This window comes from Sabethes cyaneus, chromosome 3 (assembly GCF_943734655.1).
Source record: "Sabethes cyaneus chromosome 3, idSabCyanKW18_F2, whole genome shotgun sequence".
NCBI classification, from domain to species: domain Eukaryota; kingdom Metazoa; phylum Arthropoda; class Insecta; order Diptera; family Culicidae; genus Sabethes; species Sabethes cyaneus.
In genome coordinates this window covers 82,769,732-82,875,606 of record NC_071355.1, presented here as the reverse complement: position 1 = coordinate 82,875,606, position 105,875 = coordinate 82,769,732, and the positions used below count along the sequence as shown (strand labels likewise).

General features: G+C 39.5%; 3 protein-coding genes across 3 annotated transcripts; 1 reads left to right on the top strand and 2 right to left on the bottom strand.

Moving 5' to 3' along the window:
- Window positions 1-10,021: 10,021 nt before the first annotated feature.
- LOC128742565 (uncharacterized) lies at window positions 10,022-36,970 on the top strand. Its single transcript, XM_053838965.1, has 4 exons — window positions 10,022-10,432; window positions 17,913-18,131; window positions 35,400-35,802; window positions 35,870-36,970. Exons 2-4 carry the CDS (start codon window positions 17,945-17,947, stop codon window positions 36,234-36,236), a joined length of 957 nt encoding a protein of 318 aa, XP_053694940.1. The 5' UTR covers window positions 10,022-10,432; window positions 17,913-17,944; the 3' UTR covers window positions 36,237-36,970.
- Window positions 36,971-37,365: 395 nt separating this feature from the next.
- Window positions 37,366-39,292, bottom strand: LOC128739796 (glucose dehydrogenase [FAD, quinone]-like). The gene is made up of 2 exons (XM_053835298.1): window positions 38,980-39,292; window positions 37,366-38,918 (listed from the first exon to the last, which is right to left on the bottom strand). The coding sequence occupies exons 1-2, from the start codon at window positions 39,290-39,292 to the stop codon at window positions 37,366-37,368; spliced, it is 1,866 nt and encodes a 621-aa protein (XP_053691273.1).
- Window positions 39,293-52,136: 12,844 nt separating this feature from the next.
- On the bottom strand, window positions 52,137-54,132 carry LOC128739794 (glucose dehydrogenase [FAD, quinone]-like). The gene is made up of 3 exons (XM_053835297.1): window positions 53,826-54,132; window positions 52,417-53,735; window positions 52,137-52,349 (listed from the first exon to the last, which is right to left on the bottom strand). The coding sequence occupies exons 1-3, from the start codon at window positions 54,130-54,132 to the stop codon at window positions 52,137-52,139; spliced, it is 1,839 nt and encodes a 612-aa protein (XP_053691272.1).
- Between the last annotated feature and the right edge of the window lie 51,743 nt (window positions 54,133-105,875).

The following is a 105,875-nucleotide window of genomic DNA, read 5'->3' as shown; positions in this document are numbered from 1 at the left end:
TGCTGTGAAACACTGTGCTCATTCAATTGATAAGCTTGATCCTTTCAGCGCTTAGAGTGTTCATCCCACAGTAACAATCAGTAGCTTAAGATCTGTCATTAAATTTTAAAGTGTATTTATTTTGTTTTTTATAGTTGGCGCAAATCGCCCCCATCTCCTTTCGGATACAGAACATGCGACAGAGACAGATGCCAGAGAAGAATGTTCGACCCACACTCTATGTAGGTAGGTATATCACGCGCTAGCATGACAGACAAAGTCAATGACACACTTTTCCTCACGTTGAAAATGCCGCCGCCTGAACGTACGCTAAAACTCTTGTAATCGTTCGAGTGCACCTGTCAACAAATGCAAATTCCTACATATTGTGCGGCGTGCAACTACCATTACAAACATATTTACGGTTTGTGGTTTGTGCTATGTCAAAGAAAAACGTTGCGGGCCACGTACCTAGATATTTATATGTTCTGCAGAAATGAAAATTACTCAATTGATTCGTCATTTTACTATATTCGGTTAGATATAAATAGTAAAAATTACAATTCATTCTGCATCATAGTAATTCGTAATTCAAGCTACATTAGTAATTGATTGAAATAATATTTTACTGTATCAATGATAAAAATTATAATTCTGTCAACAAAAAAAAAAACACGCGGGAAAATAATAAACATTATTCTAGAAGTGTGGACATATGAAAGCATTCATGCGGAGTTTACTGTTTGTGGAGGTATCCTCGGAATGTAGTGTATGGACTATAAATGGGTCGCCTATAAAGCCTTTTTTCCTTATTTGAAACTCCCCCTTCTCAATTGCCATCCTACCACCATTTTTTTTCGACCCCTTTTTGCTCACCCAGCCACTTGTACGCCTATTCTCGATTCGGAAATTTGCATTATGCAAGACAAACGAAGCCCTTTTTCCTTATTTGAACCCTCCCCATTTGTCAACCCCTCTATGCTGATCCGCTTGTATCAAGGAACATGCATGTAACGTTTGATGAAGAACCGTCTAGGTGTTCCGAAGTTATGGCGGTGCACCTAATACAGGGTTGCCAATGCAGTGTTTTTGCAAACACGTCTGACGTCCCTCAGGGTAGCAATCTGGGGCCACTGTAGTTCTCTTTATATAGAAAGGGACCATGCCCTTAACTCGATCACGTTGTAGATGTGCTTTCATTGCTTGTTCAGGCTTTCTCCAAGTTGTTTACCGATCTCCTCATCAGTTTTCCGAGAAAACTCTGCAGTAACTCCTTTAGCAGAAGTGATACTTGAATGTATGCCCGCAATAAGATCTACTGCGTGCAGAGGTGGGCACCGCTAATCAGCTAACCGCTAACATTTTAGCTAGCGAGTCGCGCGTTCGCCAAGTTTTAAATGTGCTAGCGCTACTATAAGCTTCTGATAAATATAAGTACTACTAAATAAACTAGCAGCCACGAATTCTTGCAAACAATTTTTGGAAATAGTACAACTAGCAATGAATGAATTGTATTTACTCGCGTCGCGAACAGCAACGACCAATTTTATCAATTTGGAAGAAATCGCGCACTTATATTTATTATTATTTTCAAAAATTAGCGGCTAGTAGTTTATTTAGTGGCACTTTAACTTATCGGCAGCTAATGAAAGCGCTAACACATTTAAAACTTAGCGAACGTACTACTCGCTGGCTAAAAGGTTAGCGGTTAGCTGATTAGCGGTGCCCACCTCTGACTGCGTGCAATTCGCGATTTCCCATCTTTAGCCATCGCACTTCCTGAATAGCTGCAACCTCGACCTCCATGTTCTATAGCTCTCTTGCTACGTTTTGATTGACTGTCGGTACTTCTCAGACATTATAGACGTAATATCCTATCGAAGCGCTAACGTTCGCTCGGACCAGTACCTAGTGATGATTCAGATGCGCCCAAGACCTCACGTTGTGACTAACATTCGTTACCGACGCCAGCCTCGGTTAGATCTTGCGCGGCTGAAGCAGCCAAGCGTTGCCGTGAACTACGCGCATTCACTCGAAGCCGTGCTGCCGGAAGAAGACGAGCTTCCCGCGGACTGTTGGAACACCATCAAAACAGCCATTAGGAGTGTAGCGGAGAGCTCCATCGGACATGTGGCATGGAATCAGTGGAACGGTTGGCTTGATGATGAATGTAGGAGGGTTATGGATGAGGAGAACGCTTCGTGGGTACCAAGATGCACAGCGCCACTCGTCAGAACGTGGAAAAACACAAACAGAAGAAGGTGCAGCGAAACCAAATCTTCAAGGAGAAAATGTACTACCTGGAAGGGCAGGAATATACAGTATTGGACCGGCTGCATCATTCTCAGGAAACGCGAAAGTTCTGAACGGAAGGGCTTCCTGCCGCGATGTGTTAGGATGAGAAAAGTAGTATTCTAATGCACGATCGAGAGATGACCGATAGGTGGAAGCAGCACTTCGATAAACACCTGAATGGTTCCCAGGCGAAAAACCATGGCGAAGGGGAAAACGCTTTAGACGGTGCAACAAACGGTGCAACAAAGATCATCATGCAGCTAAAGAACAATAAATCAGCTGGGAAAGATCGGAACGGAGCTTTTCAAAATGTGACCAGAAACGCTGGTCACTTGTCTGCACCGGCTAATTAGCAGGTTTTGGGAGACAGAACACCTACCGGAGGAGTGGAAAGATGGGGTTGTCTGTCCAATCTACAAGAAGAGCGACAAGTTGGACTGCGAGAACGATCGTGCGATCACCGTTCTCAATTCCGCCTACAAAGTGCTGTCTCAAATCATTTTCCGCCGACTATCACCAATTGGGAACAAATTCGTGGGAACTTATCAAGCCGGCTTCATCGAAGATCGGTCTACAACGGATCAAATATTTATACCGTGGCAGATCCTCCAAAAGGGCCGCGAATACAGAGTTCACACGCACCATTTGTTCGTTGACTTTAAAGCCGCATATGATACTATCGGCCGGAAAAAGCTGTGGAAAATCTTGGACGAGAACAGCTTCCCCAGGAAGCTCGTCAAACTGATTCAATCTACGATGGATGGTACATAGTGCTGTGTTCGGATTTCGGGAATTACACAGATGGCTTCGTCAAGGTGGTGTTTTATCATGCCTGCTGTTCAACATAGCGCTACAAGGTGTTATGAACCGAACGGATAATGATGACAGCCGTGAGATTCGATGGGGTATTATCAGTGGAAGTCGTGCTTCCTATGGGCTTCACAAGTAATTGCGGTCGTGCAGACTAAGCCCCCGTACAAAGTATACGTATCTTGTACAGGACGCTTATTAGACCGCTTGTTCTCTACGGGCATGAAACATGGACAATGCTCGAGGGGGACCAGTGAGTGCTCGGAGATTTCGAAAGAGTGCTAAGAACGATCTTCGCGGCGTACAGGAGACCGGAGTATGGAGGCGGACCCAAGTAGCCAGTAAGCACTAAACACTAGTCCTTGGACAACATTGTATAAGCATACAGAACTATGATTAAAAGCATATTTTTCTTTATATACTTCTGTAGAACTCACATAATGCTAAAAAGGCGAAATGGCGGGTTGTTAAAATGCTACGCCACAAGCATCCAATAAGCATTATCAGTGTTTGTTTGAGGCTTAAACGAAACGTTAATTTGTCTACATTATCGACGTATCGAAAAAGTATCGATGGCATATCGTTTGCTTGTTATGGTAAATAAAAATAGATTCGGTCAGGATTTAAAAAACTAAAAAAGCAAGCGATTTTTTTTGCTGCATCTCGAGGGGAGCAGTATAAACAACAGAACCATTTTTGGAAATGCTGAATAAACTTTACCACTCAAACAGGGCTCGAACCGGGAGTTAGTCATGCAACCTCATTCGTTTCCTTGCACCTTTGCTATCTAAACCATAGCGGATGTGATTGAGTGAGTTGAAATTAGTCGTATTTAAATCTTAGTGATATAAGAAGTCAAGTACAAGCCGTTCATCAACACTTACGGCTCGTTTTAATGCAGTTGACTAAATGCATTATATTGTTACGTTATATGCGCATATATTGCTTTCTTTAATGCTGATTTACGTTAATGCTTCTATGCATCAACAATGTTAATATACGGTTTATAAGCATTAAGATTGCTAATACACTCAACCCCCGCTAATATGAAAAACAGCTCGTTCAGATTGGGCGAGTTCATTTTTAATCTGAATATTTGGTAACTCTATTCATTTTCACACACGCGCAAGACGCGCACCCTATGAACTTGTTGTTTTGATTTGACGAAAACAAACGTTTTGAAAACATCTCAAACATGCGCGAATTCTAAAGGTTCGGTTTGTATAATACGAAATTGGCTCGGCAGTTTCGACTAAAATGGTCTATTTTGAGTGCTGGAGAGAGATAAGTTGCATATGAGCTATATTGCCAAAGCTCCTGAGCAAGAGGAAACGCATTAAGATTTTTTGCTTTTTTTTTAATTTACCGGTCCACTTCATCGTCAATTGTGTGTGTCGCTTGATCGGTTTTTAATGTGAACGCATTCATACCACCGGGGTACAGATTAAAAATGTTCAGATTAAAGAAGGCCATACCAACGGGGGTACACGGTATACAAAAGTTTGGCACTTGGGATGCAGAATTATTTCCAATATACGGTTTTAGATTATTGCTTATGGTTACTTGGGGAGAATGGAACATGAACTCACACAGCTCTATGGCGAACTTTGTATCCAAAAGGTGGCTAAATCTGGACGAATAAGATAGGCAGGGCATGTTGCAAGAGTGCTGGGCAATTGCCTTGCAAAGATGGTGTTTGCTTCAAATCGGGTAGGAACAAGACGACCAGGAGCGCAGCAAGCAAGATGGTTAGACCAGGTGGAGTGAGATCTGGCGGAGAGTACTCGGTGTCCGAGGAATTGGAGAGCGGTAGCCCACAACCAAAACCGAGTTAACTGGAGAAACCTTGTTCAACAGACTTTGACTTTGTGCCACTTAAGTAAGTAAATAAGCATGCTGCCTCACAAGAGTTGCGATATCTAGTATCGCAACAGGTGTTCCGTTTTGGGTATAGCTGGCGAGACAAAGAGTTTCATAAGTCAGCCGGCGTTGTTGTACGCCGCCCCTAACCTGAGATAGGGTAACTGGTGGTAAAATGCCCAGTCGGGGCAAAATGCGCCGCTGTCATATTTCACGAATTACTCACTTTTAAACTATAATTAAGGTGCCAATCGCTTCTATTTTACATTACAAACTTGTGTTGAGCATATAAGCTTTCTAAATTACATAAATCCTTTGAAAAAACAAAAAAATTATTTGCCGTCTTATTTCTTACAATTTTCGCAACTTTTTTCGTAAGACATTACGCCACCAATAAACAATATTACGTATCTGTAAATGGCTCTTGTTTTGAATAATGGTCTCGGTATCCAGCAGCCAATGTAAAATTGCTTAATTGAATTATTATTTAAGTGATTTAAACGATTTTTTTAAACAAGTTCTAGCGGGGCATAATGCGCCGTGAGAAGCATAAATATACTTGCAGTGCAACCAAACGTTAATCGATCTAGTAGCCCATACACTTTTAGGCAAACGTCAAAATGTTGGAAAAAGCAAAATGCAAAGTGTTGTTTTAATTCTGATTCGCTCCGAAAAACCCGGTTAAGATGTCGCGAAGCTACATAAAAAACCCACCGCCAGTCTTGGCCGGAGCCTGCCACTTGCGGCGGTAGTGAAAACCAGTGAAATACAGTGAAAGACACGTTGCCGGCAAGGTACCAAGAAAAACCCTTGTGTGATATCTAAGCATCGACGGCTCCAGCGAAGATGGACCTGGCGATTGCAAAACCGCTATCCGGAATAACAGATTTAAGAAGTAGGTAGGTCCTCACGCTATTCTGAGTCGTGCCGGGTATACATTAAAATAAAACAGACAGCGCATTTTGCCAATTTGTTGTGGTGCATTTTGACCCTTTGTTGTGGTTCGTTTTGTACACACCTATGCGCATTTTGCCCCTAATGAATCTGAAAACAAATTTTCAAATGCCTTATATAATTTCACGATTTAAACGTGTTTTATTGATTTTTATGCTTCAGGACGAGCATGTTAGGTAGAAAACTGTTCTACTTTAGGGTTTATAGTCTAGTTTCTGGAAATGCATTCCGCATTGATGAATAATATGATATTCTTCTTAACGTGGGCATTATACCCCCAGTCCCCCTACAGCCGAGTATTTAATAAGGAAACAACGATCCACTGTGCAGTGGGATCATCGTCATGAGCCGCTCCTAACCTGGAGACAGGCGCTCACGGCTGCATAGGTACGTGAGGCACTGACAGTTCGCGTTATCCAGCCATTTGCCAGCCCACTTTCAAATTCACAATTTTGAAGTTTTCATAAAATCTTAAAGTTTGACACTCATATTGGTATGGTTTCGGTAATGCCATAAAATGACCACAGAGTTAGACATTAACTAGTAGAATTTCACGAACTGAGTTCACGGAAATGGTTATATCTTAATTGTTTCCTAACTTATCTCCGTTATTTTTTCACAGGTTGACTTTCTAGACTAGTTCTAGTTCTAGTTCTAGTATTGATTCTAGCTTTTGGGAAAACATAAATAACTGAATACCGTCAAACGGGGTAACTTGAAACAGCGGGGTAACATGCAACAACGCTATATCGATCCAATTTATTGTACTTTTTGATTTGTGATTTCAATTTTTAATCTATATCAGTCACTGAATCTTGTTGTTAACAGTTCAAAGAAGCCTTAGATACTGTTATGTTGATTTTCTGCTGTTTTGGTGATTTTTAAAAAATCCTACAAGATGGTGTCAAAATCATCGTCAATTTTTCGTCTGTAAAACGCTTGTGTCGGCCATAAGCACTTCAAATAAAAGAAGTCTACCATACATTTTTTATAGTAAAATGAATAATAAGGAAACAAAATAATTGATTTATGATGACTAGTTTTGTTTATCCTGCTTGTTACCACATTATTCGTAAAACAAGTACTTCAACGGGGTAACTTGCAACAGCTGGTAGATATAAAAAGCTGTGTTCCGTTAACTTCACGAGGCAAGCTATCATTTAATTTTGCATCAAGCAATACTAAAGCTCACCTGAAGAGTGTACGATACTTTCGGGAAGTCGGAAATGTGCCAGTTTTTCTCCGGATATACTGTAAATGGGCATAGAAGAGGCCAAAAAGAAAATATCCTTATTGAGAGAAATCGACCAGAAATATGATAGTGTCTAATTACGATCACCTGAAACGTAATGAACATTCATATATTACGTAATCAAGATATCGATGATTTTTAACTCCCGCGCTACATTTCGTGACGCGATTTTACATAATGGATATGGGATCATTCAATAATGACGTCCATTGCTTATGGGGGGAGGGGGGTATCAATTTTGTTACAGGTTGTGACAAAGGGGGGGGAGGGGGTCTAGGCAAATGTGACATCCGTCGAAAAAAAATTGCATTTTCATCAAAAGGCAGCAAAAATATGCTTCTCAGTCATTCATCACTCATTGATTTATTTCGATTTTCGAACTTATTGTTCCAGCTGACGGTACTTGAAAATCAGGCACAATCTGTCAATGTTAACTAGATAGACCACGCGTTACATTAAAGGATCAATTTACACATCAATTTCAGTTCATTTGCAATCAAAGTTTCTAGCTTTTTACTGAATATTGGATAGAGAAGTACAATGAACACTAAAAGCTATCGTCCCGATGCAGCGAAACCTGCTTCGCTGATGTAGATTGAAGCTTGTTTTGAAGCGGAACCATGCTACTTCAATTAAAACCAAAGCTTCATTTCTTCATTGATCTGTAACAATTTGCAATCGAATGTTGTTTGAGCCCTTGTTCGCAGTTAATTTTTATTAATTGTTATTTTCTATATTTTTTTTAAATCATACATTAACTCTTAAAAAAAGGTTAAGCTAGTTTTATAAATCACTTTTTACTTTCAACACGCTTTTCATTCTTATTTTGAGTTTGTGTGACATCCAAAGGGGGGGGGGGAGGTTGAGTTTTGTGACACATTCGGACAGAGGGGAGAGGGGGGGTCTAAAAGAGCAGAAATTTGGTGGACGTCATATTTGAATGGTCCCTATACGACGTATAATGCGTTGTTGTACAACTCCCGCTCCACTAATTGTGTTACGTAATATGTGAATGGTCCTTAAAAAGGCAGCTCTATCGGATCCAGGCAAGGAATATCAACTGCATGAATAATATAAAAAGTTTAATTCGTAATTTCCGTTACAGGGCTCAAAAATTATTTTTACCAACGTGACATAGGACATTTATGCGTATATTCATAGTAAAAAGCATTAAAAATCGCAAGACGGATTATCATTTGCATATTGAAGTCAAAAGAAACTCATATAAATTAAGGGGCTACTAGTTACAAATTAGTTAAAAAATTCTAAAATAGCCAATATTGATCGGGTATTTTTTCTTAATATGTGAAATTGTTCTTTCCTAGACCTAATAACTTTGTATTAATTAAAAGTCTTCAAATTTACTACAGATAAGTTTTTACTTGCACTCATAATTGTGAACTGTTGCAAGTTACCCCGTTTGACGGTATTCATATTTACACTGGAAAAATGATAAAAAAAAAACAGTTTTTGATCACCACAAATCACTGAATATGACTGAGAAAGACTAAAAAAACCCAGGGAAATTTTTCCCCGTCGAATGCAACCAGCTGCATCTACATATGTTTTTTTCTTGGAAAAGTTATGGAAGTTTGAATTTTGTCAGGGTTTTGCCTGTCGCGACCATTTTAATACAGTCGTCGACAGCATAATTGTCCTATGTGAGAAAAAGAAAAGGAAGTTGAATTTAAAGTTGAAAAACGGGTTTTGCTAAAAGTGTTTATTTAGGTTGTTAAAAACTTATGTCAATTTTCTATAAAATATGTTAACATATTACAAGAAATAATGCATGCAATGGGACAAATATGCGTTCATTTTTACAGTGGGATCGTTCTCAAATTTTTAGCAGTTTTCTACACAGTATCAACACCATGTTTTGATTAATATTTTAAAAATATTTATCAAACTATAACATTAGACACCAAAACACATCAAAAAAGACTAAATGCCACATGGAACAGTTATGCGTCCACCGGCATAGTGTCGTATATTGGGTTAAACGCGTCATCAAGAACACACTTTAGTGATCATTTAGATAAACTTGCTCAATGAAATAAAAAATAAATAAAATTAAGCTACACTAAAATTTGAGTTTATACCATCCTTAGGCGACATTTTTGCATATACCCTGGCGGTTCTCATTGTTCGGAACTCGTTGTGTTGCACATTTCTGCCAAGTTTCCGGTTTGTGTAGCAACTTGTTTTTCACGGTTGTGATGGTGATTGTTCTCTCGAGAACGGTTTTGCCACCAATGCCAGATGCTAGATATATATTGGTGAGATATATTATCTACCACAAGAGTAGAGAGAGAAATCGTTTTTTCGTTCTATTTTGCAAAGAACATCGGAGTGTCGTGCTGGCAGTTTAGCGGAAAATTGAATAGTTTTCAATTTTTTATTCAATATTTGTCATACAATTATATTTATGTTTTTTCCAAAATTTGTATCATATATGTTTATTGTAGTATTTTCGATTGTAAATGGAGTGATTAGATTTATTTTTTGGCTTTAATTTTTCGTTTGAGTCAGTCGTTCCTATCGATCGAATGTTCTTAAACGGTTGCTTTGGGTCAAATTCTACTTTTTTCCAAGCCGAGACTAAGAAACCCTTTTTAGGTGCACTGGAAATTGCAAAACGTGAGCATCGAAATCGTTGAAGAGAACTTAGACGATTTCGCTCTCTGGTTGCTCTTGCAATTCACAAGCGGCACGCGTGGTCCACCAAAAGCACAAACCTTGTTCCGGAGGTCGGTGGGTGGTAGGGCGATGGGTGAAAAATGTTGCGGTAGCGTCATCGTTGCTTGTGTCTGCCTATTCTACTGCTCGCTGGTCCGCAGTTGATGATCAGTCGCGTATGGGAACAGTTGAAAAGTTTCGTGTTCGCTGAATCCAGTTATAAAGTAATGGACAATACAAAGGCAATATATAAACATAGAAAACACCGGTAAGGTTCATAAGTTGGAAGAGTTCTCCGTCGAAATACTTGTGGGATGGCCCGTTGAGTAATGCGATAGTGATAGTGGTGCAAAAGTGTAAAAGCAAATCAGTTTAGTGAAAAAAACCTTGCTAGAGGAGTGCAAAATTTTCAAGCAATTTTTACAAGAAAAAAAAGTTCACTCAGTTAAAAGTGCAGCCTGTGTCTGTGTTGGTGATATTAAAAATTACGATAAAAAGAACAAAGAGTACATTTTGCCCAAGCGCAGAATTCAAAGAAGAAGTTTTGTTCCATTTTGTTGGATTATAAGGTGAAAGCGTACCCTCAAGGTGAAAATAATTCCTAAGGTAAAATCTTGTTCTATGTAAATATTTTTATTATTTTGCAACAACTTTGCCACCATTAAAAAACAAAAAAATGCAAATAGTTTATAATTCCAACTATGAATACAGAGTTCTCATTGAAAGCTCAATCAGATTAAAAAATGCATTTGTATGCTACACATTCATCTAATGAAGTGTCAAACTAAATTTGATTAAATTTACTCGAGCATGTTAGAATCGAATCTATATTGGTAATCAGCAATAAGGTCTGCCGCTTGGTATGACTCATCTAAAATGTGTTTGTGGAAAAATGCCAGCTCTCTATCCACCAACAAAAGTAAAAGTAATTATCACGAACATATTCTGCCATTTCTAACTGTTCGAATTGGAATCGAAGAGTTTGATAGTATGGCAAAGGGTAAATGAATTGTTTCGGAAAAAACTTCAATGTTGTATGTTAATAGGATTTCAATTTCAAACTTTCATATTAAATTCATAAAAATCCAATCTTTATAAAGTTCGAATCTGTTCCGGGAACGATTTTTATTTTCAGCAATATCGTTTAGCAAAGACAAGATTTTCGAAAAAGGTTGAATACGAAGAAAGGTCGATATATTTGATTAATATATTTGATATTTTCCAAAATGTTCTGAAGTTCTGAATAATTTTTATACAAAACATCTCACATAATACAAATTTTCAAATAGGATAGATACTCCATTAATGGCGCAGCTACACGCTATGTAATTTCTTTTTGTTTATTCACTGGAATATTTGCTTTGATCAACATTTATGGGACACTAATATATCAAACACAAGGTATTTGTCACTAGGCAAGACAATTACATACGTTGTAGGAGTAACTTTATGAAGAAAAAGATCAATTTCCTGGTTCAATTAGACTGTACCAACAGTTGTGCTAATGTTCTTTAATTGATCTCGGTGATAGGAACAATTATGCTGTTCCACGTATTTAGCTGCGAAGTACCGCAACAATAGAAGCGAGCCTCTTCCAGTTGTGCCTAAAGTGGTATTAGATTTTAGAAAATCGTTATTTTAAATAAAATGATGTGACGACGAAATTATACATTATTAATGAATATTAGCGCAACTATAGGTGCTATCATAACTATTGGAGCATCTACCCTAATGAATCAATATTTTTCAAACAATTGATTGAATGTAACTTTAGCATGATATTTTAACAGGATAATAAGTGCTACATATGTCATCATTATGTACAAAATTTTGTGGTTTTATTCAACAGCATCGCATGGGTGCTTTGAACGTGAAAAAGAGATTCATAGTACATTCATTTGGCGTCATTATTGTCACTATTCCATTAAGATACAAAAGGCAAAAGAAATTAAGTCTAAAAAACCAAATCATCCTGAACTGTAAGGCTTGTGTCATTCCCGTGTTGAACGGAATCAATCTAGTGAAATCACAGTAAGGCTTTATTCAATCAACCGTCAATTAGAAAAGCTTCACCCAAGACATTACACGCCTCGTGTCGATGGTGAACGTGAGTGCACCGGCAAGGGGACTGGCGAATCTAAGTCAATCAACTTAGCTATAACCTCGGCAGCAGCAGTTTCATCATCAGCCTCAACACCCATTAGTGAGCCACGTGGAACAGAAACAACACCACCTCGTTTCCTCGCACATCGAAGGTCACGTGACTTGTCGTTATGTATTGGTTGGGTGGCGTTACTTAATTACTCTATAATGAGGTGCTGCTGGATCACCACACTGCTTCCCCAACTCAACTTGCTAGTTGAACGATATAATCTGTACGGTTTGATTTTTTGTTCATCTATTTGTTCATTCGATCAAATGTTGAGCTTCACTTTCAATCGATGGTAAAGGTTGGGTTGAATCTTGTGTGAAGTGCATTACTGAACTGTTTTTTATCCTCTAAAATCAAGAGTGGAAACGCATAATTGAAGTGGATATAATCATAACTGTTTATTGGTTATGCTCAAAGACCAACGAAGTGCTAATAATAATAATTCGGAATATTAATTGTCAATGTATTGGAAATACGTTAATGGGGTTAATATTTATGGACAGATAATTGTTTTAAATAGCCTTACTTCTTATCATAACTAGTTGCTCGAACTTTTTCTCGAACACGATACATCGTGCTTTATATCAGCTGTTTTCCTATCATGTTTGGTAAACTAAATCCATTCTTGTCGTAGACTTCGCTTTCCATCAGGCGTAGATTACCTCTGCCATCGCAAAGTTCTCGCAAAGTTTCAAAGTTGAATACGGTTTCTCCATATAACTTGGTTGTGGGCTACTGCTCTCCAATTCTTTGGACACCGAGTGCTCTCCGCCAGATCTCGCTCCACCTGGTCTAACCATCTTGCTCGCTGCACTTCTGTTCGTCTTGTCCCTACCGGATTTGAGGCGAACACCATCTCGCAGGGTCCAGTTTTAGCCAGCTTTTGGATACTGGGTTCACCATAGAGCTGTGCGAGTTCATCGTTCATCCTCCGCCTCCATACTCCGTTCTCCTGTACGCCCCCGAAGATCGTTCTTAGCACTCGTCGTTCGAAAACTCAAGGTACTCGAAGGTCTGCTCGAGCATTGTCCATGTTTCATGCCTGTAGAGAACAACCGGTCTAATAAGCGTTGTACATGATGCACTTTGTACGGGGACTTAGTCTGCTCGACCGTAGTTGCTTGCGAAGCCCATAGGAAGCACAACTTCCGCTGATAATACGCCTCTGAATCTCACAGCCAATATCATTGTCCGCCATTACCACTGAGCCAAGGTAGACAAATTCGTCGACTACTTCGAACTCATCACCGTCGATCATTATATACTCCAGCGGCGTCGGTCGGCCTCGGCTCCGCTGTCCAGCATGTACTTTGTTTTAGACGTATTTACCATTAACCCAATCTTTTCTGCTTCGCGCTTTAGACTGGTTCAGCCACCGCCACAGATGTTCTGCCGATAATATCCATGTCATCGGCAAAGCAGACGAACTGACTGGATATATTAAAGATCGTGCCCCATGTTTTGATATCCGCTCGGTTGGTAACACCTTGTAGCGCTATGTTGAACAGCAGGCATGAGAGACCATCACCTTGATGAGGCCCCCTGTATGTGATTCGAATGAACTTGACAATCCACCCGAAATCCGAACACAGCACTGTGTACCATTCATCGTAGATTTAATCAATTTGATGAGCTTCCTGGGGAAGCTGTTCTCGTCCGTGATTTTCCATTGCTCTTTCCGGTCGATGGTATCATATGCGGCTTTGAAGTCAACAAAAAAATGCTGCGTGCGAATTCTGTGTTCACGGCCCTTTTGCAGGCTCTGCCGTAGTATAAATATTTGATTCGTTGTTGACCGACCTTTGACGAAGCCGGCTTGATAAGCTCCCACGAATCTGTTCGCAATTGGTGATAGTCGGCGGAAAATGATTTGGGACAGCACTTTATAGGCGACATTGAGAACGGTGGTCGCTCGATAGTTCTCTTAGTCGAACTTGTCGCCCTTTTTATAGGTCGGACAGATAACTCCATCTTTCCACTCCTCCGGTAGCTGCTCCGCATCTCAAATTCGAACAATTAGCTGGTGCATACAAACGGTCAGCTTTTCTGGTCCCATGTTAATAAGCTCCGCACCGATGCCATCTTTCCGAGCTGACTTATTGTTCTTTAGCTGCATGATGGCCTTCTTAACTTCGCCTATCGTTGGGGCTTGCATCTCTTCCCCGTTTGTCGCACCGTCGAAATCGCTTTCCCCGCCGCCATGGTTCTCCACCTGAGCGCCATTCAGATGTTCGTCGAAGTGCTGCTTCCACCTATCGGTCACCTCACGATCGTCCGTCAGAATACTGCCATTCTTATCCCGACACATTTCGGCTCGCGGCACAAAGCTTTTGCGGGGTCCGTTCAGTTTCTGGTAGAACTTTCGCGTTTCCTCATCCATCACCCTCCTACATTCATCGTCAAACCAATCGTTCCGCTGATTCCGGCCCACATGCCCGATGAAGCTCTCCACTACACTGCTGATGGCTGTTTTGATGGTGTTCCAACAGTCCTCGAAGGGGGCTCCGTCCATCTCGTCCTCTTCCGGCGGCGCAGCTTCGAGTGAATGCGCGTAGTTTGCGGCGACGTCTGGCTGCTTCAACCGCGCGAGATCTAACCGAGGCTGGTGTCGGTACCGAATGTTGTTCAAACAGAGAGTTTTGTACGCATCTTAACCATCACTAGGTAGTAACGTCGAACTTGCGGCTCTTCAATACGTCGGGTGCTCGCTTGGAAGTTCCACGTCCCGAGTTTCTAATCCATAGTCTTTTTTCTTCGTGTCGGTTTATACCGATTGTTCCATTTAGAATTTCATTGTTCTTCATTCTGTGCTTTAGTATTTTTCGTGGTGGCGGCTTGCAAAGCCTGCTACACCAAACCCTTGTTTCGCCGGAGGGCCAACGAAGCTCGAAAGAGCCCTCTTTCCCTGTCGGCATACGACGTTGGCTTCCTCCGGGGTTGGTTACCCGATCTCCACCAAGGTTGCTCGTATCCCGGCTGGTACTACGGGGAGGTAGGGATAGAAGTTGTTGAATAAGAGGCTATGAACCTTTGTAGGGTCTATTTTATACCTACAGGTGCACAAGGCACCGTTGGTACGCATTATTCGGCCATTTACCAGCCTCTCCTCCTCCCAAGTCTTGGAAATAACCCAGCGTATAGCCATTGCCAGCGTTTCTTGGCCATGTTTATAAAGCTCTGCTGGTAGACGGTCCTTACTGGTGGTTTTGTTGGTGTTCAGTAACCCGATTTTTCGTTTGACTTTCTGGAGATCAGGTGCTGAGATATTATTTTCCTTGGGCACTTCTAGGTTAGTTTTTGTTCCGCCTCGTTCTTCAATTCTGCCATTGAAGTGTTCGTCAAAGAACTGCTTCCATCTCTCGAACAAGCTCGAGGTCTAGTTTGTGATCAAATTCCCTCCCTCGTCTCTCACTTGTCAGGTTTTGGGGTGTAGCCCTTATGAGATTGGTTCTCCTTCTTGTAAAATTTGCGTCTATTATTAGTCTGTCCTCCTTCTTGTGCTTTTTACTCCTCAGGCTCGTGGCTAACTGGTTTCTTGTTAGTCGGTATTTGGCCATGTTCTCCTCGCTAGTGGGAATAGTCAGATAATTTTTCCAAGCCATATTTTCTCTCCATCACTTGTTGTCATACCCCATCAAATCAATCATTTCGTATATTCCTTAGTTACCCACCTAGTACCACGGTAGCGGCCTCTCCGATGGCCCATCGTATTCTGCCCCAACCATCATCGAGGATTGAGACACCTAACTACTCGAAAGATGGCAGGCGTAGTTCTCGGCATACTGCGGCAGACTTGTCTGGTATACGACTGACAGTTTTGATTTGCAGTCATATACTGTTACTAAGTGATGATCAGAGTCAACTTCCGTAGTCAATCTGGTTCATTGTACGTTGGTCAGGCGATCTCTAGGTAACTTTCTGGATATCTTCGTGGGGAAAAGGCTCGGAAAGCTTCGAAGTTTATACATCATTGGCTGTTAACGTTCATGCACAGGCTATGGGGTCCTATCACCGGTGTATACATTTCTTTCCTACCGACCTGGGCGTTATTCCGATGGGCGGGTCATGATGTCCCGTGGCGAACAACTGTCGTATGTTGCATCCAGCCGCGCGTAAAACGCTTCCATCGTCGGGTCTACCTTTCTGCGGCCATTGCACGTTGATGAAATTTGATTGTAGAAACGGCCCTTTATCATCCATAGACAAACTCTCGCGTTGATTGCCTAACAATCTATCGCGTGATCCTGCATTATACCCAATACTACAAGACCCGTTCCCAGTTTATTACTACTGCCACCGATCTGATAAAATTGAGCTTTCCCGCTGCGGATCTTCCAAATCTTCACTCCTTTGCGACAGATTTCCTGCAAAGCTTCGATGCCGAGCTTGCGGGGCTCAAGCTATTCGAGCAATACCCCGTCGCCATATGCAAAATTCAGCGATCTGCGGTTCCAAGTAGCGAGTTTCCAGTCCATGTTTCGTTGCTTAGCTCGATGCCGAATATTCCGATCCGTAAACAAAGTTTTGGGCTTAAATGTCATTCTAAGACTCGACCCTTCTTTATCGACAGACATCGCGCCGGCTGTTAGAGTACAGCAAGTGTAATGTTTACGATGGCAGATTTTTATTACAATTTGTTAAGTGGTTATTGAGATGGCAGCGGAGCCTGAGCAGATTCGCCAAAAAATCATGTGCGTCGTCGTTGAAAATTCGACTGCAACTCACAGATGGATCGGGAAAAACCTAGAAATCTATCATTTTACGTGTCCCAAGTAGGGAAGTTATTCATGGAGACCCCATGGCTCCAGCGGAGGTCAGGCAGTGACAGAAAATCGAAGACAGCTGACCTGGTGAAGGCCAGGAAAGTGTTGAGTCTGTTCAAGCGTTGCCCGAAACTTTCGATTCGCGATGCGGCGAAGAAGGAGGATATTTCCATCTAGTTTGTCTAAGCCGTGCAGGAATGATGGCATGATGGACGACGAGTTTTCAATTCAGGCGGATACAAAGTAGTTGCCGTAGCAGGAGTTTTACGTTGCCATGACACAGGTGGCAGCTCCTGAGGGAGTAAGGAAGAAGAAGGTGGACAAATTGGCTAAAAAGTTCTCGGTTTGATACGCCATCATAATGGCTAAACTTCGTAAAACACCTAAAGTATTGGAGAACAAGCTGGCTTTGAATAAGCAGAGGGTAAAACTATAAAAAAAATTCGGAACTATATGGGTGATGTCCACGGCCAGGTGCGGCCATTCGGTTGTGGAGAGGAGATCCAATAAAGCATTAAAGTAGAAAACTAGTATTATAGTAGATAATTTCCGGTTAGATCTGGTTCAACCTTCCATATAAGTTTCTAATACAAACGTAATGAAAATTGTTAGAATAGTTAAAAATTTGCATTTTTATGAATGCTCAATAAAATTTAATGATTTCGGAACGAATGATTCTTCACAGTTAGCGTGAGTGTTTGCTTGTTTTGAAGCATGTTTGCCTGACTTTTTCTACCCATTAAAATGTGACTGTAAATATTCAAACGTATTCAAATCAGATTGTAATATCTTTTATCGTCTGCCGTTTCCTATCCTATACCTATTCCATTACATTTTTTGCGACACGTTTTTTTCCTGAGGCAAGAGCTTTGATTACACAAATTTTCGCACTGGGGTTTCGTAATTGTCTTTTTAAAATATTGTTTGGCTTTCAAAAGTCATGTTGGGGATACTATCAACTTTTGTATTTTGGAACCTACATTAGGTAGCGTACGATACTAGTTCAGACTTTCGTATGAAAATGTACACGTTAAATTGGAATAAATTCGTCTGTAGTCTGTGCTTCCAACTAAATTATTCTCAGAAATTCAAATCTATCAAATTGTCTCGGTAGAAGGAAGAACATCAGGTACTAACGAAGTGTGATGTTATTCATTCATTTTATTTCCAGATTCAACTTGTACTTGGAGGTATCGCACCGCTATGGGGCCTGTTCTTGATTTGACTGATGAGGCATCATTTAGTGAGTCCTCTCAAGACACAACGGCAAGCACAGACTCGAGGTTTGAGTTGACACATGAATTAAAGGATCGTTCCAGCGGCCAAACGAACGTGTCTGCGGAATCCTCTGACAGTGTCATTTCAACCAGTTTTTCGGTCATTAACTATGGTAAGTGGTAAAGAATGTTTATGCTTGTTAGAAATCTGATCAGCCAAAATGAATTTTGTCGTTGGTCGTCGCCACAATATCATATTATTACGTTGCGGTTTGCATATAATTGTTCTTTCCCTGGTGTGTAGTATGAATGTATTCTTAGTTGTCTCATGGGCTTGAATGTGCAAAATCGTTTGCCTGCTGGTTAACACAGCACATAAAATAACGGCAGTATCTCGATAGTCTACTCACATTGCCGGCCATGTGAGTCCCCGTGTTTCTGTATGCACATAGATGAATCATCAGAAGAAAAAAAACAAGAGTGCGCTTTTCGTGGTTTAGTTCTGCAACATTGCGGCTTACAGTTTTTAGAACATTGTATTCATTTACGTGCTTAGTATCATTGGGTGCAAGAAATTAAACATCGGACAATTTGTGATTTAAATCATACTGCGAGGTTTTTACAGCATTCTAAAGTTTTCTAGCCTGCAGTATTATTGGCGTAATTTTACGAAGTGTATGAAGAATCTGGATTATAGACTAGGGTGGCAAGTTAACTTTCAATTCTTAAACACAATTAAATACTTCGAACGAAATTCTCTGTAACGGAAATATAAAACAAATTATGTTCAATAATCCAAAGGCAATTTGCTTCACCTTGCGTATCAATGTTGATATGTTGTACGAAATTTTACAGAATTAGTGGACCCGGCGCATCTTAAGGTGAAACGGTACTGAATCCAAACATGGCCGGAAAGATGGCGAGGATAATGCCTCACATAGGCGCCATTTTTCCGTCCATGTTTGGATTCAGTACCGTTTCACCTTAATTAGAGCTGTCGTTTTAACCCCTGGAGACTTTTTCGAAACGTAATTAAAAGCCAGATATCAATATTTGTCATAACTTTGAAATGAATGAAATGAAATGAAAAACAAAAATGGTTTTTGACACCATTATGGAATTCAAGATGGCAGCTAATGTTTTAGCTTTATTTTCGATTTCTACTCAACGATTATTCACTCGAATACTATGCCGGTAAAAGTCTTTGTCCATTGAGGCTATCCACGAATCCAGTTATTTTTTGGTGTCTTCATATGAGTGAAATTACTGATCAGACAGAGCATGTGCCATCAAACGGAACAACTAATACCTGAGGTACATAATGGAAGCGAATCGACTTCCCGTTTGAATGTTTCCAAGTATGTTTTGACGGTAACATGAGACCGAGCGTCGTCGTGCTGTGCAATCCCTTCTTTCCGCCTCTGCGCGTACTGCCGTGACTGTTTTTCAAGCAGTGCGCAGCACAATCGCCTCACTAGAATTCGGCAATTCGGCGTTTTCGAAGGATTTTGACTTTCTTTCACGCGTACGATCGCCAATTTTGGTTTGACAATTGCCCAATATTTCTCAATTGGGCGGAATACTTCTCCGCTATAGTGGCAGCGTGCCAAATCAGGCCAAAAGTTTGCAAGGCCATTATAAGCTTTAATGTACAGAAGAATACGTTTTTAGGCACTCCAGATTATATATTTTGGAATCCATAGTCATGCAACTTGTTTTTTATGTGCAGCTGCAAATACCTTGCCAGGTCATAAGCTTTTTTTGTGAATTTATAGGCAAAAACAAATTTAAGCTTGCTTGGGACATCATCTCGCCCGGTGACTTTATGGACTTGCCAGAATTTATAGACTTGTCCGGGAAGCTGCCCATATTCCATCTTCACGTACCATGAGGATGCATCCTTCGTTTTTCGGAACGCATCGACAATTGCGAATTATGGCAGAGAACTGTTTTTCGTCGCACTGTCGTCCGGGATCTGGAAGAGTACCTTGTAGGCGGCGTTTACTAGTGTTATACCGCGATAGTTGCAAGTTGCAACAGCCTTTTTATAAAAGGGACACATCACTCCTTTCATCCATTTCTCTGGTAGCTTCTCCATCTTCGGAAATGACCCACTGTAGAGCCGCTGCCAGAATTTCTCCCCCATGTTTATAAAGCTCTACAGGTAGGCAGGGTGGTCCTTACCAGAGGTTTTGTTGGACTTCAGCAATCCGATTTCTCGTTTGACTTTTCGGAGATCAGGTGCTGGGACATTACTATCTTCCATGGGCACTCCTAGAGCCATAAGTTAACTTCCGTTTCGCTTCCTTGTGCAACTTCGCCATTGAAGTGTTCATCGAAGAACTGCTTCCACCTGTCACTCACGTCGCGCTCGTTTGTGATTAGATTCACTCTCTTGTTCATACATATATCAGGTTTCGGACTGTAACCCTTACGAATTTGTTTCACCTTTTCGTAAAACTTGCGCATGTGATTAGCTCGGAATAGTTGTTTTAATGCTTCACGATCCCTGTCCTCTTTTTGGCAACCTTTACTCCTCAGGGTCGTGGTCAACTGGTTTCTCGCACGTTGATATTTGGCCCATGTCTCCTTAGTGGTAATGCTCAGATAATTTTTGCAAGCAATTTTTTCAATGCTCTCCACCGTTTATTACCATTCCCTATCAAACCACTCATTTTGTATACTCTGGGGCTCCTCATCTCGTGTCTCTCCGATCCGATGGCCGAGCGTATTCTGCTCCAAAGCGTCATCGAGGTTTGACGCACCTAACTGCTCGGAAAAAGGCCAAGTGATCGCGCGTAGCCCTCGGTATATTCAACGTTATCTAGCTGCCAAATGTTCTGGCAAGGAGGACGACTTTGAGGTGTCTGGTATACGGTTAACAGTTTTGAGCACACGTGTATTGCTACTAAGTGATGATCTGAGTCAATTTCCGTACTCCGTAGGTTCGAAAACAGGCACTGAGGAAGCCTGAAAGTCGTAGGCGGAATAGAGAAGAACTGGCCATCTATGAAAACGTGGTAAAATTGGTTTATCGTACGTTGGTCAGGTGGTTTCCAGGTTGCTTGATGGATATTTTTGTGTGAGAAAAGGTGCTTCGCATCACCAGGCTTCGGGAAGCTTCGAAGTTTATACATCGTTAGCTATCATCATTCGTGTCGACGTGCAGGCTCTGGAGTCCTATTACCAGTCTATACATTTCTTCCCTATCGACCTGGGCGTTCATATCCCCGATGACCATCTCAATGTCCCGTGGCAAACAGCTGTCGTTTGTTGCCTCCAGCCGCGTGTACAATGCTTCCTTCTCATCATCGGGTTTACCTTCGTGCGGGTAGCCTGCATCATCGTAGAAACGGCCCTTTATCCTCAATAGACACATCGTCGCGTTGATCGCTTTCCAATCTGTCACGTGATCTTGCATTATATCCAACACTACTACAAATCTCATTTCCGATTCGTTTAGTAGTGCCCCACTCTGATAAAATTGGGTTTTTCCGCCGCGTATCTTCCAAATCTTTTCTCCTTTGCGACAGATTTCCTGTAGAGCTATGATGCCGAGCCCGTGGGTCTCAAGTTGTTCGAGCAGCACCCAGACTCCACTCGTAAAATTTGGCGACCTGCAATTTCAAGTACCAAGTTTCCACGTCGTCCTTGTTTCGTCGCCTAGGCCGATGCTGAATATTTCAATCAGTATTCGCTCGAATTTCCGTAGTAATTGATTTAGGTGGGTTGCCTTACTATGGTCATGCTACCGAGCCTCGTGATGGTGCTGCCATCTTAGGTGCCCTGTCGGTATACGGCCTAAGCTTCCATCGCGGTTATTTTCCCGAACTCCGCTAAGGTTGCTCGTATTTCGGGTGGTACCATGAGAAGGTAAGGATAGGAGTTGCTGAACAAGAGGCTAAGGACATCTATGAGGTCTATGTTGCGCATTATCCAGCCGTTCTACAACCCTAATCCACTAAACCCTAATCCACAAACTTCAAATCCGATGCCCTGAAACCATTTGGAGAACTCCCGACTACTAAGGTAGCTTAGCGCAAAACTCAATGGGAAGTGGTGGATATTTTCAAACGGAATCCAAAGTTGACATCAAAATACGCGGGAAAATGGCAGGTATTTCGCAATTTATCTTTTTAGAAAGACGCGAAGTAATATCTAGAGGCGAAGTAACGCTCCAAGAAACCAAATTTGCTGACAAAATATTAGTGAATCCTTATGGAATGATTATTATGGTTGCGAATTATCACTATTCAGATTCAATCAAACAATCAAGCTTACTTCATTAAAAATTGGAACAAACTTTTGCTCATATTGTGGCGCTCTTGGTGGACGGATTTGGAAGTATTTGGTGCCCACGCGTCGGAAATGTTGTTGGCTTTACTTATGCATTATTGACATTCTGCAAAACGTTTGTATTTTGTAAACAAACAACATGGCAGCCAAAAGAAGGGAACAAATTGTACACAGTTATTTGGAAAATCCATTGTGGTCTGCATCTAGGCGAGCTAAACAGCTGAAATTGTCCAGAAATACCGTATGGCGCGTTATCAAACGATATAAGGAAACATTAACGACGATTCGGAAGCCTCAAGTTAATCATCGGAGTGGAACTGTCGACCGGAAACTGCCAAACCGAACCATAAAACAGAATAGTGTGGCCAAAATCCGTGCTCGAAAGCTATACGACCAGGTGCTAACCAAGTTCGACGAGTGTCTTCGGATGGACGATGACAAGGCTGACTTCGGGCAAATGCCAGGTCAAAAATTTTACTTGGCAACGGCTCGGGGGATGTTCCAAGCAAATTTAAATTTGTTTTTGTCGACAAATTTGCACGAAAACTTATGATTTGGCAGGGCATTTGAAGCTGTGGCATAAAAACGAAAGTTTTCATTACAAATAAGATAATGATGTCGGAACTGTACCAAAAGGAGTGTCTCCAAAAACGAACCACCACCACCCGTGATGTTTTGGCCAGATTTGGCAAGCTATCATTACAGCAAAGTCGTTCAAGAATGGTATGCAGAGAAAAGGGGTCCAGTTTGTTCTGAAAGACCTTAATCGACCCAATTGCCCCCAGTTCCGCCCTATTGAGAAATACTGGGCAATCATGAAGAGGAGACTCAGAGCAAAGGGAAAAGTTGTCAAAGACATCAATCAGATGAAGACCTGGTGGAATAAGAATATGAATATATGAATATATGGTACTACCACCTGCCTTAGCAGAACATCCGTTCATAGCAATGAGCCTATCATGTCAAAAAGAATTGAAGATATTCAACGATTGGTCATGCTTCTTAACTCTTGTAAGAAGGGCCAAAAGGGAATTGGTCGATAAGCAACATTACTTACACGTACCAGGGATTTAGAGAATCTCCTTCCAAGGGCTAAGTCGTCTGAGTCAATCGTTGAATGAACCGTCTTAATGCAGAATGACTCCAGCAGGTGGGGAGAAGAGCCCGCTCATTATCCACGATGTGTTGTTAATCGGGCCAAGATTAACCCTAGAAAGTTGACTGTTTCACTCTCCCTAGGCCCACCGCTTCAAACAAGTGCTCTGATGGTCCCTCCCCATTCTAGTTTATTTATGAAATGTGGTATATATGGATAAAAATAGAACAATCTCACCAGCAGTCCTTCGAATGGAAGAGAGTTGCGTCCTTTTAGTTTCCATAAGTGCTTCTAATAATTAATTTAATTATTTCTTCTGGAATCCAATATCCATGTGCAGTATTAACACTCGTATTGGCCAAAGTTTTATGTAGCAGGAGGTGCTTCATAAACTAAAACGAAAAAAATAATTAAAATAACTTATTTTATGCTTACCTATTAACAAAGTCGTGTGGTTCTGCCGTCTGCCCAAAACCTCGATTTTGAGATCAGGCAGCCGGGAACCACCCAGTATCGCACCTCCTAGCTTGGCTACTCGATAGAGCATTACCGGCTATGGCCACGTGAAGGCACTAGGTAGGGGCTTGGGATAGCTAGAGCTATATTGGACGCTCCTCATTTGCCTTCCCCATTTCATACCCGAAGACCTGGTGGAATAAGATAGCCAAAACGATGGACGAAGAAAGCGTGCGCCGCCTAATGAGCCATATTACAGGAAAAGCTCGAGAATTCCTTCGAAACCGTGATGAATAATTTTATCCGTATTTTTTCTTAATACGTAGTATGAAGAAAATGCTGCATTTGTCTCAGAAAAGATCTTGAATTCAATAATAAATAACTGAAATACACGCAATTGTTTTTGTTCCAATACTTTTTGAAGCTTATACTGAAGCTTCACACAACGACAATATGGCGATACTATGATTCCCAGCGAGTCAATCCAGCCAATACCCAGGATAATCAAAAAATCTATTATTGTATACCCGATGCAGGCCGCATATACTGATATAATACAAGCCACGTATTTCGTACAGCAGATATTCAATTTTTTAATAGACAGGTATAAAAAATAAAACCTGTTTAATCCACCTAGTGGTGAAAGGAACCTTTGTTATACGGTCTTACTTGCTATTTGAGATAGAAATCGATACGTTTGGTTTAAATAAAATTTTTGGAAATTGAATAAGTTTACAAAATTTGAACCAGATAGAAGCACTTATAAATTTTAATAGTTCCTTTTCTCATGTAATTGCTGAGTAAGTTGTTACTAATGAGAGTGCAAATAAAAGTAAGTTGTAAAAAGAAATATTATTATTTAACATATACATTGCGTAGTAAAGGTCTAGTTTATAGGTTTTTGAACTATGCATAATTTCCTGTAATGCCATTCTATTTGATACACAACAATAAAGTTTTCTTGAATCAATTTCATCAATTTTTATTAACCTTCGGTACTCACGCTGTTGTATTTTGTACAACACGTGTAGGTGTTTTAATGCCATATTATTATAAAGTTACAAATAGTTGTTTAACTAACGTATATTCTTCAATAAACTTGTTATAAGCAAAATTTCATAACTATTCAATGCATTAATACTTTAAATTGTTAGGAAAATAGATCAGCATAAACCGACATCACAGAAACGAAGCAAGCAGCGTGTGAGGTGTACCACAATTGGCCCCAACTGGAATTTTCTCTCGTTTCTTCATATGAAAAAATGGTGTCTGTATGTCAGCAAAACTACCAGCAAATATAAAATGTTTAGAATGTATCCGTCTGTTGGTAGTTGAGAAATTCGGGGTCAAAATTAGGGTATTTTTTATAATCAAAGTTCTACAGTTCCTAAACAAGCAAATATAGAGGTATACTATATTCAGCAAAGTTGTGTGTTTTGACTATTTGTACAACTTTGTAATACATGAAAAAGTCATACAACAATTACAAAAAGAGCTAAAATAGAAAAACTGATTTTACAAATTCATATACAATAAATAAGATTTTTCTATCTTAGCTGTAGAGATGGAAGGTTACTGTCTCTAGCAAAATTTCTTGTAATAATATGCTCTATAACTTTGCAGAGCACATCAATGTGTTATATTGACACTGAAGAAAAATATTTTTTTTTATTTCACTTTTAGGGGGATTAGTCAAAATTTAGATTCCACCAGACGATAGAGCTTTTAATTTCAAGAAACTCTTCCAAAGGTTTGATAAACTTAAAGTCAATTTTTCCTAACCAAAACTCTAGTGCGCACGTTTTCTTTGGTTTTTGGCTAACAGGTTTTTTAAAGCTAACTTTTAAACTGCTTGTCCATTTTCAATAAAACTTGGTAAAATGTTTAGTAATAGCAAGAGCTTTCGTTTGGTACTAAGATCGTTAAAATTGGTTGCGTGGTTCCGGAGAAAATCGTGTCACGTAATTTTCACATTTTTGCTTATAACTTTTAAACGAAAAGTCAGACCATGAAACAATTTAATAGTGATATACTAGGCAATAATACCTTTTAAACAAAAGTAAAAGCGGTCGAATCGGTTCAGCCATTTCCGAGTAACAGGCGATTGAAAATTCGGAACGAACACACATACACACATACACACATACATACACACACACACACACACAGACACATAGACATTGATCAGTTCGTCGAACCCTGTCGATTGGTATATGTGACTCGGCTCTCCGGGTCTTGGATCTATTTCGTGTTTTTCGACCAATTTCTAAACCTTTGTTATATAGTATAACAAAGGTGAAAATGTGCCACCCTATTGCCTACACAGCTAGTTCGCGCAATGACGTTTGATTTGAGGCTAGATAAGCAATTATTTAGTCTAGGTCAGTGAAGAGTGCACGCGGTAGAGCATGTGCTTGCACACGCGGCTGGGCTTGCCTTTATTATTGCTATTACATTTCAACGACAAGGATACCCTGAGCTTAGTAGACACAGATGTTCATATTCTAAGTGCACACCGTGTCGTTTTGAGAGCACTTTTTTAAATCACGTCTATTTTAATCCAGTTTTGACACTTAGACTCAAATTTTCGCAACGTTTCGAATTTCACAAGAAACGGATCCAAGCGCCCATCATGAGCTTCAAATATACTGATTTATTTGTTCTAAAAAAAATCACCAATTATTATATTTCCCCAGAATGAGAATTAGCACTCGTACTGAAGCGGATCACAACCGTTGGCAATAGGAAACAAGCTGACGGCGATGTTGTTTCCGACCAGCCTCAATCGAACGGGCGGCGGCAGACAAACGTGACAAACTCTATGCTTTCGGTTGATAAGCCGCGACAAGCACAGCTTAGTTACGTTAGTCAGTGGTATCAAACGAGTTAGTCAGTTGGCTACAGCAGCGACGTTACGTGGTATATCAACAGAGTTACTAGGTGTGAACCGGCGGCAGAGCCTGTTGAACGAATGCAAAGTACACACGAGCTGTGCGTTAAAATACGAGGGAAGGAACGTGATCGCTGGTGCATTTGAATTTCATGTTCTCAACGAAAGAGAGTTAACTGATGTGGTTTCGACCTATTCACATGGTATTAAAATCGTTCTATTATCTATTATATACTTTGCAGTCGTTTTGCCCTAATGCATAGCAAATAAGCTGCCGACTGTTGATAGATGTATTTTGCATTTCTGCAGTTGAAAGCAGAAAATAGGGAGGTTTTTCGAAAACTTATCTTAAACTTTTTAATTTCAAATTAACTATTCTGCTTAGCTTTACGATTTTATTTGAATAACTTAGCTGTATATAGATTTATATTAATTCACCTTCACTGCACCTGCAATGTATCTAGTGGCTGGATGATGTCAAAGTGTTGTCAAGTTCTTGACACAGTTGAGCCACATGCCTGAATAGATAAAATATGCAAAACCGGAACCTGCGATGCGACGACTGGCTGACCAGCCAAGTCAGCGTCCTACCAAATTAGCACTCTCACTTTTACTTTTTTTTTCGTATGTTCTATTTAACGCTCGAGCGCTGCACGCGTCTCGTGGATGTCAGATTGTGAGCAATGTCACGCATTTCATTTCCGTTTGATGTCGCATTTTCAGCCGTATCGCTAAGCGGATTGAAACGTGATATAACTTCTCCGCCAGATGCTCTTTGGAACAGAATCGCAAAAATTTTCACACTTATCTCCGTACGGTCTGAATGCCGCCCCGAACGGTTCTGCTTTCTGCTAGGTGAGACCCCCGTGTCTCTTACCATTCCATTCGCGCAGCCGCGCTTTGTTCGTTTTAATTTACATTTCCAATTTCCGTGAATCACGCTGACTACCAGGAAAAAGGTTGTTGAGTACACTGGTCGCTATTGACTCGCAACGTCGTCGTCGTCGGTCTGCTGAACAGCCGTCGAGAGTGAGAGCGGTGCAGTTGGTGGAAAACACTCGCCAGTGCACGTGACTTGGGCTCCGGTCAACAGCGAACACATGGAAATAGCTCCCCACTTGTTACATAGACTTTGCGGTCGGTCGGCTACTCGTGAAAATCAAGCTCAGTCTGATTGAGCACATGAAGGGGTTCATATGCGCGCCTGGCGGCAGGATAGATTCATTTTTTCTGAAGTCGTTCGGTGATTTTGTAGTGATTTTCATAGCACAAACCCCGCACTGGATACAGAGGTGAGAAGTGTTTCGATGTGCTAAATGATATCAGTTAGAAATTTGTTTCCTAGTTTGTAAAAAAAGCTTAGGAACAGAGAGTGATAAATATAGGCGTTTTTCACAGAATCCAAACAAAGAGAGTTCCGTGGGTGCAAACAACTTTCCTTATGTTTTGGGTATCGACCGAAAAAGAAAAGTTGCATTAGTTTTACACTATCAAACAGTTCCGAAATTATGTTTTAGTTTATTTATAACTGAGACTGCGATTTACCGTATTAATGAATAAGGTGAGTTGAAATGGAAGCGCGACACAAGACTCGGTCAATATTTTCATCGGGCAAATGGAAAATTGTGTTACGTGTAGAAAAACTGCTGACATTTACTCTAATGGAAGCGTACGGGGAATGTTGAATGTTATTTGTTTTGAACTGCCCAACTTTTGTTCTGTGCCAATTGTCTTTATGGTACATCGAGCTTCAGATAAATTAAATTGGCTCTTTTATTTATATTTATTTTCAAAAAAATGGAACCCATAATACTGTTTTACCATGTTCTGTTACGGATAAACTATCAAAACTCACGAGAGATTTTTGAATTTTACATTTATACTAGCTGACCCGACAAAAAAATAAAGCGGATAGCATTTAATTATTCGCCATCATTATAAACCATTTCGCCGAATACCATTTTGCGGAACACCAATTCTCGGTTGACCATAATGCTGAATAGAGAGTTTCGCAGAATACCATTTCGCGAAAAACCTTACGCGGGATGTACCACTGCGCAGGGTGACCCAACTGAAGGAAAGTAATAGAGGTCAGTAGATCTAGGAAAATAAATAAACCTAGATAGAGGTGATCTCTAGGGGGGCTGCCCCCCCCCCCCCCACATGCCAAATTTGATTCCATTTGCTTGATTAGTTCTCTAGTTATGAGGGTATTTGTATTTCATTTGTATAGGAGCCCCCCTCCCACTATTGAAGGGGGGAGGGGTCATAAATCCCCTCTTAAAGAGAGGAGGGGTCTCAATTCACCATAGAAAAAAAAATTGCCTGCAAAAACACCTACATGCTAAATTTAGTTCCATTTGCTTGATTAGTTCTGGAGTTATGAGGAAATTTGTATTTCATTTGTATGAGAACCCCCCTCCTAAAAAGGTGAGGGGTCCTAATTCATCATAGAAAAAATTCTTGCTTCCAAAAACACCCACATGCCAAATATGGTTCCATTTGATTGATTATTTCTCGAGTTATGAGGTAATTTGTATTTCATTTGTATAGGAGTTCCCCCTCCTAAAGTGGGGAGGGGTCCTAATTCACCATAGACAAAAACCTCTACATGCAAATTTTCACGCCGATTGGTTCAGTAGTTTTCGATTCTATAAGGAACATCCCGACAGACAGACAGACAGAACTCCATTTTTATAGGTATAGATTGTATAATACAGTAATCACGCAAAAACAGAAGATCGCTTAGCTGAGTTTAACATGAGTACAATGATCTGTGTGTAGGAATTTTTGTATATGTATTTCACGTTGAGAACTGAATGCACGTTCCTCAGAGATGACTTAATTGATTTGAGCCAGGGCTGTCCTGCACCCAGTGCACCGATTTTGCTTATTTAACTGTCGAATTTTGCTTGGTTGAAGTGTTACAGTCAAAATCGGTGCATTGAGTGCAGGACAGCGCTGATTTGAACTATATTTGTTTCATTTAAACTGAATTAAATCTCGGTTAATTTGGATGACTTCAATGACAAATGAATGGAATGGCAATATGCAAAAAATATGTATGGAATGCTTGTAGAGCTATGTTATTATCAACAATATTGCTGAATTAAGCATTGCGTTATCTCTTGTATTTACGGTGCCCTTTTTTGATGTGTGGATCACCGCGACCAGTATCATTGATCTACTGTGATATCTCCCGAGTGTTTGCTGTATTCTGACATTGCATTTCGTTTTGCTAATAATAATAATAAAAAGGTTGCTCTACTATACACACTCGTTCCTCAAGCCAGTACTATCTCCAGTTATAGCTGTCCCTGGCGGGGTTTGACTTCCCCACTTTTTTGTACTGTTAAGAGGCTCCAAAGGTAGAATTTAACACGAAGGCAGTGTAATTAGAAGGCATGAGAATCAACCCATGCTTAAATTACTTGATTTCGAATGGCCTTAATTCTACTGAGATTTAGACTCACGTCTACTAGTCGCTCGTCATCCTCTGGCGTTTAGCAGCTTCGCCCATGCAAGCGGCGATTCGAATTTATGACGCTGGGGGCTTCAGTCAGTACTGTACACCCGAATCTATCTCGTTCTAGGTGGTTAGGAGTGTTGCACTAACCCCGTAACTGTCCTGTACTCTAACGCCGGCTGCGAAGTCTGTCGATAAAGAAGGGTCAAGTCTTAGAGATACATTTAAGTTCAAGGTTTTGCTTTGCTTTCTAGAAGACGTATGGAGTTTGCCTACATACGACATAAAGATAGTCATCAGGGATACAAATGCACTGGTGTAGCTTGAGAATTTTGCACTACGAAATATTCGGAAACATGCCAGGAAACACTTTAGCGGAGAGGCTACCTCTCAGGTCGTTTTTTCCGACGTCGGTCGTGCCATATCAAGAAATCCGCTGCATTCTACTCAACTCAGGAGCCGTCTCCACGTTTCTCGGTCTTGGGCTGCCGCTCTCCAGTCGCCCCTAATACCCACTGTTCTAGCATACACATCAACAACGGGTACGGTGTCTGTCTCGAAGTCGTCGGGTTCTTTGCCAAGTATTGTTTTCGCTAGTCTCTCATCCGGCATCTTTGCTACGTGGCCAGCCTATTGCAGCATGCCGTGGTTTAATCGTTTCAGAATATTCGCATATTTGTATACTTGGTATATTTTATGTTACATGCGCTAGAGACACACTCCTTCGTCTAATATGCCGCCAAGTATTTATCATGGGATCTTAAGCTCTAAAACGTTAAGAGCTCGTCAGTCGCTCTTCTTCAACGTCCACGTTTCGAGGCCGTAGAGTATCCCCCGGAGAATCAGCGTCTTAAAGAGCGCGAGTCTTGTATGGGGTTGCAGGCCACGGGATCTCAGCTAGCTACGTAATCCGTAGAAGGCCCTATTTGCAAACTCTATCTTTTTTACCTCACGGCTCACATCGTTGTCACATGTCACTAACGTACCAAGGTAAATAAATTCGTCGACCATTTCAAAAATATCTCCATCTGTCACTACGGCAGTTCCAACTCCTGGAGGGCCACACTCTCTACCAGCCACCAAAAACTTTGATTTGGTAGAATTTATGATAAACGCTATCCTCGCAGCTTCCTTCATGTGATTTCATGATGATGGTACCGCTTCTATGCACGCCTGCCCTTGGAATAGCACCTTCCAATGCAATGTTGAAGTATATTATACTTTTTCAAGTATACAGCTCATTTCGTTTAACTGAATCATACGCCACCTTGAAGTCTATAAAAAATGGTGAGTCGGCAAGTTGAATTCCCAGAATTCATCGAGGGTTTGTCGTGGAGCCTTTCTCTCGAAAATTGCACTATGATTCGCCAACAAAGATTTCCTACAACAGCCTCAGTCTGAGAAACAGGATGCGAGAGAGAATTTTGTATGCAGAATTGAGGAGAGTAATGCCTCGATAATAGGACACCATACGAACCGTTGCTTTTCAAAAGATGTAAAATCAAAATTTCTCACTTATTTATATTTACCTACCTGCAAAATAATTACTAATCATATTTTATTTGTGGTACAGTTACTCTGTTATACTTAATTTTCATGACTTCTGCCTAATGTTGATAAAAAAACATTTCCTATACCTCTCTCTAGCATCTTGCTACCAGTCATCCGAGAGCCCTGAAAAGCTAAAGCCCTATAAAGATACATTTATAGGGCTTTATGAAAAGCCTGGCCGAGAGCCAAAAGCTTTGTTTGCGACATTTCAATTCGAAAAAATTAAATTTCGCAACATGAACGCAATAAATAAAAACAATGTTTTCCAACAATTTATTGGTTAAGGTGTCAAACGTTATATTGCGAATAGCGATAAACACAAAAGAAACTGAGGTGCATGAGAGAGTAAGGTTGTTGTGTTCAGTAAATTTATTGTCGCTGAATTTTGCTGTTACGGAAATGCACAATATGCGTTATGAAGTAACGACATCTATTGTATTCAACAAAGAAACATTGATAGTTTCAAGCATACTCTCACGCGTGGCGCATGATGAAACACTTGCGCCAACTTCTGTTATTTATTATCAGAAACTAGAGGCGGTGTCCTATTACTGCATCAAATAGGCAAATTTGGCACAAATCTTCCACATGATTGTGAGGAACGTGCTGCTCGAGGCAAAGATTCTGATACCTAATTGCTGCATTCGATTCGAAGGCCCTTTTTACAAATAAGACATATGAGATCTTCCAATCAGTCCGTAGGTAGTGCCTCCTTAGTCCATGCCTTTAGTAAAACCTGATGGATTGCACAATACAGCCGTTCGCTCCCGACCGAGCAATTCTCCGCCTCCGCAAGAACGCGATCCCAGTACTGGTGTTTCTTATAACGATGAAGTCTCTTTTCGGTAGCTTTAGCATCTCGGTACCTCTCTCAGCTCTGGCATGTCACAGTTACAGCCAATATGTGAGGTCTGGCTCGATTCTTCTCGTCAGTCACTCGTTGCACACTGCGTCAAACTACTCAATGGAAATGGCTGGACAGGTAACACCAAACACTTCTCGCGCTTTCGTACTAATCTCATCGTGGTTGTGCCTCTACTGCTCGTTCAGGTTATCTCCAAGTTGTTCACCGATCCGCTCATCAGTTTCCGTTCATTCCTTGTCACCAATTCATTGAGTGTCTTGACACCCGCACGTCAGCTGAGATCTAGTCGTGCCCAAGGTTAGTCAAGAGAGGTTTTCTGATGTCCAAATTTGTTTATCACCCCCGCTGGATTACCCATGACGATCACCGAAAGTTTCAAAGCGAAAACTGTTGAATATGTAGAAACAACATCGATGGTTGCTAACCACTCGATCCGCGCACTTCTGTTCTACAAACTGTTTAAACTAGATCACCTATTTTAACTCACCTTGGTCGTGCCAACTAGCACATTTGGTCCCTTTTCTTGGTGTCAGTGGTGTCCTTGCGACGAAGCCGCTCCACCATAACCAAATTCTCGCATGATAAAAAACTCATAGTCTGCAGCCCGTCAAGGACTACTACTCTAATTGGTGTTTTGTATATAGTCAGTTTCATGCGGTGGTGTATGCTCCTTGATCGACATGCCTTGTGGAAAGCCAGCTTGAATGCGTCATTGAATCATCTTACTCGTGTTGTTGTCAGTGTGATTGGAGATCACTAATAAATGAACTCATTAATCACATCAAGTTCATCACCGTCAATAGTCACCATCAGTGCGAGGTAAATGTCGTCTTCAGTTGTCGACGCATTGTTTCGAGCTCAATCCTTTTGGTCTGGAGTAGTATCAAGAGTGCTCCCGAAACCCGAACGTACATCACCTGTTTCAGGGTAGTTTTGACCAGCTAGGTCAGTTTATCCAGAAATGAAAAGCAAACCCTTGGGCTATAAACGTTTAAAGACTTTATCGACAGACTTCGACACCGGTTATTAGAGTGCAGGACAATTACATGGCTAGAGCAACGATCCTACTGACTCTACCTATACTACCCAGTCGAAATTAGAACATACGATGTCTGACTCGTTTGACCAGCATCGTACCTCGTAGATAACTGCCCAAGTAACAATTTGGGTGGTATTACACTCTTACGATGGCATTTAAGACCAAAATTGGTCATGAAAACCGTCATAAGAGTACAATAAAATTCACAGTGTTGCTTGGGTGGGCGGCATACAGGAATGCATACTGGTGTATTATTTGCCATAGCTACCGATCGTCCTTTTTGTAGATGGGACACCTTTCATCCTTACGAGATTGTTTCGCTTTCTCGTAGAATTTGCGGGTGTCTTATTTACTTATTATTTCGGCGACAACGCGAACCTGGACCGAATTTAGGAGTTGTCTCCACGCTTCTCGGTCGTGGTCTGCCAGTCTCCAGTCGCCCCTAACACTCGCTGCGAACAACGCTCATACATCGGGTACGCCTCGAAGTCGACGGCCTCTGCCGGGTCGCTGGTCTCTCATCCGGCATCCTTGCTACGTGGGCAGCCCACTATAGCCTACCATGTTTTCCCGTGTGTTCATGATATCTTTCCGAAACAGTTTCCGAAATAGTTTCTCTGTCTTCCTTCAAGCGTTCTCTTCTGGATCGTTGTAAATTAATTCCACGCTCGTTGTTGCATGGCCAAAATCTCTCTCATGGTAATGCATAGTTTGGCTGTTGCAATTCAAGGCATAGATAGCTTCGCTGTTCGTTTGTCAGGTGATCTCCAGGTGGCCTTGTGGATACCTTAACGGGGAAACAAAATGCTTCGAAATTCTAGGCATCAGGAAGCTGCGAATTTGAAACACCAGGGGCCGTTATTGTTCGTAGCGGTGTGTGACCCATCGCTTCTATATCGACATGGCCGTTTATATTCCCGATAGCACTCGTGATGTCCTGTGGCGGACAGTCGTCGTACGATTCCTCGAGTTGCGTCTAGAATGCTTCTCATCGTCGGTTTTACCTTGTAATTGAAGAAATGGCCATTTGTCTTCAACAGTCATATCCTCTTTTTAAGTTAAACGCCTTCCAGTCTATCACGCGGTTCTGCTTTCAGTGCAACATAACGCGACGAATCCGGGTGCCAAACTTTCATTACATGTCTTCATTTCGTTGCCAGACTCCAAGCCAAACGCTTCAAGTCTTATTTTCTTGGTTATTTGTAATCGTTGTATTTAGGTTGTCATTCTAGGGCTACGCTACCGAATTCCGTGGTACGACTGCCAACCTGGTTTTAGCGATTGAGATAATATGTTCCTTAATTCAGCCGACCGTTCCGGGTCAGACGCTATTGTGAACTGCTCCTAACATGTAGACGCTCACTGGGTTGGGCATACGATGTTTAGTCTTGCAGTGGATTAGTGCACTCACCATCAGAGTCTTCCCTCACGTGGAAAAAGATTCTCGAGGCCGGAAAAGCTTTCTACCTTCACCCCATCATAACACAGCTTAGATCTATATTATTAAAAGCAATGTTTTGGTAATACATTCCGATGGAATTTGACCTTCTGTTGTTTTGTCGGACGGACTTCGCAGCCAACCGTTAGGGTAAAGAACAATTGATACTGAGATATTGAGATACGAACATACGACGATTGGTTTGTTAGTGTCGTACCTCGAGACTGTTATTATTGGGAGTAGTTTGCCTCTTATCCTAGCACAATCTTACATTTAGAATATAGTTTCATAGATGCACCTAACAATTACTTGTTTTCTTCTCTCTGTCTTTTCAACTCTCCTAGTGGGTAAAGCTCAAAGGAAATCATTGCAACGATCCATCGGACGAGGCCGCAAACCGTACAACCGTCAGCAGGCATCTCCTCGCACTAGTCGTGTAGAATCGACAGATGATACAACCAATTCTTCGGTAGGGTCGTCAGTTGACTTCAGTTCAGAGAGCGCCTCTATTATATCGGTTCCTATTGTGGAGAACATTGCGGATATGGTTGACCTTGATGATAACAATAGCATGGATGAGCAACATTCACAACAGCAACATCAGAACATAGGACAAAATCAGCATCGGCAGGCTAATGCTGGTCCTCGCAACCAGCGATCTCTGAGTGTATCGTCCAGTGGATGTTCGAGCTCGATGGATGATCGAAATAGTGATTTTTCTCCGTTGGGAAGCGCAAGCAGTTGCCGGTAAGTTATAAGAAAGCATATGACCTATGTTTAAATTATTAATCAACTGATCCACATTGCTTTGCAGATGCTCGTCCCTCAGTATATCGGATTTCGATGATGATGGTTTTCGCGAAGACAACAGTGTTTCGTCAATGTACTCTGCATTATCTTCAGCCAGGTCCTACCAGAGGCATCACCAGTTACATCACCGCCATCAGAACGTGCCACATCATCCAAACAATACCAAGGGATTGTTCGATATTGCCCTGAAGACTGTTAAATTAATTCGGCGTAATCAGGAACTACAGAGCCGGCTCGCTCAGTTACAGCAGGAAACCAAAGCATTCATAGAATCCGTAATGGCCAATCCAGAGAATGAACCACTGCGAAATCGGTTCCACGCGACGACTCCGAGCCGGACAAGCACACCCGCGCTAGTAGTTCAGAAATAAATCTGCACGGCACTGGATGCCACCTAGTCAGCGCACTTTCAATCAACATTTGTCAGAAGTTTACATTTCAAAACGGTTTATGTGTAAAATTGTCTGGACTCCAGACGCTAGAGGAGCTGATTGTTCGTGTTTCTTCTCACAAATGTTCTGAAGAGTCGACCAAAGCGCATCAAAAACTGCTTAAAGGAGCAAAGTTTCGTAATATAAATACGTCTAGTATTGATTGACTAATGATGTAGCTTTTGGATTTCTTTTTTTCTGTGTAGTATGTATAGAGTACAATAATTTATTTGATCTTTTTACTGTCAGCGATGACGTAGTACTATTCTGAGAACAATCACCACAATCATATTTATATAAGACTAAGTGCGAGCTTCTCCTGCCGATGATGTACGTTGCGTGGAACGCCTTGATCAAACTGTCGGCTATTATAATTTGCAAGTTAAATATCTGATTTCATAGCCATTTAGCCAATAAACTTGACAAGCAATCATCCCTAACATTTTTGTTAATTGCATTTATTTCATGTAAAATGTTAGCCTAAAATTGATACAGATAAGTGAATAATGAACATACTGCAAAAGTAAAAAAAGATTGGTTCTGTTCTAAAACTTTAAATCCTAAGGATACCTAGTGATAGTTGCTTCTACAATTAAAACAAGACTAAACAATAAACATATAAGCAAGTAAGATTACTGTTATTTATTATACTTTCTTCTAGCCATTAAACATTTGACGATATAGACTATGAAATTTGTTTTATTTTTGCGGTTATATTTTCATTGGGTTTGCTATAACAACGAAGAGGTCGTTCAATTTCGTTATGATTATTCCGTTATGTAGGTGTGTTGGGCTTGAAAAAAATCATCAAGCACGTAATGAAAGTAAAAACTAAATAGCAAAAGAGTATAGTTTTGTGACTTTTCCATATACAAAGCAAATTTTGCAAAAAATCTGTACGTGATGGAGAGAAATGGAAATCAGTTTTGGATTCAGCACTTTGAAAAACATAGAATTCATTTAAAATATCTCATGGATGTGAAAAAAAAATTATGCAGACCTGTAAATTGATGTTTATTCAGACACTTCTACTTCCATGCTATTGGACGGGATAAGACACGAGGCAACATCAACATTCATAGCCAAACTTATATCGACGCATTTTACACAGCCTTCCCCTCTTTCGGTCAATCCTCTCCGAGGGCCAACTCTGTTTAATAATATCGGAAACCTTCTCACCAATCATATACAGAACTCCCATTGGATGTCCTGCCATCGGTTGAGGGATTATGGAAGCATCGACCACTCGAAGTCCCTGAATGCCATACACTTGCAGTGTAGGATCGACAACTGCGGATCGATCGCTTGCCGGTCCCATTTTGCACGTTCCGGACTGATGGTGGGTTGTTGTGGCGAACTGACGAATGCAACACTCCCAGTAACCGTCACTACCGTAGAGATGATTTTCACAACCAGCGACCGGTGCTCGGCTCAACTTCGAGCCATATTCGGCAAAATATTGAGATTCTCCCAGAAAAGAAGCTAACTTTAGGCCTTTTACAAACGTTTCCAAGTCTTCTCGAACGTCGAAGTAGTTGGCGTTTATTTGGGGTTGCTCGAAGGGATTTCTACTTTTTAGCAGTAAACGACCTCGGCTTTTAGGATGCAGCAGTATTAGATAGAAAGAAAAATTGTCATTGTCTGGACTCTTGGCGAAGTTTGCATTGTATAGCGCTTCTGTTAGGCCTAGAAATTCCATGGCACGACTGGAATCGTCACGGTTTATGGATGCGGAAGCAAGTAGCAATTCAACATCAGGGTAGTCGTTTGCAATAAAGGAATCGCTTGTTTTCAGAAACGATATTGCTTCAAATCTTCCAGGAATCGAGAATGGACCCGTTCCGTTTGCAATATAATCCGCGAAATGCTGTGCAGTACTTTTCTCCAGATCCATAGTAATTGGTTGATTTGGAAAAAATGTCAGATTAGGATAAAGGTTGTGATCGTGCAAATTGTAGCCGACATCGAGTGATTTGATAACAGGAATTGATAATGATTCCAGATGTTCCTTTGGTCCAATGCCGGACAGCATTAACAGTTTAGGGCTTGATAGAGACCCCGCGGAAAGAATAACTTCTTTTCTCGCAAAGATCCTGTAGCATCTGTTATTTTTTTCAAATTCAACACCATACGCGATTTTAGTTTTCGGGTTGATTAGTATTTTTGTAACGAATGATTTTACCGAAATGTGTAAATTGAGCCTATTCCTCACTGGATGTAGGTAGTAACGTGAAGCACTGTACCGTTGTCCATTCACTGTAGTTGATCGTAGTTTGTAGAATCCGATAGGTTTGCTGTCATTGGGATCAATTTCGTGGTAACCAAAGTCTGGCAAAGTTTGCACGAAGGCAGATAGAACTTTAGTTTCATACGGATTTTGTGACAGCTGAACGTAACTGTTTTCGGCTTTGTGAAAATACGGCAATACATCACTAAAGCTCCATCCGTAGTTTCCAGCTTGAGACCAGTTATTGAAGTCCTGTTCATGTCCACGAGTGTAGATCATTCCATTTATCAAACTACAACCACCGAGGCCAACCCCTCTAGGCCACCGACATACACCGTTCAATAGTCCTGCACATGATTTAGTCATTGGCTCAGGATAATAGTTCCATACGTATGCTGAAACAGATATTATTCTTGAGCAGTTGATTAAATACACCAGTTAGTCCTATGTTTCTACCTGTTTGCTGAAGAGTCAAGGTTTGAGCTAAAGGAACACTGAAAATAATATTCTCTTCTTTTCCAGCTTCTAAAAGTAGCACATTCCATTGTGGATTTTCCGTCAAGCGGTTTGCTATTACACAACCAGCGATTCCTGCACCCACAATTATAAAATCGTACTCAGCGTTGAATGATACGGTATCCGGAATTTGAGCTGTCGCTGATCCATAGAGGTACTCTGCATTGAAGTTGTTGAACGCACTGTCGATCACACTGAGCGGAGCTTCGTTGCCAATAGCAAGTAATATCGGAAGTAACCCGGCCACGGTCATTGTTACGCTTACAATGACCGATTGACTGACTGACTGTGGACTGTAGACTATCACAGGGGCATTCCAAAAGATTCAGGAAGTTTGAGAAAAAAAACATGAAAATGAAATAAAGTCATGCACGCGTGATGATAGTGCGGTTAGATGTTTTAATAGGTCTTCCTTATATATTTGAGCAGTTCATCCTCGAAACTCGATTCTAGTACATATTGAAGGCGGCATTATTGTCACAAAAGAATGCTTTTCAAAGGTGAATGTTTTACATGCATATTTTTGATCATGTAAAGAGGAGACAAATTCAAAATTAGCTATGCTATTGCTGTCAAACTAATGTATGCGTCTTGGAAATCAAAATTGTGAAATTAAAAGCATAGAAGTAGATTGAGTCCAATTAATAATTCCTCCTGAATGTTTAAAAATTTCAAAATTAATGTCATTAAAAAATGATTAAAATCCGAGAATGAAGTCCTAGATGAAAACTGAGTGTAACTTTTTGTAATAGTTTCGTTTAAAAATCTTTAATTTCATCTATGAAAACCAGTATAAAATTAAAAACAACTTCGATAATTTACACATATGATGGGTAACTTTTATTTTGGCAACTTTGTTTTGGCCCTTATATTCTCCATATTCTGAAGGAAAAGCTGCCACTATTTCCTGACCATAGCTATTTCATATACCTATTGAGAAATAGTGGTTCATTAAACAAAAGTAAAAGGCGTGGCGAATGATTAGAAACCCACCGAAAAAGCCGTCTTATGCTCTCTCTATATAGATCCTCAATATCACTATTTTCCCCAGTTTTCGATTCAATTTTAGATAGTTTGTAATTTATTTTTATCTAGAAAGTAATTTGTTATTTTTAGGCACAATTCTAGTCTTTGTAAGTCTGCTATGTAAGTTCTAAATATCTTAGTATTTTCACTCTCAGTGATATGTTATATTACTACGAGAAAGTATTCATCTTGCATAATGTAGGTATTCATTAATACTCTTTACAATTTTGCAGCAGGAATTCTTAGTCGGGAGTCTTCAGCCTGGCTTATCCAAAATATTCGGCTAATTCTCAAGTAAAACAATCTGCGTGAGAAAAACCGCACGAGAAACATCTAAACATTTAAACAGCAAAAATTTATGGTACCTATGCGTGACATGATACACAGATATGAGGGTGGTGTAAAAAATACACTCAAAAATGAAAAATAGAAAATTATTAGTGTGAACTTTTTTTAAATATTTTCGACAAAGTTTCTTTCCAATTTTTAGACATGTATTGTGCATGCAACGTTGTTCCAGTTGTTTTATTTAGTTAATGCCATTGCACACCTAACTTGATGAATGTTTCTTATAGCATTTTTTCTCAGCTTTCCGATGCACATAGGAGTATTTGACCCAAAAAGTTGGCCATAAGTCCGAAATATGAAATGCATGATTTTTATTTATATGTAGTATCTGTAATCTCAGCGTCGTCTACTAGTTACGTTAGTATGATTTTGAACTGAATTCATGCTTTTCTTCGCTCAGCAAGATGCCTATTAAGAACGCCATTCGGCAGTAAATTTTTTCGCTTTTAAAATGCGTTCTTCCGCTCGTTGGTGCAAAAACTTAAAAATCCGAGTGAAATAGTATCTATTCACCATGGGTAAGTATTTATCAGCAAAGAAGAATGTTTTTCAATAGTTTTCATGTATAATTGCATAAAATAAATGAATGTCTTCGATACGAATAATGATTACGAAAATTACCCCAAAAATAGTGGTAAGATCTTGATACTTTAATCAATGTTTTAGTAACCTTCCGAGCATGTCCCGGCAAAATTTCAATCACCATCAGATAGGTCAAACATCACAGAATATAGTGGAATCGAAAAATTTTCCGCATGGTTCCGCTTTGTCGTTTTTTAGACATTTAATTATTTTAAGGTAGGAGTCGTGCGGGTAAGACTGGCACAGGGGATAAGACCAGAACCCATAGAGTTTTTGACATGTTGAGTAAACACTCAACATATTTGTATTCATTATTTCAGATGTTTTAAAACAGATCGAGCTTACTAAATCGTCAAATATCAAAATAATAAACAAAATAAACGCGAGTGTCGCTGATGCGCAGCCCGTTGTAACTTTTCGCGAGTAGGATTTAAGCTTTATTTCTCAGAAGAAGTTTCAAACTAAATTTTAAGTTTTTATATATTCTAGCCAGGCTTGGCATACACTTTTCGCTTTGATTTTGCTTTTTTGAATACTGCTCCTCAGCCAAGCAGAATTTGAAAAAGTGGTGTATGGGGCATTTGTAGAGCTAGTAATGATCTATAATATTGCTGAAGAAAGTGAAGTTTTATCTTTAGTATTTACGGCGCTGTAGCGCAGCAATGTCGTTGGTAGCAAAAAGAGCGCTCTTTTTGCTACCAAGAGGGTAGCAGCCTTATAGTGCAATAAATACAAAATGCACAGTAATGCTCACTTCAGCAATATTCTAGATAATAACAAATTCTACAAACGCCCCATACATCACTTTTTCAAATTTTGCTTGGCTGAGATGCAGTAATCAAAAGAGCAAAATCGAAGCGAAAAGTGTATGCCAAGCCTGATTCTAGCTAGTATGGTTTTTCATCAGTGAGATTTAAGTAGAAATATGATTAATAAATGTATAAAAATCGTCTTCTTGAAAAACGTGCCATGGGAGTAAGATCGGCCTTTCGAACGGGGTAAGAAAGGTATACTTGCAGGTCGCCGGCAACAGTCACAGTCTGCGTTTGTCTCGCCCTGAATCATTTCACACACTCGTTCAAAGTCATTTATAGAGGAAAAGATGTTATTCAATGTTACGGAGAACCCTCATTATAGTTACCGTACATGTACCGTATTAATGACTATCGTCCGATCAACAAATCAGTAAACTGACCACTTTCGCGGAGGTTAACGGAAGTTATTCGGCTCTGGTCATTAAGGTATATGATTTGACTTCTATTGGGTTTGCCATCGAGTTCTAGAGTGATTCGAGGAAGTACATGATGGGCTTAGCTAATTTTAAATTTCTTTTATTCTTGATGTTGTTCATTCTTGAGATGTTTTGAATAGACTTCTGCTTAGTTCGGATCCATTGCTTACTAACTCAAGGCCGATACCAAGAAAAAAAGCAAACCTTTTTCGACCGAAACGTTAAATATGTTGGAGGAAAATCAATTTCAAACTGAAGAACATGAGAAATGCAGCGACTATGAAACAGAAGACTAGAATGTGATGCTTCTATACGTATACGTACACACCTATACATTTAAATACATACACTTTTATATCACATATACACCTCTACTAGCTCACATACATACATACACACATACTCACACACATACATACACACATACATACACACATCCCAACACCTAATAAATGGTTATGTTCTTAATCGGTTTTTTATAAATATAAGAGAAAGACACGAATTGCACTTTACAGGGGATTAGTTGGCAATTTCTTTAACTTTAGATGCAGAATTAGGAAATATTTAATTTCTGATCATGTTTTATCAATATCGACTGGAAAGAAGCAATTTAGAATTTTGGCCAGCTTTTTGGGGCAAATACTCCTATGTGCGATGGTGGTCTTGAAATTAAAATCGGTTGGGGGGATCATGGTGAAAACGGCGTTTTCACTTTGTTTATAAGCCCTATCTCTCCTCTTTACATAACTGTGTCGTTTGTAGTTTGTTTCATTGCAAATTTTGGAAATATCACAATAATTATATGAAAATTGTTAAACTTGCTACAAATAACTGGTTGTTCTATTCAGTTAATGCCATTGCGCATCTAATGTTATGAATGTTTCTCGTAGCATTTTTTCTCAACTTTCCAATGGTGGTCTAAAAATGAAAATCGGTTGGGGGGGGGGGGGGGGGGTTCATGGCGAAAACGGCGATTTTTTGATTAAATCCAATATGGTGGCCAAATCCAGGATGGCCGCCAAAAAAAATTTACTCCATTTCACAGAGGAGTATTTGGACCAAAAAACTGGTCAAAATGAGGAAAGTTGAAACTCGTTCAATCCCCTCCAATTAAACCTCTCTGTCTTCTCAGATACCTATCACACAATGTAACGTTAATTTTGAAACCATTTGTCTTGTTTACATCTTGCATAGAGCTGTCAAACTTCGAGTAAAAATGGGCCATATATTTTCGCTCATGTAGGTAAGGATGTTGCCTTTCACATTTCTAAGGCTATATATATCCTATTGACCAGCTGTAAAAAGGCTTTTGAAACTCAAAGATTTTACAATTATTTGTTGATATAGACTTTAGATTTAAATGAATATAATGATGACAAGCGAGCAGTATTTATTAAAGCAAATTAGTACAAATATGTTGCTACTTTAAAGTGATATTTGTTTATGATCTCACCGTGAAATTTTTGCAACTTTTTGCAATTTCATGAAATAAAAACTTTTTACTAAATGATGAAATATTCAATTTCGCAGCATTTTTCTTATGATAAATTATACTATCATGAAATTTCAAGCATTTGAAAGATAAATTTTATGTCATTGTGCTTGTGAGACACCAGAGGAATGCTCTATAAAGTAATTGAACAAGAAATTTTAGGTATTAAAAGAGAAAATCGCCAGATTTCTTCAATTTCTATCAAATTTGCGCATGCTTTGAGTCTCTTCATTACGCAAATCATTCGATAAGCGTGTTATCATTCAAAAGGCCTGTTTTGTACATCCTGGATCTGGATTAGGTTTTCCTGTGATAATTTCCGGAGGGTCACCCATCGAAGGGATTCAATAATGGACCGAGAGAGAAGCATGCGCAGGAAAACGAAGCCAAGTGTTGAAGATCTCACCTCTCTCTCTCTCTCTCTCTCTCTCTCTCTCTCTCTCTATCTATCTATCTATCTATCTATCTTACCTCTCTCTCATATATATCTCTCCCTTTATACACTCAATTTCTAAAAAGTTTCCATTCTTCAGTAAAAGCAATATCAGAAAAGTTGTGCTACACTACTACGTAGATACAAACAAAATTCCATAAAAAATTGCTTCATAGACCTAAGCCAATAGGGGGGGTTTACAAAAACAAATCTGACATAGCCTAACCGTAAACAGCTTATTCAGGAAATGGAGTATTATTTTCAGTTAACCGTTATGTGTGCGACAGGGTACCCGGGTACCTTTTCAGTTTTAACCCTCTAACGGGCAACACCGTAAAAACGATGCGATCAAGCTAATGACTATTTTATCATGAAAGTACACACAAAAAAACCTTACGTTCTGATTTTCATGCAAAAATAATTATCTGGAGAAGCGCCAGGTAAGAAAAAGTCCAATTTCTCCGTTTCTTTTTTCATGTCCAACACTCTGCTCAGATATTTTTTCAATTCAGATATATTACAAAATTAAAATAATGCATGAGATTTACTGATAGAAAAATTGTTTAGGTCAATCATTTTGTTCTAGATGTCCTTTTCCTTCAAAAGTAAAAAAGGGAATATTCGCGCATTAATTATTTTCGGAATTTTTCGGAAATTTTGTTTTTGAAAAATGATAACTTTTGAATGCATGGTCAGAATGTTATGATATTAGTATCAAAATGTCAAGAAATCTGTTCTGAACACATTTTGCATATTGCCAATTAAAAACAAATTTCGTATGCGGCTCTGGAGCTCCAAAAGCGAAGGCCGTCTCTAGACGGTCTTACCCGTTAGAGGGTTAAAATAGTTATAAATTGAATGAGTAATTTAAAACATACGTCATTGAAATTTTGCGACATCGCAAAACTCGTTGATCTTAAGTAATTGAGGTTTTTTTGGTGCATATCCATAACGGGGTTTGGCAATGAGAGTCACTTGAATTTTTTTTTTTACGTAGGAGGGTACCCGGGTACCCATGATTTGCTATCTTCATAACTTTAGATATGTTGAACCGATTTGGATGAAACCGGTGGCATTTGATTCGTACATTCATCTAGTTTTGATTAGATAAAGCATTTGGCAATCAAATGACAAGTAGTTCCCGGAAATCGGTAATTCCGGAGCAACATCCGGTAAAACGTGGGAAGCCGCATGTTTTGAAAGAATATCAGCTTTCAGTAAACCTATTAGCTTTGAACTTGACACTGTGGACCCTTTTTTCATCTAATTATATAAATTGGTGACTTTAGATCGCATTGGCCACTCCAGAATTTGGTTCCTGTAGGGATACAGATGGCGAGTTGGGTGCCTAATCCAATATTAGAATTGGTTTAGCGGATCTTTTAGATGTTTTGAACTGAAATGGTCAGTTTAGTACTGATTGATAATTTCGGAACTGGTTCCAAATGTATAACGGATGGTTCAACGTTTTGAACGGCTCTGATAATGCTAAGCATTATCTTGAATCCTGCGGTATCATCTGTGACCCCGTAGAAACCATTTTCGAAATAACCAATCAAAATACATCGAAATGTAAAAAATATCACCTACCGAACTAATTCCAAGAACTTTGATACCCATATTGCTAGGTTTTACCTCCAATCCTAGACTGGCCACCCATGACCCCACAGGAACCTACTCCGGAATGGCCAACCTGATTCATCTCATTATATGAAACTGTACATTGTATGAATTTTTAGAGTTTTTATATCCGCATGACTGATTTTCCTGCAATACAATCATTTCTCTTCCTCACAGCGGACACTCTGTCGGAATTCTGGATTTTCGGGCCCCGTATGTCTTTTAGTGGCCAAATGGCCAAATGATTCAAAACTAGATAAATAAACGAATCAAATGACACCTATTTTGTCGAAATCGGTATAAAATTGTTGATGTTATAACAATATCAATTTTGGGTACCCGGGTACCCTTGTCGCCCTGCTAAAGGTGTTTTTTTTTGTCGCACACATAACGGTTAAAAACTATTTTGGTTGAAATCGAGTGTTCTTCATCAGACAAATGCCGCTTAGTTGGTTTCTCGGTACGATACTGATCTAACAAGCCAGTCGTCGCATGTTCGAATCTCGGCTAGGCAGTGCTGCTAGATAGAGTCAGTAGGATTTTTGCACTAGCCCCGTAACAGTCCTGTACTCTAGTAGCCGACTGCGAAGTCAGTCGATGAAGAAGAATCAAGTCTTAGAAAGGACGTTTAATCCCACGGCTTTGCTTTGCTCATCAGACAAAAAATCAAATTAAACTAACAGAGTTAAAGTTATGGCTTCCCAGCCGGCATTGAGGTACATTGTATGTTCGAATCTCAGCTGGAAGAGGCTGTTAAAGTCCATAGAACTGAGTCTCTTCGAGACGCAGGGAGGGTGCTGAAGAACAACTTATCCTCCCAAGCAACAATGTGAGTTTTATTGTACTCTTATGGTGACCTTCAAGACCAATTTTGGTCTTCAATGCCATCATAAGAGTGCAATAAAACCCAAATTGTTACTTGGGCTGTATGATTCTCAACATCGTTGTTAAGGTGATCCGACGATCAGATTTCGAAAAGAGAGGTTTGATTCGCAGTAAATGTCGCAAACTTCTTGGCTAAGCAGATGACTGCCAGGTGGCTAAGCAGGTGACAGCAACTTTGCCACGATGAAGGCCATCTGTGCTAGATTGAAGGCGGAGCCTAGCAGGATTGGGCTTTAAACCAACGCGTCGAAGACCAATTACATGAATGATAATAGCTCAAATGGTCGCTGTTAAGTCAGACCGAGCCAAGTGACCAAAATCCTATTTCGAGAAAAATGCGTTCAAAGTTTGCTGCTCTGTATGGTTTGTGGCTATAAATTGTTCGAAATCATCTCATAACACTGGCTGTTTGTAATATTTTTGTAGTCTTATTAGAGTAAAATGTAGCTTAGAAAATTCTTGATCGTTTGCTGTCATTAACTCATTCTTTTAAATCTTGCCATTTGGTCTGGTCTGATTTAACGCGAACTAAATGAGACGAACGTGTTTTTTTCGCGGACGGTAATCGTTGACGGCGACGAACCAGAAGTGGTAGATGAGCTCGGGTATGTGAGATCGCTGGTAGCCGCGGACAACAACACAAATAAGGAGATCCAGCGGCATATTCAAGCAGGACAACGAGCCTACTTTGGCCTTCGCCAAACGATACGGTAACCTGACAATATACAAACCTCCTATTAGACCGAAAGACCATGCTCACGGAGGACTTACGCGCCTTTGCGGACGACATTTGACGAAGTACAATCTGAAAGCGAAGAGTAGCGGTGGTGCATGAATCACGGGCAACAGACACTGCTTGGGAAGATTACCAACGTACATTTGGCGAAAGTCGGCAAAGTACAGTAAACTAGACACGTCGTAAGGAAAACGGTTCTATACAACAACCCCATCGACACCGGCACAGAGCGACTCAACGTGCGAGATGGCTCGTCCAGGTCCAAAGCGACATTTTTTATTTCTTAAGTAAAAAACTGCGACTTCAGAGATGCCTGGAAAATGGGCGATTCATGGGCGATGGGAAGTTCACGACGCCGACGGGGATCGTACAATCAGCCCCGTACATTTTCCTGTGCTTTAAACAACAGCTGGCTGTGAAATTTCAAGCTTGAAAATGTATAACAAATTTTCTCCTGGGGGGGGGGGGTTTGAACCCCCAAACCCCCCTCCCCCCCCGTCGCTACGCCCATGAGTTATACTAAAGGTATGAATTGAGGAGGAACTACCTACGGACTGGTTGGAAGGTCTCATATGCTTTATTTACAAAAGGGCCATCGATTCGAATGGCCCTAAATTACTGAGGTAATACTGTCCTCAATTCTGCATACAAAATTCTCTCTCGTATCCTGTTTCTCAAACTGAGGCCGTTGCAGGAAACCTTTGTTGGCGAATTTCAGTGTGGTTTTCGAAAGAAGCGCTCCACGACGAAACAAATGTTCACCTGGCGACAAATCCTCGATAAATTCCGGGAATTCGCAAGTTAAATCACCATTTGTTTATAGATTTCAAGGTGGCGATTCAGTTATACGAAAGAAGCTGCGGCGGATTCTATTTGAACACGGTTTTCCAACAAAACTGATTAGTCTGATTTCTGCTATTCTTGATGGTTCAAAATTAAGCGTCAAGATAGCGGGTGAGACATAGGACTCGTTTGTGACGTTAGATAGTTTGAAGCAAGATGACGGACAATCGAATTTCTGTTCAATATTGTATTGGTAAGTTCTATTCGAAGGGTAGGCGTGAAGAGAAGCGGTACCATTATCACGAAATCTCATATGCTCTTAGGGTTCGCGGACGACATTGATATCATCAGTGCTGTGGTAGAAGCATACATGCATCTTAAAGAGGAAGCTGCGAGGATTGGGCTTATCATAAATTATATCAAAACGAGGTATATGGCGGTTGGTAGAGAGCGTGGCAGCCCATCGGGTGTTGGAACAGCGGTTGTGATAGATGGAGATACTTTTGAAGTGGTCGACGAAATTGTTTACTTTGGTCCGTTAGTGATATGTGACAACGATGTGAGCCGTGAAGTAAAAAGGTGGACAGCGGCTGCCAACAAGGTCTTCAACAGGTTACGAAACCAGCTAAGGTCCGGTAGCCTGGAACTCCGTACAAAACTTGTGCTCTATAAGACGCACATTCTCCCGATGGTACTCTACAGCCACGAAGCGTAGACGTTGAAAGAGAGCGACCGACGTGCTCTTGGCCAGAGATGCCAGGTGATTTTTTGAAAAGTCTTCACGAATCAAGGAAAAATGTCTTCATTTGTCTGCTTTCGGCTTTCCGCCCATTTAAATTGCATGGTGAAGACATGTCTTCACATGTCTTCAAGTGAAGACATTTCACTTTTTTGTAACAAAAATGTCTTCAAAATGAAGACATGTCTTCACTTCTGGCATCTCTGCTCTTGGCGTTTCTGAGCGTAAGATCCTGTGATCAATTTTTGGCGGCATATTAGACGAAGGAGTGTGACGCATTTGCTTGTTTGTTTGTTTATATTTAAGACCTTTTAAACATCTTTGGTCATTGAGGGCTGAATCTTGAAACATACCAAGTATACAAAGATGCGGATATTGTGAAGTGACACGGTAGGCTACAATGCGCTGACCACGTAGCAAGAATGCCGGACCAGCGACCAGAGACCAGTGAAAACAATATTTAGCAGAGAATCCTACAGAGGCCGGTGGCTTCGAGGCAAATCCCGTACCCGTTGAATGAGCGCTGTTGACGTGGATGCTAGAGCAACGGGTGTTAGGGGCGACTCGACAGTGACAGTTCAAGACCGAGAAATGTGGAACCGTCTCCTGAATTTGACATGGATTCGATATACGGACTGTCACCGAAAACGTAAAATAGTAAAGTAGAGCACGGGAGGGTATTTTCAGCCCTGTAAGCGATGGCATCTATTTTTTCTGCCTATGACCTAGTTCTGGTGGAAGAACAGGTGGTTTTGACGGGCTTTAAATACAAAATAGTAGAACACTTACAGTCTTGAGAAAATAGTTATAACATATTAAAATTGTATAACGGCAAACTATTTTTATTGGTAAAAGAAAAGGCAAATAGGCTGAATTTAGAAACCTGCTGAAAATACCCTCTCGTGCGCTAAGTGTCTATATCAGTTTTGGTATCACCGTCTGGTATTGTCTGGTTGTCAAGATATCGAAAGACGTTCTTTTCTTGAATCGCCGACGAGTTGTGATCTTAGCAGCGCTGGTTCGTGTTCGTGACTAATCCTTCAAGTTCTATCTGAAATCGATTCTTTTTGTTTTGTTTGATCACTTGGTGTGACGAAGGCGTTCTTAATAGCGCTCCAATGTTCTTCAACTGTTGCGCTTGGCGGTTGTTCTTAGGCTCTGGATACAAGTTTTTTTTGACGTAAGTGCTTTTCAGTGAAGGATTGTCAACCCAAGTATGTTGTAACGACATCCGTTGCGCGCGATGTCCAAGTGTATCGTACCGATGCGATGCCAAGATGGTTTGAAGCTGCGTTTGAAGCGTACCTATATCAAGCAGGCTCTGTTTCCTTTTTCGGTTGATGCAGATGCAGTTTATTTGGTTTTCTGTTCGACAATTACGGGATCTTATGTGCTGTTTGATGGGGTAAAAGTGAGCCTCTTATCATCACAGTATCATCCACATAAGATAATTGTACCGGGCGGTAATGGTTGGAATATTTCGTCTATAAACAAAGAAAACGATAGTGGCCTTAACGTGCAACCTTGAGGTATTTCAGAACTATGTTGGAACCAAAAAGATAAAGATGCGCTAAAGTTAACTGCCATTCTATGGTCTCGGAATCAAGCCAGATCCCAAGTAGCACACGTAGCCATATTAAGTTACAAAAACCTACTTATAACTGATTTTAGTTATAAATAGGTTGCAGCAACGAAATGTCACAAAAATGTGCTGCTTGGGATATTTCAACAATTAGAAACACTCAGGTTACAAGCTTAGCCAATAGAATTTCATGATTGAAGCAATCAAATGTTGTCTTTAAGGAAGCATACACCTTATTTTTTGCCTCATTTCAAATATTTTTTTCTCTACAACGCGAAACACCAATTGATTCTGGGTTTGGCATTCTAAACATTGCACTTTAGACTAATATTAATAAGTTTGATGGAAACCTCCCCTCCCCTACGTCTCCTTGAAGATGATCATACAAAAAACATCAAATGCGGTACCATGGATTGGCGCTCGAGGGCATATCGGAAACGAAAAATTCCAAAACGAAGTGAAAATATATTCAATTATCTCGTGTTTGACCCATCCTCTTGTTAAAATTCAAACGCATAACAAAATGGCGGACATTAAAACATAAAAGTTAGTTTTTTAGTCGAAAAAGTTGAATTTAATCTTTTTTAAAAAATGCAAAAATTGCAATATACAAAAAAAGATGGGTCAAATACTAGATAATTTTATTAGCTTTTAAACAGAAAAAAAGGGATCAAGTGAATTGCTTGAGTCGTTCTTGAGATATTGATGGTACCGACTTTCATAACCAGGTTTCGAGAAAAACGGCGTTGAAGTTTTTATTCGCTGTGTAATCGTTCCAGAAATGCGCGGTACAAATAGCTGTAACTTTGTCAATTTTTGAAATTCATCCAAACGGCTTCAAACACATATGGTCAAAATTTTAATCTTTCGAAATAATCAATAAAAAAATTTTGATTTTTTAAAATTGAAAATATATGCCCCGTTAAATTAGTGTAAATTGCATCAACGTGATAATGCTGGTCCATTGCGCGAAAGCATAGAGTGGTAAACTCTAGCAGACTGGTTAGGTATACTGCTTTTCGTGAAAAAACCGCACAGAGAAGTAAATTGTCGGTAATATTCGCTTGTCACCTATTTTAAACATTGGAATCAACAAAACTTTCAGCTGCGGAGTAACTGGTGATACTGCGTGGAGAGATTGAACAATGAAGCATTTTGCGATTTCAAAGTCTCGTAGCATGGAAATGGCAATGTTTCAATCAATGACTGTCGAAATATCAACTTCAGTAACCGTGAAAGTTCAAATTCTTATCTCTTGGTATAAAACGAAACGCTGATGCAATAATTTCCAAAGAAGAACACTCATCAAGTCAATACTGAAAACCGCAATATTCAGGGAACAGATCACATTTTTAAGGTTTATGATAGAAGCTTCGTGGTTTTTTAACTTTACAAACTTTACAAAAAAGTTTCCGAAGAAATGAAGATTACGCTCTTTACGCTGTTACGGTATTAGTTCTTCATAATTTTGTAAAAATAATAGCTACAAAAGTACACTTCAGCGAGTAGAGGTGAATTTTTTATTTTAACTGGGCGTACCTTACTTTATGAGAAATACATTGACTAGAGAAAGGTACTGACTAATGATAAATCTTAAATTACTGAGCATGATTCCTGTGGTAGGTCAATAATGTATTCTATCAATGGTTTTCGATGTTGTTCGCCCAATACTTTTTCACCATATCAGCGGCCTTTTCACCGATCATATACACGACACCGTTAGTATGCGCCGCTGGTAAGAATGGCATTATCGATGCATCCACCACTCGAAGGTTTTTTATTCCATGTACCTGAAGTTCTGGATTGACGACCGAGTCGCGATCAGTGATAGGACCCATTTTGCAGGTGCCGGACTAAAATGTTAACAAAAAATGAAGCTATATTATATATTCATTATTTAAATTTTCTGTTTTAATTTACCTGATGCTGTATGCTGGCACCTATTTGCCGAACGCAGCACCTCCAATAATCATCACTGCGAAACCGTTCATGTTCACAGCCATAAAACGGTGTTGCCAACAGTTTGGCCCCAAACGGAGCAAAACTTTTCGATTCGCCTATTCGTACCGCTAGTTTAATACCTTCGATCATCGTGGACATATCCTTCGGGTGATCGAAAAAGTTGCCCTCCATGTGTGGCCAATTGAAAGGGTTTTTGCTCTTCAGATACAGGCGTCCACGACTTCGTGGACGCATCAGTACTGGTGCTATGCCAAAAGCATGTACCCCTCTGACTGATCCGTAGGTTTTACTGTAGAATTCCTGGGTTATCCCGAAAGTGTGCCGCAGCGAACCGGATACATCGTTGTTGACTGCTCCAGTTCCAAGTACAAGTTCCATATCAGGATAGTCCTCAGGTAGGTCTGAGTTGTTCGTTTTAACAAATGCAATTCCCTCAGCTCCTCCGGGAACGGTAAATGGTCCCTTGCGGTTGAACATATAATTCAGAAAATTTTCTGGTCGTCGCATATCCTGTTCTCTTATCGTAACAGGTTTGTTGACAGTGAATACTAATCCGGAAAGAGTACTGTGGTCTTGCAAATTGTATCCAACTCTTAAGTCCATTACTGTAGGAATCGAGAAAGAATCTAAATGCTCTTTAGGACCTATTCCGGATAGCATCAATAACTGCGGAGATGCTATTGCTCCCGCTGAAAGTATCACTTCTTTCGTTGCTTTAATTTGGTAGCGTTGTTTATTCTTCATAAACTCAACGCCATAGGCTGCTTTGGACTCTGGATCAATAAGAATTTTTGTTACCCAGGATTTCATTGAAATGTGCAGATTTTGACGATGTGCAACTGGACGAAGATAAGCTCGGGATGCACTGCAGCGCTCGCCATTAACCATAGTCGCTATTGCTTTGTAGAAACCAAGTTGAATTTTTTCATTTGGGTCAATTTCACGATAGCCTAAAGCTTCTCCAGCTTCAATGAAACATCGCAGCATAGGAGTTTCAAACGAACTCTGCTCGATGTTCAAATAACCTTTCGGGTTCGATTTCTGTCCTTTGATCTTTTCAGTTTTCTGGAAATACTTGACTACGTCTTTGTAACCCCAGCCATAGTTTCCTGCTTGTTCCCATTCATCGTAATCTCGCTTGTGTCCTCTACCGTATAAGAGAAAATTGATCAAGCTGGTACCTCCCAGTCCTCGCCCTTTTGGCCAGTAGCAGACACCGTTTTCTAAGCCTAAGCATGCATTCTTCATTGGATCCGCTCGGTAACCCCAGCTGAATCCTGCAATACCGAAAGAAAAGATCTGTTTAAATAGGAATAAGAATAGGAAAAACGATGGCAGCTAAATTTAATCTAAATCTGAGCACTAACTCGTAGCTGTGGTAAGTCCTGCAGTTAACGGTACGTTGACGACCAAGTTTTCCTCGTTGCCAGCCTCCAACAGCAGCACTGTCCAGTTTCCGTTTTCACTAAGACGATTAGCCATCACGGATCCACCGGAACCGGCACCGATAATGATGAAATCATAGCTCGGTCGGAATGATACCGTATCCGGCACTCGGGACGAACGATTGCCGTACAGAAACAGGAAACTTAGGCTATCGAACATATTTTGAAAGGGACTGTCCGGGATTACGCAGCCAAGGCTGAGTATTAGAAAGAGGATGGGCAGAAACATCTGTAATTATTGAAAACAATATGCTTTTTTTTAGTAAAGTAAGTAACTAAAAGTATGTTATAAATGTAAATAAATCACTTAAATCAAACAGTCCATTTTTATATTTGCCGCAGTTATACGAACCAATACGCTAAAAAAGTTTGGTAATTAATTTAGTTGCAAAAGACTACAAAACCATTTTTATCATTACTATCAGGCACTGTACTAAATTACACAGGTCTGCAAAAAATTTTTTTTTCAGATGCATGCGATATTTTGGGTGATTTATATGCTTTTTGAGGTGCTGAATCCAAAACTGATTTCCGTTTGTCTCCATCACGCACAATTTTTTTGCAAATTTTGCTTCTTATATGAAAAAGTCACAAATTAGATGGAAAAATTATTATCACAGATTCGTAATAAAGAACCTAAATAAGGTCTTTCTTCATAATTTTTGTAAATTTTCACTTAATAAATACAGGAAAAATGCTACTGGACTGAAAAGTTTTATCTATACTATTTTTTCTTTCTTCAACACAGGGTTACTCTACTCAGGTACGCTACTTACACACATTCAACTGCAGTGCCTCACATCACAGAAGCAAAATCTGTACAAAACATGTATGAAGCATTTGTAGAGCTGAGTTTAATCAACCATTTTTCTGAACAGAGTAGTGAATTATTTTTTTCATTTATAGTAGAAACGGCTTTTAAACCTTGTTATATAAATAGAACGTTCCTGATGTAAAAATTATATTTTTAATGTAAATTACATCCGGGATATTTCTGCTGCTTTATGTCGTAAATCAGCTTTCAAGATTATTGAACAAGTATTGCATGAAAACGTGATGGACAATTTTTATTATTTTTTCTGAATCAGTGCACAACAATCTATAAGAAGCAGTTGAAAAATCCTATGCAGTTTTTTGATGCAGACCTGTGTTATTAGGGAAGATAGCGTGTCATTCCAAAAAATCAAAAACGAGTGTGACGCAAAGTGGTTATATTTTGGTTACGGCGAGTATCACAAAAAGAGGTTACATTTCCATATTTTTGTACCAGTCGATCGGACTTCAATAAAAAATATTGTTGACATGAAATATTACCAAATTCTGCTACCTACACACTCACGACCATCTTCCTGCGCAGCTCAATCACGTGGCAATGCAATTCGCTGTGGAGGAGCTCGTGAGCGACGCACCATCATCTGCTGGATTACAATGACGAGCGAGAGTGACGACTGTGATTGATAGGAAAATAAGGAAAGGAGTCCAACCGAGAATGCTCAAGCAGGTGTGTTCGCTAGATCGCGCACGCATGGGTGACAAAATCAAATCAGTACGGGCTTCGCAACACCGTTGAAAATGACAAATAAGAGACATGACACGACGTCTCTTATTTGTCGTTTTCAACGGTGTTGCGAAGCCCGTACTGATTTGATTTTGTCACCCATGCGTGCGCGATCTAGCGAACACACCTGCTTGAGCATTCTCGGTTGGACTCCTTTCCTTATTTTCCTATCAATCACGGTCGTCACTCTCGCTCGTCATTGTAATCCAGCAGATGATGGTGCGTCGCTCACGAGCTCCTCCACAGCGAATTGCATTGCCACGTGATTGAGCTGCGCAGGAAGATGGTCGTGAGTGTGTAGGTAGCAGAATGCATGCAATGTACACAGCACGAGTGGTTGTTTACCGTACACTTTCGTCAGGGGGGCAAGCGTTGGAAGCTAAGCTTCTTACACTCGCTTTTGTAAGAGTGGGCGTTATTTGCATCTCGCTCGATTTGCATTGTTTTTCAGTAGGTACGTTTACTAAGAAAATGAGAATGGTGTCCAGGCAGAGAACCATTTCTGGAATTTCCAAAGCAGTTTTTATGATAAAAAAAGATATATTCACGAAAATTTATTGTTGTGCTCTTTGCATCTCTCAGAACACAATGATAAATTTTCGTGAACGATATCTTTTGTTTTGAGCATAAAAACTGCCTGCAGTTTTTGGAGCGTCTTAGTAGAATACGAAACCTGAAATTAATTAACCTAAATTTTGTTTTCAAATAAAAACTGCTTTTGAAATCCCAGAAATTGATGATTCGTGTTTAATCCTTAAATGGTGTGACAAACGTAAAAGATGTCCCAACGATAAGTGAAATTAAGAAGCCCATCAAGGAGCTGATGCAAAATAAATTGACTGGGAACGTTCAAGATGCTTATCAAGATGACTTGTTTTCATCGGTTGATTATAGGTATTTTTAGTATACAACAGCTACCAGAGCCGAAAGAATGGAAGGATGGAGTTATCTGTCCAATATACAAGAAAGGCAGCAAAGTACTCTCCCGGGCTCATTGAAGGACGGTCAGTGACGGATCAAATATTTACGCTGCGGTAGATGCTCCAAAAAGTCTATGAATATCAAAGTTCTCACGCAAATTTTTTTTTATTGATTTCAAATCTGCATATGATACAATAGACTGTAAAGAGCTATCGAAAATCGCAGCCGACAACAACTTTTCCGGAAAGCTGATCATACTGATTAAGGCTACGTTGAATGATACACAGTGTATGTGTGTGCAGGTCCCGGTGAATTGTCGAATTTATGACATTGATAATCCCAAGTGTCACATTTCGGCACTTCTAGTTGCAGCAACTTATTTATATTCGGTATTATTTATAATCGGAAATATAATCTGTTGCGGCAATAACTAAATACCAACTGTATTATTAGTGTTGTCGATAGAACATCTGTGACGGTGTAAAAGTACAGAACAGAAGTGCACTCAAAAAAATCGACACGTCGCATCCACGTGAAAAATCATGTAAACTTCTGTACAACAACTTACGTGAACTTCATGTACTAGTTAACGGGAGAATTGATAATATTTACCGGGATCGCACGTAAACTGGTTAGTATGAGTACGAGTTACCAACAATTCACGTGAATGTTACATGAAAACTGTGATGGACGAGAATTACCTATGTTTTCACGTAAACTTGACGTGCTGACGTGCTGTATAATATAGCTGAGTGTGGAAGTCCGAACGATTCGGCGATCAAAACTGGTACCAGAGACTTTTTAGTTTTTCTTTTTCTTTGGGAAGGTTTTCGCATAGAAGCGAATAACAGCAATATAAGCAGAACGCTCGCTGCCAATCGCATAGCAGATTTCACATGCTTTCGAGTGCATTCGTATGCGTTCGTGTGTTTTCGTGGGAAAAAGTAACTCGCTACCGCTAGGTTCGCTAGTATCTGTAAAAAGTAGCATGTACGTGTTTGAATTTCTACTTCCACTTCTGTTCTGTGCTTAAAAGACTCGGAGCACCATTCGGCTCCCAGTTTGCACCTGGTATCAAGAAGCAGTTGCAAATCCAATGTAGCCAGATCCATCATTCGTTATGTAAAATTCATTGATGTAGTAACATTACGAGCTCTTTAATGAGCAGATTACGTAGTGTTCAAGTTGCTTATACAGCCGTTTGTATATAGAGAGCGAAGGCAAAACAAAATGGAGAAGGACGCTGCGAATCGAAAACTGAATCTGAACACTGCTCATGTGCTCTGTTTTGGAGGAAACATTCCTGATTGTGTGGGTGACGAACGACGAAACCTGCATCAAGACAGGCTCTTGAGTAGAAATTTTATATGGAAACGAAAAGGGAAGTAATGGCAGGCGTTTTCAAGCATATGAAGTTGTCGAAATTCGCTAAGAAATATCTGATTTGGCAGGCTGTTTGGACCTTCAAGCGTATGGCGTAAAAAGGGACATTTGCATTGCAATCGGGTACGGCGTCGCCGACTAGGAAAATTACAGGAAAAAGTGACTGGGAAAATGTTTGCTATCTTTCCTGAAGAAATACGATTGTCCCGTGCTGTTTTGGCCGGATTTGGCTTCCTTCCGTTACGGAACAAAGACCATGCAGTGGTAGGCCGCCAACAACGTGCTGGTGGTGCCCAAAGACAAGAATATTCCCAACACCCCTAGCTTTGTTTAAACAAGAAATTATTGAAAACGAGAAGTAAGATAAGGTACAATCTGCCGTTCTGCGGCGAACAAAGTGGACTAGGTGGTGACCGGACGAGAGCCATAAATACGATAGCCATACGGACGGTTGCCATACGTACGAATGCCATATAGACGAATGCCATAATGTATGTTTCCCATAATGGACGGGAGCCATACAGACGGATGCCATAATGTATGTTTGTCATAATGGACGGAAGCCATAATGTACGTTTGCCATAATTCATATTTTTGGTTTGGAAGCCCACAACTACACTTCGATCCCCCCTTCCTTGCCCCTCTTTCCCCTCCTTTTCCAAAAAAAAAAAAATTCGTTACTTTCCCCTACCGTCCCCCTCCATCAATTGTAAAACCATCGTTTCAAAAAAATATTAATATTAATGCCTGACCGCATTTCAAGGTCAAAGACTAAAACACGAGTTTGGTCAATTGGCTACTTTTGCTGAATTCGTCCATTCATTTCGATGGTCTTTCGTTTGATCACACCTTGAAAAGCGATGTTAAATAGCATACGGGATAGTCCAACGGACAAAGGACAATAGAAAGGACTCAGTCGTGTTAGTTTATCCTGGTAACCGTTCTTGTTACTAACTGCCATAGCTCTTCACGTTTAACTGTATCGTATGCTGCCTTAGAATCCATGATAATATAAAGCATAGGCATGCCGACATCTCGGGAGAATTTATCTGAGAGTGAAAATTTGACCCTTAGTAGCACAGGCTTCCGTAAAGCTCACCTGGTACTACCCTATGAAACTTCTTGCTATTGAGTAATTCTTGTTGAAACGGGGCCACTACTGACACGAGGTCTTCAAATATCATAACTTTTGTACCTGATTGGTTGAAAATGGTATAAAAATGAGAATTACACTGTTAACTCGAAAAAAAAGTGGAATTTTCAGCAAACCTTGAGAACTATATCATCAGATTTTTTCTAAAGCAATGAAACAACCAACAAATGGCATAGTTTTGTGAAGAAGAACTGGTTTTTCACCATATTGGATTTTATCAAAAAATCATTGTACACTTATCAAAACGATTTTTCATAGAGCTATAAACTCTACAGGTGAAAGAATCATAATATCATGAGACCCAACAGTTGAAATGGTACTGGCACGGATTGATTTCAGGATGCTAAGCGAACGACGATTGAGGACTGTATGATGACCGAAGCGGATTATCCTACCACCTTAATCGAGAGGCTCGTCTGATACTTGTTGGACAACAAGCTTGTTGGCAGTTAAGGCCTGTGTAGTAGGAATATACTGTGCATTATGCGCTTAGCCATCCGGACGCGGGACTATACATTTCGGAGTTGTAGCGAAGTAACATGAACATTTCACTACTTAACTACATTGTATTTCTAACTAAACACTACTATGTATAGGAACAATTTATTAAATATCATTAACATTTGAATCTTTGTTAAATCATCATGTTTTAATACCAAAGTTAGAAAGAATACACCAAATTCTAAACGACTCCTTGATCAGAGGTTATTAGTTAATCAATTTACACTGACTAAGTAAGCGCTACGGCAGATATTCATTTAGATTCCTACGGCAATGCTGACACTTTGATAATAATTGTTACACTTTGGTGCGATTATTCGACAATAATGCTTAAAGAGATAGCGCCGAATTTTTTATTATTCTTTTCAAAATGCACAACAAATAAGTTAGCTTAACAATTTTTTAATAACGAAAGCAGTGCTTCTCCTTTTTTTTCATTTTATTATGAACTTCATTGCTAATAATGCTGCAGAACAATCTTGGTTTGTTTTTCTCAGCCAAAAAGCGAAAATTTATAACAAGGTTAGTGAAGGCTACGGCTTTCGACTCCGCCAAATGCTAACAACGATTTTGGCAGTTTTTATTTTTATTGGCACTACGACATTTTTGATATCAAAACGGTCGGTAGGTTGAAAATAAATAATATGCCAATTAACCTTGAACTCCCCCACGAGCGAAATTGACCTACTGTCGAAATTCGGTCTTTCAGTCTGGGTCATAAATATAAATAGGCAAATCGCCTTTCAAACTATTATTCGCATGGTGATATACTTAATGATGGTATTATTCCATATTGACAACACAACGAAGGAACACTCGGTTTTGGGATCTTTCTTCGATTACAACTGTTTTGAGCATTTTTTGTTTTGGGACACCTTCACATTAACATACATACATTAATTTACATTGCTTTGAATATGGAAATTGTAAGTCACCAAATTTCGAATATTCTCAGATGCCGCTCGATGGCTTAAATGCGAATATTTCACGGCCACTAGTTGACCTATGACAGGATATTCAACAAATTACTGTACTCTTCTTGTTGCAAAAAAAAACGGCATGACACTATATTTTCTTGCAATGTTTAAAACGTATCTTTAAGCTAGTTAGAAATGCAACTATAAACAACTGGTTTAGTTCATTCATATTTTTTTTTAATAAATATCGTGAAGAAAATCACAGTTGCAGTTCAAAACTCACAGCCTCATGTATATAAAAATTTATACAAATTTAGTTCATCTCACTTTACATGTACGTACTTTCAAAAATCTTCACAGTTAGCAGAACGCATCCACTTCCTAACATCGATCATATCACGTATTCTGCTAATTAATTCTTCTCTCACAAATGCTTGATCGGCGACTAAGTAAGCACTAGTACTTAGTGGCTTTGCGGTCAGCTTTGATTCGAATGTTGTACCGCACGCGACGAAGTTATATCGACTACTAAAGTTTTAGCTCAATCCGCGACTAGGCCTGCATTTTAAGAATCGTTAATCGCCACTCTGTGGGGCCTCTAGGAGTTTATCTTAGATTGGCTAGTCAACTTAGTAGGTAGTAGTCACATGAATGGTGTGACCGTTAATAGTAATATACTAGGAGGTGGTCTGGGAGGATGGTTGGCATAATTATGTTAGCAGTTGGAGGTGAAACGATGGGAGATTCTTCCGTCAGAAGGTTAAACATTGTCTGCGGCTACCGTGGACGTTTTCGGTGGAAATCTTCCGAATTCAGTGGCGTCAGTTTATGGTCTGTTTATTGATCGTAATAGTGGATGATTTAATGTGGAACTAATAGTCGTTTGTTGAGTTGTTGACTTGAGCTGATTTGTATTAAAATATGGACATCAATGCTTCCACCAAGAGTGGCAGTGGCGAGAAAATTTTAATCCCCTCAAGGCTTATCCGATGCACAATCAACGTAACAAACGGTTTGTCATGGATGGAGGCTGGGCTCGAACATATAAATGAAGAAGAATTTCCGTCACATTGATTTGAAACGCGAAAACATTTGTTTTATTTTCAAGATTTAGCGCTTCAACCAGATTTCGAATAAAGTGGGTGCACGGTGCTCCGCTGAACGATAGAAAAATCAGAAAGGTGATTACCAGTTTGAATTTACGTCTTTTTGATGTGATGAAAAAAAAATCCTTTTGAAAAATTACTGTGTGGAAACTGTGGAGCATTATCTTGTCGTGAACAGTTTGTAGAAAACTTTTCCAGATTATATTTTTCTTCGATTGTTTCATAAAAACCTGCGTTCTTTGTATGACAACTGTGTTCGGACATGTTGCGCACAACACATTTTAAGTTTATCCAGGGCACTTCATATTACGCGAACTCTGATTTCCTAAAAAATGTGAATATTGTAAATATTTAGTAAACAGCAGCTGCGCGGTTATTTTGTATGTGATTTTTAATCGCGGGTTTGTCGCTTTTATTTTTTCCATCTCAATCTACAGCGCAACTCGACGAACGACGGCGCACGGTGCATTAGGCTGCCTCGTACGTACCATCCTATTAAAACACAAGGCTCAAAGGAGGTACGGTCATGTGGCGTCTCTGGTGGACCGTTTTCAAATTCGATTCGATACACTGTCAACGTCTGCTTTTAGCATTGAACTAAGTTTAAGTTTTAGTTGGTTAGGTTTATGGGTTTATCAGCGCAGTGCGGCGCCAGCCGAAGAAAAGTGGTCACCTTGAATTTCGGTATTCGCTGTGCTCGTGACTCATATCACGTAGTCTGGCAGCGTAACAACTGTCACAGTACGGTCCGCTGAGTGAGGTTTAAACCAACTTGAATCGTAGGCATTCAGATTTTAGCTTTTTGCTATGATTTTCTGATTTTGTAATGCTGCAACAGCATAAGTTCGCATTGGTGGTGCTAAGCAATAATAATATACGATGCAGTTTTTTTAAGACTTCTAAGCATGCTGAATGCGTATGCGCAGGTATCATGCGTATTTTGAACCGGTTCCAGCGGCATATTTTAAATGAGCATTGGTCCCAAATGGAGAAACTACTCAGATAGACCTACTTCTGCTGATAGAGGGGAAGTGCGGTAAGTTCCTGAAGATAGAATGCTATATTTATCGAATTAAATTTTTCGAATTATAGAGTTACAAGTTGTTGTCGTCGAAACCGTATAAGCTTTATTGATTGTAAGAAGCCTATCACATGTTAAATTCTTTACCTGGCTAGCAATCTGCGAATGTGGCAACATGAGTACGCTGTTCATTACATCAGGGATCGTCAACGGCCGAATTTGCATAGACGAATGCATTCAAAAACAATTTTTACCCTTCTTGATTTTTCACAAATACTTATAATAGATGACAACTTAGTATTTGTCTCGAGGTATGGACTCGAACTTGATGTAGGGTTCATCATTCATCACAATGCAGAACGGATTTGTGACCGCTTCCGGTACCGCTTCCTTGTGCGAGTTTTACCGCCATGTTCTGTTTGTCAATCCAATTTGGTAGCTTCCACACTTTATACACGTGTAAGCTAGAATGTATCATTGGTTGTTGCACAAAAAGTCGAATTTTTAACCGTTTTTGCTACATCCCAAATCAAAATATTGGGTTCCGCTTGAATGGGTAACTACCATTCTGGCATTCTCCGGGTTTGTAGTGCCGAGTTTTATATTCTTCTGCCATCCTGCTTCTGTCTAATGCTTCTTGAACGTTCTGGTCACTTGGGATAGAATTGAATGTGATAATTATTGATCAATCCGAAGTAACAATTTGGGTTTTATTATACTCTTGTGATGGCATTTAAGACCAAAATTGGCCATGAAAACCGCAATAAAGCTCACAATAAAATTCACATTGGTGCTTGGGATTGATGAGAAACTTGGCAGAGTTACGTTGTGCTACCGTAGCGACAAACAGTATGAACAGTTCGATGCGTCATCGTATAGGCAATTATCGATATCGTCTAGATTTCGACCGCGTTCAACGATCTGACTGCTGAGATTAGTCAGTCGTCTGCAGTTGGTTAACAAGTACGATTTGGGCGATTCTTTGTGGCCGTAATTCTGGTTTTGCACAACGGAGATCATGATAGACCTGTTTCTGCTCTTATAGAATCCAAGGAAGCTATTCAAATCTTCCGACAAAAAAAAGCTATTCTTCATGTGTTTTATTGTTCGCATTAATGACTCGCCCGAAATCCTGAATTTTGGAACTGTGAGTCAAAAGTTTTATTATTGACGGTAATTTCGCGATAAAATAAAACATCAAACATTGTTTCATCGCCAGTGGACGTACATCATTATTCGAACCACATCAGGTAGTTTACAGATCTAAAAGCATGAGACATTGTGAAAAATGATTATTTTTTTAAATATTTTACGAACAAGGGATAATGTTGGATGATATATTCCGATTATAAAAAGCAAAGCCATGGGTACAAACGTCTTTCAGAATTTGACCCTTCTTTATCGACAGACTCCGCAGCCGGTTATTAGAGTACAGGAAAATTACAAGGCTAGTGCAAAGATCCTATTAACTCTCTAGCGCAGTGGTGCTCAGGCATAGGTATGGTGCGGGCCAAACGAGATCGCCCCATGATGTCGCGGGTCGCAAATTCCTCTGGTCATTCTTGCACATAATAAAATGCAAAATATGCGGCAATAAAAACCATTTTCTGGGAATTACCACAAGATTTAAACCGGAAAGAATTCGGAACTACAAAATGCATTACGACTGATTTAAGTGACCCCTGTGTCATCAAGAAAATTACTTATAAGTCCACCGTCTCTCAAATCAGTCCGCGGGTCGCACAAAACATTTTGAATGGCCATCTTGGTCATCTCTAGCGGCATCGCCCAGTCGAGATTCGAACATACGACGATTGGCTTGTTAGGCCAGCATCGTACTCCGAAGTTAACTTAAACTTACTTACTTACTTATGTGTCCATGTCCGCCGGTCCGGCAGAACAAAGGGATGAAATCAGAGATCTCCACTGCTGACGGTTACCCGCCATGGCTTTTACCTGTCGCCAGGACAGGTTCTCGTCTACAGCCCGGATGTCGTTGGCTAAGCTCCGTCGCCATGAGCCTCTGGGTCTGCCTCTTCTACGCTGTCCTTGTGGATTCCAGTCGAGTGCTGCTCTGCAAACCTCGTTCGCTCCTTTCCTCAAGGTGTGTCCGATCCACTTCCACCTACGCTCACGAATTTCTGTGGCTATCGGCCGTTGATGACACCGACGATGGAGTTCCGCATTGGATATCCAATTATCAGGCCACCAGGCACGAGTAATATATCGCAGGCACCGGTTAATGAATACCTGCAGTTTTTGCGTTGTCTCCGCTGAGACGCACCACGTTTCGCAGGCATACAGCAGTACGGATTTAACGTTTGAATTAAAGATTCGGGTTTTCGTACGTAGAGTGATCTGGTTTGAGCGCCAAATGTTTCGCAGACCTGCAAAGGCACCCCTGGCCTTCCTGATCCGTGTGGCTATATCAGTCTTGGTACCACCATCGGGCGTTGTTTGGCTACCAAGATATTGAAAGGCGGCTACCTGCTCAACTTGTTGTCCCGCTACTGTAAAGTTGGTGGAATTGTCAGTGTTCACTACCATAGACTTAGTTTTCGCTACATTGACTGTGAGACCTGCTGCTTGGGAGCTCTCGGAGAGGTCATCTAACTTGCTCTGCATGTCGTTTCGGCGTTGTGCGAGCAAGACAATGTCGTCGGCTTGGTCGAGGTCATTTAGCTGCTCTATCGTTAGAGGATTCCAAGGCAATCCTCGATTTGGTCTACTGTCAATTACTCCAACTAATATCTCATCCATAACGATGAGAAACAGAAGCGGTGATAAAATGCAGCCCTGTCTCACGCCGGCAGTAACCCTTATGGGGTCAGACAAGACGCCGTCGTGCAAAACCTTGCACGAGAACGCCTCGTACTGAGCCTCGATGAGATGGACTAGCTTATCTGGAACTCCTCTACGCCTAAGTGCGTCCCAGATGTTTTCGTGATTGAGTCGGTCGAACGCCTTTTCGAAGTCAACGAACACCAGCAGAAGAGAGTCCTGGAATTCGTTGATCTGCTCCAATATAATGCGGAGCGTTGTGATATGGCCTACACATGATCGGCCAGCACGGAATCCAGCCTGCTGCCGCCGGAGAGTAGCGTCGATCTTCTCCTGGATCCGGTTGAGGATTACCTTACAGAGTACTTTGAGAGTAATACAGAGCAACGTGATGCCACGTGATGCCAGTTACCGCATTCCGTTAGGTCTCCTTTCTTAGAGACTTTGACCAATATGCCCTGCATCCAGTCCACCGGAAAAGTTGCGGTTTCCCAAATATTGCTGAAAAGCTGATGCATCATCTGGGCTGACAAAGATGGGTCAGCTTTGAGCATTTCGGCTGAAATACGATCTATCCCTGGCGCTCTATTGGATTTCATACTCTTGATGGCTGCTACAATTTCATCCAGCGATGGCGCCTCCGAGTTCACGCGATTTATTCGACGAACTGTAGGCGTCGTACGCTGCTGGTTTTGTTGGTCTCTGACATTTGAAACTCGGAAGAGTTGTTCAAAATGTTCAGTCCATCGCTTAAGCTGTTCTGTACGGTCAGTCAATAGCTGACCAGCTCTGTCCTTTAGCGGCATCTTTGTATTCATTCTGGCACCACTAAGGCGGCGAGAAATATCGTACAACAAACGGATATCACCATTGGCGGCGGCGGTTTCTCCTTGTTTGGCTAGGGAGTTAGTCCAGGCTCTCTTGTCCCGCCTACAAGCACGTTTAACAGCCATCTCCAGTTCGGCGTATCGTTGACGGGCAGCTGTCTTAGCCGATCTGGTCCGCGCTCGCTCAATGCCGGCTTTCGCCTCTCTCCGCTCGTCGATCTTCCTCCAAGTTTCATCCGAAATCCACTCCCTCCGCCCACTGCGCGCTTTGCCGAGGATTTCATCACTGGTCGTCATGAAGGCGTTCTTGATGCCGGTCCATTGCTCTTCGACGGTTCCACCAGGTGGCAACTCCGCGGCTCGAGATTCAAGTTGTTCAACAAAGGACCTTTTCACCTCAGGATTCTCCAATCGGCGGACGTCGTAGCGGCACCCAACTTTCTCCTCCCGTCGTAGGACACGTGCGACGCGCAGACGTATCTCAGCGATAACAAGATGATGGTCGGATGCAATGTCAGCACTGCGTTTGTTGCGTACATCAAGAAGGCTCCTTCTCCATTTCCGGCTGATGCAGATGTGGTCGATTTGGTTTTCTGTTCGGCCGTCGCGGGAAACCCACGTGACTTTATGTACTGGTCTATGGGGGAAGAGTGATCCACCAATGACCATGTCGTTATTACCACAGAATTCTGTAAACAGCTCCCCGTTTTCGCTCATCTCTCCTAGGCTATGGCCTCCCATGACGCGTTCAAGGTCCGCGTTGTTTGAGCCAATCTTCGCGTTGAAGTCGCCCATGTGAATTTGAATGTCCCCCTTCGGGATTTTCTCAACCACGCTGTTCAGCTGGCTGTAAAAGCTCTCTTTCTCCTGCAGGCCGGCAGCATCTGTTGGCGCATAGCACTGGATTGCCGTAAGGTTCCTAACCCGTGTTCTGAATCTGGCAACGATTATTCGCTCATTTATTGGTTCCCACTTCCTCAGGGCCGTATGTGCTCCTGGGCTCAGTAGGAATCCAACTCCTCTTTCTCGAGTAGCATTTTCACCTCGTAAGCCAGAGTAGAGCAAGACTTGCCCGGATGATGTCCTGTGTTCGCCAGTACCCGGCCAGCGGACCTCGCTCAGCCCCAGGATTTCAAGCTTCAGGCGGCTAGCTTCCCCTGCAAGTTGAGTTGAGTCCGGAGTCAACTGGGAGGGCTATATTCCGATTATATTTTGGGTGATTTTTTTTAATTTTTTGGGAGTTTTTTCTCTATTTCTTGTTGCACCATGATTTATTACGTTAAAAACGACAAGAAATTTAAGTATCCACACGTTGAGCTGGTCGTGTGATAAAAAAATGATATGTATACGACTGAACCAGAATAAAATATATCGGTACGTTCATTTTGTAATTAAATGTTTGATTCGTTGCAACCAGAGATGAATTAATTGAATACGATTATCATTGTTGAATGAAGTATATGGTTCGGTACGGCCATAAATGAATTAAACGGTTTGGCACGACTATCGATAACTGGAATGATTCGGTACGATCATTGCTGAATGATGTATATGGTACGGTAGGACCATAGATGAATTAAACGGTTTGGTACGATCGTTTATGAGTAATATGATTCGCAGCGATCGATACAATGGTTCATTGTAGAAAAGATGGCTTTATTTAGTATGAATTAAGTACCAGATTATGTACATAAGTAGTCATACAGGTTTAAGTAAATAATTTATTTGGATTTTTGGCAGATAAAATAGCATGGCATGGGACTCTTCTTTGCTGTTCTGGTATCACCACATTCAGTATGCCATGGTGCAAATATGTACGCGCCATTACGGATGTCAATGGAGACTGTTATATTGAAAAGAGAGACACAGAAGAAGAATAATATGCTAAGCGGAAATGAACGTGGATTTAGCAGGAAAATTCAATACTATTCAATGTCAATACTGCCGGTCCAGCAAGACACAATAAAACGTGTGAAAAAAAATTGACTTGACGGACTAGAAGGGAAAGTAGAGTTCCGCATTATCCGAAAAACAAACACAGCAGTGATGTGAAGTCAACGCTCTATGGAAACTTGTGTTTCTATTCAGAAGAAAAGTCAATAATATGGGCGGAATGCGCTTGGACATCCGTTCGTTTACGTCAGGTGCACCTAACCAGGTATTAGTAAACGTACGACGTACTACGAAACCTCTTTTACTGCTGGCATCGCTAATCGCGCGACTCTGCTGTACCCTCTGGGCGATCAGCTACAGGAATTAACCGTCACCACAAATCCTGTTTCAGTGCCCTTAAGAAGAGCTATCTTCAGGATTTCGATCGCGTGTCAGATATCTGTTGAATGTATGACAAGGTCGGTTTTAATCTATACCTATAAAGAAGGATTTCTGTCTGTCTGTCTGTCTGTCTGTCTGTCTGTCTGTCTGTCTGTCTGTCTGTCTGTCTGTCTGTCTGTCTGTCTGTCTGTCTGTCTGTCTGTCTGTCTGTCTGTCTGTCTGTCTGTCTGTCTGTCTGTCTGTCTGTCTGTCTGTCTGTCTGTCTGTCTGTCTGTCTGTCTGTCTGTCTGTCTGTCTGTCTGTCTGTCTGTCTGTCTGTCTGTCTGTCTGTCTGTCTGTCTGTCTGTCTGTCTGTCTGTCTGTCTGTCTGTCTGTCTGTCTGTCTGTCTGTCTGTCTGTCTGTCTGTCTGTCTGTCTGTCTGTCTGTCTGTCTGTCTGTCTGTCTGTCTGTCTGTCTGTCTGTCTGTCTGTCTGTCTGTCTGTCTGTCTGTCTGTCTGTCTGTCTGTCTGTCTGTCTGTCTGTCTGTCTGTCTGTCTGTCTGTCTGTCTGTCTGTCTGTCTGTCTGTCTGTCTGTCTGTCTGTCTGTCTGTCTGTCTGTCTGTCTGTCTGTCTGTCTGTCTGTCTGTCTGTCTGTCTGTCTGTCTGTCTGTCTGTCTGTCTGTCTGTCTGTCTGTCTGTCTGTCTGTCTGTCTGTCTGTCTGTCTGTCTGTCTGTCTGTCTGTCTGTCTGTCTGTCTGTCTGTCTGTCTGTCTGTCTGTCTGTCTGTCTGTCTGTCTGTCTGTCTGTCTGTCTGTCTGTCTGTCTGTCTGTCTGTCTGTCTGTCTGTCTGTCTGTCTGTCTGTCTGTCTGTCTGTCTGTCTGTCTGTCTGTCTGTCTGTCTGTCTGTCTGTCTGTCTGTCTGTCTGTCTGTCTGTCTGTCTGTCTGTCTGTCTGTCTGTCTGTCTGTCTGTCTGTCTGTCTGTCTGTCTGTCTGTCTGTCTGTCTGTCTGTCTGTCTGTCTGTCTGTCTGTCTGTCTGTCTGTCTGTCTGTCTGTCTGTCTGTCTGTCTGTCTGTCTGTCTGTCTGTCTGTCTGTCTGTCTGTCTGTCTGTCTGTCTGTCTGTCTGTCTGTCTGTCTGTCTGTCTGTCTGTCTGTCTGTCTGTCTGTCTGTCTGTCTGTCTGTCTGTCTGTCTGTCTGTCTGTCTGTCTGTCTGTCTGTCTGTCTGTCTGTCTGTCTGTCTGTCTGTCTGTCTGTCTGTCTGTCTGTCTGTCTGTCTGTCTGTCTGTCTGTCTGTCTGTCTGTCTGTCTGTCTGTCTGTCTGTCTGTCTGTCTGTCTGTCTGTCTGTCTGTCTGTCTGTCTGTCTGTCTGTCTGTCTGTCTGTCTGTCTGTCTGTCTGTCTGTCTGTCTGTCTGTCTGTCTGTCTGTCTGTCTGTCTGTCTGTCTGTCTGTCTGTCTGTCTGTCTGTCTGTCTGTCTGTCTGTCTGTCTGTCTGTCTGTCTGTCTGTCTGTCTGTCTGTCTGTCTGTCTGTCTGTCTGTCTGTCTGTCTGTCTGTCTGTCTGTCTGTCTGTCTGTCTGTCTGTCTGTCTGTCTGTCTGTCTGTCTGTCTGTCTGTCTGTCTGTCTGTCTGTCTGTCTGTCTGTCTGTCTGTCTGTCTGTCTGTCTGTCTGTCTGTCTGTCTGTCTGTCTGTCTGTCTGTCTGTCTGTCTGTCTGTCTGTCTGTCTGTCTGTCTGTCTGTCTGTCTGTCTGTCTGTCTGTCTGTCTGTCTGTCTGTCTGTCTGTCTGTCTGTCTGTCTGTCTGTCTGTCTGTCTGTCTGTCTGTCTGTCTGTCTGTCTGTCTGTCTGTCTGTCTGTCTGTCTGTCTGTCTGTCTGTCTGTCTGTCTGTCTGTCTGTCTGTCTGTCTGTCTGTCTGTCTGTCTGTCTGTCTGTCTGTCTGTCTGTCTGTCTGTCTGTCTGTCTGTCTGTCTGTCTGTCTGTCTGTCTGTCTGTCTGTCTGTCTGTCTGTCTGTCTGTCTGTCTGTCTGTCTGTCTGTCTGTCTGTCTGTCTGTCTGTCTGTCTGTCTGTCTGTCTGTCTGTCTGTCTGTCTGTCTGTCTGTCTGTCTGTCTGTCTGTCTGTCTGTCTGTCTGTCTGTCTGTCTGTCTGTCTGTCTGTCTGTCTGTCTGTCTGTCTGTCTGTCTGTCTGTCTGTCTGTCTGTCTGTCTGTCTGTCTGTCTGTCTGTCTGTCTGTCTGTCTGTCTGTCTGTCTGTCTGTCTGTCTGTCTGTCTGTCTGTCTGTCTGTCTGTCTGTCTGTCTGTCTGTCTGTCTGTCTGTCTGTCTGTCTGTCTGTCTGTCTGTCTGTCTGTCTGTCTGTCTGTCTGTCTGTCTGTCTGTCTGTCTGTCTGTCTGTCTGTCTGTCTGTCTGTCTGTCTGTCTGTCTGTCTGTCTGTCTGTCTGTCTGTCTGTCTGTCTGTCTGTCTGTCTGTCTGTCTGTCTGTCTGTCTGTCTGTCTGTCTGTCTGTCTGTCTGTCTGTCTGTCTGTCTGTCTGTCTGTCTGTCTGTCTGTCTGTCTGTCTGTCTGTCTGTCTGTCTGTCTGTCTGTCTGTCTGTCTGTCTGTCTGTCTGTCTGTCTGTCTGTCTGTCTGTCTGTCTGTCTGTCTGTCTGTCTGTCTGTCTGTCTGTCTGTCTGTCTGTCTGTCTGTCTGTCTGTCTGTCTGTCTGTCTGTCTGTCTGTCTGTCTGTCTGTCTGTCTGTCTGTCTGTCTGTCTGTCTGTCTGTCTGTCTGTCTGTCTGTCTGTCTGTCTGTCTGTCCTGTGTTCCTTATAAATTTGCATGTAGAGGTTTTTGGGGCCAGGAAAGGTTTTAGTGATGGTTAGAGACCCATCCCCCCACTAAGAGGGGGGGCTCCCATACAAATGAAACACAAATTTCTGCATAACTCGAGAACTAATCAAGCAAATAGAACCAAATTTGGCATGTGGGTGTTTTCGGTAACAAGAATTTATTCTAGGGTAATTTGAGACCCCTCCCCTCTTCATAAGAGGAATTATAACTCCTCGCCCCTTTAAGAGGGGGGGGTTTCCATACAAATTTCCTCATAACTCGAGAACTAATCAAGCAAATGGAACCAAATTTGGCATGTGAAGGTTTTCGAGGGCAAGAAAATTTTCTATGTTGAATTAGGACCCCTCCTCACTTTAAGAGGGGGGGCTCCTGTACAAATGAAATACAAATTTCCTCCTAACTCGAGAACTAATCAAGCAAATAGAACAACATTTGGCATGTAAGTGTTTTTTTTGGTGACAAGAATTTATTCTATGGTGAATTGAGACCCCTCCCCTCTTTATAAGAGGAATTATAACTCCTCTCCCCTTTAAGAGGGGGGACTTCCATATAAATTTCCTCATAACTCGAGAACTAATCAAGCAAATGCAACCAAATTTGGCATGTGAAGGTTTTCGAGAGCAAGAAAATTTTCTATGGTGAATTAGGACCCCTCCCCACTTTAAGAGGGGGGGGGGGGCTCCTATACAAACGAAATACAAATTTCCTTATAACTCGAGAGCTAATCCAGCAAATGGAACCAAATTTGGCATGTAGGTGTTTTTGGAGGCAAGAATGTTTTCTATGATGAATAAGAACCTCTCCCCACTTTAGGAGGGGGGGCTCCTATACAAATGAAATACAAATTTCCTCCTAACTCGAGAACTAATCAAGCAAATAGAACAACATTTGGCATGTGGGTGTTTTTTTTGGTGACAAGAATTTATTCTATGGTGAATTGAGACCCCTCCCCTCTTTATAAGAGGAATTATAACTCCTCTCCCCTTTAAGAGGGGGGACTTCCATATAAATTTCCTCATAACTCGAGAACTAATCAAGCAAATGCAACCAAATTTGGCATGTGAAGGTTTTCGAGAGCAAGAAAATTTTCTATGGTGAATTAGGACCCCTCCCCACTTTAAGAGGGGGGGGGGGGGGGCTCCTATACAAACGAAATACAAATTTCCTTATAACTCGAGAGCTAATCCAGCAAATGGAACCAAATTTGGCATGTAGGTGTTTTTGGAGGCAAGAATGTTTTCTATGATGAATAAGAACCTCTCCCCACTTTAGGAGGGGGGGCTCCTATACAAATGAAATACAAATTTCCTCCTAACTCGAGAACTAATCAAGCAAATAGAACAACATTTGGCATGTGGGTGTTTTTTTTGGTGACAAGAATTTATTCTATGGTGAATTGAGACCCCTCCCCTCTTTATAAGAGGAATTATAACTCCTCTCCCCTTTAAGAGGGGGGACTTCCATACAAATTTCCTCATAACTCGAGAACTAATCAAGCAAATGCAACCAAATTTGGCATGTGAAGGTTTTCGAGAGCAAGAAAATTTTCTATGGTGAATTAGGACCCCTCCCCACTTTAAGAGGAGGGGCTCCTGTACAAAGGAAATACAAATTTCCTCATAACTCGAGAACTAATCAAGCGAATTGAACCAAATTTGGCATGTGTGTGTTTTTGGAGACAATTTTTTTTTCAATGATGAATTGGGACCCCTCCCCACTTTAGGAGGGGGGGTCCTATGCAAACGAAATACAAATTTCCTCATAACTCGAGAACTAATCCAGCAAATGGAACCAAATTTGGCGTGTAGGTGTTTTTGGAGGCAAGAATTTTTTCTGTGATGAATTAGGACCTCTTTCCACATTAGGAGGGGGGGCTCCAATACAAATGAAATACAAATTTCCCCATAACTCGAGAACTAATCAAGCAAATAGAACCAAATTCGGCATGTGGAGGTTTTTGGAGGCAAAAATATTTTCTACGGTGAATTAGGATCCTTCCACACTTCAAGAGGGGGGGCTTCTACACAAATGAAATACAAATTTCCTCATAATTCGAGAACTAATCAAGCAAATGGAACCATATTTGGCATGTGGGTGTTTTTGGAGGCAACCATTTTTCCCATGATGAATTAGGACTTCTTACCTTTTTAGGAGGGGGGGGGGCTCCCATTCAAACGAAACACAAATTTGCTCATAACTTTAGAACTAATCAAGCAAATGGAACCAAATTTGGCATGTGAGAGTTTTAGATGGCAGAATTTTTTTTCTGTGGTGTATTACGACCCCTTTCCCTTTTAAGAGGGTGGGCTCCCATACAAATGAAATACAAATTTCCTTATAATTTGAGTACTAATCAAGCAAATGGAACCAAATTTAGCATGTAGGAGATTTTTGAGTCTTGAATTTATTTTATGATAGTTAGAGACCTCTCACCCCTGTGGTAGGGGGATATGGACTCTCATACAAATAAAACAGAAATTTTTGCGAAACTCAAAAACTAATCCAACTCGAGAAATTCGAGACCCTTCCATAAAACATTAATCAATAACAAGACCACAAAAACTATCTATAGTAACACTAGATCATTCAGGACGAGCCGGTCGCGAGTGTTGCCGGTGACCCGCCGTCGGAAGCGCCGCCCACTGGGGGGCTTGCAAAACTCGAGAAGTGACAAAGATCATCCGAGATTCATGATTTATGTACAACACAGGTTAATTTGTGGCAATACGAAGTTTGTCGGGTCAGCTAGTCCCCAAATAAATATAATAAATGGCCATTTCGTCAATAAAAGTTGTTCTGTAGCGGGTAACTTAGACATCTTTTCTATGCTTTTTTAAATAGTGGTTTTTTAAATCATATTTTATTTTGTGAGATGAGGAGAGTCGTGGGGCTAAAATACCCTTGATACAGAATATCACTTATCCCAGCAACAGAATATGTCTTGACTAGGGCTGTCGGTATTGGACGCTTTTGGTGAAAACCGGTATTTCGGTATTGGTGTAGAAAATACCGGTAATACCGGTAAAATATCGGTATTGGCAGATTATTCGAAATCAATAGAAATGTCGATGTTTTTCAGTAAATCTTTTTATTTTGAAACTTTAGCTTCAGTATTGTTGCTTAGCAAAGTAGAATTTAAGCAGATATTATACTCTTACTTAGCGATTTAATTCCCTTACTAGAACGAATTTTATTGCCAACACTTCCAACAATTGAAAAAACTTCCGGTTTCATCGATGTCTGGTGAACGGCTCTAAGCGCATTAGGTATTTTCCTTTCATTTCCTCAAATTTATAGTAGGGAAACCCACCTTTAATTATTTACAAAATATCTTGTATTGTAGCTTCCAGCATAAGTAATACCGCGGTCTCGTACAGCCTCTCAACAATTTTTTCTCCGTCCCCAAACCTGAACTCCTGCATAACGTCATCCTCTTCATCATCGTTCACAAATATTTGCTCTTCTCTGTTATCAATCCCACTATTCGAAGATAGTGGGATGCAGATTTCATCTCCTTGTGTAATCATTGTATCACTCAACAGACTTGAAAAATATTCCAAATTCTTTCCTGGCAGATCCTTTGATGGCAAGAATGCTCAAAAAGCGTAAAGATCCCCGTATTCTGATCAGAGCCCGGTATCGTCGAAACAAATAAATGAAGCTAACTTTCCCTTACCTTAGCTTCATACATAAAGCGACTTGTTTCATTTGTTGAACAGAACGTTTCAAGTAAGCTTCAGCTGAAGCTACTGACTGTGTCAAATGACGGCGATTGACAGTCAGGCACGATTTTTCGATGTTGAGTAGATTAATCATAATATGCAACACTTTAGGAAATGTTATTCAAAATCAATTCAATTGCATTCAAAGTCTAGGCTGACCTTTTTCTGAATATTTGATAGATAAATACAAATGAAACTTTGAAACCGTTCGTCATCGTTCCAATGACATTGATTGAAGCCAGTTTCGAAACGAAGCTGCGCTGGTTCTGCTGAAACTGAAGCTTCATTACTTCATTGTTGAATAACAATTTGCTATTTTAAGTGACGTTTCCCTGATGGGCCCCGGGGCTCTGATCTTGATTTCTAACTTCGTCATTTGAGAGCGTCGAATAATTTGGTGACTTTTGAATCTCAAGTTGTTCAAAAATAAATTGAAACGCGACGTCTGGTCATACAATGAAACATTTTTACAGCAAAGTTACTCTACTGTGTCTTAAACGGGTTCAAGAGCTATTTGAATTATTTGACCCACAATTTCACTCTCTTCATTGTTAGTAGTCGAAGAATCTCGTCGGCATTAACACCAAGTTGTTTTTCTAATAGTTTTATAATCTTTTATCAAATTTAGTTCTTATTCGAATAAGGAGTTGGAAAAAACAAGCAGATTAGAAAATACCGGAAATACCGGTTTTTTGCCTTTCCAAAACCGGTATTTCGATATCCAAAAATTCGGTACTACCGGTACTACCGGTTAGACAGCCCTAGTCTTGACAGAAATAAGTTGTACTACCGTCGCGACAAACGGTATGAACAGTTCAGTGCGTTATCGTAACGGCTATTATCGGTATCGTCTAGATTCCAACCGCATTACACAATTTTACTGCTGAGCTCAGTTAATCGTTTGCGGTTGGTTTTTTTTTACTGAGTAAGTTACCAAGTAAGACTTGGGCGATACCTTGTGGCTGTATTTCAGGCTTTACACGCTGTAATCGCTCAATCGATTTTCATGAAACTTTTCCAATGCAAACCACATACTGTCAACTATTTCCAGTTAAAATTTCAGTTATTTTTACTTACGTGGTAAAACAAATCTGGGCGTCCGGTTACAAAACGGTCTTTCATGTACCCGCAATTCAAAGTTCAGGTTGAATCAATAAAGTGTTTTTGGACAAGTTATAGGAAATTCAATGAACCTTTTTTTTCAAATATCTCGAAAACGGTTGCTTTTAGAAAAAATATTATGCGCAATTTTGTTGTAATTTGTATTATTTTATTATTATTTGTATTAAAAATACATTTTACTTCAAAATCTCTAGGAAACACATGAAACTCGTTGTTCTACGAAACCGATTTATGAAAGTGGATCCATCTCAGAATAACTAAACTAAAAGAGCCGCAAATTACTAAACAGAAATTAAAAAGAAATTGAAAAGATCAAAACAGGGATATTTTTGTTATCTTTATTTTTAGTTTTTCTTCTAATTTTCGAAAAACTGGTAATTTTTCTTTCAGTGTATTTTTTTCACATATTTAGAAATTAATTACCGACAACTCTTTCAGAAATCAGAAAGGTTTATTTCAGATTTCAACTATTTTAGAACGATTTCGCGATTTGTGTTTTTATTTGTTTGATATGTTTGTTATTAGAATTAAAGTCTGACGTTAAAGCTATTATATTAATTGTCTGGTTTTTAAAAAAATTGTTTTCGTTCGATTTCGTTAGTATAAAATTAGTGTCTCTATGACATAAAATTGTGCAACACTGCAAAATAGCACACAACGTATTTCAATAGAGTTTGAACTTTTTGGAATCATCCCACTATGAAACAACATTTGTCATTATCAACTGTTCCTGTCATCTCAACCGAAACAGAATCTTTTGCAACGAAACAGAATCGGGCATCACGATAAATCAAGAATATAGAATGTGTGTTTTCCCCAACCCGACCGGTCGGTCTCACTTTTCCAATCAAGCATTTGCGCAAACTAAAGCTCCAATTTGGTTAAGTTTGCGTCATTCCGTTTGAATCACATCAATTTCGATAAATCGCGACTTGATTCTAAATGCATTGGCAATCTTCCTTTTCGGCCTTGTCCGACAAGCTGACAAGTCACTTTTCATATTTTATTTTTCTCTGACTTTTTTTGTAAGTCTTTTGAGTTTCTGACGTCAATTGCTGCTTATATCGTCCAACAAACAGTGGATTTTATCCTGACGTATCCGAATTCCTTTCCTTTGCTTAAAAAAAATATTTTGCATTCTCAAACTATTAACTGGCTATATTTACGATCTAAAGTTATTGACAAATCTGTTAGCAAATAAATAAGTGTTCAAAGAAAAATTATTTTAACAAAAACAGCCAAACCTTGGGCTTAACCGTTTTTCTAAGACTGGACCTTACTTCATCGACAGACTTCGCAGCCAGCTGTTAGAGTACAGGACAATTACAGGTTTAGTGCAACAATCCTACTAATCCTTGCAGTACTTCCTAGCCGAGCTTCGAACATACGACGACTGGCTTGTATTTTAACAAATGGGTAGTTAACCTGAATTTGAAATAACTTCCCAACAAACATTTTTGTTTAAGAGTAGCTTGTTCAACTACTTTATAGCTAAAAGCAATGAAACAAGCGCTTGATAAGCGGCTATACAACAAAAATGTTCCTTGGGTTATGACAGGATAGACGAATTCATAAACAAACAAAAAGTGTAAATTTCTTTTCTTTTTCCCTTAGTGCAATATTTAAGAAATTTCAGCAAATTTTCAATTCATTTGCAGGAAAGTTCTCATAGTTATGGAGTATTCAATACTCGCTTTATTCCAGTGAAGCATAATAGCAAAGGCTAGAATTTCCTTTAAACGCATTTTTTCTCAAGTAGGGTAGTTGATCCAGTAGTTGTGGTAGTACCAATAGTTGCGCTACTATTCATTATTAATGCATATTTTCGTCACCGTAGCATTACATTCATTATATAAAACAAGTTTTTAGAAGTATTGGTAGTTAGACTACACCATTTAAAATTAAAGCATTATTTGCTAAAATGCCAATTTTCCAAAATCCAACGCGCAGTTGGAGCGCACAACTATAGGCGCTCATCTATAGTTTTGCTACGATGTTTTATCACTTAGCAACCTAGCAATGTATATGTAATAACACAATTAAAGGAACATCAAACTTAATTAAGGAAACATTAGCGCAACTGTTGGTACAATATAATTGAATCGGAAAATTCATTTTTTCTTTATAAAGCTTCTCGTACAACGAAAGCAATTGTCTTGCCTTGTGACAAATACCTTGTATTTGATAAATTTATATCCCACAAGCATTACTTGAAGCATATACCTCAATAAACAAGCAAAATGAAGGTATATTGTGCTTAGTGGCGCAACTAATGGATCATCTACCCTATCACTTTCAAAATATAATTTTTGGCACCATGGTAACTCAGGAGGAGGCATTCTGACCCTTAAAAACATGGGACGTAAATTTTTCGTAAACAAATAAGTGTATCACGGTTTGAACACCATCAGAATACTTTAAAATTTCGATGTAGTTTTTTTCATGGCGGCAAGTTGCTCAAAATTACAAATTAATCCCACTCAAAACAAATATCTTTTATTGGGATATCAGGATTAAAAATACATTTCTGCGGTTTTTCTCAGTTGATCAAAAATAAAACTTTCGTTAAAGTGTCTGCTTTTTATCTCTGCTGGGAAAAGTGTGAGGCTTAATGGGTTAAACAAGTGGTTGCGAGCGTCATGTTCGCTTCACTTTTAAAGACATTAAGTAAATATTATTTTGTTACACTCCAATATAAATTAAGGTAGGCGTATTTCATTGTGTTCTTAGTAATTTTAAAGATTAAATTAACATTTCATTTCGCACAATTTCGTTTCATCTGTCATCCGGAATACATAAGCCGGTTAAGTAATCATTCATTTTAAATTGACGGATGACACCCTCGTCATCAACATTGCGTTGATAAGAAATGCCTCCGCCAATTCACGCGCATCAGAAGTAGGGTATGAATTACATAATAGTTTTTTTTTACCATTAAATACAATAAGATTCGGTGTTGGGTGCAGACCTTATGCTGTCTGATTCCAAAGTTTTCATTCACGCTGTGAATACCTACGTGAATGGTTTCCATTCAAGATTGTTCTGTCAATTTTTCGACCGCTGTTAACACTGCGGTGACAATAAAAAAGTAATTTTCGATGTGCTAGTTTTAGGCAACTCTTTACAAATTGCACAGTAGCAGCATTAAATATGCGTTTTCAGTCAGTCGGCAGCGCGTCGGACGCGGCGGTTGCTGATAGCCATTCCAAAATGAAAACAGTTCATCGGGGCGGATAATGCTCTCGTGAAGGTCAACACTTTTATTTCGCTTCAATAAAACTACTGCCATACTTGACTTGGGATTCGTGAATGTACACAAATCGAAAGACTACGTGATCGGTTAAGTATCTGCTTTTCCATCATTTGCGTTGGTCAATTTTATTAACTGCATGTACGAAGGATTTTCAACTTGACCGACAACAACTTATCGTTTTTGGTTGTTGCATATTTTGTAGGTAATTAGTTTTGAAAACCTTAAGCTAAGAAGATCGGCGTGTGTGGCCGTTTTAAAAGTTTTTTTTAATTACAGCTTTTATTAAGGCTTAAAAAGTAATTTATCATGACAAAGCCGTGAATTTCGTTACAATACATAGTAAGGTTTAAATTACACACAACCTATTTTATATAACAATAAACACTAAATCTAATTCAATTATGTTATTTGACGATATTCCTTTTTCGTTTTAAAGGTTGTTATATTTGAATTTAATAATTTTAAGTTTTGAATAGAACCTAGAAGTGGAATCGAAAATAACTCAACTATGGATGTTCTATCGGTGCTGAAATAAGATATAAACAGAGAGTTAAATTTAAACCGGAAACTCAATTTGAAACTGAGCTTAAAATTACACTTGTAGATTAGAACTCCTATCCTTTGCAGACGACCTCGACATCATTACTAGAAACCGTGGGACGGCGGAGGCAATCTACACCAGACTAAAAACGGAGGCTAGGAGGATAGGGTTACAAATAAATGCATTTAAAACCAAATATGTGGTAGTAAGAGGCTCCCGAGAAAGTAACGTTTGCCTCCCACGAACAGTGACTATTGACTGCGATGAACTGGAAGTGGTTGATGAGTTCGTATATTTGAGATCTCTGGTCACCGCCGACAATAATAAGATCCAACGATGCATTCAAGCTGGAAATCGAGCCTACTTTTCCCTTCGCAAGCCGTTTCGATCAAAAAGCATACGCCGCCGCATCATGCTGACGATATACACAACGATAATCAGACCGGTAGTCCTTTACGGACTTGAAACAGTAACTTTGCTTAAGGAAGACATACGTGCACTTGCCGTTTTTGAACGAAAGGAGTTGAGGTCTATTTTGGGCGGAGTACAAACGGAAAGCGGAGAGTGGCGGAGACGCATGAATCACGAGCTACAGGCACTGCTTGGAGAGATTCCCATCGTACACCTGGTGAAAGTTGGGAGACTACGGTGGGCCTGCCACGTCGCAAGGATTTGGGACGACTGTGTAGTGAAGTTCGTTCTCTTCAAGAACCCCACCGGCACCAGGAATAGAGGGGCTCAACGTGCTAGATGGCTCGAGCAGGTTGAAGGTTGAAGCCGACTTGCGTGTGTCGAGACGCGCAACCAATTGGCGACGAGTAGCCCAGGACCGAGTACAATGGAGACGAATTCTTGATACGGCAAGAGCCACCCCGGCTCTCGGTTGAATATTAGAGATTAGTAAGTAATTAGACCTGGAATTGAACTAGAAATCAGGCATGGAATTAAACTTAAAATTGAACTCTAAATGGGACTTAAACTGGATCTAAATCTAATTCTTAATTTTACTTTAAATTGAAATTGAAATCGAACTTAAAACTGGGCTTGGAATTAAAGTTGACATGTAGGGCTGCCGGTATTGGGTGAAAACCGGTATTTCGGTATTGACATGGAAAATACCGGTAATACCGGTATTGGGATATTATTCGAAATCAATAGAAATGTTGATGAATTTTAGTAAATGTCTTTATTTTCATACTTAAGCTTCAGTTTTGGTGCTTGACAAAGTAGAAATTAAGCAGATATAATGCGCTTAGCGATTTATTTCCCTTGCTAGAACGGATTTTGTTGCAACGCGTCCAACGATTGAAAAAACTTCCGCTTTCATGGAAGTGTGACAAAGACTCTAAGTACATCAGGAATTTTTCTTTTATTTCTTTGAACTTATAGTAGGGAAACCTGCTTTTAACTATTTCCAAAAATTACGGTATTGCTATGCTTCCAGCATAATCAACGCCCCGGCCTCCTACAGTATCTTCATGAATTTTTTCTCCATCCCCAAACCGAAACACCTTCGTATCCTCTTCATTATCGTTCACAGATACCTTCTCTTCTCTGTTATCAATCGGACTATCTGCAAACAGAGGCTTGGAGTTTAATCAATGTATTACTCGAGAGACTTGGAAAATGTTCCAAATTCTTTCCTGACAGAACCTTTGATGGCAAGAATGCTCAAAAAACGCAAAGATCGTTATTTCTGATCAGGGCCCGGCATTGTCGAAACAAATAAATGACGCTGACTTTCTCCTATCTTCGCTTCATACATGGATGAAGCAACTTGTTTCATTTGTTGAACAGATCGTTCCAAGCAAGCTCCAGCTGAAGTTAGTGGCTGTTTGAAATGAAGACAACTGACAGTCAAGCCCGATTTGTCGATATTGAGTAGGTTAATTGCTTAACATGCGTTAAGTTGTAGGAAACGTTACTCAAATTCAATTCAATTGCATTCAAAGTTGCTGGCCTTCTACTGAATATTTGATAGAAAAAAACAAATGAAAGTTAAAAACCAGTCGTCATGATGAAGTGAAAACCGTTTCATTGACGCTGATTAAAACCAGTTTTGAAACAAAGCGGCGCTGCTTCAGTTGAAACTGAAGCCTCATCACTTCATTGTTGAGTGATGATTTACTATTCACTTATAAGTGACCTTGCTGGGACCTGATCTTGTTTCCCAAAGTCGTTATTTGAGATCTTCGAATAATTTGGTGGCTTCTAAATATTAAGTTGTTCAAGAATAAATAGAAATGCGACGTCTGGTTTAAACAATGAAATATTTTTACAGCAAAGATGCTCTACTGTGCCTCAACCCTCTATAAGGCAGTGGCAACTATATTGCCACCAACGAAAAATTTTCATTTTGCTTCTATAATTATATTGATGTTATTATAGACGCAAAAAAAATATTTCTCGTTGGTGGCAATATAATTGCCGCTGCTGTATAAAGGGTTAAACGGGTTCAAGAGCAATATGACCCACAGCTTCACCCTCTGAATTGCTAGCATGCCCGATCAGGAAGCCATAACAAGATTATATCTGTTTTATAACACATTTTGATATTTTTAACCTATTATGTTACAAATCGAAAATATACCAATTAGGAAGCAAATTCAAGTTTGTAGCAGATTCGGATTCAAGTAGCACATTGAGTTATGAATGAGCTATATGGATTCCACCACTAAGAATGACACATTTCGCTTTAATAACAAAATATGTTACTTGCAAATTACTTTTATAACAAAATATGTTACTTGCAAAACTTATTTTAATTACCATCATCATTTTAAAAGTATATTAAATACGTCACTTCACAGTTACTAATACTTGCTAATATATCTTTATTAGCTGTGTTATTTTTGGAATATCTTGAAGTGAAGACAATTAACCTTTAACACAATGTGTTACAATTAAGATAAAATCATTACATGGTTTGTTATGAATCAGGTATTAATTAGAGGCAGTTTAGTTATAATTTTTGATATTTTAACCCCTTACGGGACTAATTTATACCAACGGTTGTTATAATATGATTAAAAAACTAGGATATTAGAAAATACCGGAAATACCGGTTTTTTGCCTTTCTAAAATTGGTATTTCGGTATTCAAAAATTGGTCGATATTACCGGTTGCGGTACTACCGGTACTACTAGTTAGACAGCCCTGGTTCTGGTATATCTGGAAATGAATTGGCTGACGAACTAGCAAGAGCCAGAGCAGAAATCGATTTCATTGGTCCGGAACCAGCTTTGCCTATTTCCTGCTGTTGGATAAAGCAAAAGATTTCGCAGCTGGGCTTCAGCTGAACACGCCTCCTATTGGCCCAATTTTGACACATGTCGTCAAACTAAAGTATTTTTAGCAGAGCCTAACCTAGCGTTTTCGAAGAATTTAATAAAATTTTCTAAGCAAAATATCAAGGTTCTTGTTAGAGCATTAACTGGTCACTGTAAACGCAATTATCATATGGCCCCTATTCAACGTGCAGAGTATTACTCTTGTGATTGTGAGTCTGATTATGGAACTTCATACCATTTGATATGTGTCTGTCCTAGAAAAATGCACTGCGTTTACGGGTCTTTGGACATCCCTATATTAGACAGCTGACACTAAAAGACATTCTTATATTTTTGAGCTAATGTCGAAAAGAACTTTAGTTCTCTCTGAAGTTTTTGACTCGAAAGAGAAAAACACTTCTGATTTATGTAGCGTATGTTGCTGCTTCGTCGTAATTGCCTATTCCCGTCCTATCCAACACAAATTATTAAAAATATCAGCATTTTTATGTCACACAATGCAAAACTAGTTATTCCCTAATATTTTTGTGTGTTGTCTATCATACGTGATCAATCAAAGTGAGCTGAGATCTATTTAAATGCTTTTGACGTAGGACTACGTCTTACGGCAAGTTTTGAGATAGGGTGTCATTCCAAAAAATCGTAAAATGCGAGCGTCACAAAAAATGAAAGATTTTGAGCGCTAATAGCTCAGCGGTTTTCCAATCGATTTTCAATATTCTTACACCAATCGATTGGAAGAAAAGAATAAGAATTGACCCAAATAAAGAAAAGTGTGGATTCTTGATGTTGAACTATTGAAAAATTGAAAATAATGAACCTATGTTTTACCAGAATTCTCGCTTCGTGATTGGTTGTTGGAAATGACGTCATCAAAGTAGAAACGCGTTTTCACGCTTCGGCTTATAATTCAGTCAATTTTCAATACAACATATGTTCATGAAGATTTAAGGAATTTTCACTCACTGATTTCAATTCTATTTAATTTAGATTGATCTAATTGTTCGCTTCTTATCAAATAATTTTAACCGATCACCTCTCGCGCTTCTGTTCGCTTGTTGCTGTTGGACGCTGGTTGAGTTGCCCGTCTCGGAAGGTACGAAGCAGCCAACAAATATACTAGCTTAAAGTAAATGTGTTCGGTCAAGCGTCAAAATAAATGAAACCATGGATTTAATCAAATGAAAGAGTTTTAGCTCTGACGAACTGACATGACACATACAAGAAAATTCTTCAAAAACCATCGTCCTACACATTTTGCTTGCACACTAGTGCCCTCTGTTATGCATGTTGCGGAGTAGCTTGCATTTGCAGGGTTTTATACTGTAGGTTTTTCACATTTGTATAATTTTATACTGGAAACTCGAAGCAACACTCGAGCGCCGCGGTGTGGACATGTTGCGAAACATGCTTTTTTGAAAAATAAGTTGTTTTTGAATGGACGATGGAATTAACGCGAGTGTCTCGTCTGTTTGTCTGTGGTTTTAGTAACATCTTTTGCATCTTAGCAACACAAATTTATCTATCACCAATGCTACAGTAATAATACGTAGCGTAATTTTTCTTTGGCAGCAAAGGCGAACGGCTTACTGGTAACTTTGCTTTTTTGTTCAGACTGAAATTGAAATGCTCGATTTTATTTAACGTAGATGATAGAATGAAGGACCATGAAAAATAGGTGTGGTCAAGTCTTGTCGCTTGCTCTGGTACATAACACGAGGCAAGCCGGCGAACAGCATTATTCAAACGCTTGCTGAGCTACTGCTAGCATCATTTGCCAGAGCAAACGAAAGTCACGCTCGACTCGTGCACTTTAGCAGTGTGTGCAGTAGAGTGTATTGGAGCTGGAGCACTCGTTTCGCTGCCGCGATGAAATATCTGGCTGCTGAAGTTCTGGAATTGGTAGGAAATATGCTGCTCGCGACAACAAAACGGCCAGAAGCATCCCACGTCACTTGCAGCTGGCCACTTGGAGTGGTATTTCATCGTGATTCAGGACCATACACGAACGGCTTCGCTAATCGCATAGTTGCTGAAGCTTTCCGGCTGGTCCGTTGCAACAAGCCGTACCTGGTTAGCGGTTATCGGTACTCCAATTTACCGAACAGAGAATTAGCGTTAGTGCAAGTTTATTGCAAGCTGGAGTTATGATAATCAAACAATCGGTTCTTTCAACGGCCACAGAACGATTGAAGAGTTTATTATACTTCCTTGCCCAGTTAATACCATAATAACACAGGCAACGAGGGAAAAGTTGAACTTTTCGCCATTGCGGACGACCAACAAATGACGGAAATAAGTTTTCTGGTCACGGGCGACATTTTCTGCGACTTCCAAAACGTCTGCAGGTTGTAAATGCTTTATCAGTGTTCTTTTGTAAGCCGCAGAAAAGTTGCGCAAAATTTCAACTTCTTGAAAAGTCGCGCGTACCGTCTACCGATTATCAGAGGAAAAGCACTATTCAACATAGAAAGAGATCATGATTTTTTTTTACTGTTTGGTTTAGCTACTGACTAGGTTTCGTTTTAATAAAATATATTCAATCAATTCATAGATATAACTCCAAAATCGGTTGAGGATTGAATGTGTATACAATGTTTCTACTTTGATAAACGTTACGTATGTAGCTTGTATACATGAAGAATCGTGTTATTACATACATGGGTACATCCTACTATCGCTACAAAGAGACTTACGTGGTCCTACGTCACCTATGCGTCGTGTCTTGTGCACAACCCCTCTGATTTTTATCATTAAAGAAGTCCTACCAGCCAAATTTCCTACGTTTTTTCGTGCGACGAAGAAAAAAATGTCGACTGAACGTTTTAATTTCCGTCATTTATAAATGAAAATAACTCACCCAAGGCATTGTCGTTATTCTACAGTCAGGAAAACTTGCCAGACCTGCGAAAATTTTGCAGAACAACATTTGTCATGCCGTCCTACGCAAATACATGCGCGTTAGCTTTGAAAACATTGTTGTGATTTTTAGTTCGGACGATGAAAAATTTTGATGGACGGATTTTAAAACGGTACGACGAATTTAAGAAATAAAGTCAGTTGCGTAATTTCAATAATATGTTTTAATAATCGCTTTTCAGTGATTTCAAAGTTCACGGATCGGAAGGTAAGTGTGTTTTAGTCGAATCAGCACAAGAACTTTTGGAGTATTCATTAAATCCATCCAACAAATGATGAAAATTAGAATGGCTTTACTTACTACGACGGGAATTAAAAATAAACCCTATGTGTCGTCGTTTTCCTAACCCTCGCTTTTCCCATATCCTTACTACCTATCCTTCCTTTTCCATCAAAAAAATGATGAGAGACTGGGGCAATGCGCAAATTTCCTTATAAGTATGGGGTACGTGCCGTTTGAACCAAAATATTCTGATTCCTGATTCCACTGAGTCAATTTACCACATTCCACTGACTATTTGATAAATGAAAACCGCTAACTCGGCGTGACTATCAACAATCGATTTTTCGCCGCGTAAGCAAACAGAATTTTTGTTTGTTCAGTGTTATTCGACAAAAATTCGACAAGGCATATGGACCACATGCGAACGACTAAAGAGTTGAATGACACGCCTTTTCTCAAAAAGATCAGCAATTCTTCTATCGATAGAAAACTTTCACATGTGGAAGAGTCGTTTATTCGGCCTGCTGTTTGAGTTTTTATTGCGCGGGCATTGGTCTGCCCACATAAAATATGCGAATTCGTGATTCATCGCAAAATTAAAATTTATGATTTTTTTTCAAAGCAAAACTCTAAATTAAATATAACTAAAATCTATAAAAATTATTAAATGACAATAATAATAATAATAAAAGGATTTTTTGTTTATTTGCACAAAGTTTTTTCTAGAGTCGTACCCAAAAAAAAAATTATTTATTCACAATCATCTCTACGATTGATGAGATATAATGCTAATTTTCCATTATATAATATTTATAGGTCAATTAGAATAAACTAGTAACGCCACTATCGAACGCCTGACGCGTGACGCGTTCTAGCTTCCGATTATGTTTGCGCGAGCATTCGCCTTCGATGCCATCAGACCGGATAGCGAGGTGATCGACGCGATACGGTAGTAGATCATGACATGTAAGTTTACCTTGATGTAGACTTTGACGGCGCGCGGTGTCGGCAGCGGCGACAATGTCTGCCGGTGCGATCTGTGCGTCGTCGTCAGAATGTTTCATGACATGACCATTTGTAGCAACCGAATCTGGACAACATTCTTCGTCGGATTGCGTCGCAATTTCTAGGAATGCAACGTTCAACCGAGTCGGTTTACGCTTCAACAGAGCTACCGGCGCGCGATGTTTACACACCGAAGATAAACTGTTGATTTCAGCGCAAAGTGGGTGTGAAAATCGTTTGAACTTGCAGTCAGCTTTTGCGTGAGAATCAGTCTAGCGAGCCGTCCAGTAACGAAGCTTTTAAGTATCTTGAGTTACTCGGATTTCCCACTGAGAGCGTCATACGAAATGGGAACTCATTTGCGTTGTAATTGTAGCATGTTGTGCGTGATCAATTGCGCTCAGCGGTTGCTTACAGGTGAGTTATTTGAGTAACTTGACCATTGCATTGGGAGCTCACTGTTTTGTTTTGAGAACGAAAGGTAACTGGATTGGCAAGCGCGCGCGAATTTTTTTCATTGCGGGGTGGCATGTTTGCCCGAGCACGTTGTATGCAGAAGTTGGGGAACATCACACCATGAACTGGAAGGAAAATAATAAACCGTCTGGGCGGCTTACTGTATGACGCACTCGATAACAGAAGTTGTAGGTTTTTTTAAAATTGGGCTTCAGTTGTGGACTGAAGCGCGTCGCGAACAGAACGGTTTCCGGATTAGGTGCGATCGTGGGAGGTGTGAGATGTTGTAAAATAATTTTACGAAGAATTTAGCTTCTGGTGATTGAAGTTGAGTTTGTCGCGAAATTGTGTATTTTGAAAATAACCTGGCAGGAGATGTATTTGAGTGAATAGGCAGCAGTTTTGATGAAAAACCAAATAAGTGCAAATAGTGAATTAATGTAATTTCTGGTTTTAAATCAAGACGTTCAGCATGTTGGGAGGAATAAGAGTGAGTCTTTTAATGGCCAGAGATTGAGTAAATGATAAAATACAAGGGGCTTATAATTCCATGAAATTTTGCACATGAGCGTTAATGAAAACATGACCGAAAACAATTTTTAAAAAATCGACATTTTATTTTATGTTCCCAGAAAACTCCATGGGAAGTTCATCTTTGCTAGTTCTTGAACTAGGATCTGGGAGCACATTTAATTTTTTGAAAATGTTGTCAAATTCCCTCAGTAATCCAGAAAAAATAATAAGTAGAAAACATCTTTGCGTAATTTTCCAAGGCGGTGGTACACTCAAAAAAAATGTTCAATTCCTTGGAAAATTTTTGTATTTTTTTTATTTCACAGTTTTTTACTGATAAAAAAATTTACGATAACGTTTTTGTTGCCCTGAGTCATGGTGAAAACCTCGATGTTTTTAAACATTTACCTACGTTAAGAACGATAAGATTTTCTAAAGCATAAATATTTTGTCATTTTACACGTTTTCACCTCAAGCAGATTTGGTGAAAACCGAAACTTTTTTTGTTTTTCATATTTAGGGTAAAGAACCAAATAATCAGGAGTCGCCTATTTTAATCAGTTGAAAATAAATGAGTGTAAAAACCAGTATTTTGTTCACATTTTTAGATCTTTTTGATAAGAACTTGATCACTTAGCTATAGAAGTAATTTATACAAACACAGTTTACTATGTTTTTGCCTAGAAATATGGTGCATTAAAAATTGTTGGCAAAAAACTTACATCTTTCTATAATCTAAAGTTTTGTGACTGTTCAAAAGTTTTATTGTTTTATAATAAAATTGAAAATAAAATCTGAGTAATCGGAACCTTTCCGGAGGTCAGAAATGTATGAACTAACATGTTGTCAAAGTTTTTTGTTTCTAGAAATAACAATTTTTTAAGTTTGAAATTGACTGAAACCTCCAATGGTGAAAACTTGTTTTAAGAGTTTCTCTAGAAATATATGTCCATAATAATAATGTCCATCCTTATTCAATTTGCAATGCAACAGTATAATTCAAGATTGCCTAAGAAAGCATCTTGGTGATTAAAATACATTCCGGTTGATTTAAATTAGTTCTAGCACCTCAAATTTTAACGTAATAATCAGTACTTTAGCTCAATTAGGCGTGATAAAAGCTGAAATATTGTACATGGAATCATATGAATCAAGAATAATTAAACAATGATGCAGTTTAATTACATTTTTCCCACAATAACATTTTTGCTTCTCGTTTGGTTTTAAAAAAAAAGCGACGGTATTTTCAAGTTGTGAGTACTACCTTATCAATTATTAACAAGGCAAAGCTGTTAATGATTTTTGGCAGAACATTTTCTAAATTTCAATTCATTGCGAAAAATATGCAAAAAGCGATTGAATTTATCGAACTGGTGAAATAAGATTCCTGACGCAATATTATCTTATCAGTTGGAAAAAGCTTTCCACAGAAAAAGTCGTGATAATCATGTTCTGATGCTTAGAAAATTTTGAAAATAGCTTTTTCTCATTTGCCAATCTATCTCTATCTATATCTAGTCAGTCAACAACCGTGAGTCACACACAATTATTTTAGTTTTATCTGTCGGTTAATGCGTGAATTGATTGATAAAATTGTTACTCATAGGTAGCATTAATAATATGATCAATCATTAGGTGATATTTAAACGGAAATTAGCAGCTAAAGTTCAAATGACCCATAATTGTATGTGACCCATGATGGTGAACTAACTGTAAATACAGGATGTTAGCAGGTAGCTCAGTGCAAATATTTTAAGGGGTGGACTACATTTAACGAAAAAAATCCTTGAACGCACATATGGTCAAATGTAAATTTTTACAGACATTACAGACATTAAATATTAAACATTTTAAACATTTTTAGTTTTCGGTTCTGTTTGCCTTAAAATAGCTTTAGTACAAATAAAACTATGCTGGCCAGCTCAATTCTGTTACTTCCATTCTAAAGTTGAGAAAATTTTGTACTTAAAATTGTCCTTAAACTGTCTCCTTCACGAAATTTATTAACTTTTCAGAAGCAAAAAGCTTTGATATAATCTCTTTTATTTCTTTTATCGTTATCTCTTTATCTCTTTTAGTTTCGTTTCAATTCGATTTTAAACGTATCGTATTGAGTGTTGAATTAGTATCTGGAAACTGCACAAATTCATCACGCATACCACACTAGACCACCGCGTGCGACTGACACAGTCTGACACGTATGAAAAACAACAACAGCAACAATGTTTTTTCACAGGCAGTAGCTCTTGAACTTGTAGTGTGGAAAAGACGCATTTTTACTCGGCTCAGCACGCTTCACACCTTATAGTGTGACACGGGTTTGTGGTGCACCTTGACGTATGGTTGTCCTGGGATAATTTCACACAATCCGCAAAATTTCATGGTCAATCGCTGTCGCCACTCCTCTTGGAAGCGACGGTGCGTTGTCGTAAAAGCGTTTACACACTTGCATTAGGTAGTTCAAGGTCGAAGAATCTACAACCATTCTCCTGCTGGACTGTCGTTGCCCCACAATTACCGACGTCACAGCGGAGGCGAATCTCCAGGAATTCTTCCGGAGAATACATTTTGATGCTGCAATAGTTCTCAGGACCGTCCAAGAGAGACTCGAGAAGCCCGTTTCGTTGTCCTTTTCCATACGTGTCAGATCGTTTCCGTCGCATGCGGGGATCTAGTGTTCTATGTATGATGTATAAATCCGTTCAGTTTTCAGATACTAATTCAACACCTAAAACGATACGTTTAAAATTAAATTGCAACGAAACTAATACACGTTTCACGGCAAAGAACGAATGTAGAACGGCACTTTAAATTAGTAGATGAAAGCAATAATTACGTCTTTTTAGGAGAAATTTTATAAAAACGCGTCAAGAAACACTTATTTCAAAGCTTTTCGCATTGCAAAACTTACTAAATTTTATGAAGTTGGACGTTCGAGCGAAAGAAATAAGCTAGTTAGCATACTTTTTGTCCTAGAGCTAATTCAAGGCAAACAGAACCGAAAACTAAAAATATTTAATAACTCTGTAATGATTGAGATTTGACCATATGGATTTTTTTTCGTCAAATGTGGTCCTTTATCACCCCCAGAAATATTTGCACCGTGGTACCTAACTCCCTGTATATAAAAGTAAACCAGATGTTTGTATTTTTCGCCATAACTCCAGAACGCCTTGACCGTATTCTACCAAACTTGGCACAAGTGTTCTTTAATATAAGGAAATCAGCACCGTGCGATTGCCAAAGGCAGGGGTAGTTCCTATTGAAGGGGGAGGTTCAAATATGTAAAAGGAGTTGCGTTTCTCCTGCATTTAGACTGATTGTAGTTGCGCAAGAGGTTGGGATACAAAAGGGCGGGGGTTATGGGGAATGTGGTTAGGAAGGGGGGCCCCGAGAAGAAATATATTAAAAAAGGCTTTGTTTCTCTTTCATTAAAGGGATTTTTAGAAAGCAAAAATAGATGTATAATTGTATACGTGACAGAAAGGGGAACTGACTGGGAGGGACTTAATAGAGGGGGGGGGGGACAAGGAACGTCGGTATGAATTTATGTTCCGCTATAACTCCGGAACGCATGGATGCCTCTACATCAAACTTGGCATACATGTTTTTTGATATCAAGGAATCAATGCTGGGGGGTTAAAAAATATAGGAGGTAATCTCTTACAAGGGCAGAGGAAAGTCCAAATGGGTAAAAGGGTGCGCTTCTGTTGCATTTGGAACGATAGCATTTGTACAAGTAACTGGACGACAAGAGGAAATTTCTTAAAGGGGGAATAGGGTGGCCATTGTTAAGGGGGAGGTACAAAACATGAAAAGGCTTTGTGCGATTTCTAGGGATTACCGAAAAGAATACAGATTTACAAGTGGTTGGGGTACAACAAGAGAGGAGAGCTGCCAAACGGTAGACACATTTAAATGAAGAAAAAGGGGTTTGTTTCTTTATTATGAGAATTTCCGTTACAATAATTGTGAGAGGTAGAGTTTATTATATTTTAGTGACAATAATTTCACGATAGCGTTTATTGTTTTTCTAGCACGATAACTTGATTTTCATAAACATTTATTTACATCAAATATTAATATCTCCAGCACCAGTTTTCGACTCCTAAGTCACAGTTTTCGCTACCCCCAGACTCCAATTTTCGCCACCCCCAAGAGCATTGTCTGCATCTGATACTAATCTGAAATACTTATATTTTATCTAAATAGTAGAATCAATTTTCAGTTGAATAGTGAAAAGAGAATGGATATCCATACAGAAACAATCGCATCATTAATCCCCCTGATGTGCCCAGAACGGTCCAATAAAATTCGTCAAAGGCGAAAACTGTATCACCTGCGCGAAGCGAACATTTTTTTTCGAAATTTTTTCCAAAGTTCAATTTTTGATTATATTCAATTCAAGTTTTGATTAATTCAAGTTTTGATTAATCCCCCTAAAAGTGCAATAAAAAATTTATTTTTCTTCAGATTCAATATAACGCATTGATGTGTTCTACAAAGTTTTACAGCATATTATTACAAAGAAATTTTGCTGAAGACAGTAACTTTCTATTTCTTCACCAAAGATAGAAAAATTCTATTTCTTATAAATGAAAAATCGTTAAAATCAGTTTTTCTATTTTAGCTGTTTTGGTAGTTGTTGTATTACTTTTTCCTGTTTTACAAAGTTGTACAAATAGTAAAAATACACAACATTGCTGAATATAGTCTACCTTTGCTTGGTTAGGAACTATAGAACTTTTACTATAAAAATACCCTAATTTTGACCCCGAATTACTCGCAAGAAGGCATCAGAGGGATTCCACGCCAAGTGACGAAAAAATAACATGTTTTTTAATTTATCGTTTTTGATTTAGCTGAAACTTTGCATAGCTGTTCTCCTTAAAAAATGGTGTCATTTTATCATATCAGGTATTTTTTTAAGATGTCGACTGCTTTTTCAAAAAGGCCTAACCATAAATGGTGCTAATCCATTAAATATGTTATATTGGAAAAATGGTTTATTTGATCGAAATAGTGTCTTCAGCAAAGTTGTAGATAGTAACATTGCCTTTTTAAAAAAATATGTGTACCGTAAAAAAATTTTTTTTCTTGAAAAGAAAAAGAAAATAAAACTAAAAAGTTAAATATCTAAAAAAGTGCATTTTTTTACAATTTTATTTTTTGACATGTTGAAGATAACAATATACACTACTTTTTCTGAAAGTTTCATTGCTGGCGAAAGAAGGGCAAACAAGTTATAATATTTTGAAAATTGTGCGTTTACAGTTAAACGTTACAGTTGTTTAACTTTTAAACAAAATTTAAAGGCTAACAAAATCGGGTAAAAAGCTGATATAATCGAGGATGGACAAAATCACGAGCTGACAAAATCGGAACAATACTGCATAACCATATAATTGTATTTTATTGGTTTAGTACGTAACTTTGTTTAAGTTTATGAATATGTTTTGCTAATTATTCTAACCTAAATAACAATAAAGCTCCTGTGAATTGCTAGGGCGTCGAAATCCGATGCGATTACCCTATCAGGTAGAGGAATATAAAAAAAAAGTTCTTGCATTCGAACTGGTAACTGGTTGCATACGACATGAGTTCACTATTCAACTTCAACTTTTTCATACATTATCTGGAATAACCTAATAAAAAACGTGTATCGTGGTGGGTTTTGATTTTAGTCAACTGTGAACACATAATTCGCAGGTCAGGACTAACAGTTTCATTTCCTCATGAAAAAACCGTCTTTGTTCACGTTTTTCTAGAGTAATTCGCTAGAAGATTCATCAGCTTGACGAAACTCTAGACTGTTGATTGTCACAGCGTTGACAATCTATAATTTATTTACGGGATTGTTGCGGATTAATTCCATTCAGTAAATTGAAACGTTGTAGGTGCGTTATGTTCCGAAGCATTATTAGATCAGCCCAAAAAGAGGTGCCAAAAGCGTAGGTATCAGATGGTAAGATGGCCCAATAGATCGTGGATGTATGTAAAATGAAAACACCCACATTCTAAGATTAATATTTTAGTTGATTTATTGGATCATTCGAGTTAAATTTGAAGATCACCTTTGAAGGCCTTAGAATGCAAATCACAAAAGGATAATCTCTTAAATTTGGGGTATTTTCAAAGTCAAAGTCAAAGCAAAAGTATGATTTTTGAAATCGGATTTCTGAAACGAAAGGAAATCTAAAATTTAATTTAGCTACATAACTTTAAATTGGAATTCAATACAAACATATCACATAAAATATTTTATGAGTTATGTTTCATACAAACAAAGCTAAGTTCCTGTTCATTTTATTCAAAGCATAAGAAACCAATTTAATGTGTGTATAATTTACATCGTAAAATACCAATTCAGGTTTCTCGTACCATTAGCAGGGAGATTTTTTTTTTTGCATTTGCTTCTATAGTTTCTCTTGACCCTGACAATTAAATCCAAAATCAATCTTGTTAAACAATTGGCTTCATATGGTCAGCTTCTTGGGTTAGTTCAAAGTTAGCGTCGAGTCGCGATTCTGCGAAGGTTGCGGTATGTAGAATTCATTAAGTTTTGTGACAAGTCTTTCTATTAGCATAAGCTACAATCACACTATTTTCGGCTGTCGAAAATCTATCTCCGTTCGTTCATGAATACGAAATTGGCTGGTAAGAATCGCACGCATGCCGCGTCGCCGGTGGACAAGAAAGTGTTTGTGCGTGGAATACACCCCGTTTTGGATCTGCTCAATAAAAGTCGTCTGTGACTGTGTGAATAACATTACCTTAAATTTATTTGTGCAGATGTTTTTTTGTTTTGGTCAAACCCCATACCGTTATTTTCAACTTTTTGATTAGTAGATCAATGAACTTTAGCGTTTATAATGCGAATTGTTCAGTGGCACGAGGTGACTATGCTTTCAAGAAAAAAATAAAAGACGATAACGGAAGAACCGATTGTTATGACTGCCGGACGTTTCAGCGGCTTGCAATGAAATTAAGCTTGACATTGACGAAGTTGCATGGCACGACCTTGGGTTTCATTTCCTACTGTACCGTACCTATCTGCAGACTTGGCTTGGGCGCAAAACCGCAGTGTCAGACGATAATTACTTCAATTGACATGGTCGCTAAACACGGTTATGTGGTGTTAATTTTGGATTCAGTAAGTGCCGCCATTTGCAGTCATTTACATGCCATTTACGACAGCTTCGATATAAACACGCTTTTGCCTCAGAAACAACGAATCTGTAAGCCAATTTGCATTTGTTTTGATATTTCGATTGCCTATATCTTCTGATTTATGGTATTAGATTGTTTAGAAACCTAGAGTCAGTTTTCAGATATGATTTTATTATACTGTCATCAATACCTAATATGAAATGAGCAACCGAAACAAATAAACAGAATTTTAATGATGATTGTAGGTGAATCGGTGGCATAAATGAGCCGCACACTTCTTACAAGTGAACATTAGCCTTCACCCTTCAGCTGCCATACTCGTGTAACCGCAACTCTTATGGGACTTCGTTCGTTCCTAAGTCCTAATTGAGGAGTTTGAGTTGAAACCAGTAAAAACAAATGACATAGTCATTAACATAATTATAACTACTGCTTGAATAATTTTGATTAAAACGACATACATACATATATGTACCTACATACGTCTTATTTGCTACTCTGCAAGTTTTTGATTTGATAGCATGTTTTAATTACATAGCTTCTCCTAAATCATCAATGCATCAAAGTAACACTAAAATTTCGTCTTTTATGATGCACTTAGTTAAATCGATTAGAGCTACTTCGGTCCAAGATGTCCGCTGGGAGCTGACCGCGTCATTTTGAGCAAGATAAAATAAACTGGAACGTACCATATTAAAGTTACTTAGTTATAGTGATGGATAGCTTCAGAGTTAGTGTTGACATTAATCAGTAGTTTTGACCTCTACGAATTGAATGCAAACCATTTGGCCCCAATCCGAGGGAAGCTGACGATCGGTTAAACTTTGATGCTTCAAGCACAAACAGAAGCAAACGGATTTGGCATCAGCTTATCAGCAGCCTCCGGAATCCATAAAACATTTGTGGTTTTTTGTTCAGCTAAACAACTTTGTGCTGGTTGTTTCTGAAAAATGTACCTGAGTTAAATTTTGACGTAAGACCTTATGGGAAGGTAAAATTCAAAAAGTAAAAAAATACCTTTTGAGTGCTTATAAGCACTCTTTTATAACTTTGGAACTCTGTTTCTGTTTCTGTTTCTGTTTCTGTTTCTGTTTCTGTTTCTGTGTTTGCTTCTATCGGCAAAGTACCCTGAAAGTTGCCGAATAATACAGAAGATGAAGTTCTAATCTAATCTAATCTAATCTCACACTAACGCAGCCTATTCTTGAAGGCATCCTGGAAAATGACGATTACTTGAATCAATCATTTTTCTTGTCAACGGCCAGGCCAACTGCGCAGCATGTACCGCAGAGAGAATTCCAAGGAATCAAGTGGAACCAGAAAAAAAACCGAATTCCATTAAACTCCTTGAAATCAAGGGGAAGGAAGAAAGCGTGGACCTCCCGTACCAAACGCTTCCCATATACATAGATAATGATTTATTTACAGTCGTTGGGAGTATCTTTGCTAATAAAGGTTAAGTGATACTCCGGACCCTCAGGGATGAACTAATGTAATAATACAGAAGATGAAGTTCATGAAAAAACTCCTCGTTTGGCGAATAATTTGCAGCTGTGAATTCAGAAGGAGCAATTTAAGTTTTGTTATGTACCTCCTGTGGTTTTCATGACCTAATTTATAATACAGCTCATAAAACTTTGATGACTGCTATATAACTGCCTTCAGACCAAGTGGACCACTCTTTCAGTAGGTTATTATAACCTCTTCAGGAATTAGGTTATAAGGTCAAGCAGTCTTATCACGCTCAGCTGAAAGCACCAATCTGTCGGTTATCCTTTACGCTGCTTGATAGTCACCGCTGTAATTGAATGAAGCTTTACACTTTGTTCTACAAAGTTATAAAGCATTAAGCTTGCTTTGGTTAAAAAACTAAATCAGTCAATCAGTTAACTAGAAAATGTATATCCGTGAGTCGAAAAGTTAAAGTTGTATGCCTCAGATCATCCTGAACGATTTGGTGCGACCATAATAAAATATCCGATGGAATAAATGATAAATTTTCAGCAGTTTGCAGTAGTTGTGCAGCATATGCGCATTTATTTTTTTTGCGTATAAGCCAATCTCTATTTCTTGTAACATCTTTTTAGTAGCTTACTGAGACAAGAAAACCGATTCATAATATTTTTTTTCTATAAATCTTACTTTGTTTTGAAGACTTGTGTGCGGGCTGAAAAATGTTCTAGAATATGGCAATTTCGCATAACAAATATTTTCAGTGTTGAACTCTATTATTCTTTTTAAAGGGCGCCCACGGTAAAATTGCAACAGACAAAATTAATTCACAAAATTCGAGTTTTTATCCAATTGCCATCACATTTTCTTGGTATCAAATGAAACAATTAAACTTAGTTTTCGCGTCTTTATTTTATTTTATTTTATTTCACCTCCGTATTCGAATTTTCGTACTTTGTCCTCAACCCCACCCGTGAGATCTAACACAACCTCAAAATAGACATGATTTTGCATATTTACTCATGCTTTCTTCATTTATTCAACTGTTTTCACTACTTTCGGACGTTTCAAAAGATTCTGCTGCATAATAGCTCAATATTTCTCGATTACCCGTTGTACCATTGTATTTGGGGGTTAAGATCCTTTCGGTACGAAATCGACATTATTTGCCTTCTACCACTCCAGCACGGCCTTTGCGAAATCGCATGAAGCCAAATCCGACCAGAAGATCGTAGAACAGTGGGGAGACTTCTGGAGAGGAAGAAGTCGCTTTTGGAGACACTCTTTCAAATACACTCATTCATTCGTGGCTACAGAGTCACGAAAGCTGTACTTCGCTTTCCGCATGAGTAAACTGCTTGTTAAATCCGGCATTTCTTGGCAAACTCCAACATTTTTTGCTTTCGGAGGTTCTCTGGAACATCAAGCTTATCCTTTGCCGTGAAATACTGGTTCCCTCGAATCTGATTTCGAAGTCCGCTTTCACGTAGGTCTCGTCGTCAATAAGGCAGCAGTGTGGGTTTGCCAGCTTTTGATTGTTTAACTTTCGGGAACGGTTTTTCGCGACCGTATCCTGTTTTTCGTCATGGTTTGAGACCTTTTAAATCTTGAATGTACTGAATCCAGCTCGAGTTTTAGCCTTCTGCATGAAACTTTTACTCAGATTCAGTTTTTTTGCCACAACGGAGGAGTTTGGTTTCTGGGATTACCTACGAATGGCCGAAACACAAATGGCCGAAATAACAAATGGCATAATATACCTAATGGCCGAATCACGAATGGCCGAAACACAAAAGGCCGAAACACGAATGGCCGAACTTCATATTTGGCCGAAAATATTGCCGGCCTTCAACCTATACAAACGTTGGGTACACGCTGTCCTTACTCGCTGCCGCTCGTTCGGATTTAACTAAAGGGATAATCCCTACTAGTCAGTAAAACTAGGAAAAAGCATGCACCTAAATAGTAATGGTTTCTGCGGGGTGGCCGGCGGAATCATCTAGGAAACATTTGCTACCGACACGGTAAATAGGTCTCGCATTTGCGCTTAGGGAAAGAAAGAACTTTCAATCATCTATATCCTATAGTAAATAGTTGTGTTGCTTATTTTGTTTTTTGTTTGATTAAAGTTAGTAGTTAACTGTTGCCAATTCATGTTTCTATTGAATAGTTATTTAGGTATTCCGTAAAAATTCGGCCTTTCGTGATTCGGCCTTTCATGATTCGGCTTTCTGTGACTGGTGTTGAAATTCGGCCATTTGGATTTCGGACATTCGTGACTCGGCCATTTGTGTTTCAGCCATTCGGTACCAGCCCGGTTTCTGGTGGAAAGCCCCATCTACGCAATTGTGATCTTTAACACTATACTGCCAACTTTTTTCCGCATCTTGTCTTACGTCAATGGTCAGACCTTTTTTAAAATGTTTTATCACACAAGAAACTGATGGCACAAGGTTACCATGATATGATAAATTCTCATTCTCACGAAATTTTTCATGAACGAGCTTTTCTTTCAACGCCATGTTCAGATCTTTGCGCACCTGATGAAAAGACTCATACAGTGTAAACAATGCACTTTAAATTATTTCCATGCAAAATTTCATTTAATTTTTCCAAACGGTACAACTGTTAGAGCATTTTTAGGGTGTTCCAATTTTACCGGGGACACCCTTTAACAGCGGCAGTAAATCTGTTCGATCAGGGTGTTACCATATTGATAGTATGAATTATAAAACTAACCGATTTATTGCGATTTTATTAGGCAGCATTAAGATCACTTTTGTATAGGTACGCCTTATTGTATTACTACGCCTCACATATAGTTAGTTAAGAGATTTGGCGTTGCCAACTAGTTTTACCGTGGTAATATAAGCAACCACAAGCTTTAACAGTTTTTTCATGGTTTTATAGCTAGCTATAATGTAATGTTTTGGTTAGTATCATATTGGTATTGCGTATGGTATAGTTGATTAATACCGCAATAAAACCTTAAAAAATTCAAATAAAACAAACCGGCTTTAAAATTGTTACTTGGGTAAGGCCAGTTAAAGAATACTAACGGGTGGCAACTAAAATTTTGGAACTTTTTCGCGGTCCTTATGCTCAACATCAAACGAGCTCAGTGAAATGAGAGTATGTATGTGTTAGCTCTTTTTCTCCTCTTTTTGTTAATATTTTTTGTTTTGTTTATGATTGCCCAGTTTTGCTAAAAATTGCGTCGAAACAAGAAGCATTTTGGGAGCGCGTTGTACACTTCTATGAACTACAACAGAAATCTGGGCAAAAAATATACGGTACAACATTTAAAAAACAAATATGTTGCGGCTTCGACTCTATACCATATCCTAAGATGGCCACAACAACTATTCGCAAGCAAGGTAGTGGAAGACCAGCCAAAATTATGGACGTAGAAAGACATCGTTCTCTTTTTCGTTTCTTCAAAAACAAGCCCTCTGGTTTAGCTATCAATTAAGATGCACCAGACGAATGTTTGAAGAAAATTTTGATCCCGTTTCTACAGAAACATCATGCAGAAGGACAATACGTGTTTTGGCCGGATAGAGCATCATCGCATTACGCCAAAAAAACACAATCGTTGCTAAATACCCATTCGATCCCATTTTTACCCAAAAACCACGACCCGAAAAATCTGTCTCAGTGCGCCCAATCGAAGATTTCTTCGGAATTTTGAGTTCCTTGGTGTACAAAAATAACTGGAGAGCCACGAATTGTAGACAATTGATTGATAGAATCAAGAGATGCATTCGCAAAGTTGACATGACGGGCGTACAACGCTCCTGTTTCGACGTCAAAAGAAAGTTTCGCTGAACAGCCGATTACGGACCGTTTTCAAATGTACACTAATTTTTTTTCAACACTGGCTAATGTATCTTTAATTTCGGTAAATCAGATCTTCTTCATGTATCTTTGTTTTTGACAGCTTGAAAAAAAAAATTCCAAAATTTTAGTTGTCACCCGTTAGTTGATTGTGAAGAGTGAAGGGCAAATTGCAGAAGACGGGTGGAGATCGACGATAAGACCTTGAAATGAAATTTTAATTTTGTGGGAAAACAGATGGTACCAAATTGGGAAGTGATTTTAGTTTATGTGTTTATGGTTTTACTTTATGTTTTACGATCAAATATGCTTATTGCTGCAGTTAGAAATGTTTTATTTCTCTGCATCGAGAACACATAACACTGATAGTTCCATGATTCAGGATCACACAACGTGCACACAAATCAATTTTTGAATGACTTTGCTTTTTATTGCGATTCTGTTAGATCATCTTAGTTTACCCAACTTGTCAACATCACCATGACAGAGCAAAACTAATGGAACATCGGAAACACCTACCGTAGCCAAAAAGTCTTATTGAGCAGATTCCATTTATGTGCCACGTGCCGGTACAAAATTAGTGTAATGGGGGTTAGGGTATCGAGGTAAAAAAATCAATAAACATGCAAGTAACTGCACTTGCAAAAATAATTGAAAGTTGAATTCATTTTACCTTTGCATTATTTATCATCAGGTTCCATTGAGCTATTATATTGTTGAAGAGTATCTTAATGTTCCAAAATATTAAAATTCGAAGGCTAATTGATTAGCTTGAAACAGTTTCAATATACAAAATCAATCAATTCATATCCTAACGAAACCCTATCGCATATGTAGTAAATGCAAAGTTTGCAGTCAGCAAAACATCAAGCAAGAACCTGTCGTTACATCATTGATTTCGGAAAGAGAGCAGTTACTAAACAACAACAACAATAGCTAATAGTGGTGGTTTGATGGAATGTTTTCAACCGGTTCAGGATCGTTTACATCGCAACCGTGGAATGAATGAATAAACGAGCAAGAGGCGTGAGTTCTTGGGTTTGGACTGATCACGCGCTACAAATTGTGTGCGGCATACATAGTCGTAGTCGTAGGTAATAAAACCATTTCAGCCTAGTCGCAGCCCACCGCTTCGCCACCGTTGAACATGAACTTGAATTTTATTTATTACTTATAGATAAAACACGTCTATCCAGCTATCAATTATTGCTAGACGCCGCGACGCGACGCAACATTATCTCCGATTGAAGTTCCACGAGAAAAACAGCTGTAGTGATGGTCGAGGTTACGCGGATTAATTGTTGCACCGGATTTTTTTTCTGAGTGTGCAAGCGTTGACTGACGTGTCGATCAGTGGACTTGATCTTTGCTTTACTTTTCGCATCTAATAAAATAATCGAGCTAAAAAATGTAGTCAATTTAAATATTTTGTAAAAAACTTTTTTCATTTACAATCATAAATATTTTGTATATTAAAAGTGTTTTGATTTTTATGGATTTTGTGTGAAAGGTTTTATAATATGCAGACAATGATAACATTTTACTTTAGAGACTACTTTGAAATAAATGTATTGGTTGCCATTATTATTTCAATTATAAAAACTCATATGGTTTCCTGTCTAACACCGGTATGTGGATTCACTAGATTTTTGTTTGAAGGCGAGTTAAATGGCTGCGTTTCCAGTACAGTCCGGATTATCTAGATCGCAATGAGGAAACAAGCACCATGACAGTTCAGATTTGTTTTTTAATCTCGAGTGATTTTTCCGGTTTGGACAGGCGAGGGAAAATTTGGATATTAGCAAATGAAGATGTGTTTTTGTTTCATTCCGCGGTAAATCATTATCCAATTTATGGCTCGTGAACGGCTCATGACAAATGTGTGGTATTTTGTCTTTTTTTGGCAGCAACCTGCTTTATTTGCATTACAAGGTCGTTGGTCGGTGAGACAATGCGGCTTTTAAGGGAAGTTCAACTGATTTATAACCCAGTCAATTAGATGCTAGCCGAGTTTTGAGGTTGCTTTTTTTTGTCAACCTTTCGATTTTTTCATGGTTGGCAGGATGAACTCTGTATGTGGTGCTTTTGAAGTGGAATACATTGTTATAAACTAGTAGTGGATCGATACGGAAAATCGAATATTATTATTGGAATGGCTTGAACTATTTAAATTAACTATCGTACGGTCAAAATCTTGCAGAACATGATAAGTTTGAGCGTAGTAAAATAGGGGATATATTGTACCATGGTTCATGGCATGGAATAAATTTTTTTTCGCGCTTTGATGCATATCGGATGCTTCTACTGACCAACGCACAGTCATTCTATTTCAGTAAAAGGGTACTTTGATTCTCAAAACACTAAGCTTTCCAACAACATACAAATGGCTCAGGCAGGTAATAAAGAAAATCTAATTTTAATATTTTTTTAACTGTGTGGGCGGTTCATAGGTTCATTCCAGTGTTCCGTCGCTTCGTAGGTTGATATTTCCACCATTTACATATTTTATATACACATATTATTTTAATTTTATCCAGTTTAACCGGTCCCGTCAAACCTGCTTGCATGTTTTTAGATGTATTCTAGTGTTAAATATAAGTTACATAACAAAGGAGAAACCTAGTTTATTTCATTTGATTAGCCGGTTTTCTTATCCAGCCGAAGAGAAAGGTGTTTACAACTTGGTTTTTATCGGTTTAGGGTGTTAATGATTTTCAATTTGAATTTATAACAAGTAATTTTTTGGATTATCAAAGAAATAATATCCTGTAACGATAGTTTTAACAATCGACAGAGGTTAAGATACAAGAAAGTAACGAAACGAAGGTGTATATAGTATCCAAACAGAGTGGGTCAAGACGTGAAGAAGATAGAGCGGAAATTAGGTGGGGGAAGGTCATTGAAGCAACGTTTAATTAAGTATATGTACCATTCCTCTTTACCCAAGCTGTGGGATTCACTGATCACTGATCGTGATCGATAATGCCAATTTGAGTTATATATCTATTAAGGTTTTCGAGTCGTATTTTATTGGTTCAGTACACAACTATGTTTAACTAATAAATATTGTATGCTAATTATTGTAACCTAAATAACAATAAATCACCTGTAAATTGCTAGGGTGGTAAAAACTGGTGTCCTGGCGTAAATTGGTGCCGTTACTTTGCCAAAAAAAATTGTAAAAGGCCATTACAATGCAGTGTTCAGTAATAACGATAAAATCAGTTTGACAGAATTTTCGGATTACTCAATGTATCATAAAAGGGAAAATGAAAGAACTGCAGTCGAATGACCAAAAATCCTAATTTGACACGATCTAATATCATAACTGACGAAAGATCATGATCTCACTTTCGTTTGTTTGACTCCAATTTGTGGGATGGTACCGCTTTCCGCTAACATGTTGATCATTTAAATAGTCAATCCAATCTAACCTTAACTTTGTCCATCGTTCGACTAGGCCGCGCTGCACTGGCTTTAATCAATGTCAGCGAGAATCAAACTTGTTTGGATGGAAATCACTGAATATGCAAATAATGCACCTGTCAACGTACGTGATACTCAAGATAATCGACTTGCTTGAAGCTACGTGAAGAAAATATTCTATGGTCGTCTTCTCTTGTGGGTACATATGATAGTAATTTATCATTGCGAAGATCATTAAGTTTCATTACTTTGCATTATTTTGCTGATCCGAGGATTGGAAAACCGGCTAGCATAATCTAGCGTTTGAGATAGAAATCTTTGGAACGATAAATATTAGAGTACGCAATTTCTTCTAAATTCTTTCAAATTCAAATCATTCCACTGAACTTAAAAATCGATCCGAATTGTACCTTTACATATCAAAAATCTATGATTTTCAAACATTCATAACATAAATATGTCTTGATAGATTAAAATTTTATTCGACAACATTGTTTATCGTAAAATAATAAGTTTCCGTCTCATTTAGAACATATAGGGGAAAGACGTCTATCAGTGAGACACTTTTTTTCAAAAAAATTGCTTTAATAGTATCATTATTAAACTAACAGGTTTGATATTGCCCCAATAATTGTCGATGGTTGCATAAAATTATAGTCAAGTGAGTAAAATAGAAAAACAATATAAACATAAATCTACATCACTCGCGGTTTACTGTTCCCGAAAAAACCTTGCAAATCTTCTGCATAGTATTTATTCGACGTGACAGATGAAAATCGATTAACAATGACAATTGATTAAAAATTCGCTGCAGGGCACCGATGATAGCGTCATTCTTACAGTAATTAGTGCGACGAGCAGGCAATGTCAGCATTGCACTATTACGCAGTGCTCCATGGTTGCACGTTTATGTTAATCTGCTCCATAAGCGCGGGCCTATTCTACACTTCAGGCAATCAACAAAGCTCTAGAGGCAGCTCAACGAACACAACGATGTTCTAAATCAATCAGGTGGCAGCGGCTTTCATAACTGGGTACACGTAAAGGGTCTTTCCATGGCAACCTTCGCAAAGCGAATCGAAGAACTGATTTTGAAAATAGTGACAATCGTCAGTCGAGTGGATCTAGAAGCTCATTTTAAGATCATCTGCATAGTCGAGGGCATTTTATGGCCAAATTAACATCGTTGAAGTAAAGCAGAAAGATCAGAGGGCCTAGATGGCTGCCTTAAGGAATACCTGCTAATGATAGCTGCCAACGAACTCTTCAATCCATTTGCAAGGTATATCCTTGTAATTGTCTAAAAAAGTCAGTCGTTTTTATTATAAGCTAAGTTTTTAATCTTCATTTAGTTATAAGTTAGTTGCAATCACAAACGTGAAGGCATTATTTTGTCTCACTGTTCTCCAATAGGCGAGAACAGTGAGACAACGAGTACTGAAAACTGAGACACAAATTTGAATTCACAATGAAATATGTTTTTTTGGTTTTATAAGAAATAGTTTAGTCCCAACTGCGGACCAATCTTACAGAAATGTCAGAAGTTCAGCGTTCCAACGCATCACATTTTTATTGAGTGCAAAGCAGCATACAATACAGTCGATCGAGATCAGCTATGGCAGATGATGCACGAATACGGTTTTTCGGGCAGAGCTATCATTGGATCGAGAGATGTGTTTCGTGCACTTTTCGGGGACACTTTCAAGTCCTTTCGAGACATGGCGAAGGTTGACTCAAGGTGACAGCTTATCCTACATGCTATTTAACATCGCTCTTGAGGACGTGATCTGACGAGC

Bases quoted from the DNA above. Each gene is read 5' to 3' on its own strand.
- LOC128742565 (XM_053838965.1), top strand. From the start codon at position 17,945: ATGGGGCCTGTTCTTGATTTGACTGATGAGGCATCATTTAGTGAGTCC. The intron at 18,132-35,399 runs GTAAGTGGTAAA...CAACTCTCCTAG, and splicing joins TTTTTCGGTCATTAACTATG to TGGGTAAAGCTCAAAGGAAA. The intron at 35,803-35,869 runs GTAAGTTATAAG...ATTGCTTTGCAG, and splicing joins GGAAGCGCAAGCAGTTGCCG to ATGCTCGTCCCTCAGTATAT.
- LOC128739796 (XM_053835298.1), bottom strand. From the start codon at position 39,292: ATGACCGTGGCCGGGTTACTTCCGATATTACTTGCTATTGGCAACGAA. The intron at 38,919-38,979 runs GTAGAAACATAG...TATCTGTTTCAG, and splicing joins CTTGACTCTTCAGCAAACAG to CATACGTATGGAACTATTAT.
- LOC128739794 (XM_053835297.1), bottom strand. From the start codon at position 54,132: ATGTTTCTGCCCATCCTCTTTCTAATACTCAGCCTTGGCTGCGTAATC. The intron at 53,736-53,825 runs GTTAGTGCTCAG...TCGGTATTGCAG, and splicing joins AGGACTTACCACAGCTACGA to GATTCAGCTGGGGTTACCGA. The intron at 52,350-52,416 runs GTAAATTAAAAC...TTAACATTTTAG, and splicing joins GTGCCAGCATACAGCATCAG to TCCGGCACCTGCAAAATGGG.